Source organism: Marmota monax, unplaced genomic scaffold, assembly GCF_021218885.2.
Source record: "Marmota monax isolate L192 unplaced genomic scaffold, Marmota_monax_Labrador192_F-V1.1 WCK01_AAM20220418_F8-fsc00009, whole genome shotgun sequence".
In the NCBI taxonomy this organism is placed as follows: Eukaryota; Metazoa; Chordata; class Mammalia; order Rodentia; family Sciuridae; genus Marmota; species Marmota monax.
In genome coordinates this window covers 29,297,129-29,441,307 of record NW_026694710.1, presented here as the reverse complement: position 1 = coordinate 29,441,307, position 144,179 = coordinate 29,297,129, and the positions used below count along the sequence as shown (strand labels likewise).

Sequence of the window (144,179 nt, the reverse complement as noted above, 5' to 3'; positions counted from 1 at the left end):
AAGCCATAACAAGGGGAAAAAATGAGGTTGAGGCTATAAAAATCTCAGCACTTTTTTTGCAATTTCTGTATAAAAATAAAACTACTCTAAAATAAATCCTTAAGGCATGGCTATATTTTTTTCAAACACCTGCTTGTTTATTTATACAGTTGATTGCTGATAACTGACATTCTTAACTAGTTCTGTATTTTATTATGAATACAAAAATTTATTATAACAAAAATTGAAGATTGGTGTGTGTGTGTGTGTGTGTGTGTGGAGTGTGTGCACAAGCATGCATGCATGTGGTGCTGGGATTCAACCCAGGGCCTCTCCCATGCTAGGCAAAAGTGCTCTGCCACCCACACACACACAAAACTTCTAAAAATATCATAATAAGCAGAAATTAATTAAAATCACTTATCATGGGTATTTTCAAACAAGACAATTCTCTCAAACAAAAAAAGTAATATATTTTAAAAATATATTTTTAAAATATGGGTAAAAGAGCAGAAGTTCATAACATTAGGAATTCTGTAGAAAACTAGAAAGAGGAGAAATTAAAAGTTGAATAGGGGAAACCTACTGCATGGAACTGGAAAGCTGGAGGACATGGACATTTCCGAGTCAATACAGAAAGTGCAATATGACTCTAAAATAAGGAGAGTATAAATGCAGTGGTTATCATAGAAAAGCTGGACTAGTGCTTAGAGATCTCCCACTGGAAAAGACCCAGGAGCATCAAGGCTCACATCTGTTACCTGACCCCTAACAAATTCTGATTTTATTTCAAATGTTTACGATCTAGAGAAAAGAGAGATAATGTTACTAAATTCATTCTATGGTGTATCAAAGAATAATATAGTCAAGATATTTTTCACCCAATGCAGGATATCAATGTCTGTGCAACAGACACAATTTTGTGCACCATTAAAAACATACTGGTGGCCTGGGCCCATAGCTCAGTTGCATATCACCTGCCTAGCATGTGTGAGGCACTGGGTATGATCCTTAGCACCACATAAATACAAAACAAATAAAATAAAGGCATGCTGTCCATCTACAACAACAAAAGTTTTAAAAAATGTACTACCAATTAATGCACTGAGGCTCTGACCCAGGGCAGCTGCTCAACCTAACCTAGCAGGGTCAGGGCCTGAAGGAGAGCGCGGGGTCTGCAGAAGAGTATCTGGAGGAGGATCAGAGGCACCACGGCTCAGAGCTCCTAAATCACCAGCCTTTTAACCCCACATCCCATCCAGGGGAAGCTGAGGCTGAAGCTTTGTGCAGGCAGACAACCAGCCTGATCCACTACCCGCCACCACACTAAGCACCAAGGTCTGCCCAGAATCCAGGGGCAATTACATAATGCCTGTCCATCCAGAAGCTTTTGAAGTATCTCCCTGAGGCTGGTCTGAGAAAAAGGCTGTTTCATGTATCCCTACATACAAAACCTACAATGGTCCCCAAGCAGGTATCTCCCCAAGGCCACTCTGAGGAGAAGGCATCCCTATAGACACAACAAACAAGGGACCCCAACCCAGTTATCTACCTCAGGCTGCTCTGAAGAGAGGGAGGACCCAGGCTACCGTGGAGTAATGACCAACGAGGGTCCCCAGACCAGGTGTCACCTTGTGCTGCTCTATGAGGGAACCAAAAGCATCCCTAGAGATGTGGTCCACAAGGGTCCCCAGGCCTGGTGTCTCCTCATGTGGCTCTGAGAGGGAACCAGTAACATCCCTAGAAATGTGACCCATGATGGTCCCCAGCCTGGCACCTTCCCCAGGCTGCTCTGAGGAGAGGGAACACCAGGTGTCCCTACAGACATGGTCAAGAGTGTCCCTAGGCCTGGCATCTCCCTCCCTTAGGCTGCTCTGAGAAGAGGGAATCCTGGGACATCACTAGAGACATGGCCCTCAGAGTCACCCAGCCTAAAATCACTAAGGCTGTTGAGAAGAAAAATCCCAAGTGTCCCTAGAGATGTGGCCAGTGAAGGTCCCCACACCTAGCATCTCCTCATGCTGCTCTAAGAAGAGGGAAGCAGAAGCATCACTGGAGACATGGCCCATGAGGATTCCCAGGCCTGGCATCTCCCCCAGGCTGCTCTATGGAGAGGAAATCATGGGTATCCCTAGAGACATGGCCAACCAGGGTCCCAAGCCTAGGCTGATCTGAGAAGGGAATCACAGGTGTCCCTAAAGATGTGGTCAATGAGGGTCTCCAGGCCTGGCATTTCCTCAGGCTGCTCTAAGAGGGAACCCCGAGTGTCCCTAGAGATATGATTCACTATGGTCTCCAGGTCTGGCCTCTCTTTGCACTGCTCTGAGGGAAGAGAACCTGGGGTGTCTCTAGAGATGTGGCCCACGAGGGTCCCAGAACCTGGTGTCTCCTTGTATTGCCTGAGGAAAAAAAACCCAGGCAGCCATAGAGATGTGACAATCGAGGGTCCCCAGGACTGGCATCTCCCCCAAGCTGCTCTGAGGAGAGGAAACCCTGGGTGTCCCTAGAGATGTGGCACACAGGATCCCTAGGCCTGGCATCTCCCCAAGGCTTCTTTGAGGAAAGGGAAACCCAGGTGTCCCTAGAGGTGTGGCCAAGAGGTTCCTCAGGCCTGGCATCTCCCTCAGGCTGCACTGAGGAGAAGAAACCCCAGATGTCCCTACAGATATGGCCAAGACAGTGCTCAGGCCTAGCATCTCCTCACACTGCTCTGAAAAGACAGAACCCCAGGTGTCCCTAGAGATGTGGCCAAGAAGGTGCCCAGGCCTGGCATCTCCTTGTGCAGCTCAAAGGAGAGGGAAACTGGGGCATCACTAGAGATGTGACCCACCAGGGTCCCCAGGACTGGCATATCCCCCAGGCTGCTTTGAGGAGAGAGAACCCCAAGTGTCCCTAGAGACATGGCTCATGTGGCTCCCCAGGCCTGGGGTCACCTCAGGCTGCTCTAAGGAGGGAACCTGGGGCATCCATAGAGTCATGGACCACGAGGGTCCCCAGAACTAGTGTCATCCAAAGGTGGCTCTGCTGAGTGGGAACCACAGGTGTACCTAGTGACATAGCCCATGTGGGCCCCCAGGCCTGGTATCTCCTCAGGATGCTCTGAGGAAAGAAAACTCCAGGTGTCCCTAGAGATGTGGCCAACCAGGGTCCCCAGGCCTGGTGTTTTCCCCAGGCTTCTCTGAGGAGAAGGAACCCCAGGCATCACTAGAGACATGGCACACCAGGAACCCCAGGCCTGAGATCTCCCCCAGGCTGCTCTGAGAATGGAACCCATAGGCCTAACTTGAGATGTGGCCCACGAAGGTGCCCAGGCCTGGAATCTCCTCAGGCTGCTTGGAGGAGAGAAACCCCCAGCATCCCTAGAGACGTGGCCAAGAAGATCCCCAGGCCTGGTGTCTCTCATGCTACTCTGAGGAAAGGGAACAAAGAGACGTCACTAGAGACATCATCAACCAAGGTCACATCCCCAGGCCTACCAACAACTCCATACTCCTCTAAGAAGAGACAACCCCCATTTCCTTAGAAATGTAGCCACCAGGGTTCCCAGGCCTGGCAAATCACCCAAGATATTCTGAGGAGAGAGAACCCCTGGTGACCCTAGAGACATCACCAACCTGGGCTCCCAGGCCTGGCATCTCCCCTAGGATGCTCTGAGAAGAGTACCCTGGGCGTCGCTAGTGATGTCGTCCAAAGGGTCACAGGCCTGGCATCTCCTCATGATACTCTGAGGACAGGGAACCCCAGGCTTATCTAGAGTCATGGCCATGAGTGTCCCCAGGCCTGCCATATCCCTAAGGCTGTTCTGAAGAGAGGTACCCCAGAGACCCTGGAGACTTGGCCCACTAGGGTCCCCAGGCCTGGCATTTCTCCAGACTGCTCTGGAAGGGAACCCAGGGGTGTGCCTAGAGACGAGGCCCATGAGGGTTTCCCAGCCTGGCATCTCCTGGGGCTGCTCTGAGGAGAGGGAAGCCCTGCCCTCCCTGTGGAATGACCCACCTTGTACAGCAGTCAGGGTTCCTCTGCTCAGCTCTGAGGTGAAAGCTCTTTCTTCAGCCTGAGGGCCAGACAGCATCCAAGGTGGCACCAAGGCCCCACCCTTAGCCCTCCACTAAGCTACTCACCTGAAGCTTGGCTGGGAGTGGAGATGCCCCCTAGGAGGGGAGACACCCTGCTGTAAGGGAGTCACCCCCCTAGGGGACTCACCCCCAATTAGGGGTGACACTCCCCCTAGGGGAGAGACAACTTCTGAGAGGAAAGCCAAACTCTGGGAGGGGAGATACACTATGGGGAGGGGAGATGCTTGCCCCCACCAACCCAGACAACCCCCTAGGGAAGAGAGACACCCCTGGGAGTGCAGCCACCCCCTAGAAGTGGAGACACCCTGCAGGGAGGGGAGACACCCTGCTGGAAGGCCAGAGGATGCCACTCTAGGGGAGACACCTCCCTGGGATGGGGAGACACCCTGCTGGGAGGGGAGAAGCTGCCACTGGGAGGGGAGCATTCTGGGCTTCCTGGGGACTCTGCTTCTTCCTCCACCCCAGGAGTTTCTGGGTGAAACCAGTTCCCACTGCTGTCACTAGGTCTGGCTGAGCTGTCTGTAGCATGAGGAGGAGTGAAGTCCCTAGAGAGAAGAAATGGGATTCCAGGAGCCACCTCCCTGCACCCTAGCCTGTCCCCCACGAGGTCAAGCCTGCTGCGGCCAGGGGCCAGGCAGCCAGAATGAACCCTTTTTCACTCCTGTACCCAAGGGCAGAAGCCAGAAAGGGGCCACCACAGAGGCCTCTTTCTATGACACAGGGTGACAGAATCCCATGTTAGGATCAGGGGTGTGAAGAAAAGCAGTGAAATTCCAGCCCATGGTGGCCACTCTAGAGGTTGGGAAACCTGAACTCAGACCAAGCCCCACCAGCTTCTGGGAGCTGAGGCTGCACCAGCCCCCTACCTCGAGTGTCCCAAGAGAGGTACATAGCCCACCAGGGTGCCTAGGCCTGGTGTCTCCCCTAGGCTGATCTGAGGCGGGAACCCCCGGTATCGCTAGAGACATGGTCCATGAGGGTCCCCACACCTGGCATTTCCCCAGGCTCCTCTGGGGAGAGGAAACCCAGGTGTCCCTAGAGACATGGCCCATCAGGGTCCCCAGACCTGGTGTCTCCCCCAGGCGGCTCTGAGGAAAGGGAACATCATGTGTCCCTAGAGACAAGAAGGTCCCCAGTAAGGCATCTCCCTCTAGCTGGTCTGAGGAGAGGAACCCCAGGCATCCCTAGTGATGTATCCAAGAGAGTCTCCAGGCCTGGCATCTTCCCCAGTGTGCTCTTGGTGGGTACCCCCAGGATGCGCTGAGAGACATGGCCTGTGAGAATTTTCTGGCCTGTCATCTTTTCTGGCTGCTCTGAGGAGAGGGGAGCTCTGCCCTCCTTGGGGAATGACCCTCCTTATCCAGCAGTCAGGGTTCCTCTGCTCAGCTCTGAGAAGAAAGCTCCCTCCTCAGCCTGAGGGTGACACAGGACCCAAGATGGTGACCAGGCCCTGCCCTCAGCCCCTCCCCCCACAAAACTCACCTGAATCTTGGCTGGGAGTGGAGATGCCCCCTAAGAGGAGAGACAAGCTGCTCAGACGAGAGATGCCCACTCCCATTACCCCAGATGACCCCTCCCAGCAAAGAGAAAAACTTTGCTGAGAGGGGAGATACCCCTGGGAGTGGAGACTACCCTTGAGAGTGGAGACACCCTGCAAGGAGGGGGGAAGCCCCCACCCTAGGGGAGATGCCTTTCAGGGATGGGAAGACATCCTGCAGAGAGGGGAAAAGCTCCCACTTAGAGAGGAGCTGCCTGGGTTTCCTGGGGACTCTGCTTCTTCCTCCACCTCAGGAGTAACTGGGAGAAACCTGTTCCCAGTGCTGTATCTAGGTCTGGCTGTGTTGTCTCTACCACCAAGAGGAGTGGAATCTCTAGAGAGAAGAAAAGGGAGTCCAGGAGCCACCTCCCTGCACCCCAGCCTGTCCACCAAAAAGTCAGGCCTATGCAGCCAGGGGCCAGGCAGCCACAGTGAGCCCTTCTCCACTCCTGTGCCCAAGGGCAGAGGCCAGAAAGGGGCCACCACAGAGGCCTCTGGAAGTGGTCTTTGCACAGGGTGACAGAATCCCACTTTAGGATCAGGGGTGTGAAGAAAAGCAGTGAAATTCCAGCCCATGGTGGCCACTCTAGGGGTTTGGAAACCTGAACTCAGACAAAGCCCCACCAGCTTCTGGGAGCTGAGGCTGCACCAGCCCCCTACCTCAAGTGTCCCAAGAGAGGTACATAGCCCACCAGGGTGCCTAGGCCTGGTGTCTCCCCTAGGCTGATCTGAGTAGGGAACCCCAAGTATCGCTAGAGACATGGTCCATGAGGGTCCCCAGGCCAAGCATCTCCCTCAGTGACAGGAGTAAACATCAAGGATGAACAAACAACATGAATCAGCAAAAGGACTTGTTTTGGACTTGTTTTGGACTTTGCAGGGACTAAGTAACTTTTTAGTTGTAAACATGTTTTGGTTATAGGATGACTAGATAGTATGCCCATGTTAGATAAGTTGATGATGTAACTAGGTAGTGTGCTTATGTTAGATAAGTTAGACATAAACAAGTTTGTTGTAAACATATAGAGTATATAAGCGCGAGGGAAACTCCATGTATTTGCTCACAATCAACTCTCATCGCCTGAGAGTAAGATCGTGCAGTGTGAGCCAGCCACCTCGTGTATTGCTTTGTGTGGTGTGCGAATAAACCAGCATTTCAAAAGGCAATCGAGTTCGTGCTTGGTGTTCGCGTACGTCGCGGTCCGGGGTCCAGTGCAGATATCCGGAAGGGAACTCCTGGTAACCAGACAAGGCTGAGAAGCTGCTCGTGACACTCAGGCTGCACTAGGTGAGAAATTCTGGGAGTCACTAGAGACATAGATAAGAGGGTCCCAAGGCCTGGCAACTCCCCATGATGCTGTGAGGAGGGGGAACTCTGGGGTGTCCCTAGAGACATATCCCACTAGGTTCCCAAGGCCTGGCAAATCCACAGGCTGCTCTGAAGAGAGGGAACCTCAGGTTTCCCTAGAAATATAGCCTACCAGGTTGCCGAGGACTGGCATCTCCCCCCAGACTACTCTGATCAGACGTCCCTAGAGAGGTAGCCCACCATTGTCCCCATACCTGGCATCTCTGCTAGGCTGCTCTGAGAAGAGTATCCCGGGCATTGCTAGAGACATCTTCAAGAGAGTCCCAGGCCTGGCGCCTTCTTGTGCTGCTCTGAGGAGAGGGAACCCCGGGGCGTACCTAGAGTCATAGCTGTTGGGAAAAGTATAAACGGCAGCCATACCCCAGAGAAAAAACCCCAACATGGTGCCTAAGCACCTCTTCTTCCTACCTTCTTCTTTTCTGCAGTGGCGCGAAAAGTTCCCGCCCGTGTGAACTCTCCCGCCGGCGCCAATTTCAAATCTCGCTGGCGGGGAACCTTAGCCCCAATGAGAACTAATTCCTGGGCTCCGGAGCTGATATCTGAAAGAACTTGCCAATAAACGGGTTGCCTGCCATTTATCTAAGCCCTACCATCTCCCCCTTAGTTCTATATAAGCACCCAGCTTTTTGCAATAAAATTGGAATTCTCCCGGCGAAGTGTCTTTGCGTGGGGAATTCTTTCAATAGCCACAAGTGTCCCCAGGCCTGGCATCTCTCCAGGCTATTCTAAGGAGAGGAACCCCAGCGGCCCAGGAGACATGGTCCACCAAGGTCCCCAGGCCAGTCATCTCTCCCAGGCTTCTCTGGGAGGGACACAGGGGTGTTCCTAGAGACAGTCCCATGAGGGTTTCGCAGCCTGGCGTCTACTGGGGCTGCTCTGAGGAGAGGGGAGCTCTGCCCTCCCAGTAGAATGACCCACATTTCCAGCAGTCAGGGTTACTCTGCTCAGCTATGAGGAAAAAGGTCCCTCCTGATCCTGAGGGCCAGACAGCATCCAAGGTAGCACCCAGACCCCGCCCTCAACCCCCAATATGCTACTCAACTAAAGCTTGGCTGGGAGTGGAGATGCCTCCTAGGAGGGGAGACACCCTGTTGCTAGGGGAGACACCTCCTCTAGGGAGTCAACCCCCTCTATCAGTGACTCTCCCCCTAGGGGAGAGACACCTACTGAGAGGGAAGCCAACCACTGGGAGGGGAGATACCCTGCTGGGAGGGGAGATGCTTGCCCCCACCAACCCTGAAAACCCCCTAGGGAAGAGAAACACCTTGCTAGGAGGGGAGACACCCCTGGGAGTGGAGCCACACCCTAGAAGTGGAGACACCCTGCTGGGAGGGGAGACACCCTGCTGGAAGGGCTGAGGACCCCACTCTAGGGGACACAACTCCCTGGGATGGGGAGACACCCCGCTGGGAGGGGTGAAGCTCCCACTGGGAGGGGAGAAGCTCCCACTGGGAGGGGAGCATCCTGGGCTTCCTGGGGACTATGCTTCTTCCTTCACCTCAGGAGTTACTGGGTGAAACCTGTTCCCAATGCTGTCACTAGGTCTGGCAGTGCTGTTCATGGCACAAGGAGGAGTGAAATCTCTAGAGAGCAGAAAAGGGAGTCCAGAAGCCACCTCCCTGCACCCCAGCCTATCCACTACCTGGCCAGGGACCAGGCAGCCAGAGTGAGCCCTTCTTCACTCCTATGCCCAAGGGCAGAGGCCAGAAAGGGGCCACCACAGAAGCCTCTGGAAGTGGTCTTTGACACAGGATGACAGAATCCCATTTTAGGATCAGGAGTGTGAAGAAAAGCAGTGAAATTCCAGCCCATGTTGGCCACTCTAGGGGTTGGGAAACCTGAACTCAGACCAAGCCCCACAAAACTCACCTGAATCTTGGCTGGGAATAGAGATGCCCCATAAGAGGGGAAACAAGCTTCTGGGAGGAGAGATGCCCCCCTTCCAGCAAAGAGAGACACTTTGCAGGGAGGAAAGATACCCCTGGGAGTAGAGCCAGCCCCTGGGATTGAAGACACCCTACTAGGAGGGGAGATGCCCGCACCATAGGGGAGATGCCTTCCTGGGATGTGAAGACATCCTGCAGGGAGGGGAAAAGACCCAATTGGAGGGGAGCTGCCTGGGCTTCCTGGGGACTCTGCTTCTTCCTCCACCTCAGGAGTTACTGGGTGAAACCTGTTCCCACTGCTCTATCTAGGTCTGGCTGCGTTGTCTCTTGCACCAAGAGGAGTGGAATATCTAGAGAGAAGAAAAGGGAGTCCAGGAGCCACCTCTCTGCACCCCAGCCTGTCCTCCACCAGGTCAGGCCTGCTGTGGCTAGGGGCCAGGCAACCACTGGAGCCCTGCTTCACTCCTGTGACCAAGGGCAGAGGCCAGCAATGGGCCATCACAGAGGCCTCTGGGAAGTGGTCTTTGACACAGGGTCACATAAGCCAACTTTGTATGATTAGAGGTTTGAAGAAAAGCAGTGAAATCCTAGCCCATGGTGGTCACTCTCAAGGTTGGGAAAACCTGAACTCACCAAGACACAGCAGCTTCTTGCCCAGAGTGTCCCTAGAGATGTGGCCCACCTGGGACCCAGGTCTGGTGCCTCCCTGTGGCTGCTCTGAGGAAAGGGAACCTCATGGGTCCCTAGAGACATATCCCAGAGGGCCCCCAGGCCAGGCATCTCCCTCAGGCTGCTCTGAGGTGAGGAACCCTGGGAGTCCCTAAAGACATTGCCAAGAAGCCCCAGGTCTGGCACCTGCCCACACTGCTGTGAGGAGTGGGAACTCTGGGGTTTCCCTAGAGACACATCCCACTAGGTTCCCAAGGCCTGGCATCTCCCCAATGCTGCTCTGAGGAGAGAGAACCTTAGTTTTCCCTAGAGATATAGCCCACCAAGTTGCCCAGGCCTGGCATCTTCCCCCAAACTGCTCTGATGAGATGTCCCTAGAGACGTTGCCCACCATTGTCCCCATGCCTGGTATCTCTGCTGGGCGGCTTGAGAAGAGTACCCCCGGCATCGCTAGAGATGTTGTATAGAGGGTCCCAGGCCTGGCATCTTCTCGTGCTGCTCTGAGGAGAGGGAACCCCGGGACATACCTAGAGTCATGGCCAAGAGTGTCCCTAGGCCTGGCATTTCCCCTAGGATATTCTGAGGAGAGGAACCCCAGTGGTCCTGGAGCCTTGGCCCACCAGAGTCCCCAGGCCTGGCATCTCTTCCAGGTTTCTCTGGGAGGGAACCCATGGGCACGCCTAGAGACGAGGCCCATGAGGTTTTCCCAGCCTGGCATCTCCTGAGGCTGCTCTGAGGAGAGGGGAGCTCTGCCCTCCCTGTGAAATGACCCACCTTGTCCACCAGTTAGTGTTCCTCTGCTCAGCTATGTGAAGGAAGCTCCCTCCTCTACCTGAGGGCAACACAGGATCCAAGATGAAGACCAGGCTTTGTCCTCAGCAGCCCCCCAGCCCCCCTCACCTGAATCTTGGCTGGGAGTAGAGATGCCAACTAGGATGGGAGACACACTGTTGGGAGGAGAGATGCCCACCCCATTATCCCAGATGCCCCCTCATCAGAGAGAGACACCTTGCTGGGAGGGGAGACAACCCTGGGAGTAGAGACAGCCCCAGGGAGTAGTGACACCTTGCTAGGAGGGGAGAAGCTCCTACCCTAGGGGAGATGCCTTCCTGGGATGAGAATTTTTCCTGAAGAGAGAAAAAAAGCTCCCACATAGAGGAGAGCTGCCTGGGCTTCCTGGGGACTCTGCTTCTTCCTCCACCTCAGGAGTTACTCAGTGAAACCTGTTCCCACTGCTGTATCTAGGTCTGACTGTGTTGTCTCTTGCACCAAGAGGAGTGGAATATCTAGAGAGAAGAAAAGGGAGTCCAGGAGCCACCTCCCTGCACCCCAGCTTTTCCTCCACCAGGTCTGGCATTCTGTTGCTAGGGGCAAGGCAGCCATGTGGAGCCTAGCTTCACTCCAGTGCCCAAGGGCAGGAGGCCAGAAAGGGGCCAGCACAGGTGCCTCTGTGAAGTGTAGTCTTTGACACAGTGTGACATAATCCCAATTTAGGATCAGGGGTTTTAAGAAAAGCAGTTAAATCCCAGCTCGTAGTGGCCACTCCCAAGGTTGGGAAAACCTGAACTCAGACCAAGCCTCGGCAGCTTTTGGAAGTTGCAGGCTGCACCAGCCCCCTACTCTGGGGCATTATAGATAATTCTTCAGTCCTGCCTAAACAGCTGTAGCCTTGGATGTCTGGCAGCTGCATGTTACACATTCATTCAGAATTTCCAGGGAATCCAGACAGTGTAATTGCTGTTCTGCCCACAGAGCCCACACAATTGGATGCCAAATGCTGGTCCAGACACAGTGGAGAATCCTGACAATGTAATCTGGTGCTCTGCCCACAAAACTTGCCATGTTGGACCATGGGGGCTGTCGGCCATGTACTGGCCCAGGCACCCTGGAGGACTCTGGCAATGTAGCCTGGTTGTCTGCCCATACAGCCCTTGCCATGCAGGATCATGGAAGCCATGTTCCTGGTTGCCCAGGAACCATGGAGGATACTGGTAATGCAGTCTGGTGTCCTGCCCATGTAGCCCTCAGCCCAGAAGCCTATGGGGGCCGCAATAGCACAAATTCCCCAGGATTTGGAGTATTGCAGTCCAGTTTCCATAATGCAGTCTTCACTGCAGAGGTCTTTGTGAGCTGCGGACTACCAGGCTAATCCAGTGTTTTGTCTGCATACCCCTGCTGGGAGGGCCACAGGAGCTCCAGACCCTATGCTTTCCCAGGTGAAAAACTATGCCCCTATGGATGAAAATACTTTGAAACTCTACTCAGGAGCTCATATCCTTTGTCTGCAGGTCCTATGGGCCCTGGACATAGCCAGGTACACCTCTATCCTGCAGTTCTATATCTGGCATATCTGGGGCACATGGCATTGTGATGTTCTCTCCAAAGAATTCATGCAGCTCCACCCATATGTTGGTTGCAGGCCAGGTAGCCTCTCTCTTGGCTTGTCTCTGCTCAGTTTCTCAACATTTCTTTGGTAGATGTTCCATGATACTGGCATCTCTTATTCTCAGGGATTCCCCATTATATCTTCAGATTTCTTCTCATTTCTTTATGCATCACCCTCTTAGGGGCTGCCTGAAGGGACTCTAACCCTGCTACACTTTGCCTGGCCTCCAAGGTTTGCCTCTGAAATTTCAGTAGAAGCCTCCATGACCCCATAACTTCAGCATCCTGCTCTCCCACAAAACAAGCATCACATGGTTGATACCAAGGTCTGCTACCATTTTGAACCATAGTTGCACCTCCTGGGATCAAAGCTGCAGCAGCTTCTGAGGGTCTGGACAACTTAGCATGGTGAAGCAACTTCTTAGGCCTCCTTGTGCAAGTAGGGTGCACAAATGCTCTCTTCTCAAAGGAATTTTTTCTTTTATAACTTTGAGCCTGAGATGGGTGTGGTCTTGCCACATTTTAAAAATTTATATATTTGTTTATTTTTATGTGGTGCTAAGAATCAAACCCAGTGCCTCATGTGCTCTAGGCAAGCACTCTAAAATGCCTTTAAGCCATCTTTCCTGTTGTTTCTGAGTAAAGTATTTGGCATCTATTTAGTGGTTGTAAGTCTTTAGTAACCACAACTTCCACATCCCAGTTTTACTCACACTTTTCTAGCCAAACTGCAAGGTGTTCAAATCTTTCTGCTCTGATTTCTGATCCTGATTATCACATAAACTTGGATAAAAGCTTCCAACAATATTCATGTCACTGCCCAAATGCTGTGCTGCCTCTGCCAGAATAATTAATCCATTACCTTGAAATTCAGCCTCACAGTCTCAAACACAGGCAAAATGTAGAGAGATTCTTAGCTAGAATATAACAAGAATGGCCTCTCCACAGGGCAGATGTTATATAAGCTTTAGATGGTATTGTATAGACATCATATAAGTTTTAAAGGACAAAAGGAGCAGTTATATTAGTTTTAGATGTTATACTATGGATGTCATGTTAATACTGCAATCCAAGATCAGCTATTATGGAAGTCTTAGAGGCCACACTATGGATATTATAATAATATTAAAGGCCACAATTAAGCTGTTTTATTGGTTTTAGATGCTACAGTATAGATATTGCATTATTGTTATGGCCCTGGAGCAGTTATTATATCAGATTAAGATGATATACTATGTATTTTACATTAATAATAAAGGGCATGGGAAAGATATTACATTGCTTTTAGATGCTCTAAGTATAAATATTACATCAGTAATAAAGGTGATGGGGCAGCTCTTATATTAGTTCCAGATGGTATACTATTGATATCATAATAATATTAAAGGCTACTGTACATGAATTACATTAGTTTGATGTAATGTATGAATATTACATTAAGTTAAAGACCATAGGACACACTTCTATCATTTTTAGATGCTAAATTATAAATATTACATTAGCTCTAGAGGCCGTTGGAATCTATTTCATTAGTTTAAGGTGCTACATTATGGATATTACATTAGTATTAAAAGCCACAGTGCAGTTTTTAGATGAGCTTGAAATGCTATAGCATGGATATCATTTTACTTCAGCATCAGAGAGGTTTCAGGCATCTATTATATTAGTTTTAGATGCCACAGCATTAATATTGTGTTAATAAAAAAAGGCCACATAGAAGGTATTATATTAAAATTAGATGTTACAATATAGTATAGATATTACATTAATATTAAAGACCACAGGGCATATTTTGATTTGTATTAGAGGCTATGGTACCAATATTACATTAACATTAAAGTCCACAGAATGGCTATTCTATTTCATTTAGATGCCATTTATATGTTAGTATAAATTGCCACAGGGAAAATATTACATTATTTTAGATGCTATAGTATTAAGATCTCATTAGTATGAAAGGCCATAGGGCAGTTGCTTATTTAATTTTAGATACGATACTATGGGCATTATATTAGTATTAAAGGTCACAGTGCAGCTATAGTATTAGTTTAGAGGCTATTTACGAACATCATTTTAGCATAAAAGTCAACATTAAAGCAATTACATCGATGCTGGAGGCCACATTATGGATATCATATTAATATTCAAGTCCACAGAATAGTTATTAGGTTAGTTTTTCAGGCCAAAGTATGGAAATTATTTTAATAATAATAATTTATTTAATAATAAAGGAAAATTTAATAATAAAGGAAACAGGACAGTTATTATGCTGATTCTAGGTGGTACATTATGGATATCATATTACTATTTAAGCCCACAGTGAAGCTAGTATAGTAGTTTTAGATTGTAGAATATGCACATCTTACTAGTCTTTAATGCCACAGGGCACAAACTGTATTCGTTTTAGAATCTATAATATAGGTTATATGTTAATTATAATCACCAGAGGGCAGCTACTATGTTAGTTTGGAATGTGATAGTATGAATATCATATTAATATTAAAGGTTAGAAGGCAGCCATTATACTTATTTATAGGTCACAATATGCATATTCTGTTAATATTAAAGGCCACATGGCAGCTTTTATATGAGATGTGGAGGCCAAAATATGAATATTATATTAATATTAAAGGTCACTGGACACCTATTATATCAGTTTTATGTGCTAACTTAAAGGCAAGAAGGCACCTATTGTTTTAGTATTAGATGAATCATTATAGATAACTTATTAGTATCAAAGGTCACAGGGAAGCTATAGTATTAGTTTTAGAGGTCATAGTATAAATATGATATTAGTATTAAAGACAAAAGGGCAGCTACTATATTATTGAAGATGATAAAGTTAGATTTTACATTGTCCTAAAGGCTACAATGCTGCTATTTTATTAGGTTTATGTGCTTTAGTATGGATATCATAGACATTAAAGGTCACAAGAGAGCTATCATATTAGTTTAGATGCTATAATAGGATACCATGATAGAACTAAACTAAGAGGACTACCATTATATTATAGTTAGATGCTGTACTATGGATATCATATTAGTACTACAAGCCACAGAGCAGGTATTATCTTAGTTTTAGATACTATATTTTTAAAATATCACAGAAAAACTTTATTTTAGTTTTAGGGGCCACAGTATTGACATTATATTAGTAGTAAAGGTCATAGGGCAGCTAATTTATCAGTTTTAGATGGGACAATATAAATAATTTATTACTATCAAAAGTCACATGGTAGTTGTCACATCAATTTTTGATGTTATAATAAGGATAATATTTATTGCGTCCATAGGGTAGTTATATCAAATTTGATGCTCCATATAGATTTATATCACTATTAAAGGCCATATGACAGCTATTATATTGGTTTATAATGCTACAATATTAATAAAAACATTAGTATTAAAGGCCACAGGACAGTTATTATATCAGCTTGAAATGCCATCTATGGGTATCATCATACTATTAAAAGTTACAGGGCAGCTATTATATTACTTTTGGAGGCTACAGCATGGATATTATATTAACATTAAAGGCCATAAGAAAGCAACTATATTAATTTTACATGCTGTACATTAAAACCACAGAGCAATTATTTTATTAGCTTTACATGCATGCCCTGCATGCCCTGACTCTGCACTGTCCACCTTGAGGCTGAGCACTGCCCATCAGTGACAGCCTCCTGACCCTAACCAGACCTGCATGCCCTGGCTCTGCTCTCCCCAACTTGAGGCTAAGCATTGCCCACCATTGACAGCCAGTGGCCCTCACTAGACCTGCGTACCCTGGCTATGCACTTCCCATCTTGAGGCTGAGCACTGCCCATCAATGACAGCTACTTGGCCCTCACCAGACCTGCATACCCTGGCTCTGCACTACCCACCTACAGCCCTGAGGCTGAGTGTGGCCCACTGCTACCAGCCACATGGCCTTCACTAGACCTGGCTCTTCACTCTTTACCCAGCACCTTGAGGCTGAGTGTTACTCATCTCTGACAGCCACCTCGGAGCCTCCACTGTGCCAGGCTCTGTACCTGGTCCATTCCTTTCTTACTAACTCAATCTTTTTCACCCTGTGAGCACGGAAGTGACTTGCTTAGTCATCCAAGCTTTTTCCTGAAGCCTGAGCTCTTTAAAAGAATTAAATGTCTTACATTGAGTTGATTGCAGATGCACACAGAGTCAGAAATGGTGGAGAGAGACTCACATGCCCCAGACCTGTTCCTTCATCATAAGCCCACCATCAGGCAGGTTATTGGCCTTGGGCATGTCCACAGGGTTCATGCTATAGCCCACGATGACTCCAATGAAATTAGAGGTTTTCTAGCTGGTACCAGTTCTGCTTGAATGGTGATCTTGGGGACTGGGCCCAGATGTAGCTTGTCTGTGAGTTGTATAAGACAAGACTGTCCCTCAGACTCCTCTGGAAGTGAGGGGCAAGGGAGAAGCCCATGAATCCCAGGTCAGCTGCAGAGTTTGACCTCCTTCTAAGGGTCAGATTTGGACAGGAGCAGCTTTTGACCTTGGCAGAAGGCCTGCAGGAAGGCACCTCATTGCCTTGAATGAATGTCATCACTGGCAGGAGCAGCTGGTAGGAGTGTTGGTGGGGCTTGTGGGCCTGGTGGATTACTTAAAAATATTAATACGCTAGACAAATTTGGTGAGAGTGATAAAAAATAAAAGTATGCAAATGAAAGAAGCAGAATGAAAGTGGGGATATCATTACAGATACATGGTTGTTTTTTGTTTTTCAATGCTGGGGATTGAGCCCAGGGTCCCATTCATACTAGGCAAATACTCGACACTGAGCTTAGTCTTCAGGCTAAAAACATTTTTTAAAGTTAATGGATTTTATAACAATAAATTTGGAAACCTACACTCATAAAAAACAACACAACTGTAAGATTGTCACAGGCATGTGAGGGAATTGACTACTGGTTTTGAAACCATAGCAAAACTGTATAACCCATCCTGACTCCACCTCCAGTCCAGCCCCTGAACTGCTCTGCACATATTAGCATCTCAGCCCCCCTCTCTGTCTCTGGAATCTCCTACTCTTCCAGCTCCAGTGAGCCGCCCCTTTACACTAAGTCTCTTGTTCCTCTACTCATAGCTGGTACATTCATGAATCCTTTTCTGCAATGTGACAAGAGTCTGGGAGGTCTGATGACAGGTCTCCTCTGCCCCTGGAGAGACCTCCCTGTATCCACTTCCAATTATGAAATGAATGGAGTGAGAAGTCTGGGGGAGGGTCTGCATCATTGGAACTGTGGTGAGTCCACACTTCATCTGGACTGCATACTGAGAATCTCTTCTCAAGCTGGTTTAGTATAAGCTACCAGACAAGTTCTCTGGACAAGAGGAAAACTAACTATTATTTCTGCACTATAATAATTTCACAAATAAATGCTTTTAGGTTCACTGGGATTGTTATATAATACAAATATTTTTTAACACTTTAAGACAGCTTAGTGGTATTTTGGTAGCATTTTAGAGGAGGAACCTTAAAAATAATTCATAGGCTTGTAACCATTTCTCCTGTAACAATCACAGAAGCAAACTAGATGCTCCAAAGTGTTTGTTACCAGCTTGCTTTTCTTCATGTGAATCCCTAACATGAGTAAGATGAAAATCACTAGCCACACACATGCCTGAAAAGACGGCAATGAGTGTTGACTCCTGGAGCAAGAAGCTGCAGCCTGCGCCTGCTCCTAGTGCCCAGGAAGTCCAGCTCCTCTCTGAGGTCTGCTCCAGGAGGTCAGCCTCTGGCCTGCTCTGCACTGCCGGAACATCACTTTTCAGGCAGTCACTGTCCCACAGATGTTTCCCTAGAAGTTTCCTTGGCAAAGCTACAAACAGATTTGATCAATGGTCGGCTAGCTCCTCTTGTGTTCTTGTTTGATAGAGATATTTCTATTTCTTCTTTGGCTTTGAGAGAAGTTTGGGCAAGTGTTAATCTGACAAAAATAACTGGCACGTTCCTTTCTGTCCTATGGGATATTTTTCGCCTCCTTCCTTTTTCTTCTTAAAGAAGAAGGATCTAAAATCCTGTGGCATAATTTGAACATTCTCAGTTTTTAAGGGGTACTTGGGTTAGCTGTGGAAGGAGCCTCACTGTGCCCTTTTACTAACTGAGGGTGAATGGCTGGCACATGGGCAAATGCTGTGGCTTCACCCACCCCATCCCGTAATGCTTACCTTGAGGGGTTTATGCACAGATAGACCAGGGATGGGACCTTGTAACTAGGGGCCACATGCAATCTTCTTCTTCATGAAAGCTTCCTGAGACCAGACTTGCTTATCTCTAAAATGAGGATGATGGGTGTGTGCAAAGAGCAAGGAAAGGAGGAAGAAATACATTTTCATATTAGTTTGTGTAAACACACTATTACTCTGAGGCAGTTGATTCACACTGCAAATCCAAGTTGAGTAAAAAAAGCAATTCACTCACTCTGTGTACCATTCAGTACCATTGGGAAGGGCAAAAATGAGATGCTGTGAGATGGCAGAGCTCCAACGAGTTTTCATCAGGACAAATTTTGTTATTAATGGTATGGAGCACTGAAATGTTCAATAGGCCATTAAAGCCTAGCTACTGCAAAATCACCTTCCAAAAGCAACACAGCTCTTCTTGCCAGGCACTGTGACACAAGAGTGCAATCCCAACAACTCCAGAAACTGAGGCAACAGGATGGCAAATTTGAGGCCAGCTTCATCAACTTGGCAAGAGCCTGTATTGAAATAAAAATAAAAAGTTCTTTGGGATGGGGTTGTGGCTCAGTGGTAGAGTGCTCACCTTGCAAGCACAAGACCCTGGGTTCAATCCTCAGCACTACATAAAAATAAATAAGTGAAATAAAGATATTATGTCCAACTACAACTAAAAAATAAATATTTAAAAAAATAAAAATAAAAAGTTCTAAGGATGTAGTCCATGGTAGAGCACCCCTGGGATCTATCCCAGTACCAAGAAAAGAGAGAGGGGACACTTCTGACTGTACACAAAACTTCCCTTAGACAAAGAAGATGTTGTCAGGTAGAAATCTGGAGGGCCAAGCAACCCAGGGCCACACAGATTTCCTTACTCTTAATGGAAAGTATTGTGACACCAGAAGAAGACTGAAAGGAGGAGGCCTGGATGCCAACATATCCTAGCACTTCCCAGGCATCTGACTTCATGAAAGCTTCCCAAGATCAGACTTGCGTATCTCTAAAATGAGGATGATGGACGTCTGCTTCACAGGAGCATGAAGCAGAGGCCCCATCTGCTGCTCTCCCTTTCTGTGTGCCATGCATGCATTCATACACCATCAGTGCATGTGCTAAGTGATATGGAGATGGTGCTGTTGGATCCACTGGCCAAGTCTTCCTTTTTCACCCACAGCCAAGAAGTGGGTCACGGGATTCTGCTCAGACCAGCTCTGCCCCCAAGTTGTGGGCTCCTGTTTTCTTATCATGAAATGGAACAGGAAATGGGATTTTAGAATGAGTAATCTGAAACTCTTCACCAATAATACACAAAACACCCCGAAAATCTTCATCCAAGTGAGCACTTTATAAAGAAAGCAGCTTCTTGTCTCTTCAAGTCATTCTCACTCAGAAAGTTAGATTCCTGAGCACCCAAGAAAGCACAATTCCTTTAGCCAGGGTGGAATGTCTCTTTGGGGTCTTAAATCGTGGCTAACCCTCACTCCCAGGATGATTAAGCTCTCAGTTTACTGACCAAATGCACCATCAACTGCCTTTTCAAATGTATCTAAGGGACCTTCTTTTTGGGGACACGTCCACGGTGCTTAGCCCAGGTCATTAGTCTCAGGACCATGTGTTAGGCAAAGACAGAGCAGACAGGCAAAGACACAACCCAGGGACTGTGCAGAGCTGAAACCCCTTGCCCACAGCCTTAAGCTCAGGAATAGGGGGCTCTGTTACCCACAGCCTGCTTTCCTTTCTTGCTCAACTCCCTCACAGACCCCCTTCCCCAGTGTCACCTTCTCTCTCCCCTTTGTCTCTTGCTCTGCTCCTCTGCCATGTAGATTTACAAGGCATTCTTCCCTCTGTTAGTGAGACTTTCTCCTACACAGGGAAGAAAGGAGGAAACAGCCTACAATTCTGGTACCCTCTGTAATGAGCTGGTGAATTTGGGCTAGCTGAGAAAAGGTCAGGCCCCTTCTCAGGGTGTTGACAAGAGCCCTCTATGATGCTGTGGATGAACAGAACGTTTGTTACAGACAGTTGCTTAGGACATGGAGGTACTGAAGTGGGCACCCCCTTTCTCCACAGAAAAGCCCTCTTCACCATGGCTGATTTTGGGACTGTCAGCAAAAGAGTCTCTGCAAAAGAGTCCAATGTAGATAGACTTCCTATTTTCATGTCACCCTGTTTACCTGGCCACTGGCTGAGAGGATACCAGCACTCCAGGTGCTGGACACCCCCTTACTAGTTTTCACAAACATATCCAGTATGGTACTTTGAAGAAATGTGCAAACAAGGCCTCTGGCCTTGAGCTGGGCTTCACAGAGATGTCTACTCTTTTAAGATAAGTTACAATTGGGCTTCATGGGGAGGAACGAAAGGGGAGAAGAAGCTCTCCCCTTCTCAGGTGTTGTCCTTAAAGAGTTAACTTGCCCAGAACAGTGAGAGAAAAAGCTGCTTTTATGTGAACTTCTGCAGACTGTGAACTTCTGAGCCCCTCCTGTTACACACTGGGTATAAAACTCTGAAACTCCCTGAACTCAGGGTTTAGGGGATTGATTGATTACAGCAAAGGCTGTGCCCTCTGAACCTGGCTGCAGCCAAATAAAACTATTTCCTGCTGTCTTCAGTGCCTTGCCTTGTTTGTCCCTATAACAGTACCCTGAAGCAATCTCTATGAAAGAAGGCCACAGCTCAGAGGTAGGCAGCTCAGTTCCATTGTGATGTTGAGGGGAATTTAATCTATGTACTGAAGGAAAAGGGTCAGGACAGACAGCAGAAGGTCTGGTCAAGCCAGTCTCATTCCCTGGGTGAGTTGGGGTTCATCTGGAGTGCCCATTTTTTCAAAGCTGAAAGCTGTCCTGTCCCTCCCACCAGAGACCTTCACAGCAGTCAACACCAAGGGACAGGGAGACCAAATTGCCTGGGTTCTTCCTTTCTTTGCTTTGTTTTGGGAATTAGAACAATGATCTTCAGCTGAAGGTAGCATGGTCATTGGAATCAGAGATGCTGCATGTGGCCTGAGGTGGCATCATTACTGTCATCACTGGCAGGGAAGAGATGCTGTATGTGGCCTGGGATAACACCATCTGTTTCCTTGCTGGCTGCATGTGACCTGAGGCAACACTGTTTGTGTTATTGCTGGCCAGCACTCAAGCTTCTGAGTGCTGCTTCTGGGGACACATGATCTTCTAAAGGCACAGGAGAGTCTGGCTCCATCCAGAGCTGCTTGAAGCTTTCTGTTACTGGCTCTTGGTGCCTAATCAGCAATGGCCTGAAAGGCAGACTCTTGACACATAGAGCCTGCACCCCACAAGGTACACACAAGTAAATCCTCTCTTTGAACACTTACTGGTTGTGAATTTGACAAAGTATCAGTGGCTTGCTACACATGTTATATTTGGTTGTCAGAGAATTAAGTGAAAAACCTTTAAAGGGAGTCTTTCTTTACCTCAGGAAGAGCTTAATTGAATACAATTTCTATACTGTAGAATTTACCCATTCAAAGTGTGGAATTCAATGTGTTTTGTTGTTGTTGTTGTTATTGTTTGCATTGATAGAGTTGTGCCTCTATAGTCATGATCAAATTTTGGAATATTTCCATCATTCCAACTTAATGCCTCCTCTCATTAGCAGTCAATTTCCATCTCTCTCCAACTCTTTGAGCCCTAGGTCCCTCTAGTGTACTTTCTATTGCTATATAATGGGGTTCTTTTAACACTGCTTTTAAACCAATGAAAGAAAATCCAAACCCCAGTGCTAGGAGCCACTGTGAGCACAGGGTGGGTGAGGGGCAGAGTCAGTTTTGCCAGTTGGGTGGGAGCTCCATGTGTGGGTAGTCAGACCTGGACATGGGGCCTGACTCCACTAGCCAGTGTGTGGCTTCCAGGTGAGCTGGCCTCTCTGCATCTATCTTCTTAACAGCAAAGTGGGAATAGTAGTAGCCAATTCAAGGGTTTGTCTTGGGTGTTGTATTGAAGGCCTGTGAAGCACTTGGTGACTGGGTGGAGTGTCACAGGGCTCACTGCATGATCACTGACATGGTCATATCCATTCTGGTCATAATTAAATCTTCATTATATCACAATATCAACCTCATCCTATTGAAGCCACATTTAAAGATAGGTAGTTAGTGTAGTTAGGTAAATTGGGTCTAATATCAAGTTAAATAAAAAATGAAGGCCATGATGAGAATGGAGCCTGGGGAAAGCAGAGCAGCACCTGGGAAATTGAAATGTTAATGTTCCCAAGACCCAGAGCCCATTTTAAAGAAATATTAATGGAGTAGCTCTCAGCAAACAGGGAGATGCTAATCAGAAGCAGCCCCAGGCCCTTCAGGCCCAGATTACTCCTCAGGCCCTTCTGCCCCTCATCTTTTGGGTCTGCCCACCTACATTCTACCACTGCAAGATAACAGAACAAAGGACAGGAATGCTGACAGAAATGCAGGAAAGCTGAAAGAAGACCTTAGCTATAAAAGAGGGAAGAAATCACCCTTCCACAGATTCCTTCTCTTGGGTCCTCTTCTTCCTCTGGGGAGAAGTCTTTTCTGCTGTCCTTAATAAAGCTTCTACTTTCCACTCTAAACTTGCCTCAGTGTGCTTCTCTGGTGTTTTACTTCAGCATTGGGGAAGCAAGGACTCATCACTGGTAAACAAAGATAACACCATCCAGTCTCCCCATTCACGAAGCTCTCTGCTGAATGCATTCCGGTTTGCCCATCCTTCCCCAGCTCTGTAGTTTCACTGAACGTCCCCTGGAGTGACTGGGAGGGTGAACTGTGAAGGTGGCCCAAGAGCACCACAGAGGAAGCCAGGCCACAGTGGGTGGGGAGGAAACGAGGTGGAGGAACAGCGCAGAAAGAGCAGACTCCTTCAAGGGATGGGCAGTGACTGGGGAAGCTCCCAGCAGGATGTCTGCACTTGCTGGGGAACGAAGCACTAAGGGGTTGAGATGGCAGATGCCAGAGAGAGGGGTAAGAGCACAGGACAAGTAGAAGGCAAGGCTCTCCTGGAAATGCATACACATCAGTGTAACAGCAAAATTGTTTTAGACACACAGCTAAGAAAATAAAACATGGCAGTGTCTTATCCTGGCCTTCCTGTGAGCAGAGGTCCAGCCAAGGCCAATGCCACAGTTTCTTAGGAAAGTGGGCCCATCTGTGGGTGATAAACCAGCCTCTACTCAGAGCAAAGCCTGTCCAAGGAAGGGGCATGACCTTTGTCCTTGGAAAGACCCACAGAGCACTCCTAGGCACATTCCCACCCTGCTGAGTTGTTTATCTACAAATAACAGAAGAGATCTGCTGCACCAGGTGTCCCTGATTCAGTCAGGCTAGGTGGGGATCCATAGCAACCCCCTAGCAGCCACCAATCAGCATGAGACAAGGAAATACCTGGGATGCCAGATGACCCTCCCAGTACTTTATGGTGGTTGATAACGTGTTGGGAAACCATGTAGTTCAGCACAAACACCCCTCTTGGCTTAAACCAATCAGTTCAAATGAATCCCCCTCTTGTAGTAACCAATCACTCCTACCCAACTTGTTCCCGCCCGTGAATGTGCTAATCATGTTTTAGAGTTGTTATTTGATTTTCCCGCAGTGTGTGATGATTTGTTAAGAGATGCTATGATGCATGTGGGGGTCCCTGCCTTCTCCAAAGAATGTATAAAACTGCTGCAAACCCTGGGCTCAGGGCCTCTCAGTGTCACCAGTTACTGTGTGTGCCCTCGGAGGACCGAGCTAGCTCGCAATAAACACTTCTTTGTGTTTACATCTATCTTGGTCTCTGGTGGTCTTTTGGGGGTCCCGAATTCGAGCATAACATATGGTGGCTCGTCCAGGATACCCCTAATAATCCTACCCAGACACCCCGATCAAGAGGTGATGAAAACCCGGCCGGTAAGTATAGGCATTGCTGATCTGTAAGTTTCTGTACTCTGGTTGCCAGCAGGTTCGGGTTCTGTGTTGTGTGGTCAGCAAAAGGTCCAGGTGGATGCACCGAAGGGCAGCTGACGGGGTTTGTGGGAGACCTCCCCAGCCCCTTTCTGGGTTCTGAGTGGATTGCCTGTAGTAAAGTATTTTGTGAAGTATTTGGTAAAGTATTTTGTAGCTGATGGATCCGCGGTCCACCTGTGCCTTTAGTTTCTGGGTATCAATCCATGACGCGCTGTGAATTCTGTGGCCGCTCTGCGAATTTTGTGTTATGTGTGTTTGTTTCTATTGTCTTGTCTGTCTTCACCCCAACACCCTGGCAAGAGAACTAATCTCCCAATCTGGGGTGGTCAGACCCAATCTGAGGGGGATGCTCCCCCAATCCATTTGTCTGAAGGGAAGGCCCCAGTTGACTTGGGGCCAGCACCCACTTTCGTTTTTTTGACCATCTGAAAAGAGAATCTATTTCTTTGTGTGTCTTTTTGTCTGTGTCTGTGTTAAGTGTGATGGCATTGTTTTACTTTGGACAGATCCAGAGTCCCAAGTTCAGATCTGCCTTAGATGTGTGGAGGTAACTTTGGTTAAATTTTAGCCTAAGAATGTCCCTGTTTTAAAGAACTTTGATAAACTTTACTCCCCTTTGTTATGTGAGATTAGGGAAGCAATGTTTTCTTTTCTTCCCGTAGTTGGCTTGAGTGCACCCACTATAGAGAGAAATGCCTGCTGGGGATCTAAGAACTTTGATACCTCACTTTTTCTTTTTATCAAAACCCTGTCCTCATTATTAAATTGGCATTAATTGGCTTCGAGAACAGGAGCCAAACTTTCAGTCACAAATTTTGGCACCCCAGAGGGGACTTTAGAGGAGCCCCCACTCTGCTTTCTTGGGGAAGCCTAGCACTCAAAACAACTGCAAGCAGAGGATTAACTTTTTGAGAGCTGACTACTGGAAAGTTAGGAGATATGCCAGCATGCCTGGGATCAGACCTAACCAAAGGAGCTAATCCTGTAAGTAAAAGGAGGGACTGAGGGACTCCCAGCAGCTGCTGAAGCCTCTTGTGCTTTGGGGAACCTCCCTCATTTCTTCCCTGCACTGTAAGGATTGATCCATCTCTGTCTACTTAAAAAGAAGGGGACACTGAATGCAGTAAAGTCGCCACACCAAAACCCTTGATTTTATACTTCTGGTTGCCCCTATGTGAGAACATCTGGTACACTCGTGGGTAAATCTATGGTGCCACTAATGTAGGAGTCATAATGGGAGTTAGAAACCTGGGGAGATTTTTCTCTTATTTGGTCTGTTTTAAAGGTTATTATAGATTGTTTCTTGGGGATGATCTTGGCTGAATGTGTGTCTAAAAGATGATTTTTTTATTGTAACAATCTGGTATCTGAATGGGTTTTTGAAGCATTGCACAATCTTGCAGTTAAAAGTCGGGTTTAGGTAATTGTTTGGTTTATGATTTCAGATAATCCATGCCAGAGAACTTAAATACTTAGGATGAAAAATTAAAGAACTCTACTTCCAAGTTGGCAAGTAACACCCAATCATTTAGTTTTATTTTTTTCATCAATTTGAACTGGGTAGCCTGGGAAGATTTCACTAGGTGTACCAGTGCATTAATTTGGGCAAGGATAGTAAATTATGATATGGTATCTGTTCCCCTCAGTGTGTAGGATTTAGGAAAGGAAAGTGTTGAATTGGGACATTGGTCTGGCTTATTGAAATGACATTGAATAGCAACAGTCTTAGGAATTTTTAAAGCTTAATTTTGGATATACATGGTAGTGTGTGGTTCTCTTTTGGAATTTTTTCAGGTGATTTAATGTAACTTAATACTACTTTAGGAACTTCAGAACAAAGGAAGTGGCTTAATGATCCTGAAGGAATTTCTTCTGATGGTAGCTTTTATATTATCAAGTAAGATCCTGTTTTCAGTTTTGTGTGAGCAAGTTTTTCTAATTTAGGAAGATATAAAGGTATGAAATTTTGTGAATTGTATCTTAAACTTGTATCATAATTTTCAACATCCAAACCTGAAAATTATGACTTAAGGTTAAAATGCCTTAGGCATGAGGCTTCTGCTCAGAATTCCAGTTTTTCCTGTTCCTTCCAGATCTCAGCCAGGACTTAAGTTGAAATGCAAATAGAAGAAGCCTGCAAACTCAGTAGGAGACTGATCTGAGGCCCAAGGGAAAAAAAAGTAAAAGTGAATTTTTACCTGATCTCAAACTAGATTAAACCAAAAAGTAAATTGTATGGTATTTACTAATTACTGGCCAGTCATTTTTTCTAGGACTCTTGCTTTTTCTTAGATTCTGTATTTTTTTGAGCTCATGATTTTGATCCTACAGACCTAGATTAATGTTTTTCTGATCAGTTCTATTTTTGATCAACTGTGGAGTTTTTTAAACATTGCAATGGAGATTTCACCTGAGAAAAGCTACAAGGCCTTTACTATTGTGTTATGTTTGCACACTTGTGTTATGTGTTGTATGTCTGTATGTGTGTATGTCCATATATCATGCAGTGATATAACAATTGGCAGATATATGAGGAGCCTCATGAAATTTTTAAAAATGGATCCAAATATCTTTGATTCACGTGATTTAAATGGTTCAATTTAAATTTGGTAAATAGATGAATGTAAAGATGTCTTTAAAATTAAACATATAAGTTTTCTAGGTGTTCAAAAAACTAATAAATGTTGATGCCTATGAAAGAATCTGCTTAAATTCAGAAATTTACAAGGATTATTTCAAAGTGTGAACAGAAAAGAAGGTTAACAGATGGAAAAGAGAAACTTGAAGGTTCTAGGTATGGATTTAATAGAGGGAAAATGTGTTTCTGGATAAGAGAGTCTATGTGATTATGTAAATAAGAGGGTTTAAGTAAGTGATAAAGAAGGTCTATGTAAGTTGGTTATTTGTGTAAGTTTTTTGAGCAAGTAATCTTAAAGAAATTAAAATTTATACAACTATGGTTAATCAACAACTGTTATTTTTCAATATTGTAATATGTTATTTCTTTAAAAGCTAAACTTGGTTAATATAAAATCGTCAATGTAATTGTGGTGCTATTAATGTGTTCATATCTTCCAGGTATACAAGTCTGTAAGGTAGAAGCTTTAAAAGAACATTATATCAAGCTGGTGTTCTAAAGTTGTATGGTAATTTTGGGCTTAAAAGAAAAACATGTTGGAGATGGTTTTATATCATTTGTGTTCTATAACTGGACTTGTTATCAATAAGATATGTAGAGTTCTATGTTACTTTTTACACTATGATACAATTTAAATGTATTTTTAAGTTATTGAGAGCCTAATCTGTGTAAAGGTTGATATTGTAAAACACAAAAGTACTTTGCTACTTTTCTACAAAAGGTTTAAAGCTTTCAGCCTTTTTTTAATTCATGTTTTAGATGTGATATTATATTGTGTTAGCTAATATTCATGTGAACTTGAGCAACAATTTATGTAGGCTTTGTAAAATGATGTCTAAAAAGCAAAGATCAGCTTCAGAACTATAGTACTTAAGATTTATGAAGAACCCCACCTTACCTGAGATAAGGCTCTGTGTCCCATCTCACAACATGTAAAAATGACTATGAAAGAAGTAGGCCAGATTTCAGTACATTTAAAGTTGTGTCCAAAAGTTGGTTTTTGTCAAGATTACTAGGATCTCAAACAAGGGATTAATGTATAACTCTGTCAAAATTCAAGGTAGCTATTATATGAACTAAATATGTTTTTACTCTTGTTAATTTTATTTTGTAGTTTTCTTATAAATGGTCTAAAGATTGCCTGTTAATGTTTTGCAGAGGTACTGATTTAAGAACACACAACCTGGGTTGATTTAAGATAATGAGTTATCACCTACAGGATAGAGATTTAGACATTAAAGCCCAATACTCTTAATATAAGGCTGTTGAAATTTATTTTCTGGATGTTTAAGATTAAGTTTTAAAATTAAAGTTAAATTAAAAACCAATGTTTGACTCTTGCCCTCTGAGTCAATCTGAATCCAGGGAACAGGGGACATCTCTAAAGAGCTTCACAACTCTGGGCCACATAACCTCCGGATCAGGGAGATTAATGAGGCCACTGGAGAACAGAAAGACAATCAGTGCATTTGCTATGAAGAGGAGGGTCACTGGAGAAGGGAGACATCCCTGATGCTTCCAAGGGAATCCACATGGTCAAGCAAGGCCTGGACCCATCCTAGCACAAATGGCACTAGCATAACTGAGAAACTGCTGTACAGTACCCCCAGGACTCCCATGGAAACTCAGCTGACTATTAACAATAGATAGAAACAAAAGTCAGTTTGACTACTTCATCTTAAACACTTAGCAAAGACAGTTAACCAAAACACAGCTATTCCTGGGCATTTAAAATAATAATAATAATAGTTAAATGTAACTTCTAAGAATAAGTAAACTGGAGGCTACAAAAGAGATTCTTAGGCAGGAATGCCTGATAACTATCAAAAGGAACTGCCAGGAGATCCAACATGGTGGCGGGCGCGGAGAGATCAAGTCTCTGACCTCTTCAGCTGCGCGGGCAAAGGGAGTCTTAAACCATCTAAATGCTGTTTGCTCAGGATCACTAGGCAATGCTGAGCTGACGTGGATCTGGGGTGAACAGTCTGCGCCCCCCAGAACACACACCGAGCCCAGAGTGGCAAAATTCAGGCTCCTGTTTGCCTGCGTCTTGCAAACAAACCGCTGTGACTTAGCGCTAAACGCTCCCGCTGAAACAACTTGTCGGCTCCTCCATGAACCTGTGGAGGTTAATACCAACCGAGCCTTCATAGGCAGTGGCCACAGGATTGAGACGGGGCTTGGGAGAGCCTGTCAGGACCAACCCATTGCATCAGACACCCGGCAAAGGGAACGAACTGTCGCCATTCGCATGGGATATCACCATGGCAGAGAACTGACATCACCAGAATGCAGTGGAGGAGATAACTTCATTGAAACTGGCAGCAGCAGGTGTGTAACCCCCTAGCCCTTCCTCTCCACACAGCGGGGAAACCTCAAGGGCCCCTCCCAGCTCTCCCGAGAGCGCGATAGTCAGACCGAGGGAATCAGGAGTGGTGCAGGACCTGCGGCGCGGGATCCCTGGCTACTGCTCCCACCAGCGCTGACAACTGAGGTCTCTTGCACCAGCTACTGGGGGCGTGGCTACCAGAGGGCAGGCAAAATATGCTGAAGGTTCTCAGCCACACGCTCCACAACCTTAGGGTCTGAGGGAAGGGCAAGCAGGGAGAGTGTGCCCAGTCGTTCAAGAAAATAGGGCTCCCAGGAGCAGCAGACCTGGTGTGTAGCCAGTATTGTGGTGAGCATCACCGGTGAGCGGGGCCTGGCTGGAGGAAAAGTGGGGAAGTGACTAGACACAAGAAAAGGCCCTAGGCACTCAGGATTGGAGACCCGCCCAGTCGGGGAGGAGGAGCTGCTTCACAGTGATTGGTTCCTGCATATTGAGAGGAGAAGCTTGGCCCGGTGGGCACAGCTCCACCTACTGGAAGAGAAGTTAATCGAACTCTAAGACTGAATTTTTAATTTTTTTTATATTATTTGCTTATTTATTTATTTGATTTAATTATTTTTTAAAATTTTTTCTTTTTTTATTTTCTATTTTTTCTTTTGTCTTTTCATTTATTTTCAATTTCCTTATTCCGCTTTCCTTGAATTCTACCTGTTTACTCTCATTCTCTTTAGTGACTTCTTCCCTCCCCTTCTAATACCTTTCCTTCCAAGCATCACAACGCTGTTTATGTGTAATTTACTAAATATGTATAGGTAAATATTCTGAGGCATTATATAGTCCTACCAAATACTACCCTAGCTACCCCCAAATACTCCAGACCATTCTCCTGTTAATATCTCTCATCAATAGAGCAACCTTCCAAGGTTGCCAAGAGATACCAACCTCAATACCATCACATCATTCGACCTAAATATAAGTCCCAAGACCAGACCGCTATATGCCATCAGAATCCATACACAGTTTAGGAAATGAATGAATCTGCATTAAAGTGCAACAACACTCATCATCTCTAGTCATAGTCTCCCATCACAAAAGAGAGACCCCAGAGACACACAAAACCAAATAAATTTATGAGTAAACAGTAACTCAGCAGTCAAACAGAACAAGAAGTAACATGAGCAGCATGAAAAAGCAAGGAAGAAAAGGAGTACAAACAATGCAGGACAGCCTAAATATACAGGAGGACCTAGAGGCATCAGAAAAATGGTCAAATAAAGAACTCAAGGAATACCTTAGACAGATGGAATGGAATCTTAAAGAGAACATGAGACAGCAAATTCAAACAATGAAAGAACACATTGAAAATGAATTACATAAACAGATAAAAAAGTAAATAATCATCTTTATCAGGAGATAGAGATTATAAAAAAATCAAACAATAATCCTAGAAATGAAGGAAAGTATAAAACAAATTAAAAACTCAAATGAGAGTTTCACTAACAGAGTGGAGCAAGTAGAAGCCAGAACGTCACATAATGAAGACAAAATATATCATCCTAAAAAGAGTCTTCCCAACTCAGAAAGGCTGGTAAAAAATCACAAGAAAAACATCCAAGAGATATGGGATAACAAAAAAAACCAAACTTAAGAGTCATCGGATAGAGGAAGGTATAGAGGTTCAAACCAAGGAAATGAGCAATCTGTTGAATGAAATAATTATAGAAAACTTTCCAGATATAAAAAAGGAAATGGATGTACAAATTTTAGATGCATACAGGACACTGAGCATACAAAATCACAGTAGACCAACGCCAAGACACATTGTTATGAAGATATCCAATATACCGAACAAAGAGAAAATATTAAAAGCTACAAGAGAAAGGAGGCAGATTACATTCAGGGGTAAACCAATAAGGTTAAAGGCGGATTTTTCATCACAGACGCTGAAAGCAAGAAGATCCTGGAACAACGTATTTCAAACACTGAAAGACAATGGATGCCAACCAAGAATTTTATATCCAGCAAAATTAAGCTTCAGGTACAACAACAAAATAAAAATCTTTCATGATAAACAAAAGTTAAAAGAATTTGCAGCCAGAAAACCAGCATTGCAAAGCATGTTGAGCAAAACACTACATGAGGAAGAAATGAAAAACAATAACCAAAACCAACAGTGGGAAGTACCTCAGTAAAGCGAGAGGGGGGTGGAAGCTAATCATGGAGAAACAAACCAAATTTTAAAAAAATATAAATAATCAAACATGGCTGGAAGTACAAACCATATATCAATAGTAACTCTAAACGTTAATGGCTTAAACTCACCAATAAAGCAACATAGGCTGGTAACATGAATTAAAAAAACAAATCCAACAATATGCTGCCTCCAGGAGACACATCTAATTGGAAAAGACATACACAGGCTGAAGGTGAAAGGTTGGGAAAAAACATACCACGCACACAGTCCTCGGAAGCAAGCAGGGGTGGCCATCCTCATATCGAATAAAATCGACTTCAAGACTAAGTTAATCAAAAGGGATAAAGAAGGAAATTATATGCTGTTAAAAGGAACCATTCACCAACAAGACATAACAATTATCAATATTTATGCACCAAATAATGGTGCTGTGACGTTCATAAAACAAACTCTCCTCAAGTTCAAGAATCAAATAAACCACAACACAATAATTATGGGTGACTTCAACACACCTCTCTCACCAATGGACAGATTCTCCAAACAAAAGTTGAATAAAGAAACTATAGAACTCAATATCACAATCAATAACCTAGACTTAACTGACATATATAGAATACATCAACCATCATCAAGTGGATATACTTTTTTCTCAGCAGCACATGGATCCTTCTCAAAAATAGACCATATATTATGCCATAGGGCAACCCTCAGTAAATTTAAAGGTGTGGAGATAATACCATGCACCTTATCTGATCATAATGGAATCAAACTGGAAATCAATGATAAAAGAAGGAAGGAAAAATCCTACATCACATGGAAAATGAACAATATGCTACTGAATGATCAATGGGTTACAGAAGACATAAAGGAGGAAATCAAAAAATTCTTAGAGATAAACGACAATACAGACACAACATATCGGAATCTATGGGACACAATGAAAGTAGTTTTAAGAGGGAAATTCATTGCCTGAAGGTCATTCCTCAAAAAAAGAAAAAAACAACAAATAAATGAGCTCACACTTCATCTCAAAGCCCTAGAAAAGGAAGAGTAAAACAACAGCAAAGTAGCAGAAGGCAAGAAATAATTAAAATCAGAGCAGAAATCAATGAAATTGAAACAAGAAACTATTGAAAAAATTGACAAAACTGAAAGTTGGTTCTTCAAAAAAAATAAATAAGATCGACAGACACTTAGCCATGCTAACGAACACAAGAAGAGAGAGAACTCAAATTACTAACATACGGGATGAAAAAGGCAATATCACAACAGATGCAACAGAAATACAGAAGACAATTAGAAATTATTTTGAAACTCTATATTCCAATAAAATAGAAGATAGTGAAGACATCGATAAATTTCTTAAGTCATATGATTTGCCCAGACTGAGTCAGGAGGATACACACAATTTGAACAGACCAATATCAATGGATGAAATACAAGAAGCCATCAAAAGACTACCAACCAAGAAAAGCCCAGGACCGGATGGGTATACAGCGGAGTTTTACAAAACCTTTAAAGAAGAATTAATACCAATACTTTTCAAGTTATTTCAGGAAATAGAAAAAGAGGGAGCTCTTCCAAATTCATTCTATGAGGCCAACATCACCCTGATTCCAAAACCAGACAAAGACACCTCAAAGAAAGAAAACTACAGACCAATATCTCTAGTGAACCTAGATGCAAAAATCCTCAATAAAATTCTGGTGAATCAGATACAAAAACACATCAAAAAAATTGTGCACCATGATCAAGTAGGATTCATCCCTGGGATGCAAGGCTGGTTCAATATACAGAAATCAATAAATGTTATTCACCACATCAATAGACTTAAAGATAAGAACCATATGATCATTTCGATAGACACAGAAAAAGCATTCGACAAAGTACAGCATCCCTTTATGTCCAAAATAGTAGAAAAACTAGGGATAATAGGAACTTACCTCCACATTGTAAAAGCTATCTATGCTAAGCCTCAGGCTAGCATCATTCTGAATGGAGAAAAATTGAAGGCATTCCCTCTGAAATCTGGAACAAGACAGGGATGCCCTCTATTACCACTTCTATTCAATATAGATCTCGAAATATTGGCCAGAGCAATTAGACAGATGAAAGAAATTAAAGGCATTAAAATAGGAAAAGAAGAACTTAAATTATCACTATTTGTGGATGACATGATTCTATACCTAGAAGACCCAAAAGGGTCTACAAAGAAACTACTAGAACTAATAAATGAATTCAGCAAAGTGGCAGGATATAAAATCAACATGCATAAATCAAAGGCATTCCTGTATATCAGCATCAAAACTTCTGAAATGGAAATGAGGAAAAACACCCCATTCACAATATCCTCAAAAAAATAAAATAAAATACTTGGGAATCAACCTAACAAAAGAGGTGAAAGATTTATACAATGAAATCTACAGAACCCTAAAGAGAGAAATAGAAGAAGATCTTAGAAGATGGAAAAATATACCCTGTTCATGGGTAGGCAGAACTAACATCATCAAAATGGTGATATTACCAAAAGTTCTCTATAGATTTAATGCAATGCCAATCAAAATCCCAATGGCATTTATTGTAGAAATAAAGCAATCATGAAATTCATATGGAAAAATAAAAGACCCAGAATAGCAAAAGCAACTCTAAGCAGGAAGTGTGAATCAGGTGGTATAGCGATGCCAGATTTCAAACTATACTACAGAGCAATAGTAACAAAAACAGCATGGTACTGGTACCAAAACAGGCGGGTGGACCAATGGTACAGATAGAGGACACAGAGACCAATCTACAAAGTTACAACTATCTTATATTTGATAAAGGGGCTAAAAGCATGCAATGGAGGAAGGATAGCATCTTCAACAAATGGTTCTGGGAAAACTGGAAATCCATATGCAACAAAATGAAACTGAATCCCCTTCTATCGCCATGCACAAAAGTTAACTCAAAATGGATCAAGGAGCTTGATATCAAATCAGAGACTCTGCATCTGATAGAAGAAAAAGTTGGCTCCGATCTACATATTGTGGGGTTGGGCTCCAAATTCCTTAATAGGACACCCATAGCACAAGAGTTAATAACAAGAATCAACAAATGGGACTTACTTAAACTAAAAAGTTTTTTCTCAGCAAGAGAAACAATAAGAGAGGTAAATAGGGAGCCTACATCATGGGAACAAATTTTTACTCCTCACACTTCAGATAGAGCCCTAATATCCAGAGTATACAAAGAACTCAAAAAATTAAACAATAAGAAAACAACCCAATCAACAAATGGGCCAAGGACCTGAACAGACACTTCTCAGAGGAGGACATACAATCAATCAACAAGTACATGAAAAAATGCTCACCATCTCTAGCAGTCAGAGAAATGCAAATCAAAACCACCCTAAGATACCATCTCATTCCAGTAAGATTGGCAGCCATTATGAAGTCAAACAACAACAAGTGCTGGCGAGGATGTGGGGAAAAGGGTACACTTGTACATTGCTGGTGGGACTGCAAATTGGTGTGGCCAATTTGGAAAGCAGTATGGAGATTCCTTGGAAAGCTTGGAATGGAACCACCATTTGACCCAGCTATTCCCCTTCTTGGACTATTCCCTAAGGACCTTAAAAGAGTGTACTATAGGGATACTGCTACAACGATGTTCATAGCAGCACAATTCACAATACCTAGACTGTGGAACCAACCTAGATGCCCTTCAATAGATGAATGGATAAAAACAATGTGGTGTTTATACACAATGGAGTACTACTCAGCACTAAAAAATGACAAAATCATGGCATTTGCAGGGAAATGGATGGCACTAGAGCAGATTATGCTAAGTGAAGATAGCCAATCCCTAAAAAACAAATGCCAAATGGCATCTTTGATATAAGTAGAGCAACTAAGAACAGAGCAGGGAGGAAGAGCATGAGAAGAAGATCACCATTAAACAGGGATGAGAGGGGGGAGGGAAAGGGAGGGAGAAGAGAAATTGCATGGTAAAGGAAGGAGACCCTCATTGTTATACAAAATTACATATAAGAGGAAGTGAGGGAAAAGGGGAAAAAACAAGAGAGAGAAATGAATTACAGTAGATGGGGTAGAGAGAGAAGATGTGAGGGGAGGGGAGTGGAGGGGAGGGGGGATAGTAGACTATAGGAAAGACAGCAGAATACAATATACACTAGTATGGCAGTATGTAAAAAAGTGGATGTGTAACCAATGTGATTCTGCAATATGTATACGGGGTAAAAATGGGAGTTCATAATCCGCTTGAATCAAATGTATGAAATATGATATGTCAAGAGTTTTGTAATGTTTTGAACAACTAATAATAAAAAATTATTTAAAAAAGGAACTGCCAGAGTAGTTTTTAGTTTAAAGCCTACAGCTATTTCTAACCTACACAGGTAGGCTTAGTGTTTGCTAGTATTATTATCCAGCCCTAAGTAACAGAATTAAAGGTTTCTTTATGAGATACAGAGATCATACTAGTAAAAGGATTTTGCAAGATCAGATGACAGTAAATTATTAAACTGTATCTTAAGGGGAAGGACATCTGTAACCCTAAAAGTGAAATGTTATGTGTACAGTCCTGACAACTGGGGATGTTAAAGCCTGGTGAGGGAACTTCTGTGCAGTGACATGTTCCAGCTGCTGCAACATTTATTCAGTACTCATGTTTTTTGTTTCTCTCATAGAAGCACCCATCCCCAGATGACAACCTGTTTTTCCCCAACCAGACTTCAAATAAAACTGACTTCTAAAAGGGAACTCATGTCCCTCACGTCATCATCCCCATGTCGTCCCCCATGTCGTCCCCCACATAGTCAAGCCCCCTCATGTTTGACACCCCTTTTCAGCTCTGAAGCAGCCAGAATGAGCCATAACCCCTTCTCCTTACAGCAATGAAGAGTTTCTAAAATTAGGGGAGAATGAAGCCAGAAATAAATAGACAGTGTAGATAGGTAAATTGAGTCAGGTTGGATCTAGGAAGCCAATTTTGAGTGAGTCTGGGAAGTTGAAGACTGTCCCCTGAGAATTACTGCTTACCAAGATGTAGAGCCTGCCCAAATAGGCCCCCAACTGAGAGGACCATGATTGGTTCCCAAGTTTCTAGACAAAGAGGGGAATGAAAAACCAGCCTCTACCTCAGAGCAAAGCCTGTCCAAGGAAGGGACATGGCCTTTGTCCTTGGAAAGACTCACAGAGCACTCCTAGGCACATTCCCACACTTCTAAGTTGTTTATCTACAAATAACAGGAGAGATCTGCTGTACCAGGTGTCCCTGACTCAATAAGGCTAGGTGTGGATCCATAGCAACCCCCTAGCAGCCACCAATCAGCATGAGACAAGGAAATACCTGGGATGCCAGATGACCCTCCCAGTACTTTATGGTGGTTGATAACGTGTTGGGAAACCATGTAGTTCAGCACAAATACCCCTCTTGGCTTAAACCAATCAGTTCAAATGAATCCCCCTCCTGTAGTAACCAATCACCCCTACCCAACTTGTTCCTGCCCGTGAATGTGCTAATCATGTTTTCAAGTTGTTATTTGATTTTCCCATGGTGTGTGATGATTTGTTAAGAGATGATATGATGTATATGGGGGTCCCTGCCTTCTCCAAAGAATGTATAAAACTGCTGCAAACCCTGGGCTCGGGGCCTCTCAGTGTCACCAGTTGCTGTGTGTGCGTGCAGAGGACCGAGCTAGCTCGCAATAAACACCTCTTTGTGTTTAAATCAATCTTGGTCTCTGGTGGTCTTTTTGGGGTTCCGAATTCGAGCATAACACCGCCAGTGAATGTGCTAATCATGTTTTAGAGTTGTTTTATGTTTTTCCCGTTTTGTGTGATGATTTGCTATGATGTATGTGAAGTCCCTGCCTTCCCCAAAGAGTGTATAAAACTGCTGCAAACCCTGGGCTCAGGGCCTCTCAGCGTCACCAGTTGCTGTGTTTGCAAGGAGGACCAAGCTAGCTTATAATAAACACCTCTTTGCTGCTTACGTGGATCTTGGACTCTGGTGGTCTTTTGGGGGTCCCGGATTCGAGCATAACATAGGCTGTGGATGCATAGTCCCACAGGACCTACCGGGGCCCTCATGAAACATGTGTCAGAACTGCTGAGCTAGGGAAAGGCAAGCATCTCATTACTGTCTTGCTTTTCCCAGGTCACAGGCACTCAGTCAGATCAAGTCCTTTGCCTTTCCAGCATGAGGGATAGTGAATGCCACATGGTTCCCAAGGGTGTCCCACAGAAGGCTTCTAGAAAGCCCAAAGCTGCAAACAAAGCCTGATCCTCTTCCCATCAAGCCTGCCTGGGCCTGGGTTGAAGAACAGAGCTGAGATTCTATAGCAGTGGACAGAGATGTCCCCCTGAGGATCCATTGCCACTCAACAGCAGGAACTGTCTCAAGCACTTAATATGACTCCAGGCTCAGCCCACCTTGCACTGCAAGTGAGAAAATGGGCACAGAACACACTCAACCTGATGCACACAGCTGTTGTATAGCCATTTTGGGAGTCAAGACCACCAAAGAAGCTCCTAAGCAAGCTCTACAGAGCTTGAGAGACCATACCGTGGTAGTGGGCAGGACCTATGTGTGACAGAGGGTGGCCACCATTCCCTTGTCCCTCTTGCTCTCTCCATTCTGCAGCCATGAATGACCTGCACAGACCCTGGGTAGAATTTACTTCTCTTCAGAGAGTGTGGTGAGAAACGGGAGTGCAGCCTGCTCCCCCTGGGCCCCAGGCCAGCGGGTGAGCTGGGGGGCCCAGGGACAGGACATGGCCTCTCCTGCAGATCCCAGGATCTCCTGTTGCGAGTGTCCACTGGCTGGCCCTGGCTGTGAAGGACCAGTGAGCCTGCCATCCAGGATGGATGACCTATGGCCGTGGCTACCTGCCAGGTCTCCTGGCTCAATCCTGCCCAAGCCAGCTGAAGCCACCACTGGGAGGCTGGCAGGTAGAGGTAGTAAAATATCACTTTGTAAATATCTTTTTGCTAAAATTCATATGAAATAGTCTTTTGGGAATGGAACTATTAAACCACCTCTGTGAGCAGTATAGTACTGTCTGTATTTGCTCAGTGATGTGGAGGAGGTGGGAGGGAAGCAATTGCAAAAGGTTAGTGTGTTCAAATTTGGACATTTTCAGACATCAGTTTTCTATGTTTTGTGCATTTTGTTTTTGATGTGTATATAGTGTATATAATGGACAAATAAGTCCCAATTTTGCAACATCTAGTTTCTAGTTGTTAAAGAGGTTGCCAGTGTATGACCAAGTAGTAAAATTAGGACATTTTGTACATTTTTTTTGTTGAAATTCATAGGAAAGCTTGTCCTCTGTAAAAAGACTTTTGGATATGGATTTGTTCGACCATCTCTAAGTGTTACATATGCCTGTACTTATCCACTGGACTGAAAATAGAAGAAAATGAGGAGGGAAAAGTTCAAGAACAAAATGGTCATATTAGAAGATACCTCATATTTAACCATTGCTACATGTGCAATTTTATTTACCAGTGGTGTGTGAATAGTGGACAGGGTCTTATGTGGAATATCTAGTCCTTCTATATATTTAGAAGTGCTTGATATATTTAAAAGTAAAAGTAGTAGAATTGAAACTTTTTGTAAATAGCTTTTAGAAACTGATGAGAAATATTGTGTTTGGAATTGTTAAACCATCTCTTAACAGAAAAAAAAAAGAATTTACTTCTCTTCAGACCTCTTGAGATCTTGTCTGACTTCTTCCCCTGAATAAAACAAAGCCCCAAAGAGGCCAGGCTTTCTGACTCGGGTTAAGTTGGATCTGGTTCTACTGCTCACTTATTCTCCACAGGAGTCACCTCTAAAGTGCCTGCAAGAAAGCTGCCTTGAATGCAGAAAGCACTCAGACATTCAAATATGCCTCTTACCACCTTTTAAAATTATAGCTATGGCTGCATTTTTTACTATGAACCATTCACAAGCACCTACTTCCAGGTGAGGTGTGCTGTAAATGGAAGAGGCACATCAAACTTGAATATTCAGTGCATAAAAAGCAAAACAACTCATTAGTATTTCTTATATTAATTACATATTCAAATGATACCATTTGGGATATTAAAGCTAAATAAAATATATTATCAATATTAACTTTATCTATTTATTTTCTACTTTTGCACTGTGGATATTAGAAATTTTTAAATTGCACAAATGGCTTACATGATGGGGCTGTTGGATAGGTCCACCTCTGCTTCCATTCCTAGCCTGATTCTCATTTCCCAGCCACAGTGCTCCCAGAATCAGCCTGGCTCTGACATGCTCCAAGGCACTCCAGCCTTGGGATCCATGCAGCTGCCTTTCCTCTGCCTGGGATAACCCCTGGGGCCCCCACATTTTCCCTCCTGACCTCAGAGGAAGCCCCTCTCCAGCATTCCTGCTGCCTTCATCCTGTTTTATTTTACTTTGAAGCACTTAAACTGATACTGCACCCTCATATTACAGGGACAATAAATAGACAGATGAATGTGATGAGGTTTTGTTTTCTTGTAAAAATGTTTGGATGATGCCCAATCCAAAAAAAGAAAAACAAATTGCCACCTCAATGGTCCATGTTGTCCTTTGGTGGTGACCTTTCAGACCTACCTTGGCTTCCTCCCCACCTGCACGGATCCTTCAGTGAGGCCGAGGAGCAGCGGTGGCTTCAGATCTTCACAAGGCTCTTCTCTGGGCAGGGATGCTGACAGGTGCTGAGGTGTCTCTCAGCCTCTGCTCTTTGCTTCAGTGACAGGAGAGGGCAGCAGAGTCTTGCCTGTGCAGCATTCTGAGCCAAGAAGACTGGTGAGTGCAGGGTAAAGCAGGTCCCTTTCCAGGGAGAAAGAGCTCAGGAGCCCCAATGTGTCTAGAGTAGGACTCACAGCATGGCATGTTACTTACATCTAATCACATGATTTTTTTAAAGTCCTTTTTTTAAAGAGGGAGAGGGAGAGAGAGAGAGAGAGAGAGAGAGAGAGAGAGAGAGAATTTTTTTAATATTTATTTTTTTTTAGTTCTTGGCGGACACAACATCTTTGTTTGTATGTGGTGCTGAGGATCGGACCCAGGCTGCATGCATGCCAGGCGAGCACACTACCACTTGAGCCACATCCCCAGCCCTAATCACATGAATTTTGAACATCACTTCTGAAGAAGGGGATTTGTGTCTTTGGACCTTAGAGCATTATAGCAACCTTGCTATAATGTCATTTTATGGTGATTGTTTACATTCCCAATTTCTGTGTTATGTATTCATTATTGAAGGTTTTTTTTCTTTTTATCATTTTATTTGTAAGGACTATAGGGCTGGTGTAAGCCCATATTGATGGGTAGGTGTTTATTAGGTCTACACTTGTATCTCACTGACAGGAGTGTAGACTACCTTGCTGTGCTGGATAATTCCTGCGTTTCTGTTAAGATGACCCTGAAGAACAGACAGTCTGACCTCTACCCTTGCACAGGACCCTGAGATAAGGAACTACCTCATCCTGTTGCCATGGCAGCACCAAGCACATCAGCAACAGATGGCAAGTGAACAACAGGCCATGGGAGTGAGGCTGGTGTGATGCTTGCAGGACTTCCAGCCATACCAGCTGGACATGCAGATGTTCTTCCTAAAACATAAGGGAAGGTCCAATTCCCCAGAAATGATGTTCAAAATCCAGTAGGTAGTGGGGATTCTTGCAAGGAATTACTGTCTTGGTCCATTAGCAACTTTAAAAAAATCTAGTAAGAAACTCTGGTAGATCAGCAGCATAGGGTAATTAATCTATTGCATTTTTAAAGCTTTCAGTACATTTACAAATGGGACTGAAGTTGTTTCCTCATCTACTTGTTTCCCAGGCAATACAGTGGTTCAGGGAATCTGCCTTTGACCTTGATGTGACTTTGGCATGTTGGCCAGGCAAGGCAGCTAGTGCCTGGAGCTCCCTCCACCAACCAGGCTTAGGACATGCCTCAGAAGGAGTTTGGATGGTCACTGAATTTCCCCTCAAAGTCTCCTACTGTTTTGACACCCACTACTCACTCGGGCATCTACTAGCATGCTCGAGCTGCTTCTGGTGAGATTATGTCCTCTAGAAATTCTGCTTAGGAAAATCAGCCCCCAAATCCTTTGGGCCAGAGGCAAGAGACTTGCTTTGTGAAGCCATAACCACAGTTACCACACTGGCAGCTGCTGGAAGATTCCTTTGCTGTTTATGGCCACATGTACAAGTCTCAGGCTGAATTGCTCAGGCTTTGTTTGAATTCAGTACTTAACTTTGAATTCTAGGTATTTAAAATTCCCACTCAGTCTCAGGCACATAACCTTAGGAAATTGAAGATAGTGTTGGGTATGTCTTTCAGATATAAAACAGGATTAAAGAGCTTCATTCTGTTGAAATTATTTACCACTGGAGATTCTGAATATAGCTATATTCCTAAAGACAGTGAAGTTTAAGGCAGCCATATGAAGAAGAGAAAAGACCTCTATTATTACTTACATGGAATATTGAGAAAAAGATGAACAAAAGGAAAAGAATTACAAGAAAAACATAACATGGGTGTAGGATAGACATCAATTTTTTTAGAGAGAGAGAGAGAGTTTTTTAATATTTATTTGTTAGTTTTCGGTGGACACCACATCTTTATTTTATTTTTATGTGGTGCTGAGGATCGAACCCAGCGCCGTGTGCATGCCAGGCGAGCGTGCTACCGCTTGAGCCACATCCCCAGCCCCTAGACATCACTTTTTTTTAAAGAGAGAGAGAGAGAATTTTAATATTTATTTTTTTAATTTTCAGTGGACACAACATCTTCTGTTTGTATGTGGTGCTGAGGATTGAACCCGGGCTGCATGCATGCCAGGCAAGCGCGCTACCGCTTCGGCCACATCCCCAGCCCTAGAATCATTTTTTGAATGTATGCAGATATTGTCAAGGGAAATTTTTATTTTCACTTATAACAATCCTATCAATACTTATACACCAACAAATTTGTATCCAGAAACGCAACCAAGATTAAGGAAGAGGGAAAAGGGCTTTGCACTCTGAATCTGTACTCAAAGGAAGAAAGACCTGAATAGTGATTTGCACTCTTTTGATAGACACACTCACGAACTGTACAAGACACTGGAAGTGCATGTTTGATTAAAAATGGAACCAGCCCTCCTTTGTACTGAGCATGGTTCTATGCACTATGGATATTTCTGGGGTGCAGGACTCTCTCCCCCAACCTCTGGCACCTTGGCATTTGAGAAGCACCAGAAGCAGAGATCACTCTGGCTTCTTCCTGCTGCTCTCCCTTTTTAGTAATGAGGGTGCCCAAGGAATCAAACATGTGCTCAGAAGCAGGCAAACTTCACTTTTGTAGAAGGGTGTGCTACCAAGAAAGTCTGGCCAGCAGGCACACGTGGGCAGGCAGCCCACTGATTCTATCCCTAAGGCAGCACTGCCCCTCACTCAGATAGGAGGAATTGGGGGTTCCAATCTACATGACTGGCTAATTTTAAAATGGGGTGGGCAAAGGGAAGGGCTGTAGGTCAAGTGACTAGACCGGACACAGGTTGGGGAGCTCAGGATGGACATGAGGGGAGGCATTTGGGCCATCCTCTGGAGCCTGGATCCAGGAAGTTAGATAGACTACAGGATGCCTTTCTTACATCCCATTTTTACATTTAAGGTTAAACACTATATTCTGAAAATGGACCAACAGACTTTCTATTTTGCACACCCTGAAGCAGTCATAAAAGAACCCTTCCTCTAAGGCAGGCCATAAGACTATCATTCCAACAGTTCTCTCTCTACTTGGAAGAAAGGCCCTAAGACAGAAGGACCAGAGGAGTGTTGCAAATAGGACTTGCAGAGTCCCCAGTTTCCTCCCATCAGATCAGACCCCCTTGCCCAGTTATGCTTCTCCACAAGGGTTCATTTCAGCAAACTGAGCATAAGCATGTGGCTTCCCTGAGTCCCAGGTCCTCTTCTGAAGGCCCCTATGTCAGATTTACATTAAAAGGCTGGAGATATAGCTCAGTGGAGGAGCACTTGCGTAGCATGAGTGAGGCTCTGAGTTCAATCCCCAGTACCCCAAAATGATGAAACAGAACAAAAACCTAAAACATTCATATTAAATTCATTTGCATGCTTTTCTCTTGCAGATGTGATGTTGCTTTGTGGTAGGGTCTCAGCCAAAGTCCTGGTAGTAGGCATGGATAAGACTGGTTCTTCTCTCCTATGCTACAAAGACAAACACAAAGGAGAAAAGCAGCCTGCCTCCTAGTGGAATACCTTGGCTGGCAAGAAGTGACAAAATAACCCAGCACGTTTATTTGACACATAATTCCAGTGCTATGCAAGGCATGCAAAATCCACAGTGCAGGCCTAGGGTTGCAGGAATGCATAAGGAGGAAACAACTTCCAAAAAGACCTTACACAACTGCCTCTCCACATGGGTTGGAGCTGAAAATAAATCAGCATAGCAACCCACAAACACAAAGTCTAGGCACTTTGCTCTGTAAGTTCATCTTGTGTTCTAGTAAGGCTATTTCTTTATAATGACAGCCCCAACCATTTAGTTTTCATGGTTATTTGAAATTCCACTTTATTGAGTCATGAGTCTCTCTCATGAACAGGGTGCTCCCCCTTACTCATTTTCTTGGTATCCCCACAGCATCTAACATGGGGTTGGCACTCAACAAATGTTTTTGAGCTATATAATGGGTGAGTATATTCTAATGGGGCAGATGAAGTGGCAGAAAGCAGGTTGTTCATTGCTAGGTAATGAACAAAAACAAGGGAAGTCAGTTAGACCTCTTAAAATGTCCCCTCCAGCACTGCAAAGTGGCACAGTTCTGAGTATGAAAACGCTCACAGACTGTTTTTGGAAGAAAGTATACATCACCCAACCAAACAGAGAATTCTGTTTAATAGGAGAAGAACTTAGTATTTGTTCAAGATATTTTCTTTTTGGGGGGGAGGGGGTACCAAGGATTGAACTCAGAGGCACCAACCACTGAGCCACATCCTCAGCCCTTTTTTGCATTTTATTTAGAGACAGGGTCTCACTGAGTTGCTTAGTGCCTCACCATTGCTGAGGCTGGCTTTAAACTCGTTATCAGCTTCAGATCCATCAAGATAGATGAGTAGAAAAACAAACAATATGAAAAAACAAAGGAAGAAACCATTTAGAACAATACAGAATACCTCAACAACAGACTCCATCTACACCACAGTGGAGAAAATGTGAGAGATGAAATTTGGAAACTTTATGGTTAAAGTGATGTATGAGTTGAACAATGACATAAAATGTAAAATGAGAGAGAAAATACAAGAAATAAGATATTTCAATAAATAGAGATTCAGAAGAAGAGTCAGTCAGAAATCCCCCCCCAAAGGAATCAATAAACCAAATTAAAAATCAATTTTTAGGGCTGAGGATATAGCTCAGTTGGTAGAGGGCTTGCCTTGCATGCACAAGACCCTAGCTTTGATCCCCAGCACCTGCCCATCCCCCCAAAACCAATGAAAAGAATGACCAACCGACTGGATCACTTGAAACAGATATTCAGGCTTCAAAGACAAACTACCTCATCTTTTTAAAAATTACTTTTTAGTTGCAGATGAACACAATACTTTCATTTTATTATGTGGTACTGAGGTTTAAACCCAGTGAGTTACATGTACCAGGCAAAAGCTCTACCACTAAGTCACAACCCCAGGCCCAAGTATATAATATTGAAAAGAAAAATTGAAATTACTTTACATTTATTTTTCTTGTATCCAGAAAACATGGTGCAGTATTTTTATTGTAAAAGTTCTATAGATTTCTACACAGAAAACCATATTTTCTACTAAGATAGTTTCACTTCTTAACTTTTCAACTAGACGTCATTTATTAGTTATTGATTTTTTGATTATTGGTTCACTCTCTTATTATACATATCTTTAGATTTTCAATTTTTAATGTTAGTTTAAGTCAGATTGTTTTTAGGAATTGGTCCACATCATCTAGTTTATCTTATTTTTTACATACAGTTGTTATAGTATTCTGAGAAAATCCTTTTTTTTTTTTCCTTTTCTTTTTTTTTTTTTTTAATTCTAAATTGATGCCCCAAGTGTCATTTCTGACTCTGGTAATTTCAATCTTCTTTGTCTGTCTGTCTGCCTCTCCTCTCTCTCTTTTGCCCTCTCTGATTAGATTTAATGGTCAGTTTTGTTAATCTTTTTAAGGAAAATGAAATTCATTTTATGTTCACTGGTTCTTTTATCTCAGTTCTGCTATGTTTGTATTTAAATTTTTTTCTACTTAACACATAAATTTAGATACATTTTTAGTAAAAATTACAAATGTCAGAAGAATGTCAGTTTTGTCACAATGTATGTTGTGTGACGTTTACATCATCATTCCATCCATCTTTTGGTTCTTATTTTTGTGTTTCACTCTCATTCCTGACCTTTATGTGATTTTGAATATAAAGTGAATTCCTTGTACACAGCTGGATCTTTTTTATGCAGTACTAGCTATTAAACCCATGTGTTCTTTTCAACTGAAGTATGTTGTCAGCCCTTTTTATTTTTAAAAAATATTTATTTTTTTTTTAGTTTTTTTAGGTGGACACAATATCTTTATTTTATTTTTATGTGGTGCTGAGAATTGAACCCAGTGACTCACACATGCTAGGTGAGCGTGTTACCACTTGAACCACATCCCCAGCTCCCCTTTTTATTTTTTGAATAGGATATTGACAAGTTGCTGAGGCTGGCCTCCAACTGCCATCCTCCTATCCCAGTCTCCTTAGTTTATTATTTTTCACGTTCATATTTATTTTTAGTGTCTTCCTTAAAATTGGAGAGTTGGATTTATTTTCATTTAAAGCAATATTTCTGGTATTTTGCTGTTCATTTTCTTTATGCTCTATGCTTTGTGTTGCATCGTTGCAGTTTTTTTCTCATGTTAGAATATGGTTTTGTTTTTCTTAGTTTTAATTAATATTCTAACCTTACAAAATGAATTTGCATTTTTATCTACAAGATTACAAAATTCTGCTTCTTTACAGCCATGTCTCTCAACTCTGATCCATAGTTTCATGACAGGCTATTTTTATAAAATGTTTATGTGCACAATGGTTTGAATGGAGTTTAGCCCACAAGGGTTTATTATGCATTGCATACTTAGCTCTTAATGTGGTAGTGTTGAGCTGATTGAATCTTTAAGTAGGGAGAGGTGGAGTCTAGTGCATGATTATTAAGTCATTGGGCCATCACACTCAGAAGAGACTAATTCTAGTGTCTTGCAGTGAGTTCTTGAAAAAGTAAGATTATGACAAGTCAAGACTATCTCTAACTTCTACCTGCCTATGTCATTTTCCCCATCCCACATACTCATGCCATGATGTCATCCACCATATTATAATGCAGAAAACTGGGTACCAATTAGAAATCAAATTGATGGGACCCTAGATATTGGTCTTCCAGTCCCAAAATTGTGAGTTAAATAAGTCTTGTTTTCCTGGTACAGTGCCCAGTACTTTTTTTTTCTTTTAGAGAGAGAGAGAGAGAGAGAGAGAGAGAGAGAGAGAATTTTTAATATTTATTTTTTAGTTCTCGGTGGACACACATCTTTATTTTATTTTTATGTGGTGCTGAGGATCCAGGCACGCATGCCAAGTGAGCGTACTACCACTTTAGCCACATCCCCAGCTCCGCGCAGTACTTTTTATAGCATCAGGAAATGAGATAATATGTGCTGTTCAACATAAATTGGTGAGTATTGCTTTTGCATTTATACTTTCAAATAAAATAGAATATAGAAGTCACAAGTTCAAAATGCTGTTGTACTATTTTCTATATTTATCTACTTAGCTCTCTTTAATATCACTTCTTATTATTTTATGGTATTGTCTTTTACCATTCCATTTAAGTTTAGTGAGTTATTTGGCATTTCTTGTAGTACTTGTTTACCGAAAAGAAAAAAAAAGCTTCTCATTTTTTTATACCTTTATTTATTTATTTATTTAATTTTTGTGGTACTGAGGATCAAAACCAGGGCCTCACACGTGCTAGGTAAGTACTCTACCACTGAGCCACAACCCCAGCCCCAAGCTTCTCATTTTTTATTACATGAGAGCATATAGATTTTTCCTTTTCTTTCTTTTTGATGCTGGTGACTGTATTCATTGTGCCACCCCCATGGCGTGCATTACCTATTTTCCCTCCATTTCCAGTGCATAGACTGCCTGCATCCTAATGATTACTAGCCATTTTGGTTATCATATCTGCTGTCATGCTATTACAGATTTTGTGTTTCACTGACTAATGTTACATGGCAAGAGCCCCAGAGCATAAAAGCAATGATTCTTGAAATACACATAAGAGCATCTGTAAAAGCTGTTAATTCACATCATCTTAAGAAGATGAGCACAATAGTACATTTTAGATAGAAAAACTACATTCACTGATATTTTATTAATTATTTTTATTATTATTAATTGTTATTAGTTACTGTCAACATTTTACTGTGCCTCATTTTTTAATTAACCTTATTGTAGGTATGTGCACATAGGAGAAAGCAGTTGTCTTCATCAGCTTTTTCACTGCTGCAACTAAAAGAGCCAAAAAGAACAATGGCAAAAGAGGAAAAGTTTATTTGGGAGCTCACAGTTTCAGAGGGCTCAGTCTATAGAAGTCTGGCTCCATTCCTCCAGGGATCAAGGTGAGGAAGAACATCATGATAGAAGAGTGGGGTGGAAGGAAGTGTCTCATTCCATAATCAGGAAGCAGAGAGATTCTACTCTCCAGATATAAAATATATACCCCAAAGCCATGCCCCCAGAGACCCACCTCTTCCAGTCATACCCAGTCAGTTACCACTCAGGCAATCCAATCACAGAGTTAATTCACTGATTGGGTTAAGAATCTTATAACCCAATTATTTCTCATCTACACCTTGTATTGTCTCATAAAAGAGCTTTCAGGGGACACCTCACATCCAAACCAGAACAGTAGTCTATATTTTTAGGTACTATCAGCAATCTCAGGCATTCGCAGGTGATCAAGAAATATGTTTCTCACAGACGAATTGGGGGTACTGTGTAATTTTTTTCATTTTGATTTCATTTAGTTTGATACCAGAGAAGAAAACTTCTGATCAGTTAATAGTAGAAATAACAATTATGCCAAATGTTATAAATATACAGGATAAAGTGTAATTGTGAGATTTTGTATGTAGATAGCACTGATATATGAAACTGCTCCACAAGTAAAGAAAGACACTAACCCTTTATAGGATATTGGGGTGAGATAGAATATGGCCTATTTTATCTGAATTCTTCTGGTTTATCAAGATGACTCTGGAGAAGTCCTTATCACTCCCAGGGGCAATCTGACTTCCCTGAGATGATGGTTTGTGCTTTTGAGGTAGCCTCAGTTCCTGTTGTGAGGTAATTTCTCCCACTTGGGGGAGTAATCACATCATGGAGTCATTTTTGTGAACTGCTTTGGTTTCTGGAATTCAAAGTGACTGAGCATTAATGGCAGTGAATGAGAATTCTTGGCATCTCTTCAGGGGTTCTGGAAAAAGGTATTATGTTGTAAAAGATTGTAGTTGAATATCCCTGAAACTTTTGAAAGTATTTTATTCATCTTTCCCAGGCATCCTAAGTCTCAAAGGGTGACACAGTATGTAAATTCAGGGCCACCCAAGCTTGCACTAGGATTTTGGAATAGCACTCCTTAAATGAGTAACATGCTTGTAAAGCAGAGCTGACCAAGAACCCAACCAAAATGTAAAAAATACAGAACATAAAGACAGAGATGGCATGCTTTACCTTTCTTTTATTTACACTGAAGCCATCTACAGACCCATGTGATAAGTCAGCATATTTTAGTAAAGACAGTCTCTCTTAACTTCCTGTTATAATTTGTGGCTCAGGTTCACTTAAAATTTTGTGAGAGGTTCAGTGTGTAATAGGCCATAATGTAAGGCCTTGAAAGTGCATCTGTCCTTTGCTTTTGGTGATCTTTGACTGAGTCAGGGTAATCCTGTTTCAGTCTATGCAGTTCTTAGAGAATAGTCTAATGCCAGCCATCATATTTGGAAAGATTTTAACCACCATATATTCACAAAAACTCTCTATACTTTTGACTGAAGTAGTAATTGAAGATTTAGAAATCTGGGCTGATTATTATGTTCCTATGTTTCCTATACCTGTCTTCATTTCTCAGTAGATACAAAAAGGAGAAATAATTTAAATGTAATTTATGGGGATAAAAGTCTTTAAGTAATTTGAAATTTAATCACACTTCATAAATTAATTAAAAGAAATGTCCCACTATTTACCAAACAGTATCTCTTTTTTCTGTTACTTACAAACTGTCATAAAATGTAATTGAACACAGGTATAATTGATGGCAGGTAGGGTGTGACTGGGAGAGGGGGGTCCCTGGGGGCATGTTTTTGGGGTACATATTTTGTATCTGGAGAGTGAATTGAAAAAAAAAACAGTCACTGTTATATGGTAACAACATTCATCAACAATCTGAATAGAGTATTTGAAATATAGTTGTAAAGTCTTCAAAAACATACAGAATAAAATGGCTAGGGATGTGATTCAGTGGTAGACCATTTGTCTAGTGTGCTACAAGCCTGAGTTTAATCTCCACCACCATCACATCAATGAAAAATACAGATTAAAAATTCTCATTAATCTGGGCTGGGGATGTGGCTCAAGCGGTAACGTGCTCACCTGGTATGCATGGGGCGCTGGGTTCGATCCTCAGCACCACATAAAAATAAAATAAAGATGTATCCACCAAAAACTGAAAAATAAACATTAAAAAATTCTCTCTCTTCTCTCTCTCTCTCTCTCTCTCTCTCTCTCTCTCTCTCTCTCTCTTTAAAAATCTCATTAATCTGTCCTTCAACTTTGATATAATTAGCCAGAGGAAATTTATACTTTTATCAAGGTTTCAAGACTTGAGCGTATTTATTAATTTTTTGATTCATAATAAATATCTTCTCAGTGATAATGTCTGTACTATGCTGATATCTAAGGAGTTCCTTATTTCTATCACATCAACTACTAATGTCCGGTAAATTTTGAGCAACTATTCAAAAGTATTGCACACTCTATAAATTCAAATATTCTCTCTGATAATTACTCATATTCAGAAATGTATGGAGCATTGTGATTTTGCTCTACTTCCCACATATCAACATTTTCCTCAGTAATAAATATTTTCTTGATATGTAAGGCATGCATGTTACAGAGTTTTATGCAGACATTTTATGTATTTGGTTTTTAGGTAGTATTTTTTTTTAGGTTTGAGTAAAGCACTGATATGTTCTTGACACGTACAGGGCTTATTTTGAATACTAAATCTGTGCAGATTTGTAAGTTGGGAGCATTCATTAAAAGCTTTGTCACATTTTTTACATCTGTGGGGCAATTACTGCTATATTTTTGATATTTTAGAAAAGTTGAGTTTTGATTAAAAACTTTCAATATTTTTATTTTGCAATTGTATGTTTTCTTTCCAGTTTGAATTCTCTGATGATTGTACAGAATCAGATGTGACTGCATTACTATTACTGTCCTTGATGGAGTCTGCCTGCAAACAGGATATTCTGTCAAGGTATAGATAGGTAACAGCGGACATGCTTGAAAACGAGGTGTCTGCTGTCCTTGGGAGGACTTGCCTGCGAACGGGATGTTCTGCCAAGTGGGCTAGGAGGGCGCTGAGAAAAATTTTATTATCTGTTCTTAACAAAGAGCAGAGTTCAACATACTCCGGGCCGAGAGTAGATTAGCCATGAGAAGGGGTCACTTCTGATTAGAAAGTAAAACTTCTGTGTGCTATGTTTAATTAGCTGAAAGACCTGATTTATTGATGCTGGAAGGCTGCCTTCTTTGGTCACAATACTATAAAAAGATGGCTGTACACAATAAAGGACTTTTTTTTCTGCTGCTGCTTTGCTTGCTCTGCTTCTTCTTTCTTTCTCATGCTGACCTGCACGTGAATCACTGCAACAGGTGATCAATTACCTCACAACAAATGATTTTTACATTCTATAGATTTGTAAGGATTGTCTCAAGTACGAATTATCTGGTACTTGGTATCAGTTGAAGCATACTTAAAACTTTGCTACATTCTTTGCCTTTGTGTGGCTTTTATCCAGTATGATTTTTTTTCTGAAAAATAAGGCTTTGTCTAATAGGAAAAGCTTTCCCACATTCTTTGCATTTTTATGGCTTTTACTCAGTATGAATTTTGTGGTGTTGAATAAGGTCTGATCTTCGAATGAAACCATTGCCACATTCTTTACATAGGGTTTTGCCTAACAGTAAAAGCATTCCCACATTCTTTATATTGGTATGGCTTTTCTCCAGTATGAATTTTCTGGTGAATAATGAGGCTTGAGCTTTAAGTAAAGGCTTTGCCACATTTTTTACATTTGTATGGCTTTTCTCCAGTATGAATTCTCTGGTGTTGTGTAACATGTGATCTTTGATTAAAAGCTTTGCCACATTCTTTACATTTGTATGGTTTCTCTCCAGTGTGTATTCTCTGGTGCACAATAGGATGTTGCCTAACAGTAAAAGCTTTGCCACATTGTTTACGTTTGTATGGCTTCTCTTTGGTATGAAATCTCTGGTATTCAATGAGACTTTCAGTTGTATTCAAAGCTTGTTTACATTCCTTATATTTGTAATTATTTTCTTGAAAGCTTGTTCAATACTTCTTCTTGTTCCATACTTTTTGAGCATGGATTAAAAATGTTCTCACTTTTATCTTTATAAAGCTTTTTAAAATGATCACACAGATGTTTCCTAGGACTTAAAAAAGGATTACTTTTTATCAGTTTCACACAATTTTTATTGTTTTACACCAAAACATATATATTGCTATTTACTTAGGGCAGAGACCTGTCTACAGGTCTTGAAAGATTTATCATAAATGTAGAGGTATCTATATCTACATTTAGATTAAGCAATAGTAGGTAAGTACAAATCTTCCCACATTCATTCAAATTATATGCATTGGCACAAGGAGAAACTGTTCATTGAATCCTTTTTATAAAGTAACAATCAGACTGATAATAGTTAGAGAATTTCTTCTTCTTTTGTTTTAAAAAAATCTACAGAAATATTTGTGGACATTCTTTGCTACATTCTTTGCCTTTGTGTGGCTTTTATCCAGTATGATATATACTCAATGGTATATTTCAAAATATTCCAGTAACTCACTGAAGCATAAAATAGACTCCATAGCAAATTTCCCATTCTTTAGAGGAAGGATATGATTCCAAAAATGCTACACAGATAATTTAAAGGCACACAGATTCTCAAAAGTGACTGGCATATGTGCAGCTGTCTCTCCCCAGCTCAGCAGATGCCCCACATCCTGGCAATGCCACCAAACTTCTGACCCACTAGCACCTTCTTCTGGTTGGCAGGGGTCTCTGCAGGTGCAGGCCATGGTTGTGGCCACAACAAGTTGAAGCAGCCCTCATGAGGGCAAAGTGTGGGTTGCATCTCAGCTGGGCTTCTCAACTTTCAGCTCAAATTACCATCAAAGTGGCTATTGTTAAAAATCCCTGTATGTAATTAGCTCACTGAAATGAGTCAGAAGACACTTTGAATTTGTTGGTTGCACATGGCTTGGAATGCCCAGACTAGGGCCTCAGAAAAATCTAAGGGCAACAGTATTAAGTTTACTGGGGACATGTGTATGATCCGGGAAGTCTCTGGGTATGACACATGGAAAGATAATGCTGCTATGAATAAGAACAAACCTCATCCCACTCAAAAGCATAAAATGCACCGATCTTCTTGGATTTCATCTTGGAGTCTTGTTGCTATGGAAGATGAAGCAGTGCATGTCAGACGAAGATGCTGGAAAACATCTCTGAAGTGTGTGTAAAATAAAAACATGGAAGCCATTAGGCAGGAAAGTCTGGTATCTTAGGAACTCACAGTGGCAATACTGCTGTTTAGAGACTGCCCAGTACATGTGATATCCTACCTAGCTCTGTGTAAGTTCAGCACTGCACTGGAGATGGAATGAGCCATTGGAGACACATAGCCACATAGCCTCTGAGAGATGGGTGTATCTTCCAAGGATGCCAATCAACCTGTCTACAGCAAGACCTCTTCCACTGTAATCTTTATTTTATTTTATTTTCTGAGAGAGAGAGAGAGAGAGAATATTTTTTTCAATACTCATTTTTTTAGTTTTCAGGGGACACAACATCTTTATTTGTACGTAGTGCTGAGGATCCAACCCAGCGCCATGCGCATGCCAGGCGAGCATGCTACCGCTTGAGCCACATCCCCAGCCCCTTCCACTGTAATCTTATCCCTGCCATTGATGTACTCTCCTATAAATAAAGAACTAGCCATTTTCTAGTCATGTGTTTCAGTTCCTATGTGGACTAGGGAATCTATGAGGTGCTGCACCTCTTTGAAACTAATTTTTGGCTCTGTCTCTTCTTTCTTTAATAATTATTTCATCTTCTCAGGAGACTCATCACCTTCTGAGCAGAAAACTACCCTGGTGGGGTACAGTCCACACTATGATATAAAGTGATTCTGCTAAAGTATGAGTCTTAAATAGTGTTGAAAGTACATCACACAACTTGTAAGGTAATTAAAATTAGAAATAAATATTTATATTAATAATCTGCAGACTTTTATCTAACGTTCACTCATGTAGAGATCACTAAAAATTTTAAAACATAACTGATTAATTAGTATTTTATCACTGTTTTGATTTCTTTCATTAAAATGTTTATCTATTTTAATCATATTTTTAAAGCTGAGAAAACTGGTTGAATATTTTCCTAAAGGCATTTTTAAGACACAGCTTCATAAGAGCCTGTAAGCTTTGAACATATATCTATTTTCATACATCTTGTTGTATTTAAAAATCTGTGTATTGTGACTGGTTTTACACAAAGTACTGAATAGTGAAAATTATATAATTACAATTATGTAATTGAAAGTATTATCCAAACAAAAAGTGACTGGCATAAGTTGAGAAGTCAGCCTTATGTAATAATGTAACCTGATGACAGTGTAATTTTCATTATAAATAATTGTCATGCATTTGTTTTGTTCATTAAGACAAATTTTCTGAATTTCCCTCTCCACAATTTTCCATTCCTTGTTTAAAACTAAATATAGATTCCATACCTTCTCTTAATCAAGTTTTGCAAAAAATATTTTATTTCCTGCTCTCCTAAAAATTCTGGGTTTTGATGAGAAGACATACCTGAAAGAAATTAAAATAACAAATTATCCACTTACTATATTATGTAAATATATAAAATTTTATCAAAGGGGGGAATAACCAGAGAACAGTATAATCTAAGGCCATTCTTACTCAAGAAATATAAGAAATTTACAACAATATTTTTGAGAACTTCAAAAATCATCTTGCAAATTCAAAGCACCACAAATAAGAACAAACTCAAAGTGACTGTGTTACCACAACAATGTCAATTCACAGCCTCTCAGTTCAACTTTTTCAGATTCCACATCTGACTCAAATGTTGCAGGACTTGGCTGGGGATATAGCTCAGTTGGTAGAGTGCTTGCCTCACATGCACAAAGTCCTGGGTTCCATTCCTAGCAACACACACAAATAAAATGTTGCAGAAAATGACTTTATCCCATATATACTTTATGTTCCCTTGTGGTGAGTGTTACTTAGGATTGAACATAGGAGTGTTTTACCACTGAACTACATCAATAGAACTTTCTATATGTATTCTTTTGTTTAATGTAGGATATCACAAAGATGCTAAAGCTCATTTCAAACTTACAATCTTACTGTCACAGCTTCCCAAACAATACAGTTATATATCATTGATCCTGACCTAATTTTGTTTAGTTAGTTACTTCCAAACATTTTCCAAAATTACCATTATGCTGTATTTTAAGTGAAAAAAATCACAATAAAAATAACAGAACATGCAAAAAAGGGGAAAGTTGCCTCAAGGAAAGATATAATATAACACTAGTAAGTGAGAGTTAAGAAATTGAAAGTTATTAATCATCTAAGAAATGCCAAATAACCACTCAAAAGATGTTTAATGAACTAATTAGCAATGGAGAAAACTGAATAAAAATCAGAAAAAAAAACATAGCAATAGAAAAAGTAGAACTATACTAGGAATATTTTTTTAAGAAACAATGTCTGGGGCTGGCAAAGCATCTGCCTTGCATTCACAAAGCCCTGGGTTTGACCTCCAGTTCAAAAAAAAAAAAAAAAAAAAAGACCCCACCAAAACAAAACCAATAAGATTTTTAAAAGAAGAAGATGAAGAAAGAAACAATGTGATAAATTAGAAATGGTAGGAGGAAATGATATCCAATGTTAGACAATCAATTAAAAGATTTAAGGTAAAAAATTTATAAGGACACTTTTAGGGCTGGGGATGTGGCTCAAGTGGTAGCATGCTCACGTAGCATGTGAAAGGCACTGGGTTTGATTCTCAGTACCACATAAAAATAAAATGGAGATATTAAAAAAAATTTAAAAGAATTTATAAGAACACTTTTAGAATTCTTCATGAAAAAAATTTTGGTAGGAATAAGAAAAATAGAGATTTCATTTACAAAGATACTCCTATATGGTTAATAATTAATTTCTTAGCAGAAGACTTCCAGAAAGGAATTGGAGTATATAGTCATATGGACTGAAAGAAAAAAAAAGTCTACCTAGAATACTATATCCACCAATACTACTTTTTGAACATTAAGAAAAACATAGGCTTTCAAGGTATATAAATGCTCAAAAATTTCCTCACTTCTAGACCTGGTCTAAGAGAAATACTAAGTGGAATCCTTCCAAGAAAATAAATATGCACAGCAATACAAATCATATAATATTTGAAAGCTTTTGTGGAAAAGCAAAATATATACAAGTATAAATTCTATTTTATTGTCATTGTGGTACATAAAACATTTAAACCTACTATGGAATTTGAAAGGATAAAGCATAAAAAACTATCACAAACCTTTACTAATAGGTATAAATAATAAAAGCAGCTTGACATCAATAACAAATTATAAGGTCTGGGGATGTGGCTCAAGTGGTAGCACACTCGCCTGGCATGCGTGTGGCCCAGGTTCGACCCTCAGCACCACATACAAAGAGAGATGTTGTGTCTGCCGAAAACTAAAAAATAAATATTAAAAAATTCTCTCTCTCTCTCTCTCTCTCTCTCTCTCTCTCTCTATCTCTCTCTCTTTAAAAAAATAACAAATTATAAGAAGATATGTTAAGACAATGATTGCTTTAGAAAACCAAAGTTAGGTCAGTTTAAAATGGAGTGCAAACTAAGTACTTTAATTCTTTTTGTTGTTATTTTTAGTTATACATGACAGCAGAATGTATCTTGACATATCAAATATATGTGAAGTATAAGTACCCATTCCTTGGTTGTATATGATATGAAGTTACACTGGTGGTATATTTATATGTGAACATTGGAAAGTTATTTTCAATTCATTCTACTGTTTTTAAGTACTTTTTAAGTACACTATCACTTTTTAGAAAATTTTTTAGTTGTAGATGGACAAAATACCTTTATTTTATTTATTTATATGTGGTGCTGAGGATCAAACTCAGGGCCTCACACATGCTAAACAAGTGCTCTACCACAGAGCCAAAAATTCAGCCCCCATAAGTACTTTTATATAATCTGAATGTAATGACAAAATAGAGAAGATAAAAAAGGAAATATGGAAGAATCAAAATAACACCATAAAAACCTATAAACCACAAATTAAAGCAGTTTTTTAAAAAATTAGTACACAAAACTGTAAGAAATCAACAAAACTTGCAAAGTTACAGTAGCTAAGTTCTTCGTCATCAGTAATTTAAGCACAAATAAACTATTATGAAACACTAAGAAGAATACAAACATGACTAACAAGATTAAACATAAAAATGTTAATTATGTCAGAACTAAATCTACAGAAGATTGTCTTTAGATCAAAAGTCACAAATAGACCAAAAACAAAAGGATGAAAGAAATATTACATTCAAAATTTCAAAGATGGTAATAATTACATGAAAATAATCAGAGACATAGTAGAATATTATATAAAGATAAATGTGGCCAATCTCTGGAATACAGTAGTAGTAAATATATGTGTAACTCAAATCGTATTTCACAAAGATAGGAAACACTGAAAGAACTCATCATCATTGAAAGTAACAAAGTAATAGTAGGAGACATCCATTCCCAATAAATGCAAAGAATCAAAATAGCATTGGAATAGTACTCAGGGATTAGAAAACTTCAAAAAGTATTATAAACTAAATATGGCTAAAGAGGCAATCTTCTCAATAGTTAATAAAATGTTATCCAAAGGAGACCAGGTTTAAAGCTTAAAACAAATAATAACAGTTATTAAAAATATTGAAATTCCTTTCTAACATAAGGTAATTAGTTTAAAATCAAAAGTGGAAGTGATAACCAAAAATTCATAAGAATGAGTTCAAAGCCATATCCAGCAACTTAGCAAGGGTCTAAGCAATTCAGCAAGAAGCAGTCTCAAAATAAAAAATAACAAGGGCTTATGGCCAGGCATGGTAGCACAATCCTATCATCCCAGCAGTGTGGGAGGCTGAGACAGAAGGATCATGAGTTCAATGCCAACCTCAGAAAAGTGAGGCGCTAAACAACTCACTGAGACCATGTCTCTAAATAAAATACAAAATAAGGCTTGGGATGTGGCTCAGAGGGCAAGTGTCCCTGAGTCAATCCCCAGTACCCAAAAAAGAAGGGCTGTGGATGTAGTAGCTCAGAGGTTAAGCACCCTGATGTAATGTTTCTATAGCATCCAAAGCAATCTAAGAAGACCATATAATACCTATCAGATGTTCAACATTATTTTTTCAGAACAAAAATTTTGTGTAGTATCCAGGTTACATAAATAACTAAACATATTGATGAGGAAGATATATGTAACAAAACTGAAAGTACAACAATAAGCCCTCAATTTGATTGTCAAATCAAAATATATTTACAGATCTATGCTCATTACAACATTCAATAGAGACAATGTGGAAAGCCAATCAAATATCCTTTCTCATGAGTGCACAAAGGCAATTTGGAATGAACCATGAAAAGTTTTCAAACTTTGCCAGGAGCAGTGGTGCCCACCCATAATCCCAGGACTTCAGGAGGCCAAGACAGGAGAATCACAAGTTCAAAGCCAGCCTCAAAAATTGTGAGGTCCTGGGGCTGGGGTTGTAGCTCAGTGGTAGAGCACTCGCTTAACAATGTGAGGCCCTGGGTTCAATCCTCAGCACCACATATAAATAAATAAATAAATAAAGGCATTGTGTCCAACTACACCTAAAAAAAATAAATATATATGTTTTTAAAAATGGTGAGACCCTAAGCAACTCAGTGGGACCCTGTCTCTAAATAATTTTTTAAAAAAACAAGTCTGGTGAGGCAGCTCAGTGTTTGAAGTGTCCCTGAGTTTAATTCCCAGTGCAAAAAAAAAGTTTTCAAACTTTAAAAAGATAAGAAATTATATAATACCTACAATGATTAACCTTTAGGATAGTACGCTAAGAGAAATAAGTCATTCACAAAAAAACAAGTACCCTGTGATTCTACATATAAGATATCTAATGTAGCCAAACATACAGCCTGAAATGAGTGCATCAGGGATGGAAAGGTGAGAGACGAATGAGCATTTGTTTGGGGAAAAATGAATTTTACATTTATGTGATACAAACTTTGTATGTTACAAAACAATTTGAATCAATAATAGTGAACAGTACATTTAAAATGTATAAGACAGTAAGTTTAAGTAAGAATGGTTTTGATCACGACTAAAATTTGACAATATTAAAAAGATACACAGAATTCTGAAAATCTTTATCTTTAAAATGTGAAAGTCTTAGTACTAGAAAATAGATTCATCTATATAGAGATGGTGAATGTGCTAGTAATTCTAGCTACTTGAAAGTCTGAGGCAGATAATTGCAAATTAATCTTCAGCCACTTAGTAAGAATCTGTTTCAAAATAAAAGGAAAAAGGGGATGGAGATTTAGCTCAGTATTATAGCACCCCTGAGTTCAATTCTCAGTATACAAACATATGCCTATATGTATACATTTATACAATGAAATTTAGATAAATTATATGAATGATCACATGAACAGAGTAAACAATCAAGGCACTATATACAAATCATAAACAAAGCAGGGGTAATATTTATACATGTAAGTAAGAGCATATATAACTATATTAAAAATGGACATATGGTTCAAATACAATTTAATTTCACCCAATATAGTCCTCAAGTGAGAATTTCTATTCAATTAAAATATATAGGTGTAAAAACAGAAAGAACATTGAGTGATGTGAGAAAACCTACTGAACAACACTGAAGCTACTCCAAACAGTGCAATTCAAAAAGAGACACAAGAATTAGAGAAAATGTAACCCACAAAATTCTGCATAACAAAATTCTGCATTACTTTAGAAATCCTTCTTTTAAAAAATTGCAGTTATAGATTGACAGGATGTCATTATTTTATTTCTTTTTTTTTAAAGTGGTACTAAGGATCAAATCCAGTGCCTCACATGTGGGAGGCAAGCCCTCTGCCACTGATCTACAGCCCCAGCCCTAGAAATCCTTATTTAAACCATATTTATCAGCTATAATTTTATAGCCACAGGAGCAGGCATTGTGAATCACCGCTATTCATTATATGGCAGAAAATTTTACATAAAATCCAGTATAAGCATTCATAAAAAGCTTTGATGAAAAAAAATATGAATTAATTTTTAAATTATATTAAAGAAACTCTTCTAAGATATTAATACATTACTGTTATAGTTAAAGCTTTGTCCCAGGGTTGCATAAACTGACTTCCAGACCACTCACGTATAATCGAATCAAGCCTTTATTGAAGCACACCGGTGGTGGCTGACCAGAACATAAAGCTGTTCCCCTGATCAGCCCCGAACAATTGCAAGGGCACTCCTTATAAGCCCGAAAACTGCAAAAGGGATGTTCAGGGGGTCTAGCCAATGCAAGCAAGACAGGTTACAGAAGCGGGACATTGCAGTCAAGCGGAGGGAAGCCTAACCAATCACAGTTAGCCCAGTCACCCCAGTTACAGAAAGAGAGCCCCGTTACCCTAGTTACAGAAACAATGCCCTATGAGGTAGTTCCGTGTTCTTAGAGGTTTCTATAGCAAAAAGAAAAGAACATCTTGCCCCAGTCATGACTCTTCTACTTGGCATGGTTGTTTTACAGGATGAAATCATAAAATAAAATGGAGTCACATTTGCTCCTACTATCACATTACAATATTTTAACCTAGAGATATTCAGAAATATGCACTTGTTTCCTGGAGAGCCCCCCAAGATAAATAAACATCTGTCAGATTATGCAAATCCTCACAGGGATTAGGGAATACTTTGTTAATTTGAATGTAGAGAGATCACTAGAAAACACAAGATGGAGCTTAAAGAATTGGGAAGCATAGTAAATATAGGGCAGGGTATACTCTTTAATGAATGCAAGAGAAAGAAACCTAGGTGTGGAAAAATAATTTCTGCTGGATTTTAGCTTCTCATCATTTTAAGATGTGACTTCTTTTTTGAAATTTGGACAATTTATCTATATTCTTTGCTTCATTGATTACTATCCACATGGATATAGGGCTTCTGTCACTTTTCTCTTCAAATTCCAAGGTTATTGCTTTGGGGACAGAAAAGTGACCAAGGATGACTTAAAGACAGCAAGACATGTTTGATGGAAAATGAAATATACCTCATTTGTTATTTTCTTATAACTACTGATGTTTCTTCATGATATCCTCAATAGGAAGTAAAAAAGAGAAGATACCATAAAACATTCTACACAATTATTTTTCCAAATGTTTCTTTTTGGACAGAAACACTAAAATACTTCAGAACCATTTTCAACCTCCAGATTGTCAGCACTACTTTGCAAAGATAGGTTATACAATAAAAGAAAAATCTTTCACATTTTTTGTACATAAACAAATGCCCAATCTTCATCCTAAAAATAAGAATATGATACATTTTCATGCAGAATAGAAGCTGCCAAGAAATATTCTACAAAGGAAGAAAATGAAATATTGGTGGTGAATTAGGAATTCTGAGAGAAATTTAGGCTCACCCACAAAGACCAGGTTTCTACAAATCTCTAACATCACATTTCCATATAAAGTCTGCTGAGCAGGGTCCAGGCATTTCCATTCCTCTTCAGATAAATCAATGGCCACCTCCCTGAATGTCAATGGTTCCTGAAATAAAAATGAGTAAACACATATCACATCAACCATATGATCACTGACACAGTTTTTAATTTGACACAACTTGTAATGAGATTTAGAAGTGCTGGCTCTCACATAGGGGAGTGACCTCAATCATTCAATATGATAGTTTGTGGTGCTGGGAATTGAAGCCAGGGCCTTGTGCATGCAAGGCAAGCACAATACCAATTGAGCTATATTCCCATCCCCAATAATTAGTTATAAGCAGTAAAAATTGGTAAATAAATAAACCCAGAAAGCAGCACATGTGAAGCAAAACACTGAAGCAAAAAACTGGAAAAAAATTCCAACATAATCCTAATGGATAAATAACAGTTGCAGTAAGTTATTGCTTATTCAAAAGAAGCACATACAAACAAAGCAGTGATGCTTGAGATATACATAGTAAAAAAAAAAAAAACCTCATAGGACAGTGGTCACTCTGTGTGACAAGATATATGAGATCAATGAGACACTTTAAAACTTCCAACTGCCCACATATTTATTTGAATGGCAATCTCCAAAGTTGTCTATATTCTCACTTTTTAATCATACCATAAAATATGTACTTTATTTTTAAAAATATTCTTACTTCTTCAGACCATTATATCACAACTCATTTTTCAAACAATAAAATAAAAATTTTAACTATCAAATTACTACAAACACTTAGGAATTTGGCAATCGTATTCTATATATGAATTATATGGCATAAAGTTTTAACAAAATAAAAAGTAGAACAGAAAATTAAGTGAATAGACTATTAAATCCACATTTCCCAAGGAAATTGACACATCACGTTAAATCTTCCCAGATTTGGAGAACCATTCTCACTGTGAAACTGTATCCCTACATGGTTCATTTTGAAGTAGGGTGTGAGGGAATACTAAGCAAATAAGGGGAAAAAAATCTGAAAGGTTCTGGCACTCTAAATGCCTCCTTGACTGTGTAGAAATACTGCCTCTTCCAGGGTCTCAATTTTCACTAGTGAATGAACACACATCTAGAGTTTGTTCAAGATTATGATCTGTGATGTCTTTTTTCTGTAACAGCATTTTTTAAATTAGGGGTTTAACCCAGGGGCACTCTAACACTGAGATGCATTTACAGAACTTCTAATTTTTTTTTTTTGAGACAGAGACTCACAATGTTGCTTAGGGCCTTTCTAAATTACTGAGACTGGCCTTGATTTCCTGCCTCATTCTCCAACATCACTGGGATTACAGTGTGTGCCATCACATATACTCTGTAACAATTTTGATACCAAATTTGCAAAACAACCAATGTTCCAACAAATAGTTGTCCTATAATTCAATCCTGATACCCCTTAGTACAGATGCCACAACTTTGTGGTTCACTAGTATAGAATTTTACTAACTTGAAATGCCAGTTGCAAGCCCCAGAATAACACCTATATTTATGATCAGTTTTCTGTAAATTGGGGGTCTCTACAACTGCACTCCTAAGTTATATAAACTGATAGAACTACTCATGGAACAAAAGAGCACACTTATGTATACCAGGTTCTTATAAAATACATAAATCAGGAAGGTGGCAATAGAAAACATGCATAGAACATGAAAAATATCAGGAGAAGATGGGACACTGTATAGGCCATTTTAGGAAATAGCTGGTTGAGGATATTACCTCAAATTTTGGTGTTCTGCTGCAACAGTGAAGAGCCCCCTTCCCATTATGATTTAGAAGATCGTCACTACTTTATATATGGTGATTCAGTTATTCACTCTGCATATTCCCATTTTACTCCATCAAAAACATTTAGTTGAACACTTTTATACTCAGTGCTCAAAACATAATACTTGTGACAAAATGTAGCTTAATTCTCACCCCTATGTACAAACCTTAGAACATTGAGCCATCTTATGGCAGCCCAAACCAACATACACACCATTTAAAAAAAAAACTCCTAAGCTTTGGATGGCTTCAGGGTAAAAGAGTCTTTCATTTGGAATTTTTATTTATTTTTGTGGTAGTGGGGCATTCTACAACTGAGGTACATTCCTAGACCTTTAAATATATTTTTTCCTTTTGAGACAGGGTCTTACTAAGTTGCTTCACTATGCATAAACTTGTGAGCTTTCTGACTCAATCTCTAGGCAGTTGTGATTACAGGAATGTCCTATGATATATGACCAGCAAGATATCAATGTTCTACCCTCCTTTGATCCATTCACCTTCTTTTTTGCTCTTCCCTTTGAAAAGAAGCCCTTGACAGACTAAATTTTGCAATGCATCTATATCTTATATTTGATGATTTCCCAATATTGCAATACATAGTTAGAAAAAAGAAGTGGCACTTATTACCCATACCTGAATTTGTCTAATCTGACAGTCTAGAAATAGCTCCACAACAATGAAAATTATAGCCATAGATAGAATTAAGAACTAATTTAACCATCCATCAGTGATGTTCAGGCTCAAAATTTGACCTTAGTTTGAATATAATTTTATTCTATATATTTCCTCTTTGGAAACATTTTTTATCTTTCAAATATTAGTGATAAATTATATTTTATAGCTAATGAGCATGTTAGACTAAAATGAGAATTTCTGCATCTGCTATCCTATTTGCTTAAATAATCTGTGACCATCAAAATCTTGAGACACTACACTATGTCTTCCAATCTGCATGTAGTGAGTTTTGCCTTGAAGACTTCTGCAGAAACACACTAGGATTTTTTTCTAATTCTTTGACATAGTTTATTCTCCTTTCAAATTATGGCACATTATCATCTATCTTCCCTAGATGGATAAGAGGAAAGAAGATACAGATTATCTCTGCCTTTCTCTTCAGTTCCAGAATCTATGTGGCTGACCAGAAATGTGTTTCTGGGGGACCTGAACCAAACATCTGTGAAAAATAATATCAATATTCCAATATTGATCTATTTAGATGAAACCTATACAGCATATTCCTGTAATCTGTAGAAAATCCAGCAAGTCCAACAAGGTGCTTCAATCTCAAGCTGCTCTGTAAGAAGGGATGATTATACACAGGCTGGTATTCTCTAGGTTATTCAACAAACATGGCAGCTCTGGGTATCTTGGGTCAGCTTCATGCAATTCTTACACCCACAACCAGTCAAAGGCATGGCAGATACTGAAGAGACATCACACTCTAAAGTTTCTTAAGGGGGCCCCAAGCTTGCTTTCTATGCTTATAAAAGACAAATAAATGAGAGGCTCAAAGATATTTTATTTTAGTACCAAGGATTGAATTTAGAAGTGCTTAACCACTAAGCAACATTCCCCTGTTTTTATTTTTTTATTCTCAAACTTGTGAGCCTTCTGCCTCAGCCAACTAAAATGCTGGGATTATAGACATGCATCTTCATACCTGGCATTAGGTACAAATACTTTTTATAGAGTTTCATGTTATAATCCTCTTTCCTGTCACATGAAAGTACACACACACACACACACACACACACACACATACACACACTTTTTATTAATGTTATCTCAGAGAAAAAGGTGAATTAGCATGCTGTGTTATTTGAAATGTTCCACAGGGAAGCATACTTCATAATATAATGAATTAGCTGAGAAAAGATTGTTGTAGGGACAGATGAGGAAAGGCACCAGAGATAGCAGAAAACAGTTTTATTTGGCTGCAGCCAGGTTAAGAGGGCACAGCTTTTGCTGTAATCAATCAATCCACTGAACCCTGAGTTCAGATAGTTTCAGAATTTTATACCCAGCATATCAGGGGAAGAACTCAGAAGTTTCCAGTCTGAAAAAGTTCACATAAAGCAGCTTTTCTTTCACTGTTCTAGGCAAGTTAACCCTTCAAGGACAACACATGAGAAGGGGAAATCTTCTTCTCCCCTTTCTATCCTCCCCCTGCCAGCTGTTACCATGGAGCCCAGTGGTAACTTCTCTTACCTTAGAAATGTAGACATCTCTGTGAAGTCCCACCTCAAAGCCTTGTTTACATATTTCTACAACTACTATACTGAATACATGTTTGTGAAAAACTAGTAAGGAGATGTCCAGCACCTAGATTGCTGATTTCTTTCTGGCCAGTGGCCAAGTAAAACAGGGTGACATGAAAATAGGAAGTTTACCTACACTGAACTCTTTTGTAGAGACTCTTTTGCTGACAATTCTAAAATCAGCCATGGTGAAGATTTCTGGAGAATCCCAGTTAAGATTTTTCTGTGGAGAAAGGGGGTGCCACTACAAGATGACTTGTAGAAAAATCATGCTTACCATACACTTGGAAAATGCACTAAAAAAATAGGTAACACTTGAGAAGAAAAGAGAAACTGAAAACCCCATGACAACAGCTACTCCCAAATATGAATTTATTTTTTTTTTAGAGAGAGAGAGAGAATTTTTTAATATTTATTATTTTTCAGTTTTTGGTGGACACAACATCTTTATTTTATTTTATGTGGTGCTGAGGATTGAACCCAGCACCCCGCACATGCCAGGTGAGCACATTACTGCTTGAGCCACATCCCCAGCCCCGAAATATGAATTATTTACCTCAGTCAGAATTCTCATATCATGACCCTCTCCTTAACATCCACTCTGAAGGTGCATGGAAAGGAAGGTACAGAGTTAGTTTCAGGCCAGCCTGAGGTCACCAATCTGGCACAGAACAAAAATATAGTATCCTGAATATCAACCTCATTATGTGGGCCAGAGGTGACAGGCTCATTGATATTGAGTTCTATCAAATTTGGACTAGGGTTAACAGATGACAAAGTTGACCTCAGGTCAGGCAGGATGGCACACCCCCTATAATCCAAGCCACTCAGGATACTAAGGCAGGAGAATTGAGAGTTCAAAACCAGCCCCTGAAAACACCAGGTGCTAAGTAACTCAGTGAGACCTTGTCTCTAAATAAAATACAAAAAAAGGGCTGGGACTATTGCTCAGTGGTTGAGTGCCACTGAGTTTGGTACAAAACCAAACCAAAACAAAACAAAACAAAGCTGATCTCAGGAAATCACAGGTTCCCACAATTAATTCTGACTACATTCACTAAGACCCTGTCTTCTGTTTTCTAATGCCCAGCCCTGCAGACTTATTATTTATAAAAAGACTCTAGCCCTTGAAAGTCAGAGTTAAAGGGCCTGAGACAGAGCCACCCATGCATCACAAAACCTGAACATGGATCCAGAGAATAGCCTGAGACTGAAATAATTGTCTTCCAGGTTTTCAAACCCATCCTCTGTTAGAGTCTGTAAACAAGTCAAAAATAACACCTGGCATTTTGCCAGGGGAATGTTAGAGTTCGTAAACAAGTCTGGATGGTGTCTGGCAAAATGCCAGAGGGAGTGGTTTGAGAAGTAACAAAAGCGAGCCATTAAGTGTAGAGATTCCTTATTGGTTGACTGCTGTATCTAGTTTATGCTAATTAGATAAGCTGTGTGGAATGTATAAATACTGCTCCTGTCCTGCAATAAACGGCTCCCACTCCTGCTGTATCAACGTACACAAGTTATTCGTCACCCCCCGGTTATTTTGCTGCAGCCGGACTGCAGCAATCCTCTATTCTTTCTTTTTTTTTTCCTCTAATAGAATAATTATCACCCCACTCACTTCAGATTGAATATTTTTTAGCTGAATAGAAAAAAATTCCAAACTCAGACCTCGCTGCCCCTGAATGTCAGGTGAGACAATTTGAACTCAGGCTGCAGGACCCAAGATTGATAGGATCTTGGTTATATTTATTCTCAGACAGCACTTTCTATGTGCAAGAAGACCTGGCCATACAAGGGGGCATAAGTATTTAATGTTGAATAATGTTACATTAATTATAAATGACAATAATATCAATGACAGATTCATATTTGCAAATTACACAGTGAGAATTTACTTTTAACTTTTGGGTTTCATATCCATCATACACTGGCTTCATAAGGTTTGTGTGTTTGTTTCATCGGTTCCAGGGAAAAACCCAGTGGTGTATTACTGAGCTAGATCCCCAATTGTTTTCCAAATTGATTTTTGTCAGGACCTCACTAAGTCACTGAGTCTACATATTTCAATTATCTCTGTTACTCAATTTTTAAGACAATTTCCTGTAAATTTCCATGGATTTTAATATCTGAAAGCAATTTTTAAAAATTTTAGATTAATGAACACCCAGTGTTCAAATCTAAAACATAATGAGGGAGAAGATGTTTGCAGAGTACATATATAGCAAAAAGTTGATATGACAGAATGAATGAGATATTATATTTGTGACACACCAAAAGAGTAAAGTCAGTCAAAATATTTCAAACTGCACTTGACAAAGGAGAAAATATTCAACTGCCACATAAGTATACAAATAGGAGTATAAATCATTACTACTAAGAGAAGTTAATACTAAAGTCAATTCACTATTGCACACATCAGGAAAGAAAACATGAAATAGAAAAGCAAAAGATCTAAGAAAAAAAGATTAAAAATTACAATCATGTAGGGCTGGGGATGTGGCTCAAGCGGTAGCACGCTCGCCTGGCATGCGTGCGGCCCTGGTTCGATCCTCAGCACCACATACAAACAAAGATGTTGTGTCTGCCGAAAAATAAATATTAAAAAATTTCTCTCTCTCTCTCTCTCTCTCTCTCTCTCTCTCTCTCTCTCTCTCTCTCTCTCTCTTTCAAAAAAATTACAAACATGTAAATTGATTGGAATTGTCACACCCTTCTGTTTGCCATGCAAAATTTTAGAGCCACTTTAAAAATTGGTTTGGTACTACCAACATAGGCGTTCCTTATGGGTCATCAATTCTACTCTTTGACACCAAAATATTCTTAGAATATTCCAAAAGGTGGCTGGCACCGCTGATTTCACCACCAAAATAGACTGTATCTGCCACCACATTCCACAGTCCAGGCCCCCTAAATCAGGGACCAGGTAACCAAGATTCTCATGAGCCTATGCTCAGTCCCACAAAAATGTCAGAGAAAAGCAAAGGAACTGACATAGTTGAGAATCAAGGATCTGAAGGAGGAGACACTGAAAGAAAAGGCAAACTGGTCAGAGTAGAAGGAAAAGTGTCAAAGGAGTAGGAGATCTGAGAAGGAAGAAGAAACTGCTGAGGGTGTACAAGATGCAGAGATGAGAAAAAAGGTGGGTCCCAAGTGGGAGAAGACAAGAAATATTGTGACAACATAATACTTATGTCACTGGCCTCATATTTGAAAATTCCTGAAAACCAGCACTTAATGGTGTGATCAAACAAGAATGCCACACACCTGCCTCTCTCTTAGAGCTCTACTAGAGATGCCACACTCTCTTTTTTCCCTGAAGACTTGTAATTTCTTCCTCTCCAAGCATTGCTCACCCAACTTAAATCTGCTGTTGCTCCATTTCCTGACCAGTTCCATCTGAGCTTCCCCAGCTAGTCTCTAGAAACCCGAACCCACTCTTTTTTTCTTCAACCCATCCCACCAATCCTTATACTCAGGTAACTCCTCATAACTGAACACTTAATGCCCCAATCCTGAAATTTTGAGCTTCCCCTCTTTATTCTGACTCCTGGATCACCCTCAGATTTGCTCCAGCAGCAAAACATCATGCATGATTTGTGACAGGTTTGGTTTCTTACATAGTGAGCTACCATATTCTATCTGTTTTTTAATAAGTAAATAAATAAGTGGTCCCACTTATGTTTTATGTTTTATTATTTAAAATAATAATACTTAAAAAAACTAGTTGGAACAAAACAGTTGTAATTATGCCTAGGGAGACTGGAGGATATAGTACAAGCAAGAAGACATGAAGGTATTTTCTGTAGCATCATTAATATTCCATTTCTTGATAAAAGAAGTAGTTAAGTAGTATGTTCCCTTTGTAATAATTCATTGATCTGTATAGTTTTAATGTTGGTCCAGTATTTGCCTTGTTAAATTAGATCAAATTCATTTCATGAAAGTTGGTAGGGAAGAGTATAAAGGAGAGACTTTCTAGGGACATTAGAAAATGCTTTGGGCTAACGGATAAATTAATTGATTATTTAGCTAATTTTATGAATGTATTCCTGTGTCAAAAGATAAGAGTGTATACCTTAAATATGTATAGTAATTAGGGCTGGAAATATACCTCAGTTGGTGGAGTGCATACCTCACATGCACAAGGCCCTTGGTTCAATCCCCAGCACCACACACAAACACATACACACACATACACACAAGTATACTAATTATATCAGTAAACCTGAAAAATGTGTCTAAGTTGAGGTTAAAAAGAAATCACACTATTAAATGATAAGTTTAAAATGAAACTAGGAATTCATTAGCTAAATATCAGTCTCAATATCCTGGGAAAGGCAACATTTATAAGAAGAAGAGTCGAGAAAAAATACTAAGCAAAGGATCAAAATTTAAACATATTCCCAGTGAATTGTAAAATGGATGAAAAAGGAAAAGAACAAAGTCAAGTTGCAAAAATATTGAAAATTCTATGCCTCTGTGATAAGTAAGTAAAATTATCTAATTACTGTACAAAGCACCTTGGTGGTTTCTAAGTAAAATAAAGAGGACAGAGGACTGTGTGAGACTGAGCACACTAATCAGCAGGGAGATCAAGCTTATGTTCTATACACAATAAATATTTTACATTTAAAATTTTAAAATTATATTCTATATAAAATAATTGTCTTTTTGAACTGATGACTCTTCAAAAAAACATGGATTTTTCATTATGAGTTAAACTTACATTTACATGAATATACTGTGGCTAAATGTATACAATCATCATCTTTTTTTCCTTTTTGCATATTTATAATTTGTGATTAATATATAAGAAAATTATGTCTATATATCAACAACTATTGTAAAGTTGCCAAGTTTTTACTATACATATGTAATTCAATGTGAATTTGTGTGTGTGTGTGCAGTACTTGTGATCCAATCCAAGATCTTGCACAAGCATGGCAGGTGTTTTACTGTTTGCCACATCCCAAGGACAAATGTACATTTCAAATCTTGATTTCTCTCTCTTTCTCTCTCTCTCTCTCTCTCTCTCTCTCTCTCTCTCTCTCTCTCTCTCTCTCAACAGAGATGTCACCGAGGGCTGTTTTACCCTCTGAACTACATCCCAGTCCTTTTTATTTTTTATTGTGACCCAGGATCTTTCTAAGTTCATTAGACTGGCCTCCAATTTCTAATCCTTTTGCCTCAGCTGTCCCCCTCTTGGGATTAGAGACATGTGCCATCAAACCTGGCTATTTATCTCTTTTAGAAATTATATCTAATGCCAATTTTTTTTTCATTTCTATTGTATATATTTCTTATTGTTAACAGGAACTTTTAGCATTTTCTAATTAATTTCTGTTATTACTACACTTTTGATTGTTGTTGCTGTTTTATGAGTGAATGAAACTTCCACATGATTAACCACAATCTTGTACTACTTCACACATATGCTTTCTTGTATTGCCTATTTCTTTTATATAGAACATAAACCTGATCTCTCTGCTGATTAGTATGCTCAATCTCACAAGGTCCTCAGTTCTCTGAGCACCTCAGCCTCCTCACTCCTGCATTTGCTCTAGTTCTGTGTTGGCAGTCTCTCTTATCTATGCTAGTGCCTAGGTCCTGCATCTGACAATCTCTTTACTTGTGCTGGTGCAGCAGTCCTGAGTCTGAGTCTAGCACAGCAAAGTACAGAACTGTATTAAAATAACAAAACAAAAAAAATCCACCTTCATCTCATATACATTTTCAAACAGAAGGAAGTGTGCAAGAAACAGTCAGATGTATGAAAATGGAGTCACATGGTATTCACTCAAAGACAAAATGAAACCTGAGAAATAAGATCCTGATTCATAAAGGTCCTCAGTTCTATTCATAAGGTCCTCAGTTTTATTCATAAAGGTCCTCAATTCTTTGAGGTCATTATCCTGTTCCATGAAGCCTAATTATAGTAACATGGGGTCAATAACAAGAGAACATTAATTTAGTAGTAATAAAATAAATTTGAAGTTGTATCTGGCCATATATATATATATATATATATATATATATATATATATATATATATATATAATATTATATGTATATATTTTAATTGTGGTGTGGCCAAACCTATTTATTTATTTATTTATTTGTATGCAGTGCTGAGAATCAAACCCAGTGCCTTACACATGCTCAGCAAGCACTATACCAATGAGGCACAAGCACAGCCCCTCAGGTCATGGGTTGTTGTTTTTGGGTTTTTTTTTTTTAACTAGGAATTGAACTCAGAGGCACTCAACCACTGAGCCACATCCCCAGCCCTATTTTGTATTTTATTTAGATATAGGGTCTCTCTGAGTTGTTTAGCACCTCACTTTGCTGAAGCTGGCTTTGAACTTGTGATCCTCCTGCCTCACCCTCCTAAGCCACTGGGATTACAGGTATGTGCCATATGTCTGGCTGGGTACGTTTTTAAGCAGATCCAAACTGTTACATTTAGTGATCAAGAATTAACATAAAGTATACATTGATCTACCACACAAGAATTACCAATTAATGCTTTAATTTCTAAAAACAGAATGGACTAACACAGTGGAAAAAAATGAATTAGAAGGTAACACACAAGTAGTGAATAAATGTAAGAAAATACCAGACATGGTCGTGATTACCTATAATTTTAGTAAGTGGTGCTGGTGAGGCCAGTTAAATAAGTAAAAGACCCTGGTCATAATGTTGCATGCCTGTAATTCCAGCAGCTTAGGGTGCTAAGGCAGGAGTTCTCAAGTTTAAAGCCAACCTCAGCAATTTAGCAAGCCCCTAAGCATCTTAGTGAAACCCTGTCTCCAAAATAAATTAAAATTTAAAAATTAAGCTGGGATTGGGGGTGCATGCCTGGAATCCCAGTGGCTCTGGAGATTAAAGCAAGAAGACTGCAGGTTCAAAGGAAGCCTTGGCAATTTAGCAAGTCTGTAAACAACCTAGTGATACCCAATTTTGAAATCAAACATAAAAAGACCTAAGGATGTGGCTTAGTGGTATGCACCCCTGGGTTTAGTGCCTGGTACAAAAAAAATAAACAAACAAACAAAAGGGGGGGGGGGGGCTTGTGAGGTAACTTGGTAGGATATAAGCCCTGGTACAAAAAAAGTAAAAGAACAATTGGGCACCTAGGCCAGAGATAATATTGCTCAGGGATAGAGCACTTCTAGGTTTGCCCCTCAGTAAAAAGAACAAGAACAAGAAGAATAAAACTTGTTTTATACTGGAGATAAAGACATACAACCATGGAAGATACATAAGAGAAACTATCTAGCATAGGGAAAAAGCCACTAATTTACTAAAGGAATTTCCAAAGTAACATTTTTAAAAATGCTCTAACCAATACCTGAGTTAAGTTGGTAAATATACAGAATTTACAAAGAAAGTTGCTCCTACAAATCCCAAAAGAAAAAAGAAAAAAAAAGCTGGATAAAATAAAAATAAAAGATGGATTTTCCTCAGCCCATATGAGGACTGATGTCAGTAGGTGAAAAATTATCTGACTGTGAGCATGTGGGGACAAGTGCATGAAGTATAGCATACATGACATATGTTAAGGGCACCTAAGTGGCAAACCACTCCCCTGTGCTAGGCATGTGAGTGGCAAACCACTTACCATGTAGGCACAACCCTGGGAGTGAGACTATGTGCTGTAGTCACAGCACTTGCTCCACAGCCTGCTCTTCAATTTGTTGCCACAAGAACAATTGGCCAGAAATTACATTGGTGGCTGCCTATAATCTGCTTTCCTACTGCCTGAATATATATACATGGTAACTACACAATAAAATCAGACCTGCTTCCAGCTTGGTTTCCAGAGGTCTTGATCCATGACTCATGGACAAGAGAGAGCCCACACAGCTGGCACCCAAACAGGGACTTGAGGTAAGCCTATAAGACAGAGGGTGGCCCCTCACAAAGTTCAAGAAAGGGTAGATGGGGAATGTGCCAAGTTCTACCAAAGACTTGCAGTTGCGATCACTGAATATTCTCCTGGGAACTAGAAGTTTAACCTTTAATAAAAAAGAATCCCACAAGTTTTGGGACATAGTGGTAGACACTAGCCCCTGGATTAGTGCTGCTGATGTTTTTGATTCTACTATATGAGACAAGATAATGGCAAATGTGTGGCAAGCTGAAGTGAAACAGGGTTATACTTTACCCCTACATTTATTTCCTATTATGACAGCCATTCAGCAAAGCTTAGGGGGGCCCACAACAGACCTTGTAATACAATGATGGTCCTGAGGGAAGAAGAGACTATGAGATAAACACAAGGGTGGGGGGGGGAAAGCAAGTGTAAAAATCTACTTCAAAGGAAGCAACCACAACAGGTGCAGGAGGGAGCAAAATAGGAAACAATACCACTAGCTTGCATGGGGCAGGAAGAGATGACCACAAATGGTGCAAGTGCGCCTTCTACAGACAGGCAAAGACTATAGCTTTCCCTGAGTCAATGGCAACTGCCTCCTTATGGGGCAGTGCCAAAGCCAGCATGGGACTTTGACAGCTTGGAAATAACCAGGCTGCCAGACAGGCCCAAACCATGGTCTCCCAGAAACCCATTTCAAGAAGCCAGAGATCCTCTGTAGATCTACATAAGAGATGAAAAGTGGGGTAAGGGAATACAAGCCCTCCCAGTCAACATGGCCCCCACACCATAGCACCCTGCCACTTGCTACTCACACACATTGGGTGCCCTGAAAGAGTTGAAAAAGGCAGTAAAAGAGGATGGGCCCTGAGACCAAGCCAGACCAGACCGGAGGAGAAAGCCCGGCGCTAAGCCAGACCAGACCGGAGGAGGAAGCCCGGCCCCACCCCACGCGCTAGTCTGGAGGAAGCCTATCAACCCTTAAAACCCATCAAAGGGGGCATGGCTACCAGCACAGTTCTGCAGCTGATCCAGGTACCCGGTTTCCAACTCCCCCACCCTTAGCTGCAATAACTCAAAATATTTCCCACAAGCTTTTTGGGGGTGTAGCTACCAACGCAAAACAACAACTGTACAGGCACCTGGTTTCCACCTCAGAGACTAGAGTAGGGAGGATACAGGTGGAAGCTCATATCCTTTCACACTGGCTACATCCACCACCCTGAACACAGAGGCTCGAGCTAGGAAAAGACAACGCCACCTACTGGAAGAAAGGAAAACAGAGTTCTGAGAGACTTTTTTTTTCCTCTTTCTCTCTTTTCTTCTCTCTCTTTCACAACCTCAACATATGTGAAACCAAGAACTGTGCATGAACAACCGAATCACCAAAATAATATAATATAGAGGAATTGCATATGCCCCACCTTCCCCCCATTTTTTCCTTATTTCTTTCTTACTTTCTTTTTCCTTCTCTCTTTTTTCTCTTTTCTTCCTTGTTTTTTTTTCTTTTCTTCATTCTTATTCCCTCTATCCCACTTTCAACCCCCTAACTTTTACTATCTATACATAGAGTAACTATCTAAATACAGATAGGAGGTTGAGTCTATACAGTCTTCCATAAATTACCAGTCTATTGGTTAGAGTTCTCCAAAGTTGCTAAGTTAGTTTAACCTCATACCCTCAGTCCTTTCCCTCTAAGTATAACATCCTTCATCTGGAATTCAGTTTTCTATATGCCACCAGATATAGTATGCCTTTTATGAAACTAATGACTATATTTTTAAATAATAATTGAAACCAATATCTGTAGACTTAGATTCTAACTATAAATGTATTAATAATGAAAACTTGTGCTTAGATGATGTACTGTTGATATTGGGAACTGTTAACATTGTCTTTCTCCACAAAAGAGGGATTTTGGAGCTATACAAGAACAATATAAATATATAAGGGGAAAACCATTAATACAACAGTTTCACAAAGCTAGAAAGAAACATAAGCAGTATGAAAAGACAAGTAAAGAAAGGACCACAAACAATGCAGGTCAATTCAACATTAGAAGAGGTAATATCTGCAGATGATGGAATGTCAGATAAAGAGTTCAGGATATACATGCTTCTGATGATCTGGAGTCTCAAGGAAGACATTACACAGCAAATTCAGACAATGAAAGATCACTTCGACAATGAATTACATAAACAAATCCAAGAAGCAAAAGATCAACTCTACAGGGAGATAGAGGATATAAAAAAAAAAAAAAACAGAAATCCTGGAAATGCAGGAAACAATAAACCAAATTAAAAACTCAAATGAGAGTATTACCAGCAGAGTAGAACACTTAGAAGATAGAACATCAGACAACGAAGACAAAGTTTTGCAACTTGAAAAGAACATAGACAGCTCGGCGAGAATGTTAAGAAATCATGAGCAGAACATCCAAGAATTATGGAATAACATAAAGAGACCAAACTTAAGAGTTATTGGGATACAAGAGGGTATAGAGGTCCAAACCAAAGGAATGAGCAACCTGTTCAATGAAATAATACTAGAAAACTTCCCAGACTTAAAGAATGAAAAAGAAATCCAAATACTAGAAGCCTACAGGATGCCGAATGTACAAAATCATAAGAGATCCACACCAAGACACTTAATAATGAAGATGCCCAACATACAGAATAAGAGAGAGGAAGCAGATTACATTTAGGGGTAAACCATTCAGAATAACAACTGATCTTTCAACACAGACTCTGAAAGCTAGAAGATCCTGGAACAACATATTTCAAACGCTGGAAGAAAAAGGGTTCCAACCAAGAATCATGTATCCAGTGAAATTAAGCTCCAGGATTGAAGATGATATAAAAATCTTCCATGATAAACAAAAGTTAAAAGAATTTGCAGCTAGAAACCAGCTCTTCAGAACATCCTAGGCAAAACATTACAGGAAGAGGAAATGAAAAATAACAATGAAAACCAACAGTGGGAGGTAGTACAGTAAAGGAAAAACTAATCAAAGAGGAAAAACAAATCATGTTAAGTAACATAAATAACCAAATATGGCTGGAAGTACAAACCATATCTCAATAGTAACCCTAAATATTAATGGCTTAAATGCACCAATCAAAAGACATAGGCTAGTAGATTGGATTTTAAAAAGAGCCAACAATATGCTGCCTACAGGAGACTCATCTGATAGGAAAAGACATACACAGACTGAAGGTGAAAGGTTGGGAAAAATCATACCACTCATATGGACCTCAGAAGCAAGCAGGGGTGTCCATACTTGTATCAAATAAAATAGACTTCAAGCCAAAGTTAATCAAAAGGGATAAACAAGGACACTACATATTGCTCAAGGGAACCATACACGAATAAGACTTAACGGTCATTAATATATATGCCCCAAACAATGGTGCAGCTACATTCATCAAACAAACTCTTCTCAAATTCAAGAGTCAAATAGACCACAACACAATAATCATGGGAGATTTTAACACACCTCTCTCACCATTGGACAGATCTTCCAAACAAATGTTGAATAAAGAAACCATAGAGCTCAGTAATACAATTAATAACTTAGACTTAATTGACATACCCAGAATATACCACCCAACATCAAGCGCATACACTTTCTTCTCAGCATCACATGGATCCTTCTCAAAAATAGACCATATATTATGTCACAGGGCAAATCTTAGCAATTACAAAGGAATAGAGATACTACCATACATTTTATCTGATCATAATGGAATAAAATTGAAAATCAATAATAAAATAAGAAAGAAAAAATCCTACATCACATGCAGAATAAACAATATGCTACTGAATGAACAAAGGGTTACAGAAGACATCAAAGAGGAAATTAAAAATTTCTTAGAGGTAAATGAAAACTCAGACACAACATATCGAAATCTCTGGGACACTATGAAAGCAGTACTAAGAGGAAAATTCATTTCATGGAGTTCATTCATTAAAAGAAGGAAAAGCCAACAAATAAATGACTTCACACTACACCTCAAAGCCTTAGAAAAAGAAGAACAAATCAGCAGCAAATACAGTAGAAGGCAAGAAATAATTAAAATCAGAGCTGAAATCAATGAAATCGAAACAAAATAAACAATCAAAAAAATTGACAAAACTAAAAGTTGGTTATCTGAAAAAAATAAATAAGATTGACAGACCACTAGCCACTCTAACAAAGAGAAGAAGAGAGAGAACCCAAATTACTAGCTTACGGGGTGAAAAAGGCAACATCACAACAGATACTTCAGAAATACAGAAGATAATTAGAAATTATTTTAAAACACTATACTCTAATAAAATAGAGAATAGTAAAGGCATCAATGAATTCCTTAAGGCATATGAGCTACCCAGATTGAGTCAGGATATATATATACAACCTAAACAGACCCATATCAAGTGAGGAAAGAGAAGAAGCCATCAAAAGACTACCAACCAAGAAAAGCCCAGGACCGGATGGATATACAGCAGAGTTTTACAAGAACTTTAAAGAAGAACTAAAACCAATACTCTTCAATCTATTTCAGGAGATAGAAAAAGAGGGAATACTTCCAAATTCATTCTATGAGGCCAACATCACCCTGATTCCAAAACCAGATAAAGACACTTCAAAGAAAGAAAACCTGAGACCAATATCCCTATAAATATAGATGCAAAAATCCTCAAAAATTCTGACAAATCAGATATAAAAACATATCAAAAAGATCATGCACCATGACCAAGTGGGATTCATCCCTGGGATGCAAGGCTGGTTCAATATACGGAAATCAATAAATGTAATTCATCACATCAATTGACCTAAAGATAAGAACCATATGATCATCTGAATAGATGCTGAAAAAGCATTCGACAAAATATAGCATCACTTTATGTTCAAAACTCTAGAAAAATTAGAGATAACAGGAAATTACCTCAACATGGTAAAAGCTATATATGCTAAGCCTCAGGCCAGCATCATTCTAAATGGAGAAAAATTGAAGGCATTCCCTTTAAAATCTGGAACAATACAGGGATGCCCTCTCTCACCACTTCTATTCAACATAGTTCTTGAAACACTAGCCAGAGCAATTAGACAGATGAAAGAACTTAAAGGCATAAATATAGGAAAAGAAGAACTTAAATTAGCACTATTTGCCGATGACATGATCCTATACCTAGCAGACCCAAAAAGTTCAACCAAGAAACTTCTATAACAAGTAAATGAATTCAGCAAAGTGGCAGTATATAAAATCAATACCAATAAATCAAAGGCATTCCTGTATATCAGTGACAAATTCTCTGAAATGGAAATGAGGACAACTACTCCATTCACAATATCCTCAAAAAAAATAAAATACCTGGGAATCAATTTAACAAAAGAGGTGAAAGATCTATACAATTAAAACTACAGAACCCTGAAGAAAGAAATATAAGAAGACCTTAGAAGATGGAAGGATTTACCTTGCTCATGGATTGGTAGAATTAATATTATTAAGATGGACATATTACCAAAAGCACTTTACAGATTCAATGCAATTCCCATCAAAATCCCAATGACATTCCTTGCACAAATAGAAAAAAGCAATCATGAAATTCATCTGGAAAAATAAGAGACCCAGAATAGCTAAAGTAATTCTAAGCAGGAAGAGTGAAATTGGTGGTATCACGATTCCAGATTTTGAACTATACTATAGAGCAATAGTAACAAAAACAGCATGGTACTGGCACCAAAACAGGCTGGTAGACCAATGGTACAAAATAGAGAACACAAAGACAAATCCACAAAATTACAACTACCTTATATTAGACAAAGGTGCTAAAAACATGCAATGGAGAAAGGACAGCATCTTCAAGAAATGGTTCTGGGAGAACTGTAAATCCTAATGCAACAAAATGAAATTGAATCCCTTTCTCTCACCATGCACAAAAGTCAACTTAAAATGGATCAAGGAGCTAGGAATCAGACCAGAGACTCTGTGTCTAATAGAAGATAAAGTTGGCCCTAATCTTCATCACGTGGGGGCAGGCCCCAAATTTCTTAATAAGAAACCTATAGCACAAGAGTTAAAACCAAGAATCAACAAATGGGATGAATTCAAACTACAAAGATTTTCTCAGCAAAAGAAATAAATAAGTGAGGTAAATAGGGAGCCTACATCCTGGGAACAAATTTTTACCCCTCAAACATCAGATAGAGCTCTAATCTCTAGAGTATACAAAGAACTCAAACAATTAAACAACAAAAAAGCAAATAACACAATCAACAAATGGGCCAAGGATTTGAACAGAAACTTCTCAGAAGAGGATATACAATCAATCAACAAATACATGAAAAAATGCTCACCATCTCTAGCAATCAGAGAAATGCAAATTAAAACTACTCTAAGATACCATCTCACTCCAATAAGAATGGCAGCCATTATGAAGTCAAACAACAATAAGTGCTGGCGAGGATGCAGGGAAAAAGGTACACTCATACATTGCTGGTGGGACTGCAAATTGGTGCAGCCAATTTGGAAAGCAGTATGGAGATTCCTTGGAAAGCTGAGAATGGAACCACCATTTAACCCAGCTATTCCCCTTCTCGGACTATACTCAAAATACCTAAAAAGAGCATACTACAGAGACACAGCCACATCAATGTTTATAGCAGCACAATTCACAATAGCTAGAATGTGTAACCAACCTAGATGCCCTTCAATAGATGAATGGATTTAAAAAATGTGGCATTTCTACACAATGGAATATTACTCAGAACTAAAAAATAACAAGATCATGGCATTTGCAGGCAAATGGAAGGCATTAGAGCAGATTATGCTAAGTGAAGGTAGCCAATCCCTAAAAAACAAATGCCAAATGTCTTCTCTGATATAAGGGGGATGACTCAAAATGTGATAGGGAGGAAGAGCATGAGAAGAAGACTACCACTAAATAGGGAAGAGAGGTGGGAGGGAAAAAGAGGGAGAAGGGGAGTTGCACGGAAGATGGAAGGAGAACCTCATTGTTACACAGAATACATATATGATGTTGTGATGAGAAAAAGAAAAAAAAAAGTGTGTCACATTAGATTGGATAGAGAGAAAGGATGGGAGAGGAGGGGAAAAGTAGGGGGAATAGGAAGGGCAGCAGAATAGAATAGACAACATGATTGATGTATGTACATTCCATGTATGTATTATATGTCAAAATACATTCTGCTGTCATGTATGAATAAATAAATAAATAAATCGTATGGTTAAAAAAAAAAGAGGTTGGGCCCTGGAGGCCATTTGCAGAGCAAATGCTCAAATCACTCAGTCTTGGACTTAATTGCCCTTAGGACTGGAGAGACCTAACCAGAGCTGCTCTTGAGTCTGCAACATTTTTGAAGTGGAAGGCATTTTCTATGATGAATGTGAACAGCAGGGGGATCACAACCACACCACAAAAGTTAACCTCCAAGCTGAGTGCATGCAGGGAGAGAGAATCTACAGTTCCCCTGTGGTACAAGCCACAAGTCAGCCAAATTATTTCAATCAGGAGTGACTCCGTGCTTTAAGAGCCTGGAGGAAATTACCAGCTGAGGAGGTACAGTTTCTATACAGGGCCTAAGGCAGAAAAGCCACTGAGTACTTGTCACAGTTTATTGATAGAGTAAACAAGGTGAAGGCAAGGGCCAAGTTGAAGCAAGAGCCTGCAGTCTGTGGAGAACCATTGTATGGCAGCAGTGGGAGCTCCACTTTGGGGGGATGTGAAGAACAAGACATTTTCAGTGAGAATGCCCAGAGCCTCCACAAAATATTTCATGAACTGACTAAGGAAACTTGCAAACAGCTAGTCAGAGACTGAAAAAAAAGTGCCCCTTTCCTTCCTATTGGCCTTTTACAACCTGCTGGAGTGAATCCCCAAGGGTTAAAATCGACTGCTTTATGACAAATGGATGTCACTCATTATGAACCTTTTGGAAATTTAAAATATATTCATGTAGTCATTAACATCTTTCAGGCTGTGTAATGGCCACAGGTTCCACAGGAGAAATCAAAAAAAAAAGTAATCTCCCCTCTCTTTAAATGTTTTGAAATCATGGGTGTTCCCATGTCTATTAAACCTGACAATGGGGGACTGGGGTTATGGCTCAGTGGTAGAGCACTTGCCTCACATGTGCAAGGCCCTGGGTTTGATCCTCAGCACCACATAAAAATAAATAAAATAAAATAAAAAGTTATTAAAAATTAAGAAAAACTGACAATGGGCCAGCCTGTACTAGCAAGACACTTCAGGCAGTCTGCAATGATTGGCATATGCAGCACTTAACTGGGATCCCATATAACCCTCAGGCTCAAGGAGTCATAGAAATAACACACAGGAATTAAAGACAAAAACAGAAGGGGAAAACTATACCAACCTTATTTACTTTAAGTTTTCTTTCAATTTTAAAATTTTCCATGGAAACAGCAGCCCATAAACATTGAGCCCCCTTCATGGGTCCTCCCATCTATCAATGGTCGCATGGAAGGATCCCATAACAAATGCATAGAATGGTTCCGGGCCCCCCTCTAACAATGGGTTGAGGGTTTGCATATGTTAACAGGAGCCTCACCCCATCTGGGTGCCTGTGAGGAAACTCAGGCCCTTGAACCCCAAAATCACCAACCAAGAAGATGAAGAAAGTAACTCTGGAGAGAAAAAAAAAAAAAACAAACAAGCAAAGGACTCAACAACACAAACAGACCTCATGTAAAGAAACTTGGGTTGATATTAAAGGTATTGTTGGCCAAGCCACCAGATTGGCCCCTTTGCCTGGTGGCAACCTCATCCCTGGGCCTATGATGATGTTCCTATTGTGTGTGATGCTCACTGTTAACAGTGAAGCCTCCCATCAGGTAAATTGAGCTTTGGTCACTAGGCCACCATTTTTAGGAGTGGCCAATTGGGAAGGAGCCCTACCTAAACTTTTTTCCAATAACTCGAAACATATTTATCCTGAATTAGCTATACAAGTAACAATCATACAGTGGAATACCAGCATTCTCTTGCCTACTCTGTCAATTTGTTTCTCTATAGTTGATAATGAGACCTCCAATCAGGACAGTTCCCTTTGCTTTACTCTTGCCAATGAAACTATTTTAGATAAATATAGCAAGTCATATGTTGGACTGTCTCTCACTGATCTTAGAGTTATACTTAATGCTACCAATAGCCATAGACCCCCTCACATCAAATGCAAGAAACCCTTGCCTCCAACATGCCCAACAATGCTTTTTGGAAAGCCCACTCAGATAGTGATAGCATCCTGAGGAATCAATGTGTCACTGCCATACCATATCTCCTTGATAAGAGAAATTTCTCCAGGGAAGAACAACACCTATGCAGCTGGGTGGGTGCAGCTCCCTGAAATGTAACTGATGTGCCCCCAAACCATATGGGCTACTGCAGTAACTGCTACATGGGACAAGCTGTTACCAACTGTTATACAGGAAATCAAAATGGTGTGATGGATATCATACCAATATTGCTGGCCACCAGACCCATCAAATGAGCTGAAGCTGGCTGGATGAATGGGTTGATGTTATAAGGCCCTAACTATGGATTTACCTTAGTCCCAAATTATACCCATATGCACTATACACAAGCTTGTGTTATGCCACCCTTTGCCATGCTAATAATCAATGCTACTGATGACGTAAATATCACTCAGAGATCCCTTGTGCAGTCAATACATCCTGCTGGCTCACAAATTGTCTAACCCCTGCTATGAAAGCTAAATGTACATTTATCCTCAGAGTACCCCCAGCAATCTGGCTTCCAGAGAGTGAAGGAGTCGATGGAACATGGAGAATCTCCTGAATGAGATCCTGCACCAGACAAGGTGTGTAATTAGCCTCATCATTGTCATATTATTGCCCTGGTATCCACCATTGCTGCCACAGCCACTGCCACTGCTTCACTCACTCAGAGTATCCAGACTGCTCAGACTGAAAACAATTTGTCTACTGCCCTGGAAGAAGCCTTTGCCGTTCAAAATGACTTAAATAAACTGTCCCAAATCACTACTTTAGTCATTCAGCAAGAACTAGACCCCCATCAGGATCAACTAGATATACTGTTTATGTTGCAAAGGCTCACTTGTGACCCTGAATTTCAAAGTATTTGCTGTATCTCAAGATATAAACTTACACTTTTCCAACTTTTCCCCAGAATAGTAAGGGTACTTGAGATATTAACTATGATTATGCATAACCTTACTAAGGCAATTGTCAGACTCAATGAGACTAGAGTAAATATCACTCATACAGAGATCCCTTGTACAGTCTTGTCTTTATGGCCTCTTTCTTACAGGGATTAACTGAACATTGGAAAAATCTGATAGCCAATAGTAATATTTTTTTCTTGTGCTGTGAGATGCTTATGCAACCATGTGAAGGACACCAAATGAAAAACAGCAATGCTACCTGAAGTCTTTGTGGCACAGTCAGAGGAGGAAAATGCGGGGGCAGATGCATGGAGTATTGCATACGTGGCATAGTGACATACATTAAGTGCGCCTGAGTGGCAAAACACTCCCTGTGCTAGGCGCATGAGCAGCAAACTGCTCACCTCATAGGCACAGCCCTGGGAGTGGGACTACATGTTGCAGTCACAGCACTTGTTCCACAGCTCACTCCTCGATTGGTTGCCACAAGGACAGTTAGCTGAAATTGCACTGGGGGCTGCCTATAATCTGCTTACCTACTGCCTGAGTATATATACAAGGTAATCTGCACAATAAAATAAGACCTGCTTCCACATTGGTCTCCAGAGGTCTTGATTCATGAATCTCCACCACACTCTCCTCTACCCTGTTCTGTGGACCTCCTCGCTGGATGAGAGACAGACCACTGTTTGAAGCCTCCACCATGTCTCAGTTATTAGCAGTCACGTTCCACCTTTGGGAAATGTGGTTCCTTTGACCAGAGAGCTGCAAAGGAAAGGGGCCCCTGCTTTTCATGTAAGAAATGAGGAAATACACTTTTTTAACCAATATTACTCCATAAACACAAAGTACCATAGAAATACTGCCCTGAATGACGGTAGGGATCACCAACAAGGCAGGGTCCAAAAAGAGACCACTGTTGCCCACCTAATGTGGGAAACAGTTGTCAGACAGCAATAAAAGGAAAATAGCCAGGTGTGGTGGCACACACCTCTAATCCCAGGGGCTTGGGAAGCTGAAGCAGGAGGATTGTGGGTTCAAAGCCAGTCTCAACAAAAGTGAGGCACTAAGCAACTCAGCTAAACCCTGTCTCTAAATAAAATACAAAATGGGGCTGTAGATGTGGTTCAGTGGTCAGGTGCCCCTGAGTTTAATCCCAGGACCCAATAAATAAATAAAATTAAAGGAAGGGGAAGGAAAATAGGGTCCCAAGAGTTTAAAGTTGCCTGTCAACAGATCTCTGCAAAGCCTTGACTCTAGAACTTAAATACATTAAAAATAAGATTATTTTTGCAACAGAATCTGACTTAGTAACAGGCTCTACATCTCTTTCCTCCTTTGATGTGACATATTGGGAGAGTTTTAACACCATTATAATGCACATTATGTTTACATATGCTTTGCATAAGTTTGTACCATCTAACAATAGGCCCAGACTGACGTAAGAGAAAAAGACTATAAGTGCCTGTAGGTCACCTGCTTCTTTCTGGATAACTACTACACAATATGTGATAGAATATAAGCATCCACCTCTAATGGGAATATTAGTTATCTAACTAGGTAATAAGCCACTCCAAAACTCATTAGATCATGGCTGGGCTGGTTGTCGATTCTGGATTGACTTAACTGGGTTTTTCTGGTGCAGGAGGTTAGCAGATGGCTGCTGAGCATCAGAGGGTGAGCTACCATCATGACACAGGACACTGACTCTTCTCCATATCTCCTCCTCCAGTAGGTTAGTGGGGCTTGTTAACATGGAGAAGATAGGGTTTGAGGAGAAAAAAAAAACGAAGAAATCAAGACCTTTAGAAACTAGGTACTGGGCTACACAATTTCATAGTTAATAGATTTCTATGAGCCATAGCAATTTTATTTCAGTTCCAAGGACAAAGAGAAAACCACATTACCAAATTCATAGGTATAGAAAAGGATGATGAATAGCTGATATTTTGGCACTCAGTATCATTCTGCCTTTTCTTACACATAAGTCTCCTACAACAGTTTGAAGGAAAAGAAAATGTTCAAAGGCACACAACTATTCATCACATGGAATACAGGACTAACTCTGCATGTCTTCAAAGTCCAAAGAGCACCACTAGACCACGTGATTCATGCAACCATTAAAATTCTCTTAGTTCTTGGAAAAAAAAATTAAAAATAGGATTTTGTGGGCTGGGTTAGGGCTAAGCTGTACAGCACTTGCTTAGCACATGTGAATCACTGGGTTCAATTCTCAGCACCACATAAAAATAATAAATAAAATAAAGATCCATCTACAACAATAAAAAATTTTAAAAAAACTAAAACAGGATTTGTGTCCATAGTGTATTCTTTAACAATGGGAATAATATCCTCAAAAGAATGATTCTGAGGCTTCTAAGACACACTTGGAATAAATTTGGAAAATGGATGAAACTGAATTCAGGAAATCAAAGATCAGCAATACATTTTTAATTTCTAATCAGAGGAGTAATGTGAAAAAGAGCATAAGTTTTATTCATTTCATATCATCCTATTAAAACTAGGCACATTTGCTTGGAATGAAAGCACTTTGGTTTTTATACATATCATGTGAGGTGAGGTGGCACAAACCTGTAATCCCAGCAGTTTGGGAGGCTAATAAAGGCAGATTTTGATATCAAAGCCAGCCTCAGCAAAAAATGAGGCAATAAGAAACTCAGTGAGGACTGGGGATGTGGCTCAAGCGGTAGCACGCTCACCTGGCATGCGTGCGGCCCGGGTTCAATCCTCAGCACCACATACAAACAAAGATGTTGTGTCCGCTGAAAACTGAAAAATAAATATTAAAAAATTCTCTCTCTCTCTCTCTCTCTCTCTCTCTCTCTCTCTCTCTCTTTAAATAAAAGAGACTCAGTGAGACAGTGTCTCTAAATAAAATAGAATGTAAGGCTGAATATGGGGCTCAGTGTTGAATTCAATCCCCAGTACCCCCTTAAAACTAAACCCTGAATACCAACCCTCAACCTAACCCTAAACCCAACCCTAAACCTAAACCCCTAACCCCCAACCCCAACCCCAACCTTAACCCCTAACCCTGACCCAGACCCTGACCCTAACCCTAACCCTAAACCCTAAACTCTAAACCTAACCCTAACCTGACCCATAACTGTACCCCTAACCCCTAACCCCTTACCCTAACCCTCTCCCTAACCCCGTCCCTAAACCTAGCCCTATCACTAACCTACTAACCCACTAACTTAATCACTTTACCTTAACCCTATATTTTTACCTCAGTACTCACCAAAACTGTAAACTTATCCCTCATCCTAGACCTAAATCTTTCCCCTAACTCTAACCTATCCCCTGAGTCTCAATATAAAGACCAACCCTAAATGCTACCCGGACATCTAACCACTAAACTCTAATGTTAAATTTTACCCATAAACCATAAGCCACAATCCTACCTCTGTAATCCTCTCCTGAAGCTTGCTGCAAACAGACATCCAACACCAATTCCAACTCCAATCCTATTTTAACCTTATTCACACTAACCCTTATCACATTCCTTAACCCTCATTTTCTATCTTCAATTTTTTTACCATTTTTTACTGCAACTATTTTTTCTTTTGTACTTAAATTTAAACCTTAATTCCTACCACCAAACCCAGAGCACTTCATAAACCATATTACTTTTGTCTAATCATGTTTCTAACGCTCCTTAGATCTTTCATCTTCCCCAAGATTCTAACTCTAATCTTATCTCCTATCAGTAACCCTAACATAACCCTACCCTATTTCTATTCCTTTGTCCTTCCAACCCTTTCCCTAAGCAGTTCCAAACCCCTTCCATATCTGTAACCCCTAACCCAAGCCCTATCCTCAACCCTATACAAAGTTCCAACATATCAGTACTTACCTGTAGATGAAAGCAGCTGTCACAGTTGAAGTAACAGGTTTCCAAATGATCCTCAACTTTGTTCAACTTGGACACAAATGTGAGATTTAAAGGTCCCTTCTTTTTTCTGAAGTGGCTCACAGGAGTCAGAAAGCAGTATACTCAGTACTGCCAATTCACCACAAAGCCTATCTTTCAAACATATCTTAAATAATAAACTTGAACAGGCAGGTGACAAAAATCAGGGAAAAGAAGTCATAAAGGGCATGTTACTTCATCCCTCTCCAGGTACCACATCCCAAACCTTCAGCAACATCGAGGGTCCTTAACCCCTGTCCTTTTGCTTTTCATTCAAAGATTCATTAAATAATTGCTCATGGTAATCAACTGAAACTTCAGACCCTCAGTCCTCCCCAAACTTGTGGAAGGGCTCAAGTTCCAATGAGCTAATCACAGAGCTGGTTCCACTGCACCCAGCCATTCAGGGCCACCCAGGAAATATAGACCATGGATCACCTCCCTGGCTACAAACAGACATAGATTGAAGGATCAGGAGATTAGTGCCAGGAAACTGGATCAAAGACCAAACTTTTTTATCAGAGATTAAGCCAAGGGGCACTTAACCACTGAGCTCCATCCCCATACCTTTATTTATTTATTTATCCAACTATCTTATTTTTAGATAAGGTCTTCCTAAGTTGCTTAGGGTATCAATAAGTTGTTCAGGATGGCTTTGAATTTGTATTCCCCCTGCTTTATCCTCCCCAAGGCACTAGGATTATAGGCAGCCAACACTGTGCCTTGACCATATTTCTTATGACTCACCAATACATAAAGAAATAAAAAGTGTATATATATATATATATATATATATATATATATATATACACACACACACACTTTTCAACTTGAAAATGAACTTGAATACACACTGCACTAGCAAACATGAAAAGATGCTTCACATCTCATTCATTATGGACATGTAAGTTACAGTCACAGTGAAATTTCCTCACTCCTACTAATATAACCATTATCAAAATAATTTAAAATAGCAAGCATTGGTAAGAATGAAGACAAATGTGTGACCTGTGTGTGAAAAAATTGCAGTTTTACCTAAAAGTTAAAATTAGAATTATTAGAATTATCAAAGTACTTAAGTCTGTTCCTAGGTTTTTACCCCAAAGAACTGAAAGAAGGTATTCAAAGAAACATGTGTATGTGCTCTTTCCATCTGTTTAAGTCATGAAAATAAGGGACAGGCTCAGAAAGAGTTCCAGGAAGAGAAATCTGGATCTGAGTAAAAAATCCTAATAGCTATGGTGTTTCATCCTTCATTAAAAAACAAAAACAAAGAAACAAACAAAAATCCTGCTCTTTTAATTGAGCACAGCAGTCCTCTGAGTCTTCTCTCATAGAACACCAGTTAGGTGGATCTCCATATACAGCACAGCAGTCCTGTATGTTCCTATCTCTCCACATGGACATGTGCAACTCCGCAATTGTTCACATTTTAGATATCAAGTTTCTTGGATCTGCCAGTAGACATGATGGGCCTAAAGAATCCTTCCATCATAAAACTCCAGTTTTCTGGATATCTACATAGAATTCAACAGTTTTTGCACATCTATCCATCAATAGAACCCCAGTTACCTGTCTGTACAAGTGGTGCCCAGGAGCCCTGAGTTTCCTGCCTGGCTTTGAACATGGACAAAAGCAGCCCTGGCATCATGGGTCTCCAAATAGATTTCAGCAGCCATGGTCATTCTGAGACCATGAGCATTACAGACCGCTAGCAATGGAAATTCTGGACAGTATAATTTCCTTACTGCATAGAATCCCATGCTCCTCTTCCTGATGTACAGCCCATCAGTACTGTGTGTCCTCCCATCATAGAAACCAAGATGCCTGGCTTTTCTACAGCAGTCATACTGTCATCACAAAAGTCCACTTTCCTGGCACTCCAGGGAGAGCCCAGCAGCACTGGGAGTTCCTCCATCATTGACACCTATGTCCCTCTCTCCATATAAAGTCAGCATCCCTATGAGTCCTACTATTATAGAACCTCATTCTCTGTTGTTTCACAAGTGTCTACTAGCCTAGTATATCTAGTCACAATAGGCTCTAGATCCCTGATGTTTGCACGGAGCTAAGCAGCACTGCATATATCATACCATAGAAACCCAGACAGAAATCCTGCCACTCCAGATAGAGTCAAGTAACCCTGGAAGTCCTTCCATTATAGAAAGAAAGGTCACTGAATTTCACAGGGGCCCAGAAGCACTGTCACTATAGAAACCTAGTTTCCTGGATCACCACATGGAACCCAGCAAACTTGGGTGTTGTGTCATCATATGTCCCCAATACAACATTCTACAAGAACAATTTTCTGAAAATCCTGAGCAGTGAAAATAGGTTTCTTATTTTCAATTTTAAAGTTACTTTGGTAGTTACTCAAAATTTTAACCAGAAAGAAAAAAACAAGAAGATTGGGAGCCTAGGCTCCCTGAGCATCAGGCACAGTGTCCCAGTGCCTGGAGATGCAGGTCCCTAAGCTAATCTCAGAAATGTGCACAAAGACATGACTTCTGTCTTTCCTCAATCAAATATCAGGAGTTTAAGTTCCACCAAGAACAACTCTGGTTTTGTAGAATAGGACAAGCTCCAAGGTGTTTTCAGCCACCAAAAGTTCCTCCAGCTAATACAGCCTTGAACCCTAAGAGGCAGGCTCCAGGGCAGCACAGACCCCTCTGCGTTAAGGATGGGACCTCCGCCAGTGCGCTCAGTGGGAGCTGTAGCTCTCCACCTGACCTTCATCTTGGGACAGCTGCACCCAATCAGGGCTCAGAAGCTGCCCAAGGAGCAGCAGCAGCAGCAGCCCGCCACCCCCACCCCACCCCCGTCTCCCAGCCACGCGGTCCCGCGAATCCCCTGACCTGCCTGCCGCACCCGCCCACTCTCCAACACCGCCTTGAATTGGGAGCCCTTGCTCACTGGGCAGTGGCGTTCAGGACAGACAGCAGACGGACCGCAGCATCCAGGTGGGCTAATGGTGTGCATGGGAAGAGCAGCGAAGAGCGAGGGAAGTGCTGTGTGTGCGCCTGCATCCGCACCAGCCGCCCGCCATTGTGCACGCACCTTCTGTCTGGCCCCCTGAGCCTCAAGGGCCAGGTCTCTTTCCAGGTCCGCAGCCCCAGTTGGGGTTCCCAGGTGAGCGCCCAGGGCCTCTGTTGCTCGCCCAAGTGGACTCCCAGGAAAGCTAAAGCCGAGGCTGCCTGGCGTCCCTGCAGCAGGAGGGTCTATAGGAAGGAACCCACTTGGACCTTGGGGTCAGCTCGTTTGGGGTGGTGCTGCTCCTTGCAGACTGCAGACGGGGTGCAGACCTCGCCTACACACCCTCCTGTGAGCCCAAGCAGAAACACACTAGAAACCACTCCATAGAACCTAATAAAAGCCCAAGGTGTTGATTGTTGAGCCTCCATGAAGAGCCATGCAGTCCTTGGAGTCAGCCTTAATTTAAACCCTGTTACCTGGATTTCAAAATTTAGTCCAGCAGCCTTCAAATACCTAAATATCATAAAACCTTATTTCCCTGACTCTCAAAGTAGAATCTGGCAGTCTTGCATGTCCTACCATCCTATAATGCCAGTTACATGTCTCTATATGTAAACCCAGCAACAATAATCACCTTGCCAACAAATGAGACTCAGATCCCTGGCTGGCCACAAAGAGTTTAGAAGCCCTGAGGTTTCTACCATCACACAAAAAAACCAATTTTCTGTCTCTGCACATACAGCTGAGCATCAATGTGTGTTCTGAAATCAGAGGAACCTAGTTCCCTGGTTTTGAACATACAGTGAATCAGTTATTTGATTTCTACTGCTGAGAGCCATAGCTAAGTAGGAACCACACATGGCAATTTCCTTGTCAGCCTACCCCATGTTGCTTAGAGGAAGGACTCTCCATTGTGGACCCAGGTCATTTGCAATAACTTTGCATGAAAGGTGACCTTGCTCAAGGACCAGGGCGGATCGGGGTTTAGGGTGGATCAGGGTTTAGGGCGGTTCCAGGTTTAAGGTGATTCCTGCTGGGAATAGGGCGTATCCTGCTGCCTCCAGCGCCTTGAGTTCCCGTTGAGTTCTCGTGGGATTCAGAGAGTATTTGGGATTCAGAGCCCGGTGGAGAGTGTGGATTTTGCCCAGAACGTGTGTGTAGAGTGCGGGTGACAGTTCGGGAATAAAGAATTGCTGTTTGAATCTACAAGGCTGTGAGTGGCTCGTGATTTTGTGCCCAGCCAGACTGCGGCATTTGGTGGCCTGTACGCGGAACGTCTGAAACTTGGAGGTAAGTGAAATTGCTCGCCCCTGAGGGAAGGCAAGAGAATGGGTGACCATCTCAAAAAACAATGTGTTCTTGTTTTGATTTATTTTGTTTTTGTTTCAAGCTGACTATCCCTAGAAATTTCTCAGGCAAACTGGGAAAAATGGTTGGCTAAAGGTTTGAAGTTTGTTGGCCCTGAGGAAGAGAAAATTGATACAACGATTTTTTTATTCCGTTTTTGTTTCATTCAGTTTCAGTTTTGTTTTGTGTTATCTTATTGGGTTGTGTTATCTTTATAGTAGATTAGAAATTAGTAAAAAAAACAAACCGAAAAAGTGTTAAGTAAATTGTTAGAGGTTCAGACCATGGAGAAAGACATTTTAGATCAAGCAAAAGAGAAGGTCTCTCTAGCTAGTCAGACAGAGGAAGAAAATTTAAAGGAAAAGGGGTTATTAGGAAAAAGGCTACAACAGGAGGCTGTTACTAACTCTGTTTTATCACCAGAGGGCGTAATTCAACCAACAGCCCCACCTATGGAGACAGCTGAGTGGCCCTCAAACCCCGTAGTTGATAAATGGGATCCTGAGACAGGACCTCAAAGATTAGAATGCCCTGTACTTGAACAGGTAGGAGGGCAGTGAATTCACCATGCTTTAGATTTTAAAACAGTGAAGCAGTTAAAGGAGGCTGTAACAACCTATGGTCCCCAAGCACCCTTCACGGTAAGCATGGTCGAGTCCATTACTAACTTGGACATGATGCCAGCAGATTGGGCTAGCATGTGTAAATCTGTGCTAAATGGAGGACAATATTTGTTATGGAAGGTTGCCAATGAGAAATTTTGCACGGAGACAGCTAGGCGAAATGCAGCAGCCGGTGACCCTCAAAGAAATCTAGATATGTTGTTAGGAAAAGGACCTTATGAGGGTCAATGGCAACAAATTGAATATGATCCTACTATATATGCACAAATTGCTGCAGACGCAGTTAGGGCATGGAAGACTTTACAAGGACATGGAGATTTACAAGGTCAGCTATCTAAGGTAATACAGAGAACTAATGAACCTTACGCTGAATTTTTAGATAGGCTTATTCAAACAACTTCCAGAATTTTTAGGGATACAGAACAGGCAATGACATTAATAAAACAACTGGCTTATGACCAAGCAAATCGTTGCTGCAGAGAGGCCATTAGACCATGGAGACATGAAGATTTAAACACATATATTAAATTATGTAGAGATATTAATGAACAAGGGCAAGTCTTGGCAGCTGCAGTACAACAGGCTTTAGATGCCAGGCCAAAAACATGCTACAATTGTGAACAAACAGGACATTTTAAAAGGAGTTGCCCATTAGGAGGAGGGTTTAACAAAACTAGGTATCAAAGGAATAGAATACTGGGTATTTGCCCACGACGCTGTAGAGGGAGACATTGGGCTAATGAATACCGTTCTCAATCCACCATAGAGGGTACTCCCTTATCAAAAAACAGGCAAGGACCAGGAATTTACCCACTATATCGTGGAGAAAGGCATGAGGCTCCATTGCCAAAAAACGGACTGGAGGGCCCAATGCTCCGGGGCCCAAAACCACAAATATACGGGGCAGTGGAGGAACCCAGCAACACCATCAGGGTAGTGCCCAGGACATATTGTCCATTAAATCCCTCATCAGACAAACCCGAGGGAGTGCAGGGTTGGACATCTGCGCCTCTGCCAGAGCAGTACTAACTCCAGAGATGGGAGTTCAAATCATTCCCACAGGAGTAAAAGGACCTGTTCCCCAAGGAACAGTAGGCTTATTATTGGAACGTAGTTCATCTACACTAAAAGGACTTATGATAAGTCCTGGGGTAATTGATCCTGATTATGTAGGTGAAATAAAAATTATAGCTAGTTCTCCAAGAGGTATATCAGTAATTTCACCAGGAGATAGAATAGCACAGTTGTTAATAATACACAGCCTACATAATAAATTTTCTAGTCATAGTGTAGAAAGAGGTTCCAGGGGATTAGGTTCCACAGGTGTAGATTGGGCTATGCTTTCTTTAAATTTAGATTCTCGCCCAATGCTAAAACTAAATATTCAAGGACATGAGTTTCATGGCCTACTGGACACAGGTGCTGACCTTAGCATCATATCTCATCAAGAATGGCCAAAACATTGGCCATTACAACAAGCCACTCAAACGCTTCGAAGCCTAGGAGTGGCAACTAATCCCCATAGAAGTGCAATGATATTAGATTGGAAGGATCCTGAAGGATGTGAAGGAACTACACAGCCATATGTATTGGATCATCTTCCTATAAATTTATGGAGACGAGATGTCCTGGATCAATTAGGTTCGACGTTAACAAACAACATCAATCCTAATGCGCCCACTACTAGGGCTCGACAAGGTTTTAGGAAAGAAAAAAGATTAGGAGAACAAGAACAAGGTATAGCAGCACCAATACAAATAGATCAAGGAACAGACAGACATGGGTTGGATTTTCAGAAAGGGCCACTGAGACAATCAAAATTACTTGGAAATCAGAAAGACCAGTGTGGGTTCCTCAGTGGCCCCTGACTAAAGAAAAGATACAAGCAGCCCATGATCTGGTCAAACAACAATTAGCGGAGGAACATATACAACCGTCCATATCTCTCCATAATACTCCCATTTTTGTCATCAAAAAGAAATCTGGTAAATGGAGATTATTGTAAGATTTAAGAGCCATTAATAATGAGATGGTTATTATGCGACCTGCTCAATCAGGGATTCCTCAATTGTCTGCTTTGCCAAAAACCTGGCATGTTTTAGCTATAGATATTAAAGATTGTGTTTTCTTTCAATAACAGTTCATCCCAAGGATAGTCCACGTTTTGCATTCACTATCCCTGCACTAAATCATGAAGGTCCTGATCAGAGATATGAATGGAAAGTACTCCCTCAAGGGATGGCTAACAGTCCAACTATGTGTCAAATCTATGTTAACAAAGCAATCCAGCCACTTAGAAATCAAAATCCTGAACTACAAATATTTCACTATATGGATGATGTATTATTAGCACAAAAAGATAAAAACACATTGCTGGAATGTTATGCCACACTTACAAACTTATTAAAAATTATAATCTAGAAATAGCAATAGATAAATTACAATTAAATTTTCCAATTAATTATTTAGGAGTTCTATTATCCTCAACCATGGTCCGTCCACCAAAAATTCAAATACGAGTAGATCAACTCAAATCACTTAACGACTTTCAAAAGTTATTAGGAGACATAAATTGGATAAGGCCTTATCTAGGCATACCAACAGGAGAGTTGGGACCCTTATTTGATATTCTAAAAGTTCCATCAGATCCAAATTCACCCCTCATGTTAACTCCTAAAGCAAGAAAGGCATTAAAAATTATTGAAACATATATGGAAAATATGCATTTGGATAGAATTGATATAAGTTTGCCTTTTTTATTTATTGTACTACCAACAAAAAATATTCCTACAGGAGTATTTTGTCAAGAGGGTCCATTATTGTGGATACATTTATCTTATTCTCCTAACACTATTCTTACTAGATATCCTGAGGCTGTAGGACAATTAATACTCAAAGGAATAAAAGCAGCGAAGGGAGTGTTTGGAATTTCTCCCAATAAAATTATTACTCCATATACTATAGATCAAATTGATGAGTTAGCTAATGAGTTAAATACTTGGGCAATAATCATGTGTAAATCTAATGTTACATTTGATAATCACTTACCATCTAATCCTTTGTTGTCTTTTTGGTCTAAGCATCCTGTAGTTTTTCCAAAAATGACAAGAAAAACACCTATCATGAATGCTCCAAATATATTCACTGATGGGTCAAATAATGGTACAGCAGCAGTAGTTACCCCTGATCAAACTTTTACATTTTTAGTACCCAAACAATCAGCTCAAAAGGTAGAGCTTAATGCGGTTTTACAAGCTTTTGTGATGTTTAAAGATTCTGTATTTAATTTATTTTCTGATAGTCCGTATATAGTTAATGCTATAGTATCCCTTGAAGATGCTGGCAGGATTTCCCCTTCCTCTACTGTTTTCTCTTTGTTTTCCACTATACAAAGTCTAATCTGGGACAGAGAAGATCCATTCTTTATAGGACATATCAGGGCACATACAGGATTGCCTGGAGCCCTTAGTTTGGGCAATGATTTAGCAGATAAAACTACACATGACATACATATTTTCTCTACACTAGAAGAAGCTACAAATTTTCATAAAAGGTTCCATGTTAATGCTAATACTTTACAAAAGTGTTTTAAAATAACTAAGGAACAAGCCACACATATAATAAAACAATGTCAAAATTGTGTGACCTTTTTACCACAAGTTAATCTTTAGTCAATCCTAGAGGACTGATACCTAACCATTTAGCAAATGGACATCACACAATTGCCAGAATTTGGAAAATTAAAATATATGCATGTTACAGTTGATCCTTCTTCCAGATTTTTGATGGGCTCCCTTCATGCCGGAGAAAAAACTAAAGATATTATAGCTCATTGCTTACAAAATTTTGCCACTGTGGGTGTTCCAAAACAGTTAAAAACAGATAATGGTCCTGGCTATACCTCTACCTCTTTTAAACAATTTTGTTCATCATTTGGTATTACTCATATAACAGGAATCCCATACAATCCACAGGGACAAGGCATAGTTGAAAGAGCTCATCAAACTATTAAAATGTACTTATTAAAGCAAAAAGAGGGAATTGGAAAGGGGTATATATCCCCCAAAGATAAACTTAAAATAACCCTTTTTACTCTGAACTTTTTACATTTGGATTCATCAGGACTTAGTGCTGCAGAAAGGCATATGTATCCAAAAAATGTACATAAGCCTAAGGTACCTTGGAAAGATATTCTAACAGGACAATGGAAAGGTCCTGACTCAGTGATTGTCTGGATTCGGGGTTCTGTTTGTGTGTTTCCACAGGGAGAACAGCAGCTGATTTGGATTCCAGAGAGACTAACCAAAGCGATTTCTACAGACCAAAAAGAACATGATTTGACTCAAATCCATAACAGCTGATATCCAGAGCTCCAGCTTGGCTATTCTTATTTCTGCGACAGTGATTAACCAGGTTGCTTTTTTCAATATCTATTTTATTATTGCCTTTTCCCACATCATAAAGTTCTATTTTATTTTTTGAGCTCATACAAACCTAGGTTAATGTTTTTCTGATAAGTTTTATTTTTTGACTGTGGAGTTTTTAAACATTGCAATGGAGATTTCACCTAGGTAAAGCTACAAGGCCTGTACTATTGTCTTATGTGTTGTATGTTTGTGTGCACTCTTGTGTTTTGTGTTGTATGTCTGTGTGTGCATATGTCCATATTTCATATATGAGGCGCGCTCATGAAAAAATGGATCCGAATTTTTTTATTCACGTCATTTAAATGGTTTAATTTAAATTAGGTAAACAGCTGTTAAGGATTGTTTTTAAACGAGGTTAACAGATCTGTTTGTTTACTTTCACCTTTCCTTTTCATTATATTTAATAATTCTTTTCAGGATAATGTCTCTTTAGCATCATTGCCAGAACTCCTATCTTCATCCCAGTGCTGGTGAAGACAAAGATAAAACCAAACTACAGCTTCTATGATAGCTATCACAATAAACTGTATAAACTGATGCATCAATGAATATAACTCAACAAGCAATGCTCAATCAAGGAGTCAACTTACTTTGGGAGGAAATGGACATATTGAAAGATTCCTCTGCTTTGAACTGCTTGCAGAACTTGCCTGGACTATGTATCACTTGTATACATTGTGAACTATCGTTTTGTTCAGCGAATTGTGATAGTGCTGGCATATCTTTGCTGATGGTGTCACCAGTGATGCAATTTTTCCAAAGGAGCCATCAATTGGCTTGGTGTCGTGGCATTTCTGTATCCTCCTCCCTTCTGCTAGTGATGGTCTAAAATTTGGGGGCCAACAGAGGTGAGGCAAAGAACCTCACCCCCCCACTGGCACCAAGGCCAAATTTGGGGGCCAACAGAGGTGAGGCAAAGAACCTCACCCCCCCCACCGGTGCATAGGCCTATCCACAAGTATGGTTGTATGCTGGACCAGTAGTCAGTGACAGGTATGATCCAATTGCAGTGGTATCAACCTAAGACAGGAGGCTGATGCCTAGAGGTCAGTTGATCCCATTACAGTAAGAACCATATGTTGAATTGGACAACCTACCAGGCATGGTCCCTAAGCCACATTGCTTATTGTTTAATTAATCAGAAGGGGGGAGATGCTGAGAGCCATAGCTAAGTAGGTACTACACATGGCAATTTCCTTGTCAGCCTACCCCATGTTGCTTAGAGGAAGGACTCTCCATTGTGGACCCAGGTCATTTGCAATAACTTTGCATGAAAGGTGACCTTGCTCAAGGACCAGGGCGGATCGGGGTTTAGGGTGGATCAGGGTTTAGGGCGGTTCCAGGTTTAAGGTGATTCCTGCTGGGAATAGGGCGTATCCTGCTGCCTCCAGCGCCTTGAGTTCCCGTTGAGTTCTCGTGGGATTCAGAGAGTATTTGGGATTCAGAGCCCGGTGGAGAGTGTGGATTTTGCCCAGAACGTGTGTGTAGAGTGCGGGTGACAGTTCGGGAATAAAGAATTGCTGTTTGAATCTACAAGGCTGTGAGTGGCTCGTGATTTTGTGCCCAGCCAGACTGTGGCATTATACTACAATAAAACCCAATTTCACTTGCTTTCCACATGGAGACCAGCAGACCTTTTAAACCTGCTATCCTAAAACACTATTTATCTGGCTCTCCAAGTAAAGCCCAGAAGACCTGGGGATCCTTAGATAATACAGCACAATTTGCTGACTCTCTTGTAGATCCCAGCAGCTTTGGTCTCCTCCCTTTGGAGAAACTTTTTCCTTTTCCTACACATAGAGGTCAGCAGATCTATGAATCCTGCCATAATGGAAGGCCAGTTATATGGCTCCCCACAGAGCCAAGAAGATATAATAGGTTTGTCATTATAGATCCCAAGAACCACGGTTAGATCTCAACAGTTCTGAGAATTCTAATATCATAGAAACTGTTAACTATGATCTTCATAGTGCTCAGCAAGCTTGTGTGTCCTTCCATCATATAAGATGAGTTCCATGGTTCTTCACAGAGTTCTGGAACCAGTATAACTTCCTATAATAGAAATCCTTTTCTGTGGTTATACACATATAGCCAGAAACTCTGGGAGTGGTACCATAAATAAAGCACGAATTCCCCAAGTCTCCATGTAGAGTCCAATAACAATGTGAGTCCTGGTATCATAGAAATCAGTTCACTGACTTTAACCCTAACCCTAACCCCTGACCCTAATCCTAATCCCTAACCCTAACCCCTAACCTTAACCCTAACCTTAATCCTAACACTCTTACTTTAAACTTAACCCGGCAGTTAGCATTAACATTATTGAGCTACATTACCTATAATCCTTAGGGAAGTAGTTCTTTGGATTCTCTGCAGCTAGGTGGCAGTTTTGAATATTGCATTGCCACAGTCCTATGGTCCTTGAAGCTTTCAGGTGTTCCTGCAATTAGTGGTTGCTAGACTACATTACTCACCATCCTATGAGGACATGTCTCCCAGAATCCCTGCAGTGTTCAGTCAAATTGTGAGACTGCCTTACCCATAATTTTTAGGTAGGAATTTCCCAAGATCCTCTACATTGAGAAAGTAAGGCCAAGGACTACATTTCACACAATTCTAATGGTTAAGATCCTTCAAGTGTCTATCAGTGAGCAGTCAAATTTGACTGCTCACTGATGGCCACTTTTTTATGCACAAGTTTCCCAGTAATCCCTACAGTCATCTGTCTGGCAAATTGTGAGACAACATTCACCACAATACTTAGTGAGGTAGTTTCCAGGATCCTCCATGGTAAGAGGGAAATTCCAAGGACTACATTAACCATAATGCTATGGCACTGTATGCCCCCAAATTTTCCTGCAATGCAATAAATTGCAAATATTCATTACCACAATCCTAGATGGACAAATTTCCCAGGATTCTCTGCAGTAAGTAGGCACATTTTGGGATTATATTACCCACAATTATTAGGGAGGAAGTTCCCAGGATCCTCTGCAGCAAGAGGAAAATTCCAAGGACTACCTTGGACACAATTCTAAGGAGCAGAAACCACCATGGTTGCCTATCAGTGAGTATTCAAGTTAAATTACAGTGCCCACAATCCTTTGGGAACTGAATAAATTTTGCATGAATCATTGCAGTTTGCAGTCAAAATTGGGACTACATTATCCACAATCCTTGGGAAGTTTCCAGGATCCTCAATAGTGAGGGGGCAATTCCAAGGACTACATTGTCCACAATCCTAAGGGGTGGTAAACACCAAGGTTATCCAATGGGCAGTCAAATTGAACTACAGTTCCCACAATACTTTTTGAACAAGTTCCCATTGGGCAGTCAAATTGAACTACAGTTCCCACAATACTTTTTGAACAAGTTCCCATGAATCCCTGAAGTAAGCAAGTAAATTTTGGAACTGTATTACCCCCAATTCTAAGGAGGTAGGAAGGTCCCAGAATTCCCCACAGTGAGTGGTTAAACCCAGGACTAAATTTTCCATAATTTAGTTATACATAATTATCTATAATTTTCTAAAAGGAAAGATCCCAAAATTCCTCATTGTGAGATCAGTTTACCCACAATCCTAACATGGGCAGAAGCTCTCACAATTCCCTAAAGTTATCAGGTAAAACTTGGACTATATTACTCACAATCCTGAAGGGAGCAATATCCCAGGGTACCCAGTGCCAAGCAGAAAAATTGTGGGACTACATTGTGCACAGTTCTAATGGAAGGAAGTTCCCAAGATCCTCTGCCATGAGTGGTGAACCCAGGAATATAACATGTTTAGACTAACGTTTAAGAAATCCTAATTCCCTGCCAGGAGCAGGCTAAACTACGGACTACATTACCCACAATTACAAGAGAAAAGGCAGCTCCGGGCATCCCTAGTGGTTCTCAAGCAAAAAAAAAAAAAAAAAGGAGAGGGGTATCTTATTCATAACCTTAAGGCAAGAATGTTCCAGGAACCCCTGGGTCTGTGGTAAACCTGAGACTGCACTTTTCAAATCTTTATGAGGGAAGAATCTCACAGAATCCCACAGTGCATGATAAGCCCAAGACAACATTATCCAGAATCCTAACTGGGGAAAGGAACTCCCATGAGTCCCTGCTGCTATCAGGAAAACCTGGGAAAAGATTACCCATAATCCTAAAAAAGAGGAAATGGGATACTGGGAACTTCCTCCATTTTAGGATTATGGGTAATGGTATTCCCATATCTCCCCCCCCCCAAGTGGTTATATCTAGAACTATGCTGCGCCCCTCCCCTGACTCAGGCAATGGCAAGGCCCTACTGAGGTGGATGGCGCAAGGCGTCCATCCTCTGGAGGAGCGCAGTATGTTTCTGGGAATGGGCTGGTTTGGTTTTGTATTCCTTTAACAATTATAGTTGCAACTTCTCATATGACCATTAAGTATGAAGGAAAAAACATGACTTTCCCAATTAATGCATCTACTTCTAAAGAATAGATCTGTTTGCTCTAAATGCAATGATTCAGCTGTGGAGCATAAATTGTTAATGTCTAATGAAAAACTCCCTGTATTCATGTCAAGGAAGTTTTTGAGAAATTAAATTAAAATCTAGAGAAGAAAAATTAATGTTAAGAGGACAGATTAGTGCTTAGTACTGGGCAACTTGTTCTTGTTCTTGTGCACAATGGTTTGTGCTCTTACTCTTGTTTGATTAAAATTAATAACAAGTCAACCACTTGCCGTAACCATGGCACCGGTTCCAGTCAGTAAGTCAAGAAAGAATAGTCAAGGTATAGGCCAATAGTTTGGGACATTTCTAACTATTATTAAAAGTTAACTAAGCAGAAACAGCTCAAAGCAAAACGCGAACTGAAAGTACAAATGCTTGCTTATGCATAAGCCAAGATACATTCTTCTATTCTAATTGTAGCTACGTAATATTTTTTTTCTTTGAATAATGATTCCTGTTTTGTAACCACAAAGTACTGTGAGCCTGCCAAAATGAAAAGTATATATGATCAGCTTCACAAGTAAAGATTGGGATCAACACCTTCACTTTGGTGTCTGTGTTGTTTCTCCACCCCCCTTTCGCCGACTCCTCACCATCTGTTCATCTCCTGAGACCCCCTGTTGGAGCTGGTCTCCGACAGAACTACAATACCCACAATCATATGGACTGGAATCGCTCAGGATCCCCCAAGTGAGTAGTAAACCTGAAATTACATTACCAATAATCCTTAAGGGAAGAGTCTCCCAGGACAGCCAGCAGTGAGCAAGCAAATATAGGAACTTTAATTTGCAGAATTCTATGAAGAGGCATTTCCCAGGATTACTTGCAGTGAGCAGGCAAAACCTGGGATTACATAGCCCACAAAACCAAGGAGTAAGATGGCTCCCAGAATACCCAGCAGTGAGCAAGCAAATGTTGGGACTACGTTACCCATAATCCTTAGGACAGAAAGTTCCCACAACACTTTCATGGAGAAGAAAAATTATAAGACTACATTACCCATAATTCAAACAGGGAGAAAGCTCCCACAATTCCCCACATGTAGTACAGATTGTGCGACTACATTACCCACAACTCTATGAGGGGAGGAATTCCCCAAAGTGAGTGGTATGCTCATGACTACTTGACCCACCATCCTTACAGGAGGAGGCTCCCAGAATACCAAGTGGTGAGTGGGAAAATGTTGGGATTATATAACCCATAATCCTAAGTGGGAGGAAGTTCCCAAGATTCTTTGCACAAAGAGGACAAATTATAGGACTACATTACCCACAATTCTATGCAGAGTAGTTCCCAGAGTTGCCCAAAGTGAGTGATTTATTCATGACTACTTCACCCACCATCCTGATGGGAAGAAGCTCAGAATACGCAGTGGTGAACAGCAAAGTTTGAGACTATGTTATTCATAATTCTAAGGAGGGGAAGTTCCCAGAATTTTTTGTCAGAGTAGATAAATCATGGGACTACATTACCCATAAGTCCACAGGGAAGGAAGCTCCCACAAGTACACACACACACACACACACACACACACACACCATGCACAGTGTAATACATGGGACTACATGACCCACAATTCCATGGTGGAGAAAATTACCAGAATTCTTTGCATGGAGAGGGCAAAACATGGGACTGCATTACCCACAATCCTCAGGGAGTAGGCTCCCAGAATACCCAGCAGTGGGCAGAAAATTTGGACTACATTACCCATAAGACTAATAAGGAGGAAGTTCTCAAGATCCTCTGCACAGAGCCAATAAATCATAGAACTACATTACCCAAAATTATAACAGAGGAGGAAGATCCCACAATTTTCCACAGTTTGAATAAAATGTGGGATTATATTACCCACAATCCCATGGGGGGAAATTACCCAGAAATTCTCAACGTGGGCCATAAACTCCTACATACTTCACCCACAGTATTTTGTGGAGGGCCTCCCAGAATACCACACCAAAGAGTGGGAAATGTTGGAACTACATTACCCATAACCCTAAGGGGGAGGAAGTTACCTGGTTTTCTGGGGTCAGTGGTTAAATTTAGCACTACACTACCTATGGTTGCAGAAATTCAATGGTATCTCTTGGTTTTGAAATCTCACTAACCCTAGGTCTATGACTAATTTTTACCTAGCCCGACTCCTACTCCTAAAATTACTCAGATTCCTCATGATATAAAGGCAAGCATGTGGCATTCCGCTTCCATGGCTCTCCTGGCAGAGGTGTGTGTGTGTAAAATCCAGGACTACATCACGCATAATCCTTAGGGAGAAATCACGCAGGATCCCCTCAAGGAGAGCCAACCAAACCTGAACCCTAACTCTAACTTGATTGTTGTAATGTAGTTCGGCACTTTGCTGGCTCCTCATGGTGTTACTGCTGTTGACAGGTTACGAGTCCTTGTTTCCCCAATGTTGAAGAATAACACCAGAGAAGCATGCTTAGGCAAGGGCAGAGTAGAAATTAGAAGTTTATTAAAGGACAGCAAAAAAGACTTCTCCCGGAGGAAGAAGGGGACCCAAGAGGTGGAATCCATGGAAGTGCGGTTGTTTCCCCTTTTTATAGTTTTTTCAGTGATGGAATGTAGGTTGGAAGGCCTGAGGGCTGGGACACAGGTGGGCCAAAGAAGTAATCTGGGCAGGAAGGACTTCATTAACATTTCTTTGGGATGGGCTATCTTTAAATCTGCTGGGGCTGTTCATTAACATTTCTTTGGGATGGACTTTGGGCCTAGGGCTTTTCTTGGGACTTCATTAACATTCCATGAGTTGTCCTGTGTTTCTGGAATTCATTCAACATGGCCTCCATTTTAGATCTTACTCGATATTAGACCCGATTTACCTAACCACACTGACTACCTAACTTTAAATCTGGCTTCAATGGGGGATACTGAGAGCTTCAACTTTCTTAGAATTTTAGATCATTTAATCCAGAATTTTGCCCACTCATGGGACATAGCTGAAGAAATTCGCCTGCAAGCTTCTGACCCTGAAGCTTAGATTGTGGGTAATGTAGTCTAGTATTTGGCTGGTTCCCTGTGCAGAACCCAGGGAACTTCTGCCCCATTAGGATTGTGGGTAATTAATGTTAGGTCGGTGGTGGTGACTTGGTGGCGACTTAGTGGCAACTTAGAACAAAGCAGCCCTCACCGAAAAAGAACATCAATCAGATGCTGGTGGAAATACCTGTCAATCAGCCAGATCTAGATCTCCTGACTAACGCCTGTCAATCAGCGGGACCCCCTGGCCAATCCTGGAGTTCAGCCAACTCCCCTGACCAACTCCAAGGGGGCAAGAGACCCTAGGAACACCTTTTCCTGTCCTGACCCCTTCCCTTCCTGCTATAAGCCCCATAAAAGTCCAGTCTGGTCAAGCTTCCATGTGTTTTCTCTTCAGACCCTTCCCCTGTCCCCTCTGTGGGTCTGATCAAGTTCCACCCAGGAGTGATATCTCAATAAAGCCTGTTCAGTGACCCTTTTAAATCTGCCTCCTTTGGTTGCTGCCTGCCCCGCCTGATCTGACAATTAAGTCCCTTGTATTTTATGGCTCAGAGGGGTTGATTCTGTGCACTTCACTTCCCCCTCCCTGGATTATAGATAACGTAGTCTAGCATTTTGCCCACTCATAGGGTGAGGATGGGGGGAGAAGGGGGGGCTCTTGAGAGCTTCTGCTCCTGAGGGCTGAGGGTAATGTAGTCCAGTGTTTTTGCTGGCTCTTTTTAGGGAATCTGGAAGCCTCTGCCACCTCAGGATTGTGAATAATTTAGTTCCATGTTCTACCAGCTCACAGGAGGCAGGGGAGTCCTATGATTTCTGCCCCCCATGACTGTGAGTTATCACCACAGTGCCTTCTAGGTAATGTAGTCCCACATGGTAGAGGAATTCCTATGAGGTTCCCATCCCCACCCTCTGAGGATTGTGGGTACTATAGTCCAGTGTTTTGCTGGTTCTCTGTGGGAAACCCTGAGAGCTTCTTGCCACTTAGAGTTGTGGGTGATATAGTCTCACATTTTGCTAGCTCATGGGGGGCACTCTTGTGACCTTCTGTTGCACCAGAGTATTGTGGGTAATGTAGTCTAGTGTTTTCCCACATACACCTCTGTCAGCTGTCTATGTAAGCTTCAGGCTGCATGCTTGCCCAGACACCCTGAAGATTCTCAGTACTATGTTCCAGTGGCCTACCCATGCAGCTCTCACCACAGAGGACTATCACAGGTGCAGTCTGAACATTTCCCCCCAGGTATTCTGAGCAGTGAAGTGCAGTATTCTGGCTGTACAGCCCTCATCATGGAAGGCCATGTGAGCTCCAGGCACATTCACATGCACAAGCTCAGGAACTCTAGGCAGTGAAGTCCAGTCCTCATTGCAGAGACCTCTTGGAGCTGCAGGCACCCAAGGTTCATGGTTAGTATGTTTGATTGTTCTGTGCATGCATTCCTAATCCCAGAGGCTGAGAGCTGCGTGTCACATGGATATCCAGAGAACACTGAGGATTGTGCCACTGCAGTCTGGCATTCTGCTGCTCAGCCCCCACCATGGAGGCCTTTGGAAGCTTTGGGCCATGTGCTTGCCCTGGTATCCCAAGGAATCTGGGTAGTGTAGCTCAGTGATTGGCTGTCTGGCCCTCACCACAAAGGACTGTGGGAGCTGTAGCAATATGTTTGCCCAGGCATCCCAGAGATTCTGGGCAGTGTAGTCTGGCAGAGTTATCACCACAGTGGCTTCTGGGAATTATCAGGCAGGCCACTGTGTGCAGACTTACCCAGAAAGCCCTGGTATTGTCTACAAAACTCATTGTGTCACATAGTGGGAAGATATCTTCAATACAACCACAATATTATTGTCACATTGATACATCAACTTCTCAACAGTTTTCAAGTACTCTAACACTGGAAAAAATGAGCCATAAAAATAAATATAAACAATGAGGTGCCATTAGCCCTTTCCCTCATACACTATTGAGTCTCCACATGCTGGGAAACCCAGGCCTTCCCTGCACTATCCTGAGCTCGTTTCTCGGTTTCTCCTTTCAGTGTCCTGGGATTTTTCACCATAAAATGTACTTTAGGATACTATAACAATGAAGAGCCAAAGCCTCACAATGGATACTTTTATAAGTCTCACTAAAATTTTAACTACAAAAGTAAAAACAACAGAGCTTCTTCCTCAGCACATGGGATAATGGACAAGAGGCTTTTCCTCATTTCCCCCCACCTTTTCCTCAGATAGACTTCAGTAATACCAAAACCACAGTGGAATCCACATGTAGATGCCAAGGGGAAGAAATCTTGTGGTACACATTGTCCTCAGATGTCCCCAGCCAAGGCATCTCCCTGTGAGGGTACCAAGAGGCTCTGCCACAAGAGTCATGGCTCCAAGGTGCCTGCAGCCATGATCTCTTCCTGGGTGGGTTTCAAGTTTAGGGTTAGAAACTTGAAACATGTTTCAAGACATGGCCCCCAGGGGTCCCCAGCCACAGCATCTCCCTGTGTGGGTCCCAAGAAGAAGGAATCTTTTGTCACCACAGTCAGCCCCAATGGGTCTAAAGCCATGGTCTTCCCTGGTGGACCACAAGGGTGAGAATTAGGGCAGGCCTTGAAGGTTAGGGTTACCTCATTGTGGACATAGACTCCAGGTATTCTCAGCCATGGAATTTCCTCAGGTGAATCCTGAGAAGGAAGTTTGCTGTGGGCACAGGACACCTATCCCTGACAGAAAGATGATTCAAGGGGATCAGAAAAAGTCACTCTGAGAACCCCCTGCTGGCCACATGTCAACACATGCCTCCATGTTGCCAGCCATTGCACTCCTGGTGTGCACCAGGGAAAGTGAAGGTGAGTTCGCAGAGCACATGTGTACAGGAATGTTCACAGCAGCCTTCTTTGTAATGCCCTAACCACCAACATGCAAATGTCATCCACAGAAGGACAGGTAAACAACTCTTATCCACCCACAGAGACACAGGTGGCTCTGAGGTATCTGTCTAACCCTGGCAACAGTGAGTTCATTTGTGTTCTAATAATGACTGTCTCAGCAAGCAGAGCATGTGATGTGGGGGCTGCTGCTCCTTCCTCACATATTCCTTAATTCTGTCCTCACTGAACACCTGCCTTGTGTCCCCAGATCTTCAGCTCCAGGATTAGGGAGACCACTATATCCCAGGGACCTAGTCCTGGTGGCTCCTAAAGGAAATAGGACAAGTGTGGTGGTGATCCCCTCTGCACCAGAGAACCCCAGATCCCCACATAACATTTCTCTACCCCACCCCTGTCTCTGCAACCCCCAGCTGTTTCTCCAGCCTGTTTTCCCAGCCTGTAGGCCTTGATCATAATTTCTCCATAGAGAACCCCAGATCACCCTACAACAGTGTCCATCCTGTTTCTGTGGTCTCCTAGCTGTTCCCCTATCTTTGGGGCTTTGGTCTATCTCTCTAAAGAAGACCCCAGATGATACCATCACACTGTCCACCTAGAGACCTTAGTCATCTCTGCTACATCTCCAACACTCCATAGCTTTGATGTCATCAACAGCAGATTCTCACCTAGACTGTTCTAGACCCTCCCAAGTCTGTTCAAAACCACAATTTGGAATATAAAATCAGGATCTTGATGCTGCTCAGAAATGCAGCAAAATTTGTCTGAGAAATTAAATGCCAGGAAGAGGCTTCTGTGGCCAGGATGATCTCAGGAGGTAGTAAGCCCTGCACACCATGTGAAAGATGGGATGCCCACATCTGCTCTGATGTTTGGGGTATTCTTTCATTTGAAAGCAAAACTGATATTTTTGAAAGATGTAGGCTGGAGGGACTATTAGAGTTTTCAGAGATACTTGAAGAAGACTTCATAGGCATATTCTGAGATTGCAAGTCCATAAATTGGTCAATATCCAACCTCATTTCCTGCAGAAATGCTTATGTAGGCTTATGGCTCTTGGGGCCTACCTGAGGAACATAAATCAGAAGGCTGTGGTGGGAGCTCTGTCACCAGGAAGCTGCCCACCTCTGCCAGCTCATTACTTGGGCCTGGACCCTCCTCCAGATACACTCTGGTGATTGCTGCTGCATGGGCAGGTAAATCCTGTAAGCAAAGAAATTCCACAACCCATTGGAGAGAGAAGGGAGCACAGTGCACATGTGGCACAACATGGCCTCAATAAGGAGGCAGATGCAACATCCATCCCAGCCAGCACAGGCCACCTGAGCCAAGTTTATCACCCCTGTGCCTCAGACTCCCTCTCTACACAATGGTCGCCAACTAAGGAAGGAGGGAAACTGAGGAGGAGAGATGGCCCCTCTTCTGAGGGAATGACAGCACTTGGCAGCCAGGGGCTTTGAAATTGTCTATTTTCCAGGAGACTTGTGTTGAAAATACTATATGCCTGGGGATTGTGGCTCTGTAGAGTAGGATTTGGGGTCATCTGGCATTAATGGTTGTGGATGAGTGCAAGTTTGGTTTGCTCTAATGGCTCAGCAACTGGTGGGTTTGGGGATGATTACCAAATCTGAGGGTAACAGCAGACTCCTTGTCTGGTTCTGATCCTGCAGAAATGAAGCTTCATTTCATTCACCCAAATCTCCTTAAGTGGGAAACAGGGTTCTTGGTCAGTTGTTCCCTGTGCAGAGCTCAGCTGAGGCGCAGCTGGCCCCATCACCCTACATTCACTACATGGTAAGAGCCTCCAGGACTCTGCTTCTCCTCAAGTCAGTGATCTCCCTTCTGTCAGTCTGTGTAACTCTTCTGTCCTCTCTTGACCACTTGAACTGAACTTGTCTCAAAGTAACACTTTCTGTGGTTTACTCTGACCCTGATTATCAGTGCTTCACTCTCCTTGTACCTCAATGTCACCCTAAAACTCTCCTAGCGGCAGAGTGGGCACCTGCCCTGTTTTCCCTCAGTCCCTATTTACCCTTCACTCTCCTTGCACCCCAATGCTAGGGAGTACCCAATGCTCCAAAGATCCCCACAATAAGCAGGCATAGCATAGACTATATTACCCATAATCTGAAGTGGCAGAGGCTGCCAGGATCCCATGTAGAATCAGCAAAGGGCAAATATTAACCCAAACCTAGTGCTTGCACTAATCCTAGCCCTAACCATAACTGCTCGGAATTCTCAGGGTACCAATGCAAGCAGGAGACCTTCAGCTTCATGTGACTACTAGAAGAGATGTGTGGGCAAAACTCAGGACTATGTTAACCACAATGACAAGGGGCAGAAGTCAACAAGGCCTTTCCCTTGCAGTGAATGGGTGAAATGCAGGACTACATTACCCACATCCTCAAAGGGCAAGAAACTCCTAGGATTACCTACAGTGAGTAGGCTAATTGTGGGATTTCATTACCCACAATTCTAAGTGTTAGAAATCACCAGGATCCCTAGGAGATAACTGGCAAAATGCTAAACCTTGGTGCACACCTTTAATCCCAGCAGCTTGGGAGGTTGAGGCTGGAGGATCATAAGTTCAAAGCTGGCCTTAGCAGCTTAGCGAGGCCCAAAGCAACTTAACAAGACCCTGTCTCAAAATAAAAAAATTAAAATGTTGGAGATGTGGCTCAGTGCTAAAGCACACCTGGGTTCAATTCCTAATACCAAAACAAACAAACACTAAACCTACCATAGCCCTAATTCTGATCCTACTCTACTCAGAATCCTCAGGGCACCAGGGTATGTGACTTTCAGCTTCCATGGGACTCCTGACAGAAGTAAAATGGCAAAACCCAGAACTATATTAGCCAGGATGGAAGTCACCAGTGCTTCCCCCTCCCTGAGCAGTAAGCAGACAAAATACGGGACAATTTGCCCTTACTCTATCATGCTTATGCAGGGTAATTATGTGGCCTTCAGCTTCTATGGGACTCCTGGCAGAGGTGAGTGTGCAAAACTCAGAACTACATTATCCAGACCCTAATTGGCAGAAGCAGCCAGGATCCCCAACAGACAGCTGGCAAAATGTAAACCCTACCCCAGGCTTTGTCCTAATATTAATCCTAATGCTAACACTGCTGAGAATCTGAGAAACTAATGTGACTCCATTTTAAAAAATAAATAAATAACAGTAGCTTCTACCTCAAGGCGTGAGGGGGGGGGGTGACCCTTGTCCTTGGAAAAACCCACAGAGCATTCCTTCTGAGTTGTTTGTCTGTAAATAACAGGACAGGTCTGCAGCGGTGTCCTTGACTCAGTTAGGCTAGGTGAGGACCCATAGCAACCCCCCTAGCAACCTCCAATCAGCATGAGACAGGGAAAATACCTGGGATGCCAGATGACCCCCAAGTAGTTGATGGTGGTTGATAACATGTTGGGAAACCATGTAGTTTAGCACGTACACCCCTCGGCCTAACCCAATCAGTTCAAACAAATCCCCCTTTTGTACTAACCAATCACCCCTACCCAACTTGTTCCCACCATTGAATGTGCTAATCAATGTTAAGAGTTGTTGTTTGATTTTCCCGTGGTATGGAATGATTTGCTGTGTGATGTTGTGATGCATAGAGTATCCCCCAAAAAACCTATAAAATCTCACTGAACAAAGGACCAGGACTCACTCCCTGGGACCGCTGTGTTGGGAATGGTTGTGAGTCCAGGCTCGAGCTTGCAATAAAGACGCGTGTGCTTGCATCAGATTCGGCTCCTGCAGGTCTATTGGGGTCCCATGAATCTGGCATAACAAATCCTCAGGTTACCAGGTTACTTTCAGCTTCCATGGGACTCTCAGAAAATGTGAGCAGGCAAAACTCAGAACTGTTACCCACAATACCAAGAAGCAGACATCTCCAGAGTCCCTGTTAGTGACCAGGCAAAACACAGGACTACATTACCCACAATTCTAAGTGGCTGAAACTGCTAGGAACCTCAGAAGACAGCAGGCAAACTGCTAACCTTAACCCTAGGCTTTGCACTAACCCTCTCCCTAACAGTGCTCAGAATCCTCAGGGTACTGGGACAAGCAGTTTCCATGTAACTGCAGGCAAAAGTATGTAGGCAAACCATGGGACTCCACTATTGACAATCCTAAGGGGGTTGAAGCTCCTGGGTCCCCTACAATGAGCAGGCAAACCGTGGGACTACATTATCCACAGTCCTAATCCTGGGACTACATTATCGACAATCCTGGCAAGAGGGAGCTTCAAGGGGTCAGGAAAAGTGGCTCCAGTTGCTTCCTTCTTATCACTGTGGGCTGTGCAAGATACTCACCACTCACGGTTCAGTGGTGACCCTGAGCCCCCTTGTGGCAATACTAGTGAAGCTCTGGAAATCATTGTTTGGATTATTCTAGATCATAATTTTAGAAATCAACCAGAAATACAGTTCACAATCCCATGCCTTGATCAGAATGGATGGAGATAGCAAGAAGCAAAGCACGATGCCAATAAACAAAGGTTCTTTGATTTCCTATGTACCAGCAATACTACTTAGGAAAAAATAGACTTTGAAATTTACAATAAAAATAAAGCATTTCCATTTATAATAGCATCCTCCAAAGCTGAAGTTCTTAAATATGTATTTTTTTAGTTTTAGATGGACACAATATCTTGGTTTTATTTGTTTATTTATATTTAGTGCTGAGGATCAAACCCAGGGCCTCACATATGTGAGGCAAGTGCTCTACTACTGAACTACAACCCCAGTCCCTTAAATATGTCTTAAAGTACAATTATGCTTCCAGAAAAACTTAAAACACAATAGAAAGAAATAAAGTTAAGCATAAATAAGTGCACAGATAGTCCTTGGTCAGGATTATTAGACTCAATGCAGTTAAGATGAAATTCTCCCAAGGTTGATCTGCACATTCAGTGCAATATCCAATTCCTAGAAGACTCTCTAAGCCTAGAAGAGTTGACACTGACTGCAAGAGGACAAGCCTGAAGAACTCAATACCTGGATTCCAGAACCAGTCATAAAGCTGAATCACTGAAGAAAATGTTTTGCTGTGAAGGAATACACAGAGATGAATGGAAATTAATGGAGAGCACAAACACACCCATGTACATACAGTTCAATAAACTCATTTTTCTCACAGTATTAAAGTATTTGAAATATGTTGAGAAGATGATGTATCAAAATTCAAACATCGGGTGTAATTGTGTTTGTTGCATTTTGTTAAAGGAACAAAGGCCTTTGATGGAGAAAGGAATTTCTGCTCCAAAGATGGTGATGAGATAACTGGAAACAATATGAGGAAGTGGACAAGGGTAAGCTACAAATTACACAGAACTTCACCCAAGCAGTCCATAGACTCATATTTTAAGTGTAAAACTGTAAAACTTCTAGAAGAAAACATGCCTGACCATGTTTCATAATGAGTTTTTAAATACAGCTCCAAAACAAATCCAGAAATAAAATTGGTAAACCTTATAAAGATGTTTACTACATGAAAAACGTCATACATAGGAAATAAAGACAAGCCAAAGACTTGGAGAAATATTAGAAAGTACATACCTTAAAAAGACTTGTATCTGAAATAGAGTAAGAAACTTATTAACAAGAAGCACTCCATTTAAAAAATGGATGAAGATCTGGAGACATCTCACCAGAGAAGATATGCAGATGGCAAAGCAGCATAGGAAATGATGTGAGCACCACTTGTCATGAGCCAAGGTAACTAAGACACTGAGATAGCACCAAGTGCCTATCAATGGATAAAAATCTTCATGATGCAATGTCAATTGTGTGGAAAAATAGGAATTCACATGCATTGCTGCTGGAGGGCACAGTAGTTCACTGCCTAAGAAAGAGCTTGGCTGGGCTGGGGTTGTGAATCAGTGGCAGAGTGCTTGCCTAACATGTGTGAGGCACTGGGTTCCATCCTCAGTACCATATATAAATAAATAAAAAATAAATGTACATCAACTAAAAAATATTTAAAATAATTATTGAAAAAAGAAAGAAAGAGCTTGGCAGTTTTCCAGAGTTAAACATGGTCTTACACAGGGCTCAAAATTCATAATCTTAACAATTGACACAACTGTCTCACAAACATAGGTCTGAAAATGTATGTCTAAATGCAGCATGAAGTTACTCACAGCAGTTCTGCTCACAGTGGCCAAGTACTCAGGGAATCAGGATGTGCTGCAGATCATTTGTGCTATGGAGGCTCTGGGGCCTCTGAACTCCCAGGCCTCTGCTCTTGTCTGCACCTAGACCACCTGACCTGCCCTTACCCTGTGCTCCACAGTGGGGCAAAGTGGGTTCTATATGAAAATACCTATAGATACAGATGATAAACTCAGGAGAATGCAGGGACAAAGACTCAGGTCTGAATTTTTACACATAGGAACCCCCTGGGGAAGAACAGTCAGAATGGAGGCAACTGCAGTAGCCCCACAGAACCACACCTACTAGGCAGAACCTGAAGGCAACTCCTAGGACCCACCTCTGATCAGCTTGGAGGACCTTGTGATGCACCTTACTTCCCCCAGCACAACTTATGCTTGTTTTTTTTTCCTCAGGCAGCAACTGCATTCTGAGCAGGATGATGTTACTTGTTTGGTATTGCATAGAGAGCTGGGCCACTGCCTAGTCCTGAGGCACAGCCTCTGAAATTCACTGTTCTGGTTATTCTACAACATAAGTTTGAATATTTAAGCTGAAATAGAGCCCACCATTCCATGACATGATCTGAAAGAATGATGCTATGGTTTGAATCCTTGACCTCTACTTTTTATGTTTCTAAAGTCCTAGAGTCCAGAAAGCCCAGGAATACACAAACCACCCCCTTGCATCTCCTCCAGCCCCCTATAAAGCCATCCACAGTTTGGAACAGCCAAGATGTCCCTGTCATTCTCAGCAGGAAGGGTCCCTCAGGGAGGCATAGAAGAGGATGTTCCACTTGGTCAAGGAATCTCACCTGTGTCCACTGGGCCCACACTGACCCTTTAAGGAGTGAGAGTAATTTGGCTGTGGGCCAAGCCCCTCTTCTCAGGAAGACTGAACAAAGCCAAAAGGAGAGATGGGAATGAAGGGACTGGTTGTCAGGACACTAAAAGTGAATACCTCTCCCAGGGGTTGAGTACAGGGACTGAGGAGGAACCTCCTGCTTTCATGCAGGGCCTCTGATAATTGCATAGACACCCTTTCTCAGGAGGCCCAGTCCCACTCAAGGGTCAGCTTCAGGAATTTTAGTCCATTTCCCCCAAAATGGGCATGATGCAGCTTGCTGAGTCAGGATTTTGACTTTAAGGACTAGCACACTGCCTGTTCAGCATAGGATGAAGCAAAATGCCCTCCCTCAGCCCATGCCTCCAACTGTGCCTCCCTTACACACTTCTCCTTGCTGGGACTTCAGGCCCTTCTGGCTGCAGATAAGGCCACAGGCCAACACAGGGATGGCTAGGGACTCTGCATGTTTCCTGGGAGGGCTGAGGGCTGGCACTCCCCATAGCAGTCACTGCCTCTGCCCTCTTGAGTCTGGGGGGGGGGGCTTTCTTGTGGGGGATGCATGCATGAGCTCAGTCCTCTTGAAGCAGGTAAGCAGATGATTGCTCCCCCAGTTCTACAACCCTGCAAATCCCCTGAGCTCAGGAACTCAGTATAGTTTGTGCCTTATGTGCAACACCCCCACCTTGTCCATCAAAACAATTGCCTGAGGAAAGCTCAAGGCTTCCAAGAAACCTTACTATGTCCTAACCAACACCTGATGACAGGCCCTTAACCTCCCTTTCTCAAATCATTTACTAGAAAGTGTTTACAATTGACAATATGCATCTCTTGCAACTCAGAAGGAACTCTCTCAAAACCTGAGAGCCATTCCCTTGAAATGTAATCATCTAGCAGGAAAGGCCTCTCTCCCAGTCTGTGTGGGAAGACAGGATTCTTAGACAACTGCCACAAACACAGCTGGCCTAATTGCATCTACAATGACCAAGTCTAGTGTTTACTTCACTGACTCCCATGCCCATACTCTTCCCTATCTCTCCTTTCCCCTTTAAAATACCCAAATTACTTCTGCACAGATCATAAAGGAGCTCAGGTCTTTCCTCTACCATGATTAGTTACCTAATAAAATCTGTTCCCACCACTTTACCTGATGTCTTGTTGAATTTATCTGTGTCATCATTGCAAGTGGACATTCAGGAGAGGAGAAAAGAGAGTCAAGGGGACCACCTAAGCTCAATCCTCTGCATTCAGCCCCTCCAAGCACAGCTGCAGCCCATGGAGCAGAGGCAGAGGAACCACATTCAGCAGGTGCACACAGCTGAATGCCCAGTCCATAGGGTGCAATGGACTTGCCATCTTTGTGCTCAATACCTGGGCTGTAGGCAGAAAACAGAAGATGCCACAAAAGCCTCTGGGAAGTGTAGTCTTTGAGACAATTACTTTGCCAAGGACTGTCGCTATTTTAGGATTATGGCCAGTCAACAGTGGCCACTCTCAATGTGAGGAGAATCTCTATACAGAAGTGAAGCTCCTAGAAGACTCTAAGAGCTGCACGCTGCACATCTTCCCTTCCTGTGCCCCAAGGATTCTGGGTAGTACAGTCCATCCTGCCTGTGACTGCCTCCCACCCCACTGCAAAGACCCCTTGGATCTGTGGCCCCCTGAGGTTTCTGGGTAATACAGTTCTCCTGTCACTGCCCCCCACTGCAGAGGCTTTGGGGAGCTGTGGGTCCCTGGAGATTCTGGGTAGTGCAGTCTGTTGTTCTACCAATGCAGCCCTCACATTCACCTGAACCCTGCCCCCCGCCCCAGGATGTGGAGAGTGTAGTCTGTTCTGCCCACCAATACCTCCTCCCACCCTCACCCCAAAGGCTCCTAGGAGCTGTGCACCCCTAAGGAAGCTGGGTAGTATGCCTCAGTGCTCTATCAATGGAGCCCTCACCACAGAGACCTCTAGGAGCCACAGGGGCACATTCATCCAGGCACCTCCACAGATTCAGAACAGTAGCAGTGGTAGTCCAGCGTCCATACAGTCCTCACCATGATGGCCTCTGGAAGCTTCTGCCCCCTGGTGATTCTAGGTAGTGTATTCTGGTATTCTACCAATGCAGGCCTCACACTCAACCTGGACTCTGCACCCAGGGATTCTGGGGAGTGTATTCTGTCATTCTGCCCACTAATTCCTCCCCACCTTTATCCCAAAAGTTCTTGGGTAGTACACTTCAGTGCTCTACCGACATAACCCTCACCACAGAGGCCCCTAGGAAACACAGGAAGCACATTCACTTGGTCCAGAGATTCTGGACAGTATTCTGGCCATGCAGGCCCCACCATATGACCTCTGGAAGATTCAGGCCCCCAAGGATTCTGGGTAGTGTAGTCTAGCATTCTATCTATTCAGCCCTCCAAGCAGGTCTGCAACCCCACCGGCTCTGTGCCCCAACCATCCACCCAGCACCTCCTGGGCCCTCCTTGCAGGCACTGAGGGAAGCTACACCCACTACAGGGACACCAGTTGGGGCTGAAGTGCAGCCTACCAAGTTTGGTCACACAGAGGGCTCCCAGGTGCTGGGGTGGGACCAGAGGCTATGCTGTCTCAAGAGGTCTGTTGTGGCCTGGTAAGATGACACCTGGCCTAAGTTCTGAAGAAACCTGCAAACCACGGTTGTAGAGGGGAAGCTGGGTTTCAGGGGGAAAAATGTCTGTGACTGGAAGTCAGGGGCTAAGGGAGGGGAGAGTGGAGGTCTTCCATGGTGACAATGGGGGACACAGGCAAGGCACCTCATAGCACTTCAGCCAGCACCCTGGACAATTGGGCTGTTTACTCTCACCACAGCCAGTGTGGAAACAAAACTGGCACCACTGAAGTGATCGGATTTGGGGGTGATTAGACATCACCAGTGTTAGGTGCAGAGCAGGTTGAACTAATTTGTCACTGGTCAGGCTGAATGAATGTTAGCTGCAGGATAACCTGGGAACTCAAACCCCTATCTGTCTGGTCCTTTATCACCTGTTTGCATCAAGTCTGAACACTCAACCCCATTCAAGGCTGAACACTTGACCCCCACCCATCTGGTGCAATGGAAACCCATATCTGATCCCTGTCCCACCTGTCTGAAGGCAGAATATGATACCCTTAGCAACTACTGTATGATCCAATCACTGTACACCAACAAGGCAGCTTGCAGACCCAAAGACCCCATTAGATTTTGGCTATAAAACTCCCTCCTGCCAGGTGCCTCTCTCTTGCTCTCTCTCACTTCTCATTCTCTCCCTCTCCCTCTCACCCTCTCTCTTGCTCTCTTTCTTCTTCTTCTTCTTCTTCTTCTTCTTCTTCTTCTTCTTCTTCTTCTTCTTCTTCTTCTTCTTCTTCTTCTTTTCTCTCTCTCTCTCTCTCTCTCTCTCTCTCTCTCTCTCTCTCTCTCCTCTCTCTCTCCCCCTACCTCCTCCTCCTCCTCCTCCTCCTCCTGCTCCTCCTCCTCCTCCTCCTCCTCCTCCTCCTCCTCCCCCTCCTCTTCCTCTTTCTCACTGCTGCAATAAAGATCTCTTGGTCACTCCGAGTGTTGTGGTCACTTTCCTTTCAATCACGAAGAGTGAGGAGTTTGCAGGAAGAGGACAGATTTTAGAGCCTCTGTGATCCCACAGGGATTTTCTACACCTCCCTGTAGAAGTACCCAGCCCAACACCCCCCACAGGTTGCCTGATGGAGCTCAAGGAAACAGAGCCTCCTGCAGGACCAGAGTCCTGAATGTACCCAGGACAATGTCCCCTGCCTGTCTACATTCAGGACACAGCTTCCTTCTAACTACACTTAGCTGAATCAGCACATGGCTTGCTCCTGTCTACACTCAGAACACTCAGGACATGGTGCCCTCCTGTCTACACTCAGCACATTCAGGACACAGTGCCCTCCTCCTATTTACACTCAGCAGTAGGATATAGTGTCCTACTGTCTACACTTAGCTACTGTAAGACAGGCCTTTCTCCTCTATCTATACTCAGCTAAGCATGCAGTTTCCTCCATCCTACACTCAGCTGACTCAAGAAATGGTTTCCTCCTGTCTATGCTTGGCTGACTCAAAACAGTTTCCTACCATCTGCACTCACTGCAATCAGGACACAGTTTTCTACTGTCTACACTCACCATAATCGGGACAGTGTTTTCTAACTGTCTACACTGAGGTGACCCAGGTCATGGCTTCCTCTTTTCTGTACACATCTGAAATCAGAACATTCATAGGGAACAGGGTTAGGGTTAGGTTAGATTTGGGGTTAGGGTCAGTACAGAGTTTCCTTTTCCAGTACACACTCAGCTGACTCAAAACACATTTTCCTCCTCCCCACACTCACCTGACAGGATTTGATTTCCTACTATTTACACTCATTGGACTAGGTTTTCTTATGTCTACACTCAGCTGACTCAGAACTGTCTTTACTTCCTCCTGTCTACACTGGAAGCAGCAGGGCTCTGGACCAGAAAAGGAGGTGTGGATTCAGGCTGAATGCAGCAGTTTTATCAAAGAGGGGAAAGTGGAGGCCTCATTCTTGCTGAGTAAGCTCTAAACACTAACTTTATCCTAAATCAAGTCTCTATCCAATCTCAACCCTATCCCAATATGAATCTCCTCTCCTGGCTTCCCTAATGCTCTGCCTTTGTCTGCCTGCTGCCCTCTCACCTCCCTGATTCCAGGCAGTTGAGGTGACTTGAAGCAGAATGTGGACAATGTCATCACTTCCAGTCCTGAATTCTAGGCAGCCACATCTGTCTCCATATCAGGCCACTCAACAGTTCTCCCAGATGAGGTGAGCTTTTCTGTTATATTATATTAATGTTAAAGGCCATAGGACAGCTAATATGCTAGTCTCAGATGCTATAGTAAGGACATTCCAGACATTACAGGTAAAAGTGCAGCTATTATTTACTTCTAAATGCTCTAGTAGACTATCACAGTAATATTAAAGTCCATAGGAGAAGTATGATGTTAGCTTTAGATATCATATTATGGATATCTATCAGTATTAATTGACACAGGTCAAGTATTTTATTAGTTTCAGATGCTATAGTTTTGAAATCTCATTAGTATTAAAGGCCACAGCATGCTTGCTTATTTATTTATTTATTTATTTATTGGTATCAGGGATTGGGCATGGGGTGCTTAACCACTAAGCCACATTCCCAGCCCTTTTTATTTTTTTATTATTTTTAATATGTATTTTTTAGTTGTAGGTGGATACAATACTTTTATTTTATTTTTATGTGGTGCTGAGGATCACACCCAGTTCCTCACATGTGCCAGGTGAGCATTCTACCACTGAGCCCCAGCCCTAGCCCTTTACTTTTATTTTAAGTCAGGGTCTTGCTAAGTTGCTTAGGGTCTTGCTAAGTTGTTGAAGCTGGCTTTAAATTTGCGATGCTCCTGCCTTAGCCTCCCAAGTCACTGAGATTACAGGAGTGTGTCTCTGCACCCAGCTATTTATTTAATTTGATTTATCATGCTATGAATATTATAATATTTTAAAGGCAACAGGAAAGCTATTGTATCAGTTTTAGATACTATATTACAGACATCATATTAGCATGAAAGGCAACATTTAAGTATTATTAGTTTCAGAGGCCACACTACATCAATGTTAAAGGCCACAGGATATGTATTACTTTTCCAGGCTATACTATTGATATTATTAATAATAAAGGAAACAGGGCAGTTATTGTATTAATTTTAGTTGCCACAATATCTATATAATATTAGCATTTAAGGACACAGGGCAGTAGTATATCTGTATTAGATACTGTATTAATGATGTTATATTAACAATAAAAGATTAAGGGCACTAATATATTGATTTTCAATGCTATTGTACATATACATATATCATGTTAATATTAAATGTCAGCTATTATATTACTTTTAGATGCTATAGTATAATATTATATTAAAATTAAAGGTCAAAGAGTACCTATAATGTTAGTTTTAAAATCTATAATACTGATATTATGTTAATCATAAATGTCACAGAGAAGCTATAATATTAGAATAGGATGCCATAGCATGAATATTTTATTAAAATTAAATGCCACAGAGAACCAATTATATTAGTTTTAAATCTATAATAATGATATCATATTAATTATAAATATCACAGGACAATTATTATATTAGCTTTGAATACTATAGTATAGATATCATATTCATATCAAAGTTCAAAGTGCAGCTGAAGCCAAAATTAGACAGGTAGTCTACAAGTAAAGATAGGTGGTCAGGTCAGATCAAGGAGGACAATTAGAGTTATTCCAGGATGTTGGAGAGGGATGGAAATGCTAATGCCTTCAGAGCCCTTCCTCCACCCTTATCAAGGTAATCTGCCCCTGCTCCAACCTGTTGCTAAGGTAACCTGCCCAGGAATTGTCCCTCCTTAGAGGGAGTTGTAAAAGTTGCTAATTAATTCATCCTGGGCCCCCTTCCTGCCCAGACCACTCCATTTTGGCCCCTCCAGCCCATCTGCTTTTCACCTTTTGGCCATCCCACTGAGCATCTCCTAGGCCTAGTCATGTATGCAAGAAGGAAAGTTAAGGGAAGACAGCAAAAGAACAAAAGAAGTATAAAACATATAAAAAGGCTCTTGGGATACCAGAATACCAGCTATGGCCCCTTTCTCCCTCCTGGGAGAAGTCTGTTACCCTTTCTAAATAAACGCTATCTTATATGCTTGCCTCAGTGTGCTTCTCTAATGTTATACTTCAACATGTGAAGAAGCAGAACTCATCACTGGCATCAAAGCCATTTTATAAATTTTAGATGTTCTAGTATAGATACCATATTAGTATTAAAGGCCACAAGTAAACACTTATACACTTTTAGTTGCTTGAGTATGAATATCACATTAGTATTAAAGTCAACAGGGCAGTTAATATATTAATTTTAGATACGATTATAGAAATATAATATTAATTATATTAGTTTAAAGTGCTATAATATGGATATAATGTTCATATTAAATGCCACATGCATCTGTTTATCTGTTTTAGATGCTATAATATGGACAATAAATAAATATGAAATTTGACCAGGAAATTATTATATTGGTCATAGAAATATATAGGTCATAGAAAAAAAAGGTATATTAATATTAACAGCCTCAGGACATCTATTACATTGGTTTTAGAGGCTATAATATACATATTGAAGTGGCACCCCCTTTCTCCACAGAAAAGCCCTCTTCACCATGGCTGATTTTAGGACTGTCAGCAAAAGAGTCCATTGTAGATAAACCCTATTTTCATGTCACCCTGTTTACTTGGCCACTGGCCGAGAAGATACCAGCACTCCAGGTGCTGGACACCCCCTTACTAGTTTTTCACAAATGTATTCAGTATAGTACTTTGAAGAAATGTGTAAACAAGGCCTCTGGCCTTGAGCTGGGCTTCTACATTTTTAAGATAAGTTACAAATGGGCCCATGCAACAGCTGGCCGAGGGGGGGCGGAATGGGGAGATGAAGCTCCCCCCTTCTCAGGTGTTGTCCTTGAAAAGTTAACATGCCCAGAACAGTGAAAGAAAAAGCTGCTTTTATGTGAACTTCTGCAGCCTGTGAACTTCAGAACCCCTCCCCTTACATGCTGGGTATAAAACTCTGAAACTCCCTGAACTCAGGGTTCAGGGGATTGATTGATTACAGCAAAGGCTGTACCCTCTGAACCTGGCTGCAGCCAAATAAAACTGTTTCCTGCTATCTTTGGTGCCTTGCCTCATTTGTCCCTACAACAATATCATATTAGTATTAAACACTACAGGTCAGCTATTATATTAGTTTTAGATGCTATAGTATGTATATAACAGTAGTATTCAAGTCCACAGCACAGCTATTACATTAATTTTAGATACTATAGTTTAGATATCTTATCAGTGTTAAGGGCCACAGGGCATCTATTATAACCAGTTTTAAAAGCATTTACTATGGATATTACACTAACATTATAGGTCATAGTGCAGGTATTATATTAGTTTATAATGCCAAAGCACAAATATTATATTAATTTCAAAGTCCATAGAACAGTTATGAAATTAGTTTCAAGTGCTATATTATGGATATTATATTAAAACTAAAGGACAGGGGCTGGGGTTGTAGCTCAGTGGCAGAGCGCTTGCCTTGCACATGTGAAGAATAACTGAAAATAAAATAAATAAAAATAAAGGCACAATCCTCAGTGCCACATGAAAATAAATAAAGATATTGTGTCCATATAAAAAATAAAAAAACTAAAGAGCAAAGGGCAGATAAAATATTAGTGTAAGATTCTGTAGTATACATGTTATATCTATTAATATTAAGGACCAAAATTTACCTAATATATTTGTTTAAGATGTTATTTTATTAATATTACATTAACCCAAAGGCCAGATGTCAACTATTATAGTAGTTTTTATGCTATTCTATGGACATAATATAAATATGAGAGGCCACATGTCAGCTATTACATTAGCTTGAGATAGCAAAGTATAAATAATATATTGATGTTACAGGCCAAAGGGCAGTTATTTTATCAGTTTTAGGTACTAATATGTGAATACTATACTAGTGTTAAGGCCACAGGATATACATCATATTAGCTTAGGATGCTATAATATGGATATTAAAAAGGTCACAGGCAGCTATTATATTTATTTTAGATGCTATATTATGAATAATATAGTACTATAAAGGCCACAACATGGTTACTTTATTAGTATTAGATGTAAATATATATATTCACATCTAATATATGTGTGTGTGTGAAAATATATGTATATATATTATTAATATTAAAGGTCACAAGGTACTATAGTATTAGTTTTAGATGTTATACTATGGAATGCCACAGGGCAGTTATTATATTAGTTTAACATGCTGTAGTATTGATATTACATTGATGTTAAAGGCCACAGAATGTATATAATATTAGCTTTAGATGAAACAGTATGGATATTATTTTAGTGTTGAAAGCCATAGGGAAGTTATTACTTTAGGATGCTAGAGCATGAATATTTCCATAGTATTAAAGGACATATGCCAGATATTATACTAGTTATAGATGCTATAGTATGGACATCATTTGGTTTTAGAGACCACAAGGCAGCTGTTATAATAGTGTTAGCATCTATAGTATATGGTATCAGTTTTTAAGGCCAGGGGGCAGATATTTTATCAATTTTAGGTATTATATAATATAAAAGGCCACAAGGCAACTATTCTTTTAGTTTGAGATTCTGTAGAATGGATATTATACTAGTAACAAAAGACATAGGGAAGCTAACTAATGAATTTAGATGACTCGGAAGGGACATCATATTAATATTAAAGGCCACAAAGCAACTATTATATCAGTTTTAGATGCTAAAATGTGGATCTCATATTAGTATTAAAGGCCTCAGGAGAGCTATATCATTTTTGATGCTATAATGTGAAAAATCATGTTAATATTAAAAGATACACCATAGCTATTATATCAGTTTTAGATGCTGCTATGAGTATTATATGAATATAAAAGGCTACAAGGCAGCTGTCCTTTTAGTTTTAGATGCTACAGGGTAGACATTATATTAGTAACAAAAGACATAGGAAAGCTATTAAGCAAGTTTTAGAGGACTCAGTAGGGATATCCTATTAATATTAAATGTCACAGGGCAGCTATTATAATAGTTTTAGATACTATAGTATTGGTTTACATTAATATAATAATAAAGGCCACAGGACAGATATTGTATGATTTTAAGATGGTATAGTATAGGGCTGGGGTTGTGGCTCAGAGGTAGAGCAATTGCCTATCATGCATGAGGTACTGGGCTCGATCCTCAACACCACATAAAAATAAAATAAAGACATTATGTCCAACTATCTATAACTAAAAAATAAATATTTTTTAAAAGATGGCATAGTATAAATGTTATATTAATATTAAAGGCCAAAGGAAAGCTATTATATTAGTATCTAATGCTATAATATAAATATCACATTAGTATTAAAGATCAAAGACTTACGTTACATTAGTTTGAGATGCTTTAGAGTAGATATTATGTTAGATTAAAGACCATGGGTTACATTTTATGTTAGTTTTAGATTCTAGCATAAATATTATATTAATGTTAAAGGGCCAGAATATCTATTACATTAGTATTGATTACCAGAGGGCAGCTATTATATTAGCTTTAGATGCTAGAGTATGGATATCATTTTACTAAAAAAGCCTCCAGGGCAATTATTACATTTTGGATGACATAGCTTGGATATTATACTACAACTCACAGCTACAAAAGCAACTATTATATTAATATTAAATGCTTCCCTATGAATTTCATAATAGTATTAGACTCAGGGCAGCTATTATATGAGCTTTAGATGCTATAGTACAAATATTATATCAATATTAAAGGCCAAAGCAAAGCTATTGTATTTATTTCAGATAGTATATTATAAATATTATATTAGTATCAAAGTCCACATGGTAACTATCATATTAGTTTTAAACACTATACTTTATATATTATCTTAGTGGTAAAGGCCAGCAAAGGCAGGTATTATATTAGTTTTAGATACTGCACTATGCATATCATTAGTATTGAAGGCCACAGAGAAGCTATTGCATCACTTTCAGATGCTACTGTATGGATATCCTATAAGTATTAAAGACCACAAAAAAGTCATTATATTAGTTTTAGGTTCTATATTATGAATATTATATTGATATCAAGGCCAAAGGAAAGCTGTTATTTTAGATGTTATCATGTAGATATTATTTTAGTATTAAAGGACACAGAGCAGCTATTATATATTCAAAACTAAGGGTACAACATGTTTATTATATTAATATTAAAGAACCCAGACAGCTATTATATTATGTTTAGATGCTATACTATGGATAGCATATTAGTATTAAAAGCCATAAGGTATCTACTATACTAGTGTCAGATTGTATGTGATTATTACTAAGGGCACAGCACATGTATTAATATAACATCAATATTATATTAATTATTCAAATATTATTATTAATAAGGGCACAGGACATGTATTAATCTAATATCAATATTATATTAATTATTATTATATTAATATTTAAGGTCACAGGGCACCTATTATATTAGTTAGAGATGGTACCATATGATTATTACATTAATATTAAGGAACACAGGGCATCTGTTATTAGCTTGAGATATGATTGAATGAATATATTATTATAAAAAACCATAGGCAGATAATATATTAGTATAGAATTATATAGTATAGATAGTACATCAATATTAAAGGCCACTGGGCAGCCACTGTATCAGTTTTTGAGTTTATAATATGGATATCACAGTAGTATTAAAGAGCATAGGTCAGTTATTATATTAGTATTACGTGCTGTAGTATGGACAATGTGTTAGTATTGAAGCACAGGGACATATATTATTTTAAATGCTATATATGGATACTACTTTAATATTAAAGGACACAGGGAATATATATTAATTATTATTATTAAGTTAGATTACATAAGACAGTATGTATATTACATTGATATTAAAGGCCACAGGAGAGCTATTCTGTTAGATTGAGAGGCTATAATATGAATATCATATTACTATAAAAGACTACAAGGAAACTATTACTTTAGTATCAGATGATATAGTATGAGTATCATATAAATATACAGGCCACATGGCAGCTATTACATGAATTTTAGATTCTATATTATTGATACTATAACTTTTTTAAACCACAGGGCAGCTATTATAGTTTAGATATTATATGTTGGATATCATTAGTATGAAAGATTACAAGAAAGTTAATATATGTTGCTATAGCATGGATATCACATCGACATTAAAGGCTGAAGGGCAACTATTATATTTATTTAGGTGCTGTATTATGGATACTTTATTAATATTAAAGTTCACAACTCAGCCATTATATTAGAATTAGGTGCTACAGTATAGCTATCACATTTATAATTATGCCACAGAGCAGCTATTATATTAGTTTAATATGCTATAGTATTGATATTACATTGATAATGAAGGCCATAATGCAGCTATTATATTAGCTTTACAAGCAAGAGTATGCACATGATATTAGCATTAAAAGCCACAGGGCAGTTATTATACTAGTTTTAGAGACTGTGCTATGGATATATTTAGAATATTATAGGCCAAAATACACTTATTCTATTATCTTTAGAATGCATATTATATTAGTATTAAAGGCCACAGAATAGTTCTTCTCTGTTAGATGCTATAGTATGAATATTACATTATCATTAAAGACCACAGGAGAGTCACTTGTTATATTTAGATGGATGCCATTATATAAGAGGAACTAGTCACATTTTATTAATTTTATTACTTTTAGATGCTATAGTACAGATATCATATTAGTATTCAATGTCACAGGGCAGCTATTATATTAATTTTAGACTGTATAGAATGGAGATCTATTAGTATTAGACACCATAGGGCAGAAATTGTATTATTTAGAAGCTATAACACAGACAATATAGTATGGATATTGTATTATTATTAAAGGCCACAGAGTAGCTATTATATTAGTGGCGGACTGTATAGAACAGAGATCATGTTAGTATTAAAGGCCATATGGCAGCACTTATATTAGTTTTAGAATCTATAATAGGATAATATATTAATTATAATCACCACAGGTGTTATGGTCTGAATGTGAGGTGTCTCCCAAAGTTCATGTGTGAGACAATGCAAGAAGGTTCAGAGAAGAAATTATTGGGCTACAGTAGTCTTCACCCAATCAGTAAATTAATCACCTGGTTGGATTAATTGAGTAGTAACTGGAGGCAGGTGGGCTGTGATGAGTAGACAGGGCACTGGGGGTAAGCCTTTGAGATATATATTTGTATTTGGCAAGTGGAGATCTATTGAGCTAGGGAGCTAGCTAGCTATCTTCTTCCTTATCATCATGAGAGATGCTTCCCTCCACCACATTCTTCCACCATGATGTCCTGCTTCACTTTGAGCCCCAAGGAATGGAACCAGCAGTCTGTGGACTGAGGCCTCTGAAACCCTGAGCCCCCAAATAACCTTCCCTCCTCTATAATTGTACTGGTTGGGTCTTTTAGTCAGAGCAGTGAAAAATCTGACTAAAATAAATTAGTAACAAGAAGTGAAGTCATTGCTGTGACTAACCTGACCAAGTTGTTCCGAAGCTTTTGGAGCTTTTTTGAAATTGGTGCAAGAAATTTTGAGATGCTCAACAGCACAAACTAGAAATTGTTTAGATTGTTGTAAGCAGAACTTAATGGCCAATTCTTGTGGGAGCTCAGAAGACCAGAATACCAATGGGACCATGGATAGTGAAGACAGGGCTTAAGAGGGTTCAGAGGAGTATACTATTGGTAAGTGGACTAGAAGCCATTAATGTTATGTTCTGGCTGAGAAGTTGTCTGCATTTTGCTCATGTTCTGAGACTTTCTTTTTTTAATATCTTTATTTATTTATTTATTTATTTTTATGTGGTGCTGAGGATTGAACCCAGAGCCTCACACATGCTAGCAAGCGCTCTACCACTGAGCCACAACCCCAGCCCCTGTCCTGAGACTTTCTATGAGGCTAATTTAAAAAGTTATTGTCAGATCAGTTGGGGCAGGCAATGGCCAAAGGAGGCAGATTTAAAAGGGCCACTGAAGGGGCTTTATTGAGATATCACTCCCAGGCGGAATTCGATCAGACCCACAGAGGGGACAGGGGAAGGGTCTGAGGAGAAACCGCATGGAAGCTCAACTGGACTGGACTTTTATGGGGCTTACAGCAGGAAGAGAAGGGCTTGGGGCAGGAAAAGGTGTTTCTAGGGTCCCTTGCCCCCTTGAAGTTGGTCATGGGAGTTGGCTGAAATCCAGGATTGGCCAGGGGGGTCCTGTTGATTAACAGGCATTAGTCAGGAGATCTGGCTGATTGACAGGCGTTTCCGCAGACATCTGATTGATGTTCTTTTTCTGTGTGGGCTGCTTTGTTCTAAGTTGCCACTAAGTCGCCGCCACCGACCTAACATTCCAGCCTTTTTGGTGATATAGGGTGGTGAATTTCATCTGGCTACTTCCTGCTTGTTTAGGGGTGTTGTGGGGGGGGGAGTGGCTTGGCCATAGGTTCGGTGGGGAGGCAACTGTAGGGGTGTAGGAGCATCTGGTTGTAGGTCACTCTGGCAATTTCACTCACGCGCTTTGGAGCGAACCTGAGGAGGCAGGGAGAAATCATTTGTAGAAGTCCTATTACTAAAATAGGAGTGAGAATGGGAGTCAGCCACGCAATGAGGGTTGAATTTAGCCAGCCTGGCCAGGGGTCATTTGATGGTTGCTGTTTAAGCCTTTCACCCAAATGACGGAGGATGTCAACATTCTCTTCAACCAATCCAGTTTCATTGATATAATAGCAGCATTCTTCTTTCAGGAACAGACAGGTTCCTCCTTTATTTGCTGTGAGGAGATCTAGAGCTCGACGGTTCTGCAATGAGACTTGGGCAAGAGATGTTATTTGCCTTTGTAGGGAAGCAAGAGAAGCGGCTGATGCCTCTACTGCTTCCTGAAGTTGTTGTTCAAGCTTTTGAGTAGCTGTTACTGCATAACCAAGTCCTCCTGCCCCGAGTCCAGAGGCAGCGAGGGAGGAGGCTAGGGAGAGTCCAACTACTACTGGTAGAAAGACAGCCCTTCTTGTCCTGGAAAGGGAGGTAGTAACAAGCCATGTTAACTCAGCCTCACTGTACAGAGTTAATTGGGGGACCAAGGTGGAAGGAACACAAAAAGCAAACGGCATGTTGAGGCTTAGATTTTTTGTTAGGGTACCATTGCACCAGAAAAAGAACTCAGGTGGAGCAAAGGTTAAGGAAGAAATTCGAACAATCTGGTCACAGGGTGCTGAACCTGAGGAAGGGTAGCAGCAAGAAAAGTTCCCTGATGAGTTATGAAAACGGGTACTTCCTTAAAGGCTGGAGAGAGGGGTCCTTGGGGTCTAGTTGAGGTATTGAGCAGAAAATCAATGGGAATCGCAGTTAACGGAATATGAGCCAACCCTGCTTAGAGGTAACAGTCCAAAATGTTATTTACTTTGGACAAATTGAGAAGCTGAAGGCCCTGATGTATTAGGGCCACCCATGAGAAAGGTCAGCTATAGGATGGGCAACTGCATCCAGCTGGTGTTGGAGTTCCTTCTCTTGCTCCTGGATGGTTATGTGAATTTGAGGGAGCACTTGTATATAAGTTCTCCATATTCTGATAGAGGCTGAGGGGTGTTTGGCAAAACCCCAGGAATAAAATTTACCATCAACACCAGAAGCCCATTTTGGGTTCCATGGGTCCCAAATAGTCAATTTGGTGTATGCTCGATTCTCATAGCAAGGCTTATCTAGAAAGCATTTTTTGCATGAATTATAAGGGCACCCGCCATAGGTGTCAGGCCAGCGCTTACAAGATTCCTCAGTTTGGTCTGCTATGAAGCATAGCATTGCTGAACATAAGTGGGACGGCGGCCTGGTTGAATCCAGTAACATTAAGGGTGACGGCCCGATTACAGCCAGTGAAAGGGCAATCGCCTTGGCCCATAAACTGAGGGTGGGTGGTGCCATCCTTTTGCCATGTTGTTTGGATATAGAAGCACCATCTGTGGGTTGGGATAGAAGCTTGAGAGAAATTAATGATTAGTACCAAAAGGAGAGGGTTGGCAAGAAATCTTGAGTTTGGTGGAGCCCAGTATGGAAGTAGGAATGTATGGGGTCAGTGGGGGATGGGGAGCCTCCAAATGATGTTGAAGACTTTGGAGACTAGTTGAGCAACCTGAGAAGTGAGGGTTGGACCATTTTCTGACTGGATGAAGACAGGAAGTCCAAATCTGGAAATGATCTGCTCAATGAGGATGCTCAGCAGTTTCCCTGGATGTAAGGAAGGCTTCTATCCAACTGTAAGAGAGTGCTATCCTCAAGTCACAAACAAGTTAAATCCTGTGTCAAGGCCTGACCAAAGAGGTAGGGACTGTCCCTGAAGCCTTGGGGTAGGCCTGTCCATGTCAGCTGTTGAGACCTAAAGGAGGTAGGGTCTTCCCATGTGAAGGCAAAGAGGTAATAAGAGTCAGGATGCAGAGGCACTGTAAAGAAATCAGCTTTAAGATCCAGGACTGTAAAGTGAATGGTCAAAGGGGGATATGAGAAAGAAAAGCATGAGGGTTGGAAACCACCAATTGGATGGGAATAACTGCCTCATTAATTAGGTGGAGTTCCTGGACTAAGTGATAGGCTCCTGAGGGTTTTCATACCAGAAATATGGGAGTGTTGCAGTGGGAGTCTTAGGGACCCAAAGAAAATTTAATTTGGTGTTTCAGCTGGATATGGACTGGCTTGTAGTGGGAGGCTATAACCAGCATGGAGATGTCCCAGATCTGGGGATCAACTAGTTCAGGGGGCAATGGCACAGTAGGTACTGTCAGGTTATTAGAGAGGGTAAGAATTAAAGGCAGAAGAAGATGGGTGGTAGTATTCTTGGGGTGTAGTTGGAGGGTGGCTTCTAGTAATTGGAGAACATCTCTGCCTAGGAGAGGAACTGGACAGGATGGAATGACCAGAAGGGTGGGTGAATGGGTGTCCCTCCAGGGCACAGGCCAGCTTAGCAGTTCTGTTTGGGAGAAGGGTTTGTCATCAATCCCCATAACTGAGACCTGGGAAGGAAATAGAGGCCTAGAATGGGCAGGCAAGACTGAATAGGTAGCCCCCGTGTCCACAAGGAAGGTTATGGACTTACCCGCTACCTGGAGCATTACCCTGGGCTCAGCGAGGGTGATAGGGGTCCTCGAGTTCAGGCTTCCTCAGTCTTCTGTGAACCCCAATAGTTCAAGAGAAGGGACCGCCTGACTGGTCATACCCCTGCATAGAGGCACCGAGGAAGGGCCAGCCATAGGGCAGTTGCTCTTCCAATGTCCTGTCTGGTTACAGGTGGGGCATGGCCTGGAAGGAGGCTGTGGGTTTGGGCATTGGCAAGCCCAGTGACCTTTGCATCCACATTTGAAGCAAGCCCTCTGGTGGAGAAGAATGCTGGTTCCCCTCTGAAACTTTTCCTGGAGATGTAGGCCTCAGGGCCGCTGCCAAGGGCTGGGTTTGGGGTGGTACCTTTTTCTGCAATGGAGCCTGCTTCAAAGGCCATTTCCACCAGATCTCAGATAGGGGTCTGAGGGCCCTCCTTAGCTCATTTGAGCTTTTTCTAATATCATGAGCTGATTGAGTAATGAAATGGGTTGCTAACACTGTAGCCCTGGTGGGAGACTCAAGATCCAGCTTAGAATATTAGATGAGAGCCTCTGTAAGGCGGTTGAGAAATAAGGCTGGATTTTCATCAGGATTCTGGGTAATTTCCCTCAGTTTATCGAAGTTAACTACCTTATTAGAAACTACTTGCATGCCTGCTATAAGATATTGGACCATGCGAGCACAGTGACGGCCACCTTGTTGGCCATCTTTTTTTTTTTTTTTTTTAATATTTATTTATTTATTTTAGTTTTTGGCGGACACAACATCTTTGTTTGTATGTGGTGCTGAGGATCGAACCCGGGCCGCAGGCACACCAGGCGAGCGCGCTACCGCTTGAGCCACATCCCCAGCCCCATTGTTGGCCATCTTGATAGTCCCAGTTAGGTTCGGTTAGGGGAACAGCTGCTTCATCTGTGGGGAGAGTCATATCTATTAAACGAATTTGGTCAGCATGATCTCGAGCAGCCTGCTGAATGCAGGCTCGCTCATCTGGGGTCAGAGTAGAGGACAGAACAACATAGACGTTGTGCCAGGTAAGATCATAGGTCTGGGAGAGATCTTGGAATTCCTTAATATAAGCAGAAGAGTCAGCAGAGAAGGACCCAGGACGTTTTTGAATCTGGGAAAGATCTTGAAGCGAAAATGGGACATGTACTTGGACTATCCCTTCAGCACCAGCTACTTCCCTGAGAGGACAAAGGAACTGTGGGTTATCTGATAAGAGGGATCAGTGGGACCGCAGGAGAAGGGAGGGGTGAGTGGGTGGAGGTGATCATGGCTGTAGGAGAGGAGAAAGAGGAGAGGGGTGGAGGGGGAGGGGGAAGGGTGGTATCAGTGGAAGAGGTGGGTGGGAAATCAAGGTGGCAGGAGAGGAAGAAGAGAGTGGGGGAGGTGGAGGAGGAAGGGTCTTATCAGTAGAAGAGGTGAGCAGAATGGGGGAGGAGGAGGCTCAGAGGGATCTGGAGATCCCACCCACTGCAGCAAGGTGGGACCCATTCTGCCTGTGCATCAGAACTGGGGTGGCAAAGGGAGGCATGCACGGGGAGCCAGAGAGGGAGGGAGGAAGGGCGCATGTGTCTGGTGGCCAGGCAGACTGGAAGCGCGCAAACTGGGCTGCCAGCCGCGGCTGCGGCAGGGAGGGGGAGGGGATGCAGTACCGCTGGGAGGGATAGCAGATGGGAAGGACAGGAGCGAAGAGCAAAGGGCAGGTCAGGAGCAGAGAGCAGGGGGCAGGGGGCAGGACGGGAGTGAATCTCAAAAAGCCTGAATGTTGTTTCCCACTTCCCGGTCCGGCGACAGAAATTGTCCAATTCAGTGAGGGTTTAAAATTAACAGTTCCTTCTGGGGGACATTGTGCCCCATTGTCTCAGTGCAGTAAAATACCAGGTGGTTCTTAAATGAGCCCTAACTTGGCAAAATTTGAATATAGACACCCAAAGGACTTTGGGGTCTAAGGAGAGGACTCTGTGTTTCCCATGACCTTTAGGCACCCTCGGGGGTGAGTGGGAGCAGAAGAAGGCATCCCAAATTCTGTCTGCACTCACCTACGGACAGATACAGGCCAGGGCGGAGGTTGAGGCATCCCTACAGCCTCCGCGGGCCCCAGCAGTTGGCCAACCTGGTTGGCGGGGGGCTCTCAGGAGGACTGGGACATCTCCACAGTCCCCGGAGCACTGAACAGGATGGGCAGGGCCTATGGCATGCACGTGACTTACAGATAGACCCCGCAGACAGACAGAAAGGGTCTCGAAGGTCAGGGGAAAGGAGGAACTTACCCTACTCTTGTCGGCCCAGATGAAGGGAGAGGGAAAGAGCCCGGGTTTCCGGCACCAAGATGTCAGATCAGTCGGGACAGGCAATGGCCAAAGGAGGCAGATTTAAAAGGGCCACTGAACGGGCTTTATTGAGATATCACTCCCGGGGGGGAATTTGATCAGACCCACAGAGGGGACAGGGGAAGGGTCTGAGGAGAAACCGCATGGGAGCTCGACCGGACTGGACTTTTATGGGGCTTACAGCAGGAAGGGAATGGCTTGGGACAGGAAAAGGTGTTTCTAGGATCCCTTGCCCCCTTGAAGTTGGTCATGGGAGTTGGCTGAACTCCAGGATTGGCCAGGGGGGTCCTGTTGATTGACAGGCGTTAGTCAGGAGATCTGGCTGATTGACAGGCATTTCTGCCAGCATCTGATTGATGTTCTTTTTCCGTGCGGGCTGCTTTGTTCTAAGTTGCCACTAAGTCGCCACCAAGTCACCGCCACTGACCTAACAGTTATGGACATCTTAACCTGGCAGAAGAAATGTCTAGGCAGCATAGCATTCAGGAGTGGCAAGGGTATTGTTGGTGGCTTTTAGCCAAGTTTATTTTGATATTCAGGAGCAGAAAGCAGAATAGATTTGAAAAACATGGACTTGAAAGGTGGGAGCAAAACTGGGACTAAGGAAGTTGCAGTTTTTAAAGACTTTACCATTACTAAAGAAATGCTAAACTCTTTGCCCAGAACAATAAGAAAGATGACTTGAGAACATCTCAGGTGCTGGCAAGTGCTGGGTTTCTGTTCTTGCGACTAAAAGGCTCAGAGGTCACTCCAGTTAAACTGGGATAACTGGGCTGTGCAAAATAACCACACAAGAGACACAAATACCTTTTTCTTTGGGGTCACTGTGATGGCTCCTCTGACCTTAAGGGTTTGCAGAAAGAGAGAGAGCTAGAGCGAGAGCATGCGCTGACCCCTTTTATTGAGGAGAAGCTATTCAAATGAGGCAAGGGGTCAGGTTTCAGGGGGCTGAGTCTATCTTCATGATGTCCACTGTCAGCAGGTTGACTGACACCTGGGTAGGCCATACCCAAGGGCACAGTGAGAGAAGGGGACACACACAAGGCACTCCCATGGAAGATTCTATCCCAAACAGGGCAAGGGATTATATTACAAAGTAACAGGTGAGTGTAGCTTCACCCATGGGGCAGTAGCAAGACACATCATGCATGAGACACCGACCCTCCCACCCAAGAAGGATGCCACATTTCTATGACTGAGAGCCTCAGCACCCAGCCGGGGAGTGTAACTCAGTCACATGTAAGTTTGGCCTCCCACATATTCCCCCTTTCTTAATATATGAAAAAAAATGTAACTGGGAAATTTTCTTCTTTTTTTTCAGTGGACACAACATCTTTATTTGTATGTGGTGCTGAGGATCGAACCTGGGCTGCATGCGTGCGAGGTGAGCACGCTACCGCTTGAGCCACATCCCTAGCCCTGGGTGCCGCAGTCTGGCTGGGCACAAATCACGAGCCACTGAAGCAGGAACAAACTTTATTTTTAAACTGCAGGAAAACACTTCACACAGGTCCCGGGGAATCCTCCCGAACGCGCCAGGAGGCTTGTCCAGGAACCCCCAGCCGGAAATATCTCTCCCGGAAATCCCTCCTCCTGCACTTCCCCAACCAATGGGAACTCTCGGGGAATCCCCGGAAATCCCCATGAGAACTCCAAAATAGTGCGAGAACTCAAAAGTTGCGGCAGAGGAGGATAGTAATGCCTCGCCTGTCAATCAATACTGTTGGCAAAATGCCAGGGGCCATACAGACTCAGCCGTGGCTCTCAGCATCTCCCCCTTTTTGTTTAATTAAACAACAAGCAATGTGGCTTAGGGACCGTGCCTGTTAGGCAGTCCAATTCAACATATGGTCCTTACCCGTCATCGGATGAACTGACCTCTAGGCGTCAGCCTCCTGTCTTAGGTTGGTACCACTGCAATTGGATCATACCCGTCACTGACTACCGGTCCAGCATACACCCATACTTGTGGATAGGCCTTTGCACCAGTGGGGGGTGAGGTTCTTTGCCTCACCTCTGTTGGCCCCCAAATTTTAGACCATCACTAGTAGAAGGGAGGAGGATGCAAAATGCCATGACACTAAGCCAATTGAGGGCTCCTTTGAAAAATTGTACCACCGGTGACACCATCAGCAAAAATACTCCAGCACTACCACAATTCGCTGTACCAACAGATAGTTCACAATGCATACAAATGATACATAGTCCAGGCAAGGTCTGCAAGCAATTCAAAGCAGAGGAATCTGTCAATATGTCCATTTCCTCCCAAAGTAAATCAACTCCTTAATTGAGCATTACTTGTTGAGTTATTATTCATTGATGCATCAGTTTTTACAGTTTGTTGTGATAACTATCGAAGAAGCTGTAGTTTGGTTTTATCTTTGTCTTCACCGGCACTGGGATGAAGATAGGAATTCTGGCAATGATGCTAAGAAAAAAATTATGTAACATTCCAACAGGCACTAAGAAAACAATTTTTTGAACAATTTACATTATCCTGAACAGAATTATTAAATATAATGAGAAGGAAAGGTGAAAGTAAACAAACAGATCTGTTAACCTCCTTATTTGTTCACATATTAAAACAATTTTCAACAGCTGTTTACCCAATCTAAATTAAACCATTAAAATCACGTGAATAAAAAAATTCGGATCCATTTATTCATGAGCGCTCCTCATATATGATATATGGACATACGCACATAAAGACATACAACACAAAACAGAAGTGTGCACACATAACATACAACACATAAGACAATAGTAAAGGCCTTGTAGCTTTACCTAGGTGAAATCTCCATTGCAATGCTTAAAAACTCCACAGTCAAATAATAAAACTGATCAGAAAAACATTAACCTAGGTCTGTATGAGCTCAAAAATAAAATAGAACTTTATGATGTGGGAAAAGGCAAATAATAAAATAAATATTGAAAAAAGCATCCTGGTTAATCACTGTCGCAGATGTAAGAATAGCCAAACTGGAGTTCTGGATATCAGCTGTTATGGATTTGAGTCAAATCATCTTCCTTTTGGCCTGTAGAAATTGTTTTAGTTAATCTCTCTGGAATCCAAATCGGCTGCTGTTCTCCCTGTGGAAAAACACAAACAGAACCCCGACTCCAGACAATCACTGGGTCAGGACCTTTCCATTGTCCTGTTAGAATATCCTTCCAAAGTACCTTAGGCTTATGTACATTTTTTGGACACATATGCCTTTCCGCAGCACTAAGCCCTGAGGAATCCAAATTTAAAAAGTTTAGAGTAAAAAGGGTTATTTTAAGTTTATCTTTGGGTGACATATACCCCTTTCCAATTCCCTCTTTTTGCTTTAGTAAGTACATTTTAATAGTTTGATGAGCTCTTTCAACTATGCCTTGTCCCTGTGGATTCTATGGAATTCCTGTTATATGAGTAATGCCAAATGATGAGCAAAATTGTTTAAAAGAGGTAGAAATATAACCAGGACCATTATCTGTTTTTAACTGTTTTGGAACGCCCACAGTGGCAAAATTTTGTAAGCAATGAGCTATAACATCTTTAGTTTTTTCTCCGGAATGAAGGGAGCCCATCAAAAATCCGGAAGAAGTATCAACTGTAACATGCAAATATTTTAATTTTCCAAATTCTGGCAAGTGTGTGACGTCCATCTGCCAAATATGGTTAGGTATCAGTCCTCTAGGATTGACTCCAAGATTAACTTGTGGTAAAAAGGTCACACAATTTTGACATTGTTTTATTATTTGTCTAGCTTGTTCCTTAGTTATTTTAAAACGCTTTTGTAAAGTATTAGCATTGACATGGAACCTTTTATGAAAATGTGTAGCTTCTTCTAGTGTAGAGAAAATATGTATGTCATGTGTAGTTTTATCTGCTAAATCGTTGCCCAAACTAAGGGCTCCAGGCAATCCTGTATGTGCTCTGATATGTCCTATAAAGAATGGATCTTTTCTGTCCCAGATTACACTTTGTATAGCAGAAAACAAAGAGAAAACAGTAGAGGAAGGGGAAATCCTGCCAGCATCTTCAAGGGATACTATAGCATTAACTACATACTGACTATCAGAGAATAAATTAAATACAGAATCTTTAAACATCACAAAAGCTTGTAAAACTGCATTAAGCTCTACCTTTTGAGCTGATTGTTTGGGTACTAAAAATGTAAAAGTTTGATCAGGGGTAACTACTGCTGCTGTACCATTATTTGACCCATCAGTGAATACATTTGGAGCATTCATGATAGGGGTTTTTCTTGTCATTTTTGGAAAAACTACAGGATGCTTAGACCAAAAAGACAACAAAGGATTAGATGGTAAGTGATTATCAAATGAAACATTAGATTTACACATGATTACTGCCCAAGTATTTAACTCATTAGCTAACTCATCAATTTGATCCATAGTATATGGAGTAATAATTTTATTGGGAGAAATTCCAAACACTCCCTTTGCTGCTTTTATTCCTTTGAGTATTAATTGTCCTACAGCCTCAGGATACCTAGTAAGAATAGTGTTAGGAGAATAAGATAAATGTATCCACAATAATGGACCTTCTTGCCAAAATACTCCTGTAGGAATATTTTTTGTTGGTATTACAATAAATAATAAAGGCAAAGTTATATCAATTCTATCCAAATGCATATTTTCCATATATGTTTCAATAATTTTTAATGCCTTTCTTGCTTCAGGCGTTAACATGCGGGGTGAATTTGGATCTGATGGACCTTTTAGGATATCAAATAAAGGTCCCAACTCTCCTGTTGGTATGCCTAGATAAGGCCTTATCCAATTTATGTCTCCTAATAACTTTTGAAAGTCGTTAAGTGATTTGAGTTGATCTACTCGTATTTGAATTTTTGGTGGACGGACCATGGTTGAGGATAATAGAACTCCTAAATAATTAATTGGAAAATTTAATTGTACTTTATCTATTGCTATCTCTAGATTATAATTTTTTAATAAATTTGTAAGTGTGGCATAACATTCTAGCAATGTGTTTTTATCTTTGTGTGCTAACAATACATCATCCATATAGTGAAATATTTGTAGTTTAGGATTTTGATTTCTAAGTGGCTGGATTGCTTTGTTAACATAAATTTGACACATAGTTGGGCTGTTAGCCATCCCTTGAGGGAGTACTTTCCATTCATATCTCTGATCAGGACCTTCATGATTCAGTGCAGGGATAGTAAATGCAAAATGTGGACTATCCTCAGGATGAATTGGAATTGAAAAAAAAAACAATCTTTAATATCTATAGCTAAAACGTACCAGGTTTTTGGCAAAGCAGACAATTGAGGAATCCCTGATTGAGCAGGTCCCATAATAACCATCTCATTATTAATGGCTCTTAAATCTTGCAATAATCTCCATTTACCAGATTTCTTTTTAATGACAAAAATGGGAGTATTGTAAGGAGATACAGAAGGTTGTATATGTCCCTCCGCTAATTGTTGTTTGACCAGGTCATGGGCTGCTTGTATCTTTTCTTTAGTCAGGGGCCACTGAGGAACCCATACTGGTCTATCTGATTTCCAAGTAATTTTTATTGCCTCAGTGACCCCTTCTGAAAACCCAGTCCATGTCTATTTATTCCCTGATCTATCTGAATTGGTGCTGCTATGCCTTGTTCTCCTAATCTTTTTTCTTTCCTGAAACCTTGTCTTGCCCTAATAGTGGGCGCATTTGGATTGATGTTATTTGTTAATGTCAAACCTAATTGATCTAGGACATCTCGTCCCCATAAATTTATAGGAAGATGATCCAATACATATGGCTGTATAGTTCCTTCACATCCTTCAGGATCCTTCCAATCTAATACCATTGCACTTCTATGGGGATTAGTCGCCACTCCTAGGCCTCGAAGCGTTTGAGTGGCTTGTTGTAATGGCCAATGTTTTGGCCATTCTTGACGAGATATGATGCTAAGGTCTGCACCTGTATCCAGTAGTCCATTAAATTCATGTCCTTGAATATTTAGTTTTAGCATGGGACGAGAATCTAAATTTAAAGACAGCATAGCCCAATCTACACCTGTGGAGCCTAATCCCCTGGAACCTCTTTCTATAGTACTACTGGAAAATTTATCATGTAGGCTGGGTATTATTAATAACTGTGCTATTCTATCTCCTGGTGAAATTACTGATATACCCTTTGGAGAGCTAGCTATAATTTTTATTTCACCTTCATAATCGGGATCAATTACCCCGGGACTTATCATAAGTCCTTTTAGCATAGAAGAACTGCGTCCTAACAATAAGCCTACTGTTCCTTGGGGAAGAGGTCCTTTTACTCCTGTGGGAATGATTTGAACTCCCATCTCTGGAGTTAGTACTGCTCTGGCGGAGGCGCAGATGTCCAACCCTGCACTTCCTCTGGTTCGTCTGATGAGAGATCTGATGGATAATGTGTCCTGGGCACTACCCTGATGGTGTTGCTGGGTTCCTCCATGGTGTTTCTGGGTTCCTCCAGTGCCCCGTACATTTGTGGTCGTGGGCCCCGGAGCATTGGGCCCCCCTGTCCGTTTTTTGGCAATGGAGCTCGATGCCTTTCTCCACGATATCGTGGGTAAACACTTGGTCCTTGTCTGTTTTTTGATAACGGAATACCCTCTATGTTGGTTTGAGAACGGCATTCATTAGCCCAATGTTTCCCTCTACAGCATCGTGGGCAAATACCCGGTATTCTATTCGTTTGATATCTAGCTTTGTTAAACCCTCCTCCTATGGGGCAACTCCTTTTAAAATGTCCTGTTTGATCACAATTATAGCATGTTTTTGGCCTGGCATCTAAAGCCTGTTGTACTGCTGCTAAGACTTGCCCTTGTTCATTAATGTCTCTACATAATTTAATATATGTGTTTAAATCTTCATGTCTCCATGGTCTAATGACCTCTCTGCAACAACGATTTGCTTGGTCATAAGCCAGTTGTTTTATAAATGGCATTGCCTGTTCTGTATCCCCAAAAATTCTGGAAGCTGCTTGAATAAGCCTATCTACAAATTCAGCGTAAGGTTCATTAGTTCCTTGTATTACCTTAGATAATTGACCTTGTAAACCTCCATGCCCCTGTAAAGTTTTCCATGCCCTAACCGCATCTACAGCAATTTGTGCGTATACGCCAGGATCATATTCAATTTGTTGCCGTTGACCCTCATAAGGCCCTTTTCCTAACAACATATCTAGATTTCTTTGAGGGTAACCGGCTGGTGCATTTCGTCTGGCTGTCTCCCTGCAAAATTCCTCATTGGCAACCTTCCATAACAAATATTGTCCTCCATTTAGCACAGATTTACACATACTAGCCCAATCTGCTGGCGTCATGTCCAAGTTGGTAATGGATTCGACCATGCTTACAGTGAACGGTGCTTGAGTACCATAGGTTGTTACAGCCTCCTTTAACTGCTTCACTGTTTTGAAATCTAAAGCACGGTGAATTCGCTGCCCTCCTGCCTGCTCAAGTACAGGGCATGCTAATCTTTGAGGTCCTGTCTCAGGATCCCATCTATCAACTACGGGGTTTGAGGGCCACTCAGCTATCTCCATAGGGGGAGCTGTTGGTTGAATTACACCCTCTGGTGATAGAACGGTGTTAGTAGCAGCCTCCTGTTGTAGCTTTTTCCCTAATAGCTGTTTCTCCTCTAAGCTTTCTTCCTTTAAATTTTCTTCCTCTGTCTGACTAGCTTGAGAGACCTTCTCTTTTGCTTGATCTAAAATGTCTTTCTCCATGGTCTGAACCTCTAACAATTTACTTAACACTCTTTCAGTTTGTTTTTTACTAATTTCTAATCTGTTATAAAGATAACGCAACCCAGTAAGATAACACAAAACAAAACCGAAACAGGATGAAACAAAAACGGAACAAAAAATCGTTGTATCAATTTTCCTATTTTCTTGACATGTGCATTTGTGGTCTATTTCTATCTCTTCCTCAGGGGCGAACAACTTCAAACCTTGAGCCAACCATTTTTCCCAATCTGCCTGAGAAAATTCTAGGGATAGGCAGCTTGAAACAAACACAAAACAAATCAAAACAAGAACACATTGTTTTTTAAAATGGTCGCCCATTCTCTCGCCTTCCCTTAGGGGCAAGCAATTTCACTTACCCCGAAGCTTCAGACGTTCCCCGAACGGGCCGCCAAATGCCGCAGTCTGGCTGGGCACAAATCACGAGCCACTGAAGCAGGAACAAACTTTATTTTTAAACTGCAGGAAAACACTTCACACAGCTCCCGGGGAATCCTCCCGAACGCGCCAGGAGGCTTGTCCAGGAACCCCCAGCCGGAAATATCTCTCCCGGAAATCCCTCCTCCTGCACTTCCCCAACCAATGGGAACTCTCGGGGAATCCCCGGAAATCCCCATGAGAACTCCAAAATAGTGCGAGAACTCAAAAGTTGCGGCAGAGGAGGATAGTAATGCCTCGCCTGTCAATCAATACTGTTGGCAAAATGCCAGGGGCCATACAGACTCGGCCGTGGCTCTCAGCACTGGGAATTTTTCTTTCAGTCACTTGACTCTTGGTCCAAGGTCATCATGATCTGCTCTTGAAACACAAAAAGAATTAGTAGAAGACATATTATCTTCATAACACAATAATCTGGATTATTATTACTTTGCCAAACACTCATCAGAAGATTTTTAACCTTTTCCCAATTTTACTGAGACACATTGTGTTTGGCCATAGTAACAAGACATTTTCATTGCCATGGCATTTAGGCCTTTCCATAAACCATAGAGCAAAGGGCTCACTCACATTATTTATTTCTCTCCATAAACCATAGAGCAAAGGGCTCACTCACATTATTTATTACATTGTCTTCTAGATCACCATTACTTAGTTCTCATCCTTCCATCAGCATTTATCTGACCATGAAGGATCTTGGAAGTAATTTAAGTGAAACATTAAGAAAATCCATACATTGTAAGTTTTAAGATATAGCCACAAAGGCTGCAATTGAATAAGCAAGGAATAATATTTAAAGTAGTCACTTCAGGGATTATGAGACCAGCAGTTTTCCTAGGTCTGGTTAATTGACATATACCTGTTTTAAAGCCTGAATATTAACTTCAGCATATTATAGCTCTGAAATATTAGCTGGCAATAATTAATGATACAATAAGTTGTATTCTTACAGGCTACAGGGTATTTATCATTTTTTTTCTTAACTCTCACATTTAAGGAGTTAATTAGGTCTGTCAGTAATATAAATACTTTTGGAAAAATCTATTTTAATAATCTTCCCAACAATTGTCCATATAGGTAAATGTAGTCACTAAAGTCCAGCATAATTGGCTGGCTTGGGTTTTTTATCTGTTGTTTAGCATACATTTCTGTATTTGGTGTGGTCAGTTTGTTGTTTGGCTACTTTGGCTACCTCAGTCATGGGAGCTGGTGATAACTGGCTAATAACAAACCTCAAGTCGATGTCCAGTAGCTCAGTTTCTTTTTGGAATGCACACAACTGTTACAGGGTTTGAGTGGGGCATGCCCATCAATCATACATATGCAAGATAATATCCATAAGCCAATCATCTTTTGCCTAATGTAATCACACTGTGAGGAAACTCTAAATGCTCATAGTGTTAGTTGCAACTGAAGGCTATTCTAACATTTTCTCCCCTTTATTAAATTTATTGCTAAAGGAGAACCCTGATGAGAGAAAAAAGAAAAAGGGAAAAGGCATAGAAAAAAATGAGAAGAACCAAGAAAGAGAAAAGCCTCCAGATGTGGCCCATTCCTGTAGCTGCATTTGTTTCCTGCTGTGGTGAGCAGGCAGTCACTGTTGACTAGGTCTCTGTCACTTGGGTTCTGATCTGAGCTGGATGTGGGGAATAAAGCACCCATGGGGGCAGGAGACCTCTCTCATAAGGGGTAAAGAATTAGGCCTTTGCACCAGTGTGGGGGGGTGAGATTCTGTGCCTCACCTCTGTTGGCCCCCAAACTTTCTCCTGATGGACCCTCTGTGACTGTGCCTGTCTTAGGTTGTCCCTCCCTTGAGGAATCTTACCTGTCATTACTAACCAGCCAAACAGGGCCAAACAGGATGATTGAGTGTGCAAGGCATTGTCCCTGTGAGGGCTCTCTGTCTCCTTGATAGATAATGTCCTCGTGGCCTCCACACCAGCATTTACCTTAGGATCAACAAACTCAGGTTTCTTCTCCATGGAGGGCCCAGCTCACAGCACTGGGCTGGAGAGACTGCATTCAGGAAGGAAGAAGAAAGGCCATCAACAGACAAACAGTAATATTGTGACAAAGCCAAAAGACAGATAGATGAAAAGGAGAGCAGTGCTAAGACTCAGGGCATAATCCCTCATAGAGAACTGACCCTTAGTTGGCGTTACTTACATCTGGTCCATAGCCACCATACATACGGATGCGGAACAATCAGTTATTTAACACTGTCTTTTTCTCAAAAGATACTTCCAGACAGTCTGTTTACCATAGAATCAATATATAGGTATAACTGACCATTACAGTCAGGACAATCTAGTTTTATGGGTGGACTTTCCAGTTCACACTGCAAGACACATTAAAGGTGGACCTGTAAAATGGGTACATACCAGTCTTTTCATAATTTTTATTTACCTGACAAGCTCATGAAGCTGCATGGCTGTAAACTCTGTAGCTGGAAATTTACCTTCCTGATCCAGGTTTCTCAGTCATTATTATGATGAGTGATTTAAACTCTCCTTTGATATCTGATTTAATTCACTGAGTCACGTTCAGTAACATTAAGACTCTCAATATTACAATTTAAGAAAAAACTTTAAAATATTTTGTAAAATCTAGTGTCTCTCTGGGGTCCTGTATTCCCCCCTTTTTTATTTAATAAAATTGAGTAAAGGCTTGGCATAAGTCATAGTATTATAAGTTTAAGTTATAGATAATAGTACAAGTATT

General features: G+C 41.3%; 1 long non-coding RNA gene across 2 annotated transcripts; it reads right to left on the bottom strand.

Moving 5' to 3' along the window:
- Window positions 1–50,084: 50,084 nt before the first annotated feature.
- Window positions 50,085–102,189, bottom strand: LOC124078662 (uncharacterized). Of its 2 annotated transcripts, none has more exons than XR_006846998.2 (6): window positions 102,025–102,189; window positions 87,400–87,596; window positions 86,243–86,312; window positions 61,387–61,513; window positions 54,390–54,468; window positions 50,085–53,379 (listed from the first exon to the last, which is right to left on the bottom strand). It is a non-coding gene; the product is annotated as an uncharacterized LOC124078662 (long non-coding RNA). The 2 variants fall into 2 exon arrangements; XR_006846997.2 differs by having other exon boundaries at window positions 87,400–87,566.
- Between the last annotated feature and the right edge of the window lie 41,990 nt (window positions 102,190–144,179).